General features: G+C 46.4%; 2 protein-coding genes, 2 long non-coding RNA genes and 1 other non-coding gene across 11 annotated transcripts; 2 read left to right on the top strand and 3 right to left on the bottom strand.

The window, feature by feature from the left end:
- Window positions 1-1,914: 1,914 nt before the first annotated feature.
- On the bottom strand, window positions 1,915-2,931 carry LOC144377049 (uncharacterized). Its single transcript, XR_013437609.1, has 2 exons — window positions 2,471-2,931; window positions 1,915-2,238 (listed from the first exon to the last, which is right to left on the bottom strand). It is a non-coding gene; the product is annotated as an uncharacterized LOC144377049 (long non-coding RNA).
- On the top strand, window positions 2,581-72,647 carry Alkbh3 (alkB homolog 3, alpha-ketoglutarate dependent dioxygenase). Of its 6 annotated transcripts, none has more exons than XR_005733535.2 (10): window positions 2,581-2,736; window positions 5,421-5,569; window positions 5,933-6,036; window positions 6,914-6,948; window positions 9,510-9,557; window positions 10,917-11,020; window positions 12,651-12,739; window positions 18,341-18,550; window positions 50,258-50,360; window positions 53,452-53,546. XR_005733535.2 is itself a non-coding variant. In XM_005330040.5 (10 exons), exons 2-10 carry the CDS (start codon window positions 5,491-5,493, stop codon window positions 36,462-36,464), a joined length of 846 nt encoding a protein of 281 aa, XP_005330097.2. In that variant the 5' UTR covers window positions 2,582-2,736; window positions 5,421-5,490; the 3' UTR covers window positions 36,465-36,758. The 6 variants fall into 6 exon arrangements, 5 of the variants coding, with proteins under 5 accessions (XP_077902327.1, XP_040140412.2, XP_040140409.2 ...); XM_005330040.5 differs by lacking the exons at window positions 50,258-50,360; window positions 53,452-53,546 and adding exons at window positions 35,557-35,655; window positions 36,387-36,758 and having other exon boundaries at window positions 2,582-2,736; XM_040284474.2 differs by lacking the exons at window positions 2,581-2,736; window positions 50,258-50,360; window positions 53,452-53,546 and adding exons at window positions 2,900-2,921; window positions 35,557-35,655; window positions 36,387-36,758.
- Trnas-aga (transfer RNA serine (anticodon AGA)) lies at window positions 29,383-29,464 on the bottom strand. Its single transcript has one exon. It is a non-coding gene; the product is annotated as a tRNA-Ser (tRNA).
- C4H11orf96 (chromosome 4 C11orf96 homolog) lies at window positions 57,091-58,459 on the top strand. The gene has a single exon (XM_005330039.4). It carries the CDS (start codon window positions 57,106-57,108, stop codon window positions 57,820-57,822), a length of 717 nt encoding a protein of 238 aa, XP_005330096.2. The 5' UTR covers window positions 57,091-57,105; the 3' UTR covers window positions 57,823-58,459.
- Window positions 60,459-98,853, bottom strand: LOC144377048 (uncharacterized). 2 transcript variants are annotated; one of them, XR_013437608.1, is made up of 4 exons: window positions 98,291-98,853; window positions 88,220-88,378; window positions 66,441-66,549; window positions 60,459-65,455 (listed from the first exon to the last, which is right to left on the bottom strand). It is a non-coding gene; the product is annotated as an uncharacterized LOC144377048 (long non-coding RNA). The 2 variants fall into 2 exon arrangements; XR_013437607.1 differs by having other exon boundaries at window positions 60,459-64,800.
- Window positions 98,854-121,896: the final 23,043 nt, after the last annotated feature.

The raw sequence follows: 121,896 nt of genomic DNA, 5'->3' as shown, positions 1-121,896 counted from the left end.
TTCTTGAGGGACATAGCTTTTATGTTCAGGAACAAGTCAAGGTCATAAATGATAAATCTAGTCCAACAATTCTCCCTCTTGACTTTGGGCTTCCTCTTCCACATCATGCTTTAGCATCTCAATAGTATTAACTATAGACCATCGTTGAGTTAAAGTTTCAGTAAATCCAACCAACAAGTTGCTAAGAGTCACCTCCAGATGCATGAGTCGACACAGTAAGTCTGCAAGTCCATCTCTTGTAAGCGTTTCCACATGAATTAATTAGGCTTGATCTAATATTACATACTCCTTTCCTTAGATTAGAACACTTAGAATCTACTTCCACACTTGTTTCCCAGGTTTCTGCTAATACATATTAGCAAAATCTTCTAATTCTTTTGGAGTGCAAACTATTCTCTCCTGTATGATAGTGTGTAAAGGCCCAACTACTGCACTGACATTTGAATCTAGATATGGGACTAGGGGCAATGGGACAGAAAGAGGGGCAATGGGTTGTGGTGAGTCTTGTGGAGAAGGAACCTCCCTTTTCCAATTATTTGGCCAAGGTAAGGGTTTCATAGCATTTTCAAGCAAAGAAAGTGTAGTCTCCTCTGCCATAGTAATAAAGCGACTTTCCACAGTCAACAAAGAATCAGGTGAATTGGATGTTCAAGACTTGTCAATTATCTGTGTCCAAGCAGAGTCCTTAGTTCAAGTTTGGAGGTTCCATTCCTTCCCAACTGATGCCTTAACTTTCACAAAAGAAACTTGCAAGACCAATAACTGAATTAACATTGTAAATGAGTTCAAGGGTGATATCACATACTGCTGGCCACTGTGCACTGAAGATCACAGCTGAGAGGAGCACAGGAGAAATAGGAACAAGAGCCCCTTCTTATTTCAGTGTTCTTCCTGTATCCTCTGTTGGTGAAGCTTACTGCCCATTGGGCCAAATGACAAGGGAGAAACATTCTAGTGTTCTGATCCAGGCAATGAGGAGTGAGTTTGAAGCTGAGGATCAATGGTTTCATCCATAGTACATCTGGTCTTCATTCCTCTCTGATGGTCTCTACCACCACCCCATGATGAAAACACAAGTACTGCAAATAGAAATGAGGAAAAGGAGACCAAAACGAGGACATCCAGACCAGAAAGACCATCTTCCTAATACTATATACTTACCTGTATCTGGGATGACCAATCATCTGTTTGCTCAGGACTGTTGGTAATTAGCACTTAGAGTCCTGTATCCTGAGAAACCCCTTAGTCCCAAACAAATTGGACTGATTTCTAATGCTACAAGTGTCCCAGACATTTTCTAACTTTCTGTGCACCAGAACCATCTTGTGCATAGCTAATAATACATGCATGTGATTTTTTTTTTAATGCAGTGATTTCAGACACAAACAGGCCATGGATTGATTTTTGAAAAACATTCAACTTGGAGGCTGAACAAGTGTTAATGATTACTTGTAGGGACTTCTCAATCCAGACTTCTTCCTGTTCCAAAACTATAATCATCGAAAAGAACAAAATAACATCCTTTGGGAGCTATAGCCAAGGTTCCTGAGCCAGCAGACATTGACAAATTACTAGTTGATAGAGGGGAAAAGATAAAAAAATATTGTCAGGCCTCCCTCTCCTTTCAATTTTAAGATAAATCATTTTCTCTTCAATGTCAGAAAGCATAACAAAGAGAAATGGATGCTGTGAAAATTGGACTTGACAGTAGCAACAATATGGGTACAATTATAGGGTACACTGAGCTTCCTGCAGGTAACCACTATCTAGTATCAGGCATCCGAACATGGACCACGTTCGGATAGCTAACTTAAATTCAGTGCTATGTTTACTGCTTTCACATCTTAAAGTGCATGGCTTAACACAGCCACTTTTAAGAGGCAAGAGCGCAGATGGAGTGAAGAGAAGACACCCTTCTTTAACACTTTTTAGATTTATTGAATTTCTGTTGTTTTCCGGGCACTGTACTAAAGTCTTTAAAAACATCACTTCATTTAATTCTCCCAACAGTAACCAGGCCCATTTAGAAAAAGAAGTGGAGTATCAGCCCCAGGTGATATACGCCTACTAAGTGGTGGCATTTGGACTGGAATTTAGGTCTGTTCACTCGGGCAAACCTTGCTTAACGCTGTAGAGAAGAGACCAACAAGGCGTGATCCCAGGTCCGGTATCAATGCTACGATCCAGGCAAGTCCAGGCTGCAACGTGAACATAAAGGACGCGCATCTTGGGCTTTCACTGTTTCAGGACAAAACGCAGATCCGTTGGTTGGGCGCACTATGACCTGCTACTCCAAGTCCCTCGCTCTCCCAACGGCTGCGCTGGGACGCGGTGGCTCTATCCGCATCTCCAGTTTCGAGGAGTTCACGTCCCCAGGACCTGGGCTTAGAAGGCGTGTCTTCACTTCCTCCTTCGACAGACCCCGTCCTCCCGCACCCAAGCACCTTCAATCCCCGCCCTCAGCTTCAACCTGGTTCAGCTTCTTCTGCGCCTCGGCCCTCCAGGCGCAGGGCACGTGGAGCTACCCGGATTCGGAGCCGGGCACCGGAAGCGGCCGCGTTGGCCCGTGACGTCTGAAGGAAGTGCAAGACGCCGCGTCCTGTGGTTGGTAGAAGCCCGAGTCGGTGCTTCATTCTTAAGGTTCCCCGCCGGATCACAGGCTGCGGAGGGTCAGGCACCCGGGCGCTGCTTTTAGGCGGAGCGACTTTGGATCTCCGAGCCGCGCTCCGCCCGCAGGTGCGCTCTCCGAGCTTTCCGCTGGGGGTCTCGGGCTGGGGGTGTGAGGGCCGCCCCTGAGGTCCGTTACTGGGCGGCCGCTGGGACACATCCTGGGCCTCCTTAAGGAGAAGGGTCTAGAGTAGGGAAAGGAGCCAGCCCTGATCCAGGACAAGGCTCGCTTAATCCGCACCCCAACGTAAGGGGTGAGGAAGAAGCGGGCTCAGAAAGGGGCAGTCATCTGTCACGGGTTGTGCCGCTGGGAACTGACAGATGTGGTTGGAGCGAGTCCTGGCAGGCCCCGGAGTGCGTGCAGAAGGAGCCTTGAGCTGTCTCTGCACAGGGACCCCGGGCTGCAGGCTAACAGGCAGATTTGGGACTCCACAGTGGAGTGACTGTGGGGTTGGGGATCTGGAATATGATTTTTCAGCAGTTGCCCCCTGACAAATCACATGCTTCCCTGTGCTCGGAGTGTGCGGGTGAAGCAGGCCATGGCCCCTTTGGGGATGACAGCTAGTTGTTGTGTTAAGATTTTAAGGCCTTAATTCAGAGAAAATGCCAAACAGGGACACGCATCTCGTGGGACTAGAGAACTGTTTTTAATTATGTCATGTACTCCTATAAGAAAATGGCAACCCCTATCATCTCCCTACTTATTAAAGGAAGTAATTTTTATCATCTAGGAGAAATTGTTAAACGTAAGATTCCTGAACCCAGCTCAGCTCTGTTGAATCTGAACGTCTGGGGCATGGGACCTGGGAATCTGTAAGCTAAACAAGCTATAAAATGAACTTGTTACTTTATTTACAGAACTTGAGATGTGAACCTTTTTAAGACCCGTAAAGAAGCGAGTTATAGATTCAGAACATGTGGCCTGACCTCCTTTGTTTTCGTTTTTTGTAGCTGTGAATACTTCTGTACAATGGGTTAAGCTTTTATTGACAAAAATATCAAGACAGTGTTACTGGCTGTTATGAGGTGGATTTTTTTCAATTAAAGACTGGAACTTATTTAAATTTTAATATTAATATACCCACTATTAATTTCCTCAACTGTATATACATACTGGCACATTATCTGCAGTGTTTTTATTTTTTATTTTTAGTTGTAGTTGGACATAATACCTTTATTTATTTATTTATTTTTATGTGGTGCTGAGGATCGAACCCAGGGCCTTGCATCTGCTTGGCGAGTGCTCTACCGTTGAGCCACAACCGCAGCCCTACAGTGTTTTTATATAAAGAATAACACCTTTATCTATCCTAAATCAGATTTTTCTGGAGGCAGGCCATAGATATTTTTAATTTTTTTAATATACTGGATTTTTTTTTTTGTACCGAGGATTGAACCCAGGGGCGCTTAACCACTGACTCACATCCTCAGCCCCTTTTTATATTTTAGATATAGGGTTCTGCTAAGTTGCTAAGAGCCTCGCTAAATTGCTGAGGCTGGCTTTGAACTTGTGATCCTCTTGCCTCAGCCTCCCAAGCTGCTGGGATTATAGGCGTGTTCCACCACACCTGGCCATACTGGAGATTGAACCCAGTGGTGCTCCACCACATCTCCAGCACCCACTTCCCACCTTTAAGACAGTCTTTCTGAGTTGCCCAGATTGGCCTTGAACTGCTGTCTTTCTGCTTCAGCCTCTTGAGTAACTGGGATTACACGTGCATATCATTGTGCCCTGATTTTTATTTTTAACTGACTAATGATAATTGTATATCGGATACATATTGATGTTTCAATATATGTTTACATTATAGAATGATTAAGTCAAGCTAATAAATTTATCACCTAATAAACTTATCATATTTGTGGTAAAAACATTTAAAATTGATTCTTAGCAATTTTGAAATGTACAGTCACCATTTCATGTATTAGATTACTAACACTCCTCTTGTCTAAATGAAACATTGTACCCTATGACCATTGTCTTTCATTTCCCCCTTCTGTCCCTGTCTCCTAGCCACTAATAATCACTATCTACTCTTTACTTTTATGAGTTTGACAGATTCTACACCAGTATTTGTCTTTCTATGCCTGTCTTATTCACATAGCATGAAGTCCTCCAGGTTCATTTGCCATGGGTGTTTTTTGTTTTGTTTTTGTTTTGGGTACTACAGATTGAACCCCGGGGCACTTAACCGCAGAGCCACATCCTCAGCCTTTTGTAATTTTGAGACTGGGTCTTGCTAAATTGCTCGGGGCCTCACTAAGTTGCTGAGGTTAGCTTTGAACTTGTGATCCTTATGCCCCAGACTTCCTAGCCACAGGGATTTACAGGCATGCTCCACTGTGTCTGGCCCGAGGGTGCTTTTAATAAGCTTCTAGGGATGCTTGATAATGGAATATGGAAATGTACTTGGAAACTGAATCTTAGCCCATTTCTCAACGTCCATATAGGGGACAATGGGAGTATTACAGCTTCCTTATGTAATTTGTGATAGTTCCTGGTTTTAGAATTTCTTAATATGCATGTCTGAAAGAAGTAAAAGTACTATGATGAGCTTCCAAAGGATAAGCCAGCAGTCCCAAGTGACTTAGTAGGCGCCTTGGTTGAGATGTTGTGATGACAGAAATGGATTTATGTAGAAGCTCTGATTGTTATTGAGCCATCTCTTTTGCCTGAGAGGATTATAATTACCTCTTAATAGGATAAGCTTTCACAATCCTAACTAAAAGTGTTTTTTTTTTTTTTTTAACAGCTATCTTTGTGTGGTCTGTACCAGGAATGAAATCATCTGAAAGCTCAGAGCAGAAACCTTTTTGGTCAACATGGAAGACAAAAGAAGGCGAGCCCGAGTGCAGGGAGCCTGGGCTGCCCCTGCCCAGAGCCAGGCTGCTGCGAAGCCAGGCAAGAACCTGTAGGACTTGTGGGGGGTGTTCATGGGTGTGGACAGCTATCATCCTCTTTTTTTATATATCCTTTTGGCTTATAATAAACTCCCATTTCACTTGATGTTAAGGAATTGTTTAAAACATAGCTGGCATTTTGTCTGATTTTGTTTATGATGAGCTAAAGGTCAGTCTTTAGTGTTCCTCATATTTAGTCAGTACCTCAAACCCTTCACAGTGTGCAAGGTCTTCTATTGACTTTACCAATTAATTTGTGATGTCACAGATATCGTCTCCAAGTGGGTTTTATTGGTCCTTACCCAGCAGAAGTTTATGGGAACGGACTTTTCCTTGGCTTAAGGTGATCCTTCTCCTATTTCAGCTACCACTGCTAGGAGCCATCTCCATCAGACTTCTAGTCAGACCTGGAGGAACAAGGAGCCTCATCTGTCTGACAGAGAGTTTGTGTTTAGAGAACCTCAGCAGGTAAAGTCTTATTTCTCCTTCAACAGTAACAAACATAGCAGGGACTCAGATAGTGACTAAATAAATTTACTAATGAAGAACAGAGCAAAAATTCTATAATAATTAAGGAATGTGAAATATTTCATTCAGTTCCCTCATATGTCTGAGGATTATTTGTATTCTTCCCCAGTTTATGGTCATATGTTATCTCCCCACCCTTTTTTTTGGCAGGGAGACTGTTCCATTAGTAGATGGGTGAACTTACGCCATGATTTGGGCTTGCGTGGGTAACATGAGTTCTCACAATTCTGAACCATGCTGTCTCCAGTGATACTACAGCAGATGTCTTTGGAATTGAATTGAAATTTCATTTATTGTAGCAAAATGCTTGAGTCTCTTCTGAAAAAAGAGTAGGTTCACTTTTTAATGTTTCTTTTACTTATTTTTTTTCTTTTTTTGCTGTGCTGGGGATTGATTGCAGGACCTTGCACATGTTAGGCAAGTGATCTATATCCCAGTTCTCACTTTTTAATAATATGGGGGGAAAAGGAGTTAAAAATCAGGCATCTTGCTAGAGTATTTATTGCAAAAATAGTTACCAAATGTCCTTATTTTATGATGTCTTCTTCTTTTTTTTAATCTCCTTTATGTAAAGAAGGTTTTTCCAGATCTGCTGGCCAGTGGGAAAATTGATTAATTCTAATTTTTCTGTCTACTAGTAAATCTTCTTCTTTGAAGAGTGGAATTGAGGATCTCTGATGGGATAGTGAGAGGTGGGAATAAAAAAGGGATGGTTATAAACCTGATTTATTTTGACCAGAAATGAGAAGATGTGGTGAATGATCTCCTTGAGGATTAGGAATCACTCAAGAATTAAAATCTGCCTGTTTCCTTGCAGGTAGTACGTAGAGCCCCAGAACCACGAGTGATTGAGTAAGTAACTTGCTGCCTTCCTGTAATTGTTGCCCACAATGAAAGGGAGAACCCAGGATCTTTCCCTCACTCTGAACTTTCTAGCTGGATGAGAATGGCCCAATAAGTGTCTTAAGTTTAGGCTGGAATGTGACCATCTCAGATGTCTTTGAATTTGATCTTTTGGGAGAACTTTCTGAATCTGCTGATCATATGGAAAATGCAACAAGACCTCAGTACATTAAATTTTGATTCTGGTATAGATTTCCTGGCTGTATTTCACTGATATCTGCCGACAGTAAGCTAAAACATCTCTTGCTAAAGACAGAGGGGAATTTTTTCTGAGTCATCTGACCATGGCTTTTTGAGAAGTCTTGAAGTACCATTTTACTAGTTATGCTCATGAGAGCTGCTAGCAGTCGATGACCTTACACGCCCATTTATTAAAACCACATGATTGTTTCATAGCAATTTAAATGATACTAAATATTCCTCTTGTATTGATCTGTGTCAAAAATGGTTTTTATCTAAAATTGGAGGAGATGCTTTGCCTTCTCTCCTGGTTCTCAGTTTCCATCTGATATAAATAAATTGTCAATAAAACCTATCCTGGGCTGGGGTTGTGGCTCAGCCGTAGAGTGCTTGCCTAGCAAGTGCGAGGCCCTGGGTCAATCCTCAGCACCACATAAAAATAAACAAAATAAAGATATTGTGTCCAACTAAAATAAAAAATTAAAAAAAAATAAAACCTATCCTTTCATTTTAGCAAATTAGCTTTAGGTGTGTGTTCTTACCCATGAGCCATCTGTTATGTTATTTGGCTGTTTCAGTTTGGCTTCCAAACTGAAATAGCCAAATAACATAACATAACATAGAAGAATTTGAAACCAACACAAATGTCAACATACTTCAAGGAAAATATCTAGTCTTCACTTTGTCACTAGTTAACTTTATTACTAATCCTTAGTTAAGTTCTTCCCATCTCTCTGGATTTTAGTTTCCTTATCTGTAAAATTAAGAATTTGGGTTGCATGTCACTCAAGGCTTAATCTAGTTCTAATGGTCTTTGATTTAAAAAAAAAATTAGTATACCACTTCCTTCAATGATGATAAAGGGAATAAGCAAAATCCATTCCAAATGGGACATTCAGGCTGAAAAAAAAAATAGGTAATTGTCAGTTTGTAAGTCAAGAGAAGGATGACAAAATCCATTCCTGTTTGCTCTAGGGTTTGTTAATTCTTGTTATCTAAAGTTAACTTTGCAAAATTTTATATTTTTAATAATCAGAAGTGTGTTCCATATTAAGGGTGAGCCAGTTTCTAAATATAAGCCAAAATATATCATATTAAAACTTGTATTCACGCTCATACACTAGGAGATTATGTAGATAATTTACAGAAACGTGGCATTATTGTATAGACTGTATAGGTAATTTCTTTATTTTTGGCTTAAAGGGTCTGTAAGAGATCAGAGATCATGAACTACTAACTCCTATAACAGAAGGTGATATTGAAACCTGACCCTTTGCATATTCTCTGTAAGAAGGATCTGACATAGTTGTCTTGATTGATGGACCTGTCCAGTCTGGGCTGTTTTTCCAGGTCTAGCACACCCTGCGCATCTGCAACATTTCTATACTTTTCCACATTTGATTTATTTCAGTAAACTTTTTTGCCCATCTGCTATGTGCAGGCAATAGGGAACTATACCATCCCGCTCCTTGTTCCTAAGGGACTGTCATCTAGAAAATGGAATAGACATGTAAACAAATTATAATCTTGTACATGGTAGAACAGTAGGTAGGTATGTGTGTACTAATACTAGTCACAGGATGAGATTGATAACAATATTTGCATGGATTCAAGATCAAGAATTGTTTATAGGTGATGCTGAGTGAAATTTTTGAAGGGTAAATTATAATTTTCCAGGGTACCAAAGCTGAAGATGGATTGGGTTAGGGATGCTGGGTGGCAGGAAGGCCTTCCAACACGCACGGGCTTAGAAATGCAGCCACATGTACGTTCAGCAGATTCCAATGGTCAGTTGTTGCTGGAGGATAATGAGTCTGTGGGAGCTTTCAGAGAGGAAGTCAGATCATGAAGACCTTGGAGGCAATTTTGGGCAGCCATTAAAGGAATTTACTCAGAGGAGAAACCACATTATCGTGTCTTTGAAAGCAATAGAAGCACAGAGCCCCAGGATGTGCTTGTTATTTACAGGACGTAAATACACCCTATTCCAAATTCTCCAAAGGGAAGATACCCCATTTCTTTGTGTCTATTGATAACCTTTTGTGTAATGGATTCCAGGCTAAATTACAGGTGAAATATGAAAGAGAATGAGAATTGATTTTGTTCCACTTTTGTCTCCGTGGTCTGACCCTGTCGGCGTTCTGTTCACAGTGCTGTTAATGATGTACCACCACCTTGCTGCTTATCTCAGTGGTAGAGGAAGATGGGGTTGTGCCTCCCTCCTAGTGCTCTCTGGTTATGTGATTTTAGTGAGCCAGAGTTTAAGACTCCAGAGGATAGCCCTTCCCCCATGCCTCGTGCTAACACCTCTCTTTCCTTTGTTTCTTTAGCAAGGAGGGTGTGTATGAAATCAGCCTGGCACCCACAGGTGTATCTAGGTAAGTGACTCCTCACTTGAAAGGGACTGTAATTATCACCAAGTTATAATCTGTTAAAACAGACTTGTAATTTCTGCACTTTAAGTTCTTGGGGAATAAGAATTTTGTAACATATAATATTCTAGTGTGAAAATATTTTCATAGCCTCCCTGTCAGATATAGTCACTATTACTACCTCAGCTTCTCAGATGAGGAACAGAAGCCTCGAGAGATTGAGTCCTTTTATAGCTGCGTAGTAACTTTACTTTAGAGTTGGGTTTAGTCTATCCTTGGCTTCTCTGCTGTGAGTGCTGCATTATATTATTATTGTATTATTTTTTGTGAATTACTTACAAATACTAATTATATAGTATTACATGTCATTTATATTGCTACATTAGGGTGGATTTCAGTAGTTAAAGTACAAGACATTAGCTATTATTTTAAAAACATTTTGAAAACCTCACCTTAATGCTTAAGCTCGCTAATTGTCACTATAAAATTAATGAAACATTCAAAACAAATATAGCAGAGCTTACACATCTAAGTGAGTTGCTTAGAGGATCTTCTGCTAGACTTGGAAGTCTCTAAAAAGTTCATTGGCACTGTTGTCATTATCACCCTGCTTGGAACCTCCCCTTTTAAGCAAAGTTAACAACTACACAGAACCAGTTGCATTGCTTTGGTTATAGCTTATTGTTAATTTGTTGTGGCTTCAGGTGAATTTTGAATAATGGAATGTACTTTCAGAGTGAAGATTGGCTGCCACCAAGGCTCTTCAAGAGACTATCCCATGGGCTTTCAGAACATTTCTTTGGAAAGATACACAAAATGATTTTGAGCTAAATTGGCATTGTTGAAATAAACATTCATTCAGTGAGAGACAGGATCCTCATTTGCATCTGTTTATTTTGATATAGTCATTAATGATCTCTGTCTTTCCTTGTAATTGGCATAGTCTCTTAAAAGACCACTAGTTGTTAAACTAAAGACGAGTATGATCTTTGGGTTGTAAATGAGAAAACCAAGCTTCAGGAGAGTTAATTAACTTTCCCAGGATTTCACAGCTAAAAAACATGCTGATAATTTCTGGCCTTTAAATTCTTGGTATTTTTATTTGGTAATACTCAAATTCTGAGTTGTGTTTTAATCAGTCTGTAGAAGCTCTCATGTATCCCTTCATTTGGCTTAACATGGAAGGAGTTTATTTTATATCTGGAGCATCGTGACCTGGTGATATTAGCCTTTGCTTGCTGTGGAGGGGCGAAATGACTTCATCTACCCACAGGAGGGAGGATCCAGGTGAACACTGTTCAGGGTTAGACATCTAACCTGTCTTTTCCATGTTCTTTAGCTAATAGCAGTTCTTTCTGCCTCAAGGGTGTGCTTGTATCCTGGCTTCCTTGACTTGAAAGAAGCTGACTGGATGTTGGAACAGCTTTGCCGGGACGTCCCCTGGAAACAGAGGATGGGCATCAGAGAGGGTGAGTAGATCTTCCAGGCGACAGTGGCACTGCCTTGGTCTCCCTCAGAGTGTTTTCCACTGTCTCTGCCTCTGCTCACCACAGCCAGTCTTAAACAGAGATTTGACCTGACACCCTGAGGAGGAGCAGGAAGTAGCTAGTCACAGGGGACAGGAATATTCCAGGCAGAAGAGACTCTGGTGAAGGCCCAGAGATCAGGGAGGCCATGGTGAGAGCACAAGGGGCCAGGGGAGGCTGGGTTGCTTGCACTGCTGACACACTCCCTTTATGTTGGTTTCTCCCTCTGTTACTTCCAGAGATGCTAGCTTCCTTCTTTCTTCATGGAGGCGTCCAGAGTTTTCTTTTTTTCTGATCCTATTTGGCATACTTTTTTTTCCATTTACTCTTATTGACTTTTAATTCTCATTTTACTTTCACCAGAAGATCCAGTTTCTTCTGGTTTCAGCATCAGCACTCACTGAACTTGTGAAGCTGAAGCAGAATTTATTACCTGACCTGGAGCCTGTCCTTCCTCTGTAGGCAGCCACAGCCAACGCTGCCTGTTATGCCACAGATGGTCACTGGGGGTCGTCTGTGCTCTAGCGCGGTGTTTCCTTCCTGGTACATTGTGTGAATTTAAATTTTCTGTAAAGAAAGAGGCAATGTATCCTGACTTCATTTTTGTTATTCACACATCAGAACAGGAGTTAGCTTTTATGGGGCAACTTTCTCCCAAATCCCAGGAGTTTCTACAGCACAGCTTTGGTTGCATACCATACTTGCTCTGTCATTCAAAGTAATTGTTAATTTTAAGCAAATTATAGTTAAGTAACTCTCTAATCCTTGGTTTTTATATCTTTAAGTTGAGCTAATAATAATAATACTTGTCTTATATGGTGGTTGTGTTAATTAAATGAGATAAGGCATGATAAACGCGTAACAGAATGTCTGGTACATAGTAAGTAGGCCTTTGCCAAGGATAGCTGTCTTGTTTGTTTGTTTTGGCATTGAGGCTTAAACTCGGGACTTTGCCCCTGCTGAACATACACTTTACTGGTGAGCTGCGTCTCTAGGGCTGCTGCTGCTTTCTGTGGTTGTAATTGATATTAGTTGTGGGAAAAACAGCAGATCTATAGATAGCTTCTTCTCTAAATAAACTCAAACATCAAAAACTTCTGGCTAAAGCCAGTTGTATGGTACAGTTGATCAGAACCCTTTTCCTTTATTTGGAATCAAAAGGGCTTGTGCAGTGTTGAACACAGGGGTGATTGCTTTGCTTTGTTTTTCTCATGGACATTGGTGCCACAGATTCCTGCTTGCAAGGGTCCAGGCTCCATATCTTGCCTTTTGAGACTCTTGTTTATGTCATCACTGAAACAAACAAGTCACAGTTCTTATCTCAGAGCCTTTGCTCAGGCTGTTTCTGCTATTGTGTCTTCTCTGTCTCATCTTCCTTGCTAGCCCTACCCACCCGTCCTACTCACCAAAGCCTAACATGTCCATGATGCTGGAACCTGGGTCAGAGCCCATCCCTCTCTTCCTCTGTGTTTCTCCTGACCACTTGCACATTGCAAGGCCTATAGTTGACGCACAGTAGGTACACCTTGAATAGCACTAAACCATCTCAAGAGCCCTGTATTTTCTCTCTTAGATATAACTTATCCACAACCAAGACTTACAGCATGGTATGGAGAACTTCCGTACACTTATTCAAGAATCACTATGGAACCAAATCCTCACGTATGTTGAAATATTGTCCTTGGTGTAATTTTATAGACTATTGTAAGTTTTGAGAACTATAGAGTAACAATAAGCTGTCTTGCAAAGGTACAGGAGGGTTACTAGTTCATAAAATCCTCTGAGTTTAAAATTGAGACTTTGTGCTTGTCATCCTTGATCCATAGATGAATTCAGGATGAGTGAAAACTGGAACTAGAGTAAGCTGGAACTGGAGTCCAGGATTTCAGAACATGAACTATTTCTTCTGATACCTCCCTACCCAGGCTTTCTGGCTGTGACCCTTCTGTGTATACCCTGCTACACATTTGTTGTGTGGCTATATCCTTCTGCCTAGCCAGTGAGGTTAGAATGTCTTTTTCCATCTCTCAGACTTCTTTGCTATTTATGAAAAAAAATCTGACTTTTAAAATTTTTGTTAACTTTGTATTCATTCTATGCCTATATTTCCTCAGACTTCCAACTTATTACCACTTTGGCTTGTTTCTGCTGCTTTTTTGGTTTTTAAAAATTTCCATGACAGTAGACAAAAGATATTTCAGCATATAAATTAAACTCGTCCAGCGGATGGAATTAAGATCCAAGAAATAACTCCCTGTTTAGTTCCTGGAATCTTGCCTTTGGCAAATAATGTTATGCTTTATTGAAAGAGACTGAAGAAAATGGAGTTTTGCTTGTGGCATTTGGATACAGATATGTGACACATTTTGGAACTTATGGTAATATGTAAACACAAACCACCAATTTACTAAAATGTTCACAGATAAAACATTGTCTGGGATATTTTTTACAAAAGAGATATGCTTTGGTTCCTAGGGCTGTATTTAGAATGTGACCTAAGAAAGTGTCGAGACCCTTTATAACTGAGGTTGATTTGGAAACATGGAGAGACTTGAGTTAGACCAGTCCAACATACACCACTACCCTTGTTTTTGTCAGAATTAATTACCTTCTTGTCAACAGTCACAGCTGAAGTTGGGGATTAACCTGGCTGTCGGGAAAAAGCTCTTTTTCACTCTAGTTGATTTTTAAAATGGGGTTTTTCAACCTCAGTGCTGCTGACATTTTGGACTGGATAATTCTTTGATGCAGGGCTGTCTTGAGCATTGTAGGATGTGTAGCGGTGTCCATGACCAATGGCTCCTCTCACACCATCATGACAACCAAAGTGACTCCAGACCTTGCCATACATCTGCTGAGGCATAACTGCCCTGATGAAGAAGCACCATTTCAAAGTAAATGTGTCATATGAGATTTGCTGAATAGAGTTTCTTATTGTCTTTCACTCTGGGGGACTTTTTATTTTTTTTGACAACCCTTCAAAATAATTTTGTATGACAAATCTTTTTTAAACAATGTAATGTGTGCTTATTATTTGAAATGAAGAAACTTAAAATAACATAGAGTTCTAAAATTTTTGTATTTTTTTTCCCACCTGGTGTTTTAGTTCCAGTCTTTTTTACTTTAGGCAAAGATATGTAGAGGAATTTTTCTATCAAAATAAGATCAATTGGGCTGGGATTGTGGCTCATTGGTAGAGCTTTCGCCTAACATGGATGGGACCCGGGTTCAATCCTCAGCACCACATAAAAATAAAGGCATTGTGTTGTGTCTATCCACACCTAAAAAAATAAATATTAAAAAAGTACATTAAAAAAAAAGATCAATTATGTCTACTCTGTTCCATTTAGCTGTATATCATTAACATTCTTTAGTGCCATTAAATATTCTTCACCATATTTAAAAGCTGCATGATGTTCCATAACTTATTTTAAACAAGCTACTTTTGTTGGATATTAAGATTATCATATTGGAATTCTTTAATCTGGAATTTTTTGTTAATAGATTTAGTTTATTTATATACTGTCTTGAAGTTGCCCCTTTCTCTGTTTTTTTTTTTTTTTTTAAAGGAGGATTCACAGTGTATATGCTTGTTGGGGTACATTTTTAATTTAGAAACCATTATGACCTCAAGCTTAACATCCAATGGGAAAGAGTCAGGTTCAGTCATATGTTTTTAATTTTGTTTTATAAGATTTGTTCCAAATAAATCTTATGTGGACCCAGTGGGTAAACCAGATCCAAGCACTGACTGGCTGAGAATGCCACCATCTTGGTTACCCCTTCTCCTACTGTAGACTCTGACCACCTTCGTGGTACCTAGGACTCTGCAAAACATTGTTTGAAATCTTTTTCCTCTGTGATTTTTGTTTTCTCATACTCTTTTTCTCAAATGTCTTTTAAGGATAGAATGTCTTCACTGAACAGTGAGATGACGCTGAATTTTAATTTAGACATTCAGTTCTGAAGGATCTGTATATAGAGTATTGGTTAAAGAGTCTAAATTAATCCTCTAGTTCATTATCCCCGTTTTTCTCCCTTTCTATCTACTTCAACTACCAGAAATAACCAAGAAAAAAATATATACCCACTTCAAAATGTAATGCAAATTGATGTTATCACAGTGCTTAGCCCCCAAGTAAATCAGAGAGGTGCTAATTAGATTCACAGTCACATTATAGAAACACTACCTTTCTCCTTTATATCTTGGTTTTCTTATTCTAGTATCTGATCTTTAGCTCCATGAAGATAAGTTTAAAGCTGTAAAATAAATAGGAATTACAGATTACTGACATTATTTTTGGAATTTCACTTTGGAATTTGTTCTCTTGAACATAGGTTAGTTTAATAACATTTTTGTTGTATTGATCCAAGTTTTCTTTGTTGTCACTGTTTATTTTTTAAAATGCTCTGCTTAGGATATAATGCTGTTAACTATTAACAAGGACACCCACCTTTAACCATGGTTTCCATTTCAATGAACGATGCTCACATATGCTTCCCTGGCACTTTTACCTGACAGTAACCATGTGACATACTTAATAATGTTGTGCTTGCCTTTGCCAAACACCTGTTCTGTCAGTACCAAACATGTACACAGACATTTGAGGAGTTCTTCAGAGTCACAGTTCTTGAGGAATAAGCTTTGGATCTCTGGAAGGTAGTCCATGAAACCTTTTGTGGTGGATCTTCAATAGTATTATTATTATTATAATGTTGTGGTGCTGGGGATTGAACCCAGGGCTATGTGCATGCAAGGCACATACTACAAACCGAGCTATATCCCCAGCCCCTATAGTGTTATTTTTAAAATAATATAAGACTATTCAGTGTTTACACTGTTTTGATTTGCACTGATGTTACAAAAGTGCTAGAGAATAAAATTGGTGGCACTGTAGCATGAATTAAGTAAGCATTGTCACCTAGCTATACTGGTAGTCATTGTGTTCTTCACCACCGTTCACTTCCAGTTTAAAGTTTAAAAAATGCTAATTTCATTTAAGAATTTCCCTTCATGGAGAGTAGACATTATTAGTTTTCTTAAATCTTGGCTTTTCAGTGCATGTCTTCCTACTAGTTGGATGAAATTGAAAGTACACACAAAGCACCTGCTACAAACCAGAAAGCATTTGTTTGAGCTTAAAGCTGAACTAGCTGCTTTTTTTCATGGGCTATTATTATTTAGAAGAACAATAAGAAACAGATTGGTTATTCAGACTTGAGTGCTTGGTATCTATTTCCTCATAAATGAATGAAGTCAGTGTGACTTCAAGGAAAACAACAAACAGGATTTATTACTAATGATAGAAGTTGAACTTGGACAAGAATTAGAACTTTGAAAAACTGGTATCCATTACTTTAAGCCTGACTTCTTCCTATTACTTAGACTTTTCTGATGAGGTCAGTATAGTATTAATGGATGTGAGTTTTGTTGTTGTATAATGAAATGTTTCAATGTCTAGAAAATCTATATAGTAACTCAGTTGAACTAGTATTTTCCATATGATCCTGGGGAATGTTATGAAATAATATTGGGTTAAAGATTTCATTCAAAGTGCAAGCTGGACCAGAAGATTTAAATGCAAAAGAATACAAAAAGTTTGCTGGGTGTGGTGGTGCAAACTTGTAATCCCAGAGGCTTGGTAGGCTGAGGCAGGAGGATCGCAAGTTCAAAGCCAGCCTCAGCAAAAGTGAGGTGCTAAGCAACTAGTGAGACCCTATCTCTAAATAAAATACAAATATAGGACTGAGGATGTAGCTCAGTGGTTGAATGCCCGTCATTTCAATTCCTGGTATCCCCTCGCCCCCCCAAAAAACAAACAACAACAAAAAAGAACTCAAAAAGTTTAAAATGGTTTCAGATGCCACATTATTTGAAAGAACTGTAAACTACATATTTGGGTGAAGCTAATTTTTTTTTCATGTACTTCAATGAAAATAACATTTTAACATACTGAATACAGAATCATAAAAGAAGAATTATCTTCTGTTGTCAGACATTTTAGAGATTTATAAAACAATTTTTTGCATTACAAATTATAGTTATTTTTATAACAGAATATTTATATTAACATGTAATGGATTTGTTATTGTACTTTAAATAAATTAATAATTTAATCTTTTTCTTTCTTTCTTTGGAATTGAACCTAGCACCTCACACATACTAGGCAAACATTCTACCACTGAGCCATGTTCCCAGATCATCAGTCTTAATTTTTAATATGGTAAATATCAATAGCAGTAATCTATATAAACAAAAATTCTTTGGGGTCCTCAAAAATTTTGATAGGATAAAGCTTAAAAAACACTGTCCTAAAGTACCTATAGAGCCCTTGAGATTTCTGGAAGTTAAGGAATTCTAGCAAAAATTCAAAACAGTGCAAATTCCAGTGCAAGTTTAAAATAGTGCAAACACTGAATAGTCTTGTATTGTTTTAAAAATAATACTATTGGGGATGGGGATATAGCTCAGTTTGTAGAGTTTGAGCCTTGCATGCACATAGCCCTGGATTCAATCCCCAGCACGACAAGCTTCACATAGGAGCTTCCTGTGGAAAGTGTAGCCCCTGACAGTTCTAAATACGCACTACCTCAGTGAACTCAGGGCACAGGAGGCAGGGCTGTGGTATCCCATGAAGTCTGCTGGAGTTTACAGCCCTTACAATGTTCAGGGCAGGTCATGATTCCTATTCTGTAGAAAAGAATTTTTTCCCCTCCAGATTCTGTTTTTAGGAAGTTAGCCACTCGAAGTATCAAATGTCTTTTTTTAAAAGCAACTCTGCCCTTGAGAATCAAGTAAGAATAGATTGAACAGAGGGACATCCAGTGAGGAGTTCTTTCCCTCCTCAGACTTCTGTCTGGGTTTGTGCTACTTGGCTGCCCATCAGCTTCTCTGCTTCACTTGCCACCCTGATAGCTTACCACAGGAACTGCCCTGAATATGTTGACATTTGCTTTTTTGGTGAGGGCCATGTATTTAACACGAGAGAGATGAGGTGGGTAGAGAGGCCCTGGCTCTGACATTGCTGTACCAAATTTAGTACTTTTACAACATTCCACAGGTTAACTTGCTTCAAAATTAAAATGATGGAAGGAAATTAGGCTAACTCTTCTTGCGTACTGTTTACTCCATTCCGTGTGGTTTGCTTATTCCATGCCCCCATTTATAACTTGACCTGTTTGCCCTTTCTTTCCTTTTCCATGTGGCTGCCATCTCGTGCCTGTGAAACTGCCTCTGCACTGTCCTTGACCTATTGACTACAGTGGCATCCTGTGCTGAGCACCCTGAAGAACCGCATTGAGGGGAACACTGGCCACACCTTCAACTCCTTACTCTGCAATCTTTATCGGAACGAGAAGGACAGTGTGGACTGGCACAGCGATGATGAACCCTCACTAGGGAGGTACCCCGTCATCGCTTCACTCAGTTTTGGCGCCACACGCACATTTGAGATGAGAAAGAAGCCCCCGCCTGTAAGTATTTCTTTTTTGTCTCACCCTGCCTCCTATTACTCTGTGAAGAAAGTAGAGCTCCTAAAAGCTCCTATCTGCAGACAGAGAGGATACAAGTGTGGGTGTTACTGAGAAAACATGTTCAACTGATTGCTTGCCCATAGTAAGCTTCTGGCCTCCAGAGTGCCCGCTTGTTCATTTACATATCCAACAGGAATGCCTGCACCATCTCGGTGTTGGGGGTCATGTCCATTGACTGAAAGAACTGACAGTCCTGTCCTCATAGAGATGCATTTAGTGGAGGTAGAAGATGTTGCCAATTACGCAAATAATTGCAATTGTGGTAAGTGCTATGATGGAGGGCTTACAGGGTAACTCAAGCTCGTGGAGCAAGAAGGGAAAGTAAAGAGCTTCAGGAAAGATGCCCCTGAAGAAGCCTTCATTTTAAATGCTCTTCATGACAGCCTGGGCCTTGTGCTGCGAGAGAGTGTCACATGCACCTTTGTTCCTCCTAAGCCTTCTCCTGAAAGATGCATGAACCTGGACTCTTTTGGAGAGAGGAAACTAAAAGCCAGATTACCAGAGGTTATCATCTAAATTCTCTTAGAAAAGCAGTGACTGAATTGTGTGATGATTTCAGTTTCTCATCCAGCTCTTACCTCACTTGCATGAAATTTGATACTAGGGCTATTAATTTTTTTTTTTTTTTTTTTTTTTTTTTTTTTTTGGTGCTGGGGATTAAACCCAGGGCCTCCCACATGATAAGTGTGCACTATACTACTGAGCTACACACACTGCCAGCCCTAAGTTTTTAAAATCAAAAATGTAGAACTCAAGACAAAGATAGAGTAAGTAGCAGGGACTCCAAGAAAAGAGTAAACTTCCACCACATTATCTTATTTCCAGGGTTTGTGTCTCTTCTTAACCAAGGATCCTGATTATTCAGCTTGCATCATTAAACCAGACCCAGTCAACTGTGGAGGCCAGTGGGCTGATTTTTGAACATGACCTAATCTAGGCCACATCCTTATTAGTCACTCAGTGCTGAGTCTGTTCTTCATCAGATATACTTCTCTAAGAATACAATTAAGGGGCCCTGGGCTGCCTTCCTGGGGTGTATTGGGTTCCATGCTGTGGGTATTTTGGAGCATATTGAGTTATTCTGCATGTATGCCAATAAGCACTTTTATTGGTATAATTTCCCTTAATTAGTTTTTCTTTGCTTTTGATTACATAGAAACTTTGGTTATGGTTGGCAGGGAATTGTGTCTTGCCAGTGTCTTATCAGCTTGTTCCCTTAGCACTTGAATAGACTTTACATTGTCACTGGCAAGCAGCCTCCATGTACCTACGAGTGCCACTTGAGAATCAAGCTCCTCAGCCTTTGCTGTATTCTTGTTAGATTTGGTTGTGTTTGTGTACAGAACACTCACTCAGTTAAATCCCAGATTCATGCTTGTGAAGAATTCATCTTGCCCTTGAGATGATTCCTGTTTTATGAATCACAGAGAAACACTGTGTGTCTCATTATTTAAGTTAAGACCTTCTCAAACTAGACTCATGAACACCATCATGCTGCCAGGCATGGTCTTGGAAGCTAGGCTTACCTTCCTTCTGCAGCTGTCCTTCCAGCCTTCTGATTGGCACATAAGCTTCAGGAATGTCATCTTTAGTATAATCCTTGTCTTTAGTGCTTCACAGTTATTTTCTTTGTTGCTAAGTATTTAAGTATTCATTCACTGTTTCTTTACACACATACAGTCACTACCACCACCCCTTTGGGGAAAAATGTGGGGCCTATTTATAGATTGGAGCTTAAAAATTCCTAAAGTATGCCTTCTGGGTAGTTAGTTTTACCATACAAGCAGTTTCTTACTACTAAGCATTAACAATGTTCTGGTGCCCAGAAACACCCCTTTCTTTCTCCTCTTCAGGCAGTAGAAGCTCTTCATTTTCTCACATAAAAACCTAATCAATAGCTATTTCTTGGTAATATACTTAAGTTATGTGACAGGTTAATGTGTGCACAGAGACCATTAAAACCATATACAACATTGTTTCTGTGGACAATCACTTAGAACAAAGAGAGAGACTGCCATTACTAAGGCTTTCTCTTTCTTAAATTTTTTGGAGTTTATTTTTAGAAACACCAGTGAAAGTGTAGTACATGAAACACTCAAAAAGTGCCAAAGTCCCCTTCATTGTCTCCCAGTAGCAAGGAATCTGCACCATATATGGAAGCTGATTTGATGAAATATAAATCTAACAAATCAGACAATTTGTCTGAGGTCTTGAAACAATGCTTGCTGAGGAAAGGGTTGGAGAAGAAATATAAAGATGTCAGTACCTCACATTGTTGGCCGTAGGAACTTTCAGCTTCTGGCCTAGTCCTAATTCTCATTGAATGTGTCACAATTTTCATGTATCTTCTGAATTCTGTCTTTTGTTTAAGATGGGGAAAGTTGATATATAATCACTCATCAGTGAATACGCCTTAGATGCTCATTCTTGGGTAAACAGGACACAAGTTTAAGTATGTGAAAAGGCTCCTTCAGACTTCATTAATAGATTCCAAAAATCTGGGGCTTCACCAGTGTCACTAAACTAGAATGGCAGAAGCTTTTCTTTAAGTTGGCAGCCATTAGAGTATATATCTTCAGTGATCCTTTTGAAGGGAAATGGTTATTGCAAATCATTGTCTACTCTCTAAACTCAGATGATAGCTCTGGGAACGTAACTCTTGATTCATACTACCCAAGGTAAAGCATAAATTCAAAAGTATAAATTAGTTTAATCTTCTGTGTGGGCTTTGTAGGAGTCTGACTTTCTGTAACTCTTAGAGATCTATCACAGAACGCTGCCATAGGTTGTAATTGTCATGTCTGTCAACAAGACACTTTTGAGGTACCTTAAAGGTTGTGGGAGGGACTCTTTCAGACTCCTATTCACTTTGCTCTGTCAGATAAGCTCAAATCTCTTTGATTTGAGTCACAGTTTCTCATCTGAAGCTATCAGAGAAGTCACAAGATTCTCTGCACTTCATGCAGTATGCGGTTTTGAAACAAAATCATTTGTTTTGGGCTACTTTCAAAGAGAAATAATCTTGAGTTTTTAAAAATTCAAACTCCTGGGCTGGGGATGTGGCTCAAGCGGTAGCGCGCTCGCCTGGCATGCGTGCGGCCCGGGTTCGATCCTCAGCACCACATACCAACAAAGATGTTGTGTCCGCCGAGAACTAAAAAATAAATATTAAAAATTCTCTCTATCTCTCTCTCTCCTCTCTCACTCTCTCTTTAAAAAAAAAAAAAAATTCAAACTCCTCCTCCTCTGCAGCAGCTGCTGTTTTGACGTCTGGTACCTTGAGTAGATCTCTGTAGCTGCTGATCTTCTAAGAGCTGCCCCAGTTCCATACACTGTATTCTTCACGATTTCTCCCCGTGCTGAGATGGGAAGGCAACCTTTGTTTCCTAGGTGTCAGCACCCCACCCCCATTTCATGCATTGGCTGAGTCTGAGTCCTGCATACATCATCCCTGGGTTTAACATCTCTCTCCCTCAAGGTGCCCATCCTTTTTTCACTATTCTGTGTCCTAGTCTGTAAACTCTTGCTCATTTATTTTGATTTTAGAGAAAGTTTCCATTTCCTCTAATAATAGTAAGGTACTTGGGGCTGGTAGACTTGTTTGATCTTGTTCTTTCATTTACCCCATCCCTTCTGCTGTGTAGTTAAATTGGAGGCTGAGGGAAGAGTACCATACCCATATCCTGGCCATTGCTTGGCTATCCCACTTTAAGACCAAAGTAAATCTTACCAGATATTCTTCACTTCACCTTTTTTATTCTATAAGGTTGGGTTTGTGAGAGCTTGCCTACACTTCTTGTCTCAAACCTGGTTGTACTTTTCAAACTACATCGTGTCCTTGTTTGCAAAGATTCACCTGGTTCTTTGCCCAACTAATACTAATTCTACACAGAAGAACAAACTGGAAAAGGAACTACAAAAGCCATTTGGCAGGCTGCTATTTCTCTGTCGGTTACCATGGAAACTGATGGCTGAGTGGGGGGGTTATTAGATAATAGCAGGAAGTTTGTGATGCACTGGAGGTTTAGATGCCAAAAGCCTTATTTTTCTAGCAAATTATCCTGGATGAGCTCTTTCCTTTACCAGCATCTTGTATGTGACTATGAGAGGCTTCTTTCCACCCCTACCTGATTGAGCTCAGGCCGGCTGGGCCTTTCTCCCAGCGCTCCTCTCCCAAATGCCTTCTGAAGGAAGGGTCCTGTTCATCTCACCAGAGCAGATAGCTGTAAAAGCAGGTCTAGTGGTGGAGACCTGCTGCCTCCCTTGCCTTTTCTTTTATGTTTTGTGTTCTGCACACTGCTGAGAAGAATGGAGTATATTAAAAAAAAAAAGCCCTGATCATAAATATTGATGTTTTTTCCTTGGACCCTAGAAAAAATTAGGATATTGAAATCCAAAATAATAGGGTATAGAATAGCTTCCCTGTGGAAACTGGATAAGCCAGGCTTGTGCAGCATTTCACGGTGAGGCGGCAGCCCCTGCTGCTGCACCCCGCCACCCATCGCACCCTCTGATTACAGCATCTGTTCTGAGGGGTCATGAGAAACACTCAAAAGAAACTGTTGATAACCACGGTCCTTTTAACCATTCCCTAATGAAATTTAGAAAATCAAGTTTTATTTCCTGTTTCTGTCCCTGAGGTTGGTAAAAAGCACTTATCTGCCTCATTTATATTTATTCCTTTTTGTAAATGGAAATGATAATTGGTAGCCACTTCATGGGAGTGATCAAAAAATTTTCTCATGAAAATTCCTGCAGTAGTCAGTGAATTTTTAAGCTGTTATAAATGGTAGATACCATGGTGACCTATCAGAAATTGAAAAAGGAAATGAATTCAGTGAAATAGGCTCCAAGTTCTCTTGGCCGAGAAGTATAATGGAATCTCAGGGAATTTGAAGCGGTCTATGGGTCAGAAATAGTGATGGAGCTTTGTGGCTACTATCTCTAGGGCTGTCTCATTAGATATCACTGGAGCTACCTCATTGGAAGGTGTGAGTGAGTAAATGAGTGTGTGTGTATGTGTGTGTGTTGTATAAGTGGATAGTCTTGGTATGTCTTGAGTTACCTTCAGACTTGAGATTTCTTGGGAGTTGAAATTACCATTTGCTTCCTCAGGGCCTTGTCTCAGCCTGGAATCCATGCCTGACATCCTCTAGGAATAATTACTTTTTGCAAAGAACTTCCCAGATTTATATTGCCACCAACAGTTGGGATTTAGGAGAATAGTCTTTTCCAAAGTGATTCATGTGTTTCTGTATATGGCATGGTTAGGTATGGAGTCTGCTTGCAAACTTGACTTTTTAAAACTTGTCTCTACAGTAACTTATTTTCTTTCTTTGTCATACTCTAAGAACTATTCCTTGCCTGCTGGTGATTTTCTCATCTTTCACAGGTCATATTTTCTGAGGATGACTGCCTAATTGAAGTAGGAAAGAGCTTAGTGTGTTTGAGGAAGGAAAGGAGGCCGTGTCCTGGAGCCTAGCCAGCCAGCATAAGGAGCAGAGCCCATGATGAGATGGAAAGTGGGCAGGGGTCAGGTCAGTAGAGACTGTGGACCTCAGAAAGAGAGCATTTATTTAAAATCTATCAAGAAGCTGTTAAAGTGTGCTAAGCAGTAGAGTGACATGACCTGGTTGACAATTTTAAAAGGTCATTATTGCTACTGGGCAGAACCTGGGCTAGAATTAGAACCTTAGCAAGAGAGGAGACAAGGAGACCAGTTAGAAGTTGTTAGCCCTTGTTTATTCCTGGGACCAAGGGTGAGGGGGAGAGAGAAGGACACATTCCATGACATGAGCTCAAAAATATAAGTGTGAGGAGTAAAGAGTAAGGAGAATCCTTCATCACCTGGCTCTGCCCTTCTCTGGATCATGAGACATGATGGCCTTCCACTTGAGAGGGCTTATGGAGTACAGTTTCTGGAGATAGTCAGGTGCTGGGGCAAGGAGGAAGAGGGAACTCTAGAGCACGCAGGTTGAGGATGTAGGCAAGTTTACTCTTTTCTGAATGGGCTGCCACAGGCTACAGTGGAGGGTGCAGAGGGAGGTTTGGGGCCTGGGGATTCTGATCAGATCATGTCCAGGAATGGTTTGGGAGCGAGCAGCCACTGGCTAGTGAAGCTGGTGCCTCTGCTAGCGACTGAGGTCAGCCAGGTGTCAGCCATGAGAGTTTGTTTTCACATGCTCTTAGAGGACACAGAGCATTTGTTCCAGTGCTACAGTCTTGGGTGGAAGCTCCTTTAAGATAGCACTTCCTTGACTGGGCTGTAGCTCAGGGGCATAGTACTTGCCTAGCATGTGTGAAGGTTTGATCCTCAGCACCACATAAAAATAAACAAATAAAATAAAGTCATTCTGTTCATCTACAACTACAAAAAATGTTAAAAAAAAAAAGGATAGCACTTCTTTTAAGCTGAATTTCTTGGAAGTATGGTAATACTAAGAATGGACTCCTTATCTCTTTAACTCTTCTGATTTCAAATACACATTCAGTGGAGAAGGAATGGCTGTAGCTGTGAGTGTAAATCAAAAATTGGTTTTGTTTACATTCAGTAACTTCTCACCTCCACCCTGTCCTAATACCATAAATCTAAACACCATCAGCAGGTTTTTCCCTCTCAATGTCACTTATCTTTCAGTGTGTGCAGTTGAAAAGGAAAGACAGGAGCTCCCTGTTGGTTTGGGCTGCCGTGTGCTACCGTCCACACCTGCAGAGCTGTGCTGCTGCCACGGCCCCTTGTAACTTGGTGAGGGGTTGGTGAGCTCCTCCTGGCTGTCGAATTGTGATGATCAGTGGTGCACATGGTATAGGATAATTGATCGCACCTACTAGTCCTCCCTCCTTCCTTCTTTCTCTCATTTCCTTCACCAGAACCTTCGAGCCCAAGGAACGCCAAAAATCAGGAGTAAAGTAAAAACCCAAAGATTCATGTGTGTTAGGTGAGTTGAAAACTGTTTTGAACCAGTAACCTCAGTGCTTTCAAAGCTGTGCCTTTCCAGCTAACCTCTTATTTTAGCAGATCTTATTTCAGAAACAGCTGTTTCTGTTTTTAAAGTAATGTATTTCGGATCGATGCTGAGGATATCATCATTTAAATCTGGATTGAATCAGCAGGATAACTCTGCAGGGATGCTTTGTGGGATCCCAGCTTTATAGTCTCCTTAATTTTCATAACTAATATGTTTTGTTTATGTCAGATTTTACAAATATATCACCACTCTGAACATAAAGTTCAGCTGTTTTCTCATGTTGGTACTATAGGAGCAACATTGCAACCCAAATACGGTGGCTAGCTGAGGTGACCCATGGCACAGTCTTGGACCCAGGTCCTTGAGGGCAGGCAACACCATAATTTGAGGAAAGAAGTTGAAGATAAATGGTATTATTGATGAAAATGGCATTATTGGCATAACCATAAGCTGGGAGATAGGGCAATTAGATACATTTGGCCCTGGACAGGTAGAGTCATTGTATTTAGTTTCATATATTTCATTTTGCAAAAAAGCCTTGACTGTACTTGTCCAGGAACTTCACCATTTATCCAGTCTTTGGACTAAAGAGCTAGGGAATTCTCTATTATCTGTTATCATACTGAGAAAACTTGTTTGACACTGTACATATCTTGGTTTTATTTTTGCTTTTGAAGCACAGATTTGGGACTGGGGTGCACTTTGGTAGTAGAGCACATGCTTAGCATGCACGAGGCCTTGAACTGCCTCCCCCCAAAAAGATTCTGACAATAGTTGTCTACACTGCAGTGTCCCCTTCCTCACAACTTAGCTCCTTCTTGAAATGCCTGCTCTCTAGTTCTTTCCCCCTATTCTGCTTAAGTTATGTTGATGCCTTTGATCTAAAGTCAAGCACACTGGCCTTTCCTCAGTCAGCACCTCCTACTCCTCTGGCCACGATACTTGACCATCGATTAACTGCCTTTTCTTTCTCCTGTTGGCTTCTGAAATACTGTCATATCTTGGTCATTCCCCTGCTGTTATTGGTTTTCCCCTTGGTTATTTTCATTGCTGTTTTTTTTTTAATTTTCTTTATATTCAACCCCTTAAATATGGATGTTCAAGTTTGTCTTTGATTCTGTTATCTTTCTCTGCCTTATTTTTAGGGGATTATAAGCTCAGTAGATTGTAAACACCAGATAGGTGAGGTCTCTGCTTATCATCATGTCCCCACAAGTGTGTGTGCTTTGAGTGTATAAGCAAATAAATCAGATCTCCTTAGTTCTTACAACTTTAGTCATTTGTTTGATGGAGTGACTTCTGAATCTCTTATTTTCCGCTTTCACTTTTTTCTCAATTTCCAGTCATCACTTTCTATACGCTTATGAGGTGTTTCCACTTAACAACAGCTTCCAAATTGAAATTACAAAATGAGATTCCTTGCTGTTATTTCAGACAAATTCCACAATTCCAGCTGCTAGTAAGTCCATCTATGTTGATGTTATCACAGTCTCTTGGTCACGTTTAACGATATAAGTTATTTTCAGTTCTTCCTGTTCCCTTGTTTCTCATAAAATCAGTGCCAAGATTTATTTCAATTTTTTTTTTTTTTAAAGATAGGGGTCTTGCTACGTCGCTCAGGCTGGTCTTGGCCTCCTGATCCTCCTGCCTCAGCCTCTCCAGTGGCTGGGATACTAGGCACCTCCATGCCTGGCACTTTCTTGAAATGTCTAAAGAACCCATTCTCACAGCAACCATCTTCATTCCAGGATCTTGTTACCTCATGCTCCACATACTAAAACTTCTTTTTTCCCTCTGGGGTCCTTAGTTCCAGTCTTCGCTCCCTCTATTCTGTCCAGTGCCCACATGCAGACAGTATTTTCAGGAACAGTTCCTTCTTGCCTCTTCCTCCTTCCCTCCCCTACCACATATTAACTTAGCGCCTACCATGTGTCAGGTACAATGCTCAGCTCTGAAAATACAGTAGTGAATATGATAAATATGGTTCTTGCCCTCAGGGAGGTCACAGGAGCTAAACAATAGTAAAAATAGCCCAAACAAACAAAACCAGAAGTATTCACAGCATGCAGTTAGAGCTGAGTTTGGATTTTATTCTTTGTGCAGTGGGAATAAATGGGTTGTGACATGATCTGGTCTGCATTTCTAAGCGATCATTCTAATTGTTCCTTAAAGAATAGTTTGGGAAGAAGGAAGAGTAGAGACGGGTAGACGGCAGAGGCAGAGCACCATGGGAGGCTGCTGACTTGGTCAGAGGTGCAGTCCGGTGGAGAAGGGAGTGGATTTGAGGAATGTATTTGAGGCTAAATGAGCAGAACTTGCCAATATATTAGATGTGGGGGTAAAAATCAAGAATAGCCACCACATTTTTGGCTTTTAGTATTGGGTGGATGGAAGCGCTGTGAATTCGGATGGAGGAGAGGGATATCTTCATTTGATTTGTTCTTGTTAGGGGACTTTCTTCTTCTCCATGTTGGGTTTGAGATGTCTAGGACTTCTTTGTGGAAAGGAGGCCATTGTCTGTGTAGGTCTGGGTAATAGGTGACAGACCTCAGCCAGATAGATGATTTGGGATTGTGAAAATAACAAGAGAATAATGCTAATAAATAAATCACAAGTGTGTAGTGCTGACTCTGTGCCTGGCTCTGTTCTAAGTGCTTTATGTCGAGTTCTTCAAAAATCTTGTGAAATCAGTGCTGTTATTATCTACATTTTACAGATGGGTGATGGAGACACAATATTAATCTCTTATGCAAAATGGCTCACACAACTGTTTGCTGAATTTAATTAGAGGTAGTAAGATAGATGATATGTAAAGCTTACACATTTTTAAAAATTTAATTTAGAGATGGTCTTGCTGAGTTGCTTAGGGCCTCGCTAAATTGCTGAGCCTGACCTTGAACTCAAGATCTTCCTGCCTCAGCCTCCCTAGCGCTGGGATTACCAGTGTGCACCACCAAGTCTGGCTACCCATTCTTTTTTAGAGAAAGAGAACAAAGAAAGAGGAACCTAGAGCCAAGCTTAACTCCCTGCCTTTTTATTTAGTTTTCCAACTCAAAAAGCCTTCACTTGCTCCTGTTAGCAAGAGATACACAGCAACTCCAGGGACAGCTTGTGAGTCTTCACGGAACCTCAGACCAGCCTACTGTTGTCTCGTGTCTCGGGTAGTTGTCCATCCTACTGCATTCTCTCTTTGCTTTCCCTTAGTCTGGCTCTTCACTTTCTCAGTCCCTTCTGTGCATCAAGGGCCACCATAGCCTCTAAGCCTCCCTGATGCCTCCATTTCAGAGATGATAATAGTTCTATGTCGAGTGCCTCCTCTAGCTCGGGAAATAGAAACTGGTAGCAGGCTCCTGCTTTGTTTTGACCTTTCTGCTCATTGTGTTTGATTTTTATAAGCATCTTCTTGGTTTAAAGATGGGAGTTTTCTCAGGTAAATAGCTCATCTCAGGATCAGAGATGACCTGAAAATCCCAATGCTAAAGCATATTTTGTTGTCCAGGGCCTTTTCTTTTTCTTTTTTGATATTGGGGATTGAACTCAAGTCACTTAACCACTAAGCCAGCTCTTTTTTTAAATTTTGAGACAGGGTCTTGCTAAGTCCTTAGGGCCTCACTAATTTGCTGAGGCTGGTCTCGAACTTGCAATCATCCTGCTTCAGCCTCCCGAGTTGCTGGGATTACAGGTGTGTGCCACCATGCCTGGCTCAAGGGCCTCTTCTTGTGGCACACAGGGAAAGCTTAGGGTCAGGTCATGCTTTGCAATGCCTTGTTTTCCTTTCTGGGTTCGATTCCAAAATTCCAAGCTCGTAGTCGGCAGGATTCGAACCTGCGCGGGGAGATCCCAGTGGATTTCTAGTCCATCGCCTTGACCACTCGGCCACGACTACGTGGTTCAAGGGCCTTTTCTGATAGGTTGAGGGTGAGATGACAAATAAGATACTTAAAGATAATGTAGCATGCATCCTTGGGCACTAATGGGTAGAGTGGCAAGGGGGATCAAGAAAGTGCTACAGATGATGGGCCAGTTTGGGCAACTGACATGGGGATGGAGGAGGCATGTAACAATCAGTGGCACAGCTGGGCAAGCTGGGAGCTGGATCCTGGCCTTTAGATTTGTTGATGCTGTCCAGTGTCTTTAAACAAACTGAATTAGTCGCCAAAATTTATAACTCAGATTTCACATAAAAATCCCATTTATCAGCTTTCCTGGAAAACCCAGACAATAGGGTGGTACTGGGGGAACAGTGAGCACAGGCTGCTCACTGACAAAGCATCTACCCCCACACAGGCCTGTCTCCCCATGATCTCTACCCATGGTACTACACCGGACCTGTGCCCCTTGTTCAGGCTACAGTATGGTGAGAGTGCCCTATAATTAGGACAAGCAATGTTACCAGATTTCAGGAGGGATAGAGAGCATACTGTGGAGAGCACTGTGAGTGACACAGATGTAGACTTTAAAGCCAGCAGTTCTGTGTCCACACACCAGGCCTGCCTCCTGCCAATCTTTTGCCTGCTAGTGCATTCCCTCCAGCTCCCTTTTCTTCTGATCGAATGGACAGTATTGCCTCTTTCCCTCCTTGTTGGTAGCAAGAATTAGCAATAGCATGTATAGTACCTGCGGTGCCTGATTCCCAAGCTACACCATGGTTGATCCTGTCCAAAAAGTCTAGAGTGGCTACAATCACTCCATTAATTGCCAGGGTTGATTCAGCTGATCTGGCCAGCCAGATGGGTGTCTCCTTCCTCCCTCACGGCTCCATGTGTGTCCCACCCAAAGCTGCACACTCAAAGAGGACAACTATTTCTGATAGAGGATGACCTTTCTTTGGTCAAGAGTATATCAGTAACCACGCTCCCCTGCTAAACCTCTAAACAAGCTCTTGAGATCCAAAAACTCCAGCAACAGGCCTTGGATTAAGTACCTGGAAATTGTTGTTAAAAGAAGCATGGGGGTGCTGGAATATAGCTCAGCTGGTAGAGTGCTGCCTTGCATGCACAAGGCCCTGGGTTCAATCCCAGCACTACCACTAAAAAAAAAATACATATATATATATATATACACACACACACACACACACACACACACACGTACACATATAAAAGAATCATAGGGGGGCTGGGGATGTGGCTCAAGCGGTAGCGCGCTTGCCCGGGTTTGATCCTCAGCACCACATACCAACAAAGATGTTGTGTCCGCTGAGAACTAAAAAAAAAAAAAAAAAAAAAAAAAATCATAGGGGTGCTGGGTTATGGGTTATGGCTCAGTGGTAGAGTGCCTGCCTGGCATGCATGAGGCACTGGGTTTGATCCTTAGCACCACATAAAAAAATAAGTTAATAAAAAATAAAAGTATTGTGTTCATCTACAATTAAAACAGAACAACAAAAAAACCCATAGGGTTGCGGTGTAGAGCACTTTCAGCAGTAGAGCACTTTCTTGCCTTACGTGTGTGAATCCCTGGGCTCTATACCCAGTACTGCATGTGCACAAGCATGCATGTGCGCGCACAAACACACACGGAAAAAAAGCAGTAACAGCATTGAAAAAAAATAACAGCACAACAAACTCAAACCGAAACCAAAAACTCCAGGTAGACTAAAGTCTAAAAAATTTAAACTCTTTTTTTTTTTCCTTTTAAACTAAAAGTTGTATATTTAACTTTACTCAGGATGGGAAAAGACTTTCTAAGCATAAAAACCATGAATTAGAGCCAAAAGAAGGTCAGTGGAGTTGACTCTAAAAACTTTTGAGCTGTTCTGTTAAATAACATAAACACAGTTAAAAGGCAACTAGCAAATAAGAGAAGTATTTGCAAAACCTACAACAGAAGGTAACTGTCTTACTCTCTGTGGTTACAGATCTATAGGAAAAACGTTAACATCTATAGAGAAGAGTGGACAAACTATATGAATTTGTCACAATGAAGAAATACAAACAGAAAATTAGATATGTGAATAAAATGTTGAACTGAGCTCTAATCAAAGAACCCCGAGCTTGAATGAGCTGTCATTTCTTCCCTAACGTTTTTTCATCTTTGTCAACTGATAATATTCAGCCAGATATAGGTACTACCAAATTTTCCTGTTGGAGTTATCAGTTATCAGCCTTCTCAAAAGCAATTGGGTAGTATAAATCAGGTGCTAGAGTTTAGACCCATTGGCCCAGTAATTCCATTTTAAAAAATATATCCTAGAAGGGCTGGGGGTGTAGCTCAGGGGTAGAGTGCTTGCTTAGCACATGGAGGCACTGAATTTGATCCTCAGTACCACATAAAAATAAATAAATAAAGGTATTGTGTCCCTCTAAAACTACAAAAAAACATTCTTAAAAAAAGGAATATATCCTAGATACATATTTAGAGATGTTTTGCCCTCAGTCTATTTGCAGTAACCTTATATTCTCTCTCTTTAAAAAATTCTGGTATATTAAAATCTCAGCATCCAACAATGTGTTCTTTACTGCTATATCCTTAGCACTGGCAAAATGCCTTGAATACCCAAATAGACAAAAAGTATTTGTAAGTTCAGAGAAGAAAGACTATATTCAGACCAAGGAATATTATATAGCCATTTTTTTGGAAATATTGTATATTTAAAGATGTCAAAAAATGCTCATAAGGAGCTGGGGTTGTGGCTCAGCAGTAGAACTCTCACCTAGTATGTGCAAGGCCCTGGGTTTGATCCTCAGCACCACATAAAAGTAAATAAGTAAAATAAAGATATTAAAAAAATAAACTTATTTAAAAATGTTCAGAATGTGTTAAAAACAGTGCATGATTATATAATAATAGACCATTCTCTGTGTGCTGTGTGAACTCTGGATGATAGGATTTAGGTGATTTTCTCTCTTTTCTTGGGCTTTTCCTATCATTTGATTCACTGTGATGAGTGTCGTGATTATCTCTTAAAGAGCAAGACCACACAGGTCTTCTTTGAGGGCTTTGTAACAGAGTAGGAAGAACATTGAACAAGGGTATCATTCATGTTAGTGAGATACATTACTTCTAAATCTAGAAAGAGAAACTATGATGAGGATGAAGCAATAATAATAGTAATTTCTAAGACACCCTTAGGACAAGAAAGGCATGACTCTATGAAAAAAATCAAATCTTTTTCTTTTTCTTCTTCTTTTTTTTTTTTTCCAAATGTGAATTACCTTTCAAATGAAAAAGAAAATGCTTAGGTTGCCTATCTGTTGGATGGTTGGTAAGGACATAGCAATCAATAAATGACTGATTTTTCCTATTATATTATTTTTCTAAAGGAAAGGGACTTGGATGATTCCTTGGTGGGACGGAGGTAGAAGTTGTGTGGAGTCTCCGGCATCCCTTAGAAAAGCATAATTGAGCATTCAGATGAACCAACTGTGGTTAGGGAGTGAGGACATTGATCAGAAAAATATAACATGTGTTTTTCACTTTTTCATCTATTGTTTCAAGTGTGTGGAAAACCAACATCATCAACAAACCCACCCCTGTGGATTGTCACCCTAGCAGCTTCTTTTAGCTAGTATCAAGGATAGAAAATCTTTATCTTTAGCGGTGTTTGGGGGCTGTGTTTTGAAGAAAGTCCTTAGTAAATCAGAAGGGTCACAGACGTGTGGAAGCTGCTTAACCACCATGCTTGATGACTGTGAATGCACTCCTCCAAACGGCCCAACCCGCTTCCTCTGTTGCTTATCCATTTCCCAACTGAGCCTCATACGCAGCCACTCGAGCCGCTACCTGAGCGCCCCTGGACTTTCACCTGGAGGCAGTCTCCACGTATCCCGGTTAAGTTACAGGGCGGTATGGCTGTCTGTGGCATTGGTCTCTTCCCTCGTCTTCTCTCCTGTCCATCTCCTGCAAATTAGGAATGTGCTTTCCAAGCCATGGGTGTTGGAAGGAATAAATAGCAAGCAGCAAAGGGTGCCGTCTCTCGCAGTCATGCCGGTCTCCTTCCGGGACTGAAGCAGGTGGCTCATCCCCATGGGCTTTTCGGTGTGGCTGGCAGCTGTGTTGAATGTAATGTGTTTAAAGCCAACCTGAGGCTTTCTCTTGAAAAATTCTGATCTAGGGACCACTGAGTGGAGTGTGACTCTGTGGAGTGTCATCTTCCGGCAATGCTAATGGTTCCCTCTTGCATTTGGAATCTCTTTCACTTGCCTGGTGCTTTCCAGGTGGAGTTACAGTGCTTGGCTGTTCTGGCCCATGGCTCTCAGCACCCACTCCTCCCCAGAAATGTTTTTGATGTTCTGAGATCTTCACCTCAGAATTGTCTCATGCTGGGCTGGGGATGTGGCTCAAGCGGTAGCGCGCTTGCCTGGCATGCATGTGGCCCGGGTTCGATCCTCAGTACCACATACAAACAAAGATGTTGTGTCCGCCGAAAACTAAAAAAATAAATATTAAAATTCTCTCTCTCTCTCTCTCTCTCTCTCTCTCTCTCTCTCTTTAAAAAAAAAGGAATTGTCTCATGCTGCAGTTGTTTTCTGTGCTTCATTTCACTTTCCCATTTTAGTATTAATTTATTACTTCCATCCGCATTGCACTCCCTGGTCACGCAGAGGGTAGAGGGAGTCCTGCTTTTAGCTCAGTTAACTTGGGTCTGTTAACTGCCTGTATAGACTAAATTAAGGAGCCTTGAACCCTCTAATCTCATGGACAACGCAGTTCCTTCTGATATCTTTCTCCAGTAATACATTCATCTCCTCTGGCATATTTTTTTCAGAGAGTCAGCTCTGGCCATCTGAGATACAGCTGGGCTGCCCAAGGACAGGGTCACCTTCCCACTGCTCTCTGGTTGGCCAAGTGGTCAGAGGAAAATGTTTTGGTACTTTCTTATTCCTGGAAAAGAAAAAATGGCAGACAATTAAAATCAATCATTAAACCCAAAAGTTATTTCAAACATTGCTTATGTCTTCCGTTTATAAAAATTATGACTATCCTTGACGAAGTCACTGCCAAGGATTGAGCCCTGGAACTTAGACTGTTTATGCAAGTTCATTATTGTTTTGATTTTGATTTTCCTAGGGGAAATCATTGTAAACAGTTAAGTTCTCAGATGCACTCCTACAGTAATAAACATAAACATGCTATAGCACTGAAAAGAATCCCACAGTTACCCAAGTGTAACCCGAATGAAGCCGATGAATGGATGGCTCTGGACATGCTCTTGATGCTGCAAGCGAAGAAGTTGTTTAATGCACTCCTCTGTCAGCTGTGGAGGAGGAGGGACACCACCTGCTGATTGCTTTGCAGGCTGTGCAGTGAAGCCTCATGACTGTGTTGGACATAAATTGATTTTGGCCTCTCCAAGAGGAGGAAGGGGAAGTGTACTTTGAAGGCATTTGTGCCCGAAATATTCAGGAATTGCGATCTATTCTCAAAGGCTCAAGCAGCCAGGCTTCATGCGGTCAAGGCAGATCTCTCTTCTTGGAGAAAATTTTGCAGTTGTCTGTTTTCAAAAGAGGAATGTATCTCCACAACAGCAGAGTACAGTGATGTGAGAAGGGCCGTGGTGACTCTAACATAGGTACCGATTAATGAATTATCATAAATCAGAAAAAGGTGAAGTAGAACTCAGCACAACAAGTCTTGATTAAGAAGCCATTTTCACCACACAGTGTTGAAATGTAGAGCACTACTGAAGGCAGAGACAAGGAATTCTTGTATAAGTGACGTTAATTTCCTCCCAAGCCAGAGTGGCTTTTCTGCGTTTTGGGTGGTGATGGTCATGGAGCTGGCTTTCACACCATACTTACTGTGAGCTGTTTCTAAGAGGTTTACAGTGTCAGCTGAGGCTCACAGAAGCCCTATGTCAACATCCTCATTTTACAAATGACGAAATCAAGGTACAGAGAGGTGAAATAACTTGCCCAGGGACAAACAGCTTGCCCTACAGTCTGGCTGAGAAGTAGTGGTTTCCATCTCTGATTGCTGTCTAGTGCCTCTTACTCACTAAGAAAAACATTCAGCACAGTGAATGCTGTTTTTTAGGATGAGAATGGAGACTACACGTATGTGGAGAGAGTAAAGATTCCCTTGGATCACGGGACCTTGTTAATCATGGAAGGAGCTACCCAGGCTGATTGGCAGGTGAGGACATGCCAACACTACGGATCCCCCTCCTAGAGGCAGTTTCTTAATTCCCAAGTAAGCATGTGGTGAAAAGCAAATTGCTTTTACAATGAGCAGAGGAAATAAGTTGGCCTCATTTTCAAGGAGTTTTAATACTACTGCCATCAAAGTGGACCTCTGCAGATTTAGTGTCCAGTAGGGCTCTCTTTGACCAGGGCAGAGATCTGTGTCTCTGCTGCCCACTGTAGTGGCCATTAGCCACATGTGACTGTTGACCACTTAAATGATTAGGGTGCTAAACAACTGAATTTTTAAATTAATTTAAATTTAAATAATGCCACTATGTTGGACTGTACAGTTCCACAGCTTAGCCACTACTTTCATGTCAGGTCATTTTTAAGGTGTGCATATTATTGTATGAACACTTAGCATGAGAGTGAAGTCTCATACCTCTCTCTGGCCTTATCCATTTATGTTTTTCTTTTGTGATTTGGAAAAACGGCCGGAGTCTGAGAGAAAGAACAACAGTTAGAAGAGATCCTGCTGTAAGGGTGCTGGCATAGTGCGTGGGGTCGGAGACAGATTTGTTTCAGATGGAAAATGTTTTCCACAAACTTTAAAGGGCTTAACACTGTTCTTTGAGACAGGGATAAAATGGAAATATTTCTATATCATCACAAACAAGTTGTAAATCCCTTCGAACTAAAACTGTGTATGTATTTCAGACAGTTATTTACATTTCCATTTAGCATCGAGTGCCCAAGGAATACCACTCCAGAGAACTCAGAGTCAACCTGACCTTTCGGACAGTTTATCCACACCCTTGAGGGTGCTCCTTGGTGATGGAGGTCCTGGCTAGAGGAGCCTCAGTGAGTCCAGCCACGCCAACGCTGAGCAGCCCTTCCTCCGGAAGAAGCTTGAGAGGCTACTCCAGCTGGTCTCATGATGTGGCTGTTTGGAAGATGGTGGCATTGCTTCCCAGCTTGGAGTCCTATTAAATGAGAGCCACCAGCAGTTCATGTTGGTAATATGTCTGCTGTGGGAACGGTTATTCCAAAGCACATCTCAAAATTGCACATTATTTTTAGGCAAATTAAAACTGCTATGGCTGTGCTCACGGATGATTTGGTCCAGAAGCTGCTTTTCTTCTGCCCTCCCCCTGTAATTTGAAGAAATACAAATGGCCTTGTGCCTCTGGGGAGAATCTGCACGTGTTTATTCCTAAAGACATTTGCGAAGTGGAGATACAAATGTACGTCAGTAACTCTGGAGCCTTCCGTAGGCAGACAGCTGCTGAAACCCAAACAGAGGTGGCTTCACGGGGCTTTGTTGAAGTCTGTCTTGGCTCCCTAACATCTCAGCTTGTGTGTTATTGCAGTGGAAAGCTGTGTTTTCAGGGGACACTGTGTTTGACTGAGCCTCGTGGCCTATCAGTCTTCCCAGACCCATTTAGACAGATTCCAGGCCTCCGCACAGAGTGAAGGCAGTGCAGCCAGGCACCAGACTACCTGTAAGACCAGAGGAAACTGTCTCCTTAAGGGAAGGAGTGACTGAGCATGTCGTGAGAAGTAGCAGGCTGAAATTTGGCTGGAGAGAACAAATAGTGACAGCTGTTCCACATAGATTAGCTTCCCCTAGAGAATTACTTGAATCATTTAAACCCAAGCCAGATCGAACAGGGAGCAGTCCTGCAGGGAATAGACTCAATTACCTCATGGTTCTTTTCACCTTAGATTTCAGTAGTCCCATGACTGTGACTCAGTGTTCCCTTACACCCAAGTTCCCCAGGTTCAAGGGTTAGTCTGTGATGTCACCAGGGTTCCCAAAACAGAACAGAGTGACTGCCCCTTTTTGCATCATAAAAGCACGTGTCTCCTTGATCTCTGGCCCTAGGATCAGTGTGCCACATTAACTCCAAACAAGATGTGGAGCTGAGAGAAAGACAGTCAGTTTAAATGGATGAAAATAGGGCAGGGGAGTCATGTTTCTCTGTCTGCCTGTGGGAAAATTCACAGCGTCTTCTTGCTTCTTGTCCTCTTTCCTGCTGTAAGATCAGTGATCCTGTGATCATGGTGAGGTGCCAGAATGGGCATGCTCTTACCCAGAGCTCGGGTGTGACTCCATGCCTGGCTGGGCTCTGCTCTCCACGGGCTCTCTAGCTCCTTGCCCTGGAGTATGTTTTTTGATTTTTTTTTAATGTGTATAGCTCCTTTTTGTAAGAAATACTAAGTGCTTCACACAATTGAACATCGTACTGTGCCTTCCTGGGAGGAAGGTACAAATCACTGTAAACATAAAATAAACCCTCTATTTAATTCCTAGCTGTTCTCCTATTAAACCCAACAAAACTGCCTGGGGTGGTACAGCCAGTTTTGGTTATGAGTTTGATTCGTGACACTGGGAAATTCTTCTCCTATTCTTTACAAATGAAAGAACTGGCAGATGGTTCCAAGCTTCTATCATCCCCCCTCCTAATGTAGGGTCGCTGTGTCCTCTTGCATGGGCTCTGCATTTGATCCCTTCACTTACCCATGTCTGTCAGGGAGACAGATTCCCCTCTCTGGCAGAAGTGCTGGGCTACCACCTGTTTTCTCCATTAGCAGCACATCTTACCTTTGGTTTCTTGCTGTCACTATAGACTAAATGTGCCATGACTACCATTAATTTCCACCCCTGAGATAGCATCTCTTCTGTAATGTCAAATTAGTTTTTGCTATAGAATAAAACTGCCAAGTTTAGGAATGGACAGGAATCCCAGACCCTGACAAAGGACAGCCCTACTCAGTGATGCACCAACCTGTTGCAGTGTTTCACTGATAGATCTCATGCCATAACTCGCGTCAAGCTAATTTTGCTAATGTTACACATAAAGCAGAGGAAGCAAGTATGACAGCCATAGCATGAAAAAAAACAGGTTTCGGAGGTGTTTTTAGGCCCCACCCCCACCCTCTTAGCACCAGCAGCCTGTAGGCACTGCCCTAGGAGATTTGATACATAATCCCTGATCCTCCCCCTACCGCTGCAAGAGAGGTACCATTCCCCTTGTAGACATGAGGGAACGCAAAGTTAGTCTAACAGAACTTTCTGTTAACCTGTATGCTGTGTGCTCTGCCTTACTGGATTGAGGCAGAACAGTCAACAAGCATCCCTAAGAGCCTTATTCTAGCAGAGATGGCCACAACCAACCAAAGGCCATGTATTTGTTCCCTGTTTGTTTATTTATTTATTTGGCATAGATGAGCCTTTAATTTATTCATTTGTTTATATGCGGTGCTGAGAATTGAACCCAGTGCCTCACATGTGCTAGGCCAGCACTCTACCACTGAGCCACAACCCCAGCCCCTGCATCTTATCTCTTCTTAATCAATATTAGCATCTCTGAGTCAGAAACTGTGCCTCTAGGGCTGGGGCTGGGGCCGAATGGTAGCGTACTTGCCTGGCATGTGTAAGGCACTGGGTTTGATTCTCAGCATCTCATAAAAATAAATAAAATAAAGGTCTATCAACAACTAAAAAATATTTTAAAAAAAGAAAAATAAAAAGAAACTGTGCTTCTAATACTGGACCAGCAATTGGCCATTTAACAGAAGCTCTTTGATGGGGGGACAGAATCCAATTGCTGGATTTAGATAAATGCTTACTAATCTTCCTGACCATACCAAGCTTGAAACTTCCCAGGCAGGTGAAGTTTTCCTCTTTGATCCCTTCTTCCCTCATTCTCTGTGTGTACCTTTAGGGACCCTGCACCGATGCCTAAGCTCAGTGTGAGGCTTCTTTACAATATTTACCAACATCACCCTCCTAGGCAGCAGACAGCGCAAAGAAACTGGTCAGGCTCCACACTAGGAATGTCTTATTGCCTCCTGTGACACTTAGCAACAGATTGTGTCCTCAGTAGAGAAATCAGGTTCTGCTTTGATCCATGTTGACAAAACCTCTAACTTACTTGGTGATTCCTAATAAGTTTAGGTCACAGCTCATGGGAACCTGCAGTTTCCTTGGGGCACTAGCTCCCGACTGCCTCCCTGGCTGCCGGGCCCCTGCCCTTGTGACAGCAGTTCTGGCTGAACCTGGTCAGGAACTGGCACTACCTTCTGGGCAAGCCATGGCAGAGGGAGTTAAGTAGGCCCTGCCATGAACAGAATGCTCCCACTGGAGGGTTTCAGAGAAATCCCTGACAAATGATGAGTTCCTGCCCTGCTGGGAATATTTCTTCCTTGAGTTCTGGCAGCTTTTTCTTGGCTGCAGAATATCTAAGACCCACTTTGCCTTTTCTGGTCATAAACACTTGTAGTGTTGAATCTGAAGTCTTGATTACTTTATTTTTCTTAACGGTGCCTTTGAAAAATCTGAATGTTTCCATAGTGATGCATTCTGTTTAAATCTTAACTTATACATGATTCCACCCACACTTTCCCCTCCTAGGGACTAGTTTTACTGCCCCTTTCCCTCTGCCTCCCGTTTTCTTCTTGGAAGAAGCCCCCAAGTGAGACCCCTGTCAAATTTGTGCTGCTGGAATCCATTCTTAGATATGATTCTTGCGTCTGGGGGTCAATAAGGAAATGACTTTAATGTTTATTTATTGGAGTGGAGCACAGACAAATGGTGCTTCTTCCAGCTGGTTTAGTAGTCACACACCTGGGTGTTATAAAAGCTGTCCCCAGCCTGAAAGGAGAGCCCATGTCAGGTTGGGCTATTTGTTAGTGTAAACGCTGGGGGCAGGCCAGTGGCAGAGAACAGGCAGGGGTAAAGGAGGCAGTCCTTTTGTAGTGGCACTACTGAAAAGAGTTTTGTCAAATGAGCCCACACAGCTGTCAGAGGTTTGTATTTATGACATCATTGTGAGGATGATTTCAATGCTGTCACTCCCCCTCCTGGGAATTATGATGTCACACTCAGCACAGGGACAGTCCCTATTCTCACATGGCCTTCAGTAGTATGGATGTGTCATTGCTTAGGCAGGACCCTGGCTGGGACAACATTGACCTGTCTCTGGTCCCAAATTCTGGTGTCTATAGGGAATGGGAGGTGAAGAGAGGTCTGGAAAAGTAGCCCTGCTATGGGGCCTGCATCCTAACTCAGGTTATCCCCAGTACCAATTTCAAGAGCTGTTTGTCTTTATAAACTCATGAGGAAATAAAGCACCCAGAGGATTTGTTGGATCCTGGGATCTCATATCTGCAGTGGGCTGCGTGAGCCCTGAGCAGTCTGGCTCAACACTGGTGGGGCCTGGGGCCTCCTGCCCACCCCCCCACCGACAGCCAGCAGCAGGGCTGTAGAGGTGGCCAGCACAGAGCAGCCTAGGGCTGAAGGGCTGTGCTTTTTCGGTCCCTCACGGGAAGCAGCCTCAGAGACTCACTGGCCCCAGCAGGAGGAAGTGGGGGGCTGTGCCAGTGCTGGTGGGCCACATGACTGAGGTGCAATTAGCCGCCCACTGCAGGAAGGGTGTGGGCGAGCACGCAGCCTGCTGCCTGCTGCTAGGCGCTGAGGATCCCCAGCCCGCGGTCCCTGAAGCCCAAGCACAGCCCAGCAGCCTGAGGCTGTATCTTGGCCAAATCGTTCCTGCGGATTGGTGGAAGGCTGCCTGGCCCTTCTAAGAGGCTGCAGCAGGAAGGCACGTCCCAGCCCCTCCCACCCCAGGAGATTGACCCTATGCTCTAATGACCCAGACAGCAGCCTTCCTGGCTTCCCCATCTCGTACTGGAACAGTGCGGTAGGATGGTGCAGGAAGGGAATCCACCCCCTCCAAAAGTGATTCTGGGTCCAGGGCTATACCCTCTCTGCATAAGGGAAGTTTGGGTATTGGCTGGAAGAAGGATGTCCTGGGCTTGCCAGACTATCCCAGGGGTATTCAGACTGCAAAGACCACCCAGGCAGGACTCAGGAAAAGAGCAGAACCCACAGAAGCCTTATGCCCTTTCCTGTGAACACTATATCAAGGGATTGGCCACCAGTTTCTTCCCAGCACTCCCTCTCTCCGACCTTTATCCTTTTTCCCTCTTCACCTGGAGTAAGAGGGAGGTGGGAATAGCTAGCCTAGAGGTGAAAACCCTGGAGGGGGAGTCTGAATGTAGTTCTCTCACCACCCTCCCAGTCCGTTCAGCTTTGATGTAGGATGAGGTGGGCCAGTTTGACTCCCCAAAGCCAGTGAGGGTGCATGTTAGGAAGTGTATACCCATTGAACAGATGAGAATACAGAAGAGTTACCTAGGCAACATCCAGAAAATGAGGCAGCACAGGATAAAGGCCTCTGTCAAGTGTTTCTGCCATGTTCTCAATGCCACTCTGGGAGACCTGGTACAAAGAGGAAACATGGGAGGCAATCCCAGAAGGCCGCAGTGCCTATGGTGCAGCCCTCCAAGAAGTCCTATTGATAGTCTTGCCTACCCTCAGCCAGATGGCTGGCAACATGCCAGGGATCCCTGCCACAGCTTGAGGTAGCAGCATCCTGCTTTATGTGGTGCAAGCTGCACCAAATGGTGAGGGGCATTAGCTGGATGACGTCAGGCAAGACCAGTTCACCTGGGCAAGTGGGAATAAGCCTCGTCTTCCAATCAGTGCTGCTTGCAGATGTAGGATTGGGGGCTGTGATACCCTCACCACTACTCCCAGCCTCCATATAGGTCAGAAGCCAGAGGGAGCTTCAGCCTGAGTCAGCTTGGACCAGCCAGTCAGCTTCAAGCCTCAGTTTCCTCAGCCATGAGATGAGAGCAGCTTCCCCTTGAGGGTCTGGCGAGGATTGCTATCACGCATGTCACGTGCCTGACAGTAACATGCTTAGTAATATAATTCTTTTAAGTGCAGCACTGCCCATGCCCTGCTCACCCCAAGCTCAACCCTTGTGCTGGGTGGACAGTCCCTCATGGCTGATGGATGGCCCTGCAACGCTGCCTTGTACTTGGCAGGCTCCCCTGGTGCATGTGCCTCTGTTGCAGTCAGCAAGGTTGGGGGCGGGGCAGAGGCTCTCAGGAGGACGGCCAAAATGAAAATGGTGCCCAAGTGGGGCTGATCCTATTAAGATACAGATGCACTTAACCTCGCCTCGGAAGTTCTTTAGATCCAACCGAAGAGCGCTCCCAGATGCCAAAGTGGTCTCGCACTGATGCTCAGCTTGCTCTTGGCAGGCCGGCCACATGCTCCCCTCAGGTAATTGGTCTCCTAATGCACCATCCCTGGCTGGATTCCAGAATTCCACTGCCTCCTCCCCTTGAGGTCAGTTCTTGACGTCTCCCAGCCCAGCAAGCAGGTCACCAACCAAACAGACTCAGATGCACTCCCACCAGCTGGTCAGTGACTTTTTCTTTTTTTTTTTTTTTTTGTGCTTGGGACCATTTCTAACTGTACAGAACGCCTTGGCCTGGAAGATTAAATAAGATTGCCTGTCTGGAATGCTGTTCAAGACCAGGGCTTTTATGTCCAGAGATTGTGTTAGATGTGGTGGGGGAGATATAAAAGGAAGACACAATCCCTTCCATTGCAGATAGCAGTAAACCAATGGGGCTTTCATTTTCTTTTGCAAAATTAGTTTTTTCTCCTTACACAAAAGGATTGTGTGTTCTTTGCAAAAAGTTAAAAAGATAAAATGAAAAATTGTAATTTCATAAGCCAGAAATGACAAGTTTTCACAGTTTGCAGTATTTTATCCTACACATTTGTGTACTTTAAAAAGTTACATCACAATTTATAGTCTTGTAACCTTTCTCTTCTTATGTAGGTTGGCAGATGACATTATTTTAAACATCACTTTGAGAGGCTGCATAATGTTGTATCTAGTAGTAGTATTATTTAACCAGTATTGAGATTGTAGTGATGTTGGTTGTTTTTACTATTAGTGACCATTTTGTTTGGAAATTATGAGAGTGGACCATGAGAGGCAGATAGACGCACAACTCAAAGTTCACACCCTGGCCTCATTTGGACCTCAATTCAAACAATGAGAACAGGTGACACTCTACAAAGCTGAAATATGTGTCAGGCACTGGTATGAAGTGCTTTCTGTGTACTAACACCTGATTTACTAATCCTCAGGCTGAGGACAAGCTGCTGCTTTATCCCTACTTTATCTTTAACTGAGGAAACTGAGGCATGGCCTAGCAGAATGGACACGTAGAGCTGTCCTTTAACAAAAACTCTGAGTACATCTGAGACTGCTTCTCACAACCCAAAAGTGGGCTTTCTGCCTAATCCCACAGGCTGTGCATACTTGAAGGCTTTGGGTGCATAATACTAATGGCTTTCCAGAAAGGGCACTCACTTATTGCCCTACATCAATGTTGGAGCACATCCGAGAAACTGCCACGTTCTTTGACACTCCCTGCTGCGTGGAGAACCTGCCCTGGGCCTGACCCAGAGCGAGGAGAACTCAGTCCATTGCAGCCCACATTCCATTGTCATTATGTTTTGTATCGTTTGTTGAAAAAAATCAAGACACAGTTGAAGATGGACAGTAACAAATTTGAAAGGACGGTTTGTGACAGTGCAGCAGGAGTCACAGCAGAACATGAAAGCTCTGTGGGGTGGCCAGGGAAGGCTTCGTGGAGGAAGAGGCACGTGGAGAATGGGGAGGAGGATCCTGCACAGTGGTGGCTGTAACGCTCATGAGCAGGGAGGGGCGCCACATGGCCTGCTTTTGGGGCTTATGTGGGAAGAGATGGTGGAAGGAGGGTGGGCTGGATCAGGCCAGAGAACCTGCTTGGGCAGGGGGCTTCGCAGCGGGAGCCAGTGAGGGCTTGTGGTGAATTTTAGAAAAATGGATGTATCGGGTGGAGGGAGGGTGGGAGACTGGAGGTAGGAAGACCTGAGGAGACTGTGCTCTGTGGCCTGGTGGGCCCCTCTGGGAATGGTGAGGACAAAGATGCTGGGTCTCCTTGTGCTGGTAACATCCCTTCTTCCCATGAATTCCAAAGAGAGAAAAACATGGGACTTGGCTGCAAGGGCAGAACATCAGTGTGACCAGTGGTACAGCTGGGCGGGAGGCCATGGCTTACACAGGGCCAGTCAGGCCTCTTGGTCCTCCCTCACCAAGACTGGCCCACCAGCTGCCAGATCGCTGCTGCCCACTGAGTCTGCCCGTGGGGACTGGAGGAGCTGTCCTTCTAGAAGGTGGACACTGGCCCTGCCCGGGCACCCTTCCCCTCATGGTGGTCACAGGAGCTGAGCAGCATACACGTTTCTGTGGGCAGGTGGGTCTGAAAGGGGGCAGGACAGGGCCAGATTTCACGTACCCAACACAGTCCTTCTCCCCAGCTCCCCATCAGATAAATCATTCCCTTTCTCTTGGGAAAGAGAGGAAGGGAGGCTGGGGGAAGGATGGGGATTGCCTTTCCAACTCTCTTCCTCCTGGGACTGGAATGCGCCTTTCCTCATTGCCACATAAGGTAGGACCCATACCCCACGCCGCACAGTGCTCCCAGGTCTAAGTCAAGATGCTTCCCAGGAAAGGCTGCCAGGCAGAAGGTGACAGCCTTCTCCTGTGGTGTAAATTTTGGTGCCCGATAAACCTGGTTCTAGTTCCAACTCCTCCACTTACTGCCACATAGACTTTGGCAAATTTCCTAGCTCGAGTTTCCCCACCTATAAAACAGGGTTATTGCAAGAATTGAGTGAGAAGCGAGCATTTGCTGTAGTCCCTGTGGCTGTTCTTAGGGCAATGTGTGGAAAGACCCTGTCCTGGGGACCAGGTGAGGTGGGCTCGTTGGGATCTGCTTGTGGGCAGATCTTACTACTTACTTCTGTGACAAGAGCTGGGGGAGTAGGGCCCAGTCTAGCAATGAATGGGATGAATCTGCAGGGGGGGGGCATTGTGGGGACCAGTGGGAGGGAGGGTAGAGGAACCTGAATCTGGGGTATTCTCACAGGGAGGGGGTGGGAGGAGGAAAAGCAGTGACAAAGGCAGGAAAGGAACAGCTCTGAGAGGAAGGAGAGCCAAAGAACGTTCTGTCACAGCAGCTCAACACAGTGCTGGCCTCCCACCCCGCCCCGCAGAACCTCCTTATGCTAGACTCTCCTCACTCCAGCCAGGGACAACGTGGGTAACAGCTGGCAAGGGAGGTAGTGTCTTGAGGGTAAAAGACAGCAAGAAATCAGGCCTGTGTCCTGGCCACAGGAAACCTGGGACCTCTGTCTTTGGGCAAAACCTTTTCCTGACCTTGGCCTCAGTTTCCCCTCACATAAAACACAGGGCTTGCGTGTGTCTGGATGAACATGCCTGCTCACCATGATAATCACCCAGTAGAAGTCCCCATCCCCTGTTGTTCAGGCCTCCCTCTTCTGAAGAGCTGGGAGTGTGCGTTCCCATAGCCACTCACATGTTAATAGGAAAATACTACAGGGCTTGACCAATTTAATGTCTCGTTGTTTTTAGCTTTTTTAAACTGTAACCCTTGAATGTAAGAGAATAAAAAAGTTTTCACTCATGTGAACGCACAACTGAATCCAAAGCTTCAAGATACAGTATAAGGTGTTGCCTCAGATATTCTGTATTCTCTTATATATGGTTTTTTAAATGCTGGTCATGGTCCCTGAGCTGTTGTGAGGTCGGTTGCTGAGCCACACCCCCAGGTCTGGAAGCAGCTTCCTGGATCATCTACAGGCTGCTTCCTGCTCTGGAAGCGTGTAGTTTTCTCCCATTTCCTGCCGTCTCAAGATTCCACCACCCGCCTTTCCCCAGCCGAGTCTCGTCTCTTCTTGGCTGGGTCTTCAGGCCATGGTTTCCAATCTCAGATGCTGGGACTGTGGGCTGAGGTGACTGGAGGTGCGCTGCTCAGAGAGCCCACCCTCCTGAGTTCATGGCTGAGGTCCCCAAGGTCATGCACTGCCTAGCTGTGTGTCTCAAGTGCCGGGGCCTCTGGGAGTGGGGCCCCCAGGCCTTTTCCTGGCATCTCTGTGTGAAAAGGGGGAGTGGGATTGGATGTCATCATTCCCCTCCCCACCTGCTCCAAGACTACTGATTGGACCGGAGGACATTCATCTAGCTGGAAGAGCTGTGGGGAAGTAGACCCTGTTGCTACTTAGAATTCTAGACCCTTCCCCAGTCCTGGCTAGCTCCTTCTTCACCAGTGCTCCCCCTGAATCGCTCCCTGGGAAGGTCCAGGACTCACCATGTGGGAGGTGCAGATGGAGGTGCAGATGTCTGTCTTCAAATCCCAACACCAGCTCTGTCTTGCTGTGTGGTCTTGTGAGTACTCCCTCCATCTCTGAGCTCATCTCCTCAACAAAAGCTTGAAGACAGCAATACTTGTCTCAGAGGATAAACCTAAGGGTGAGATGCATTAATGCTGGGCATGAGGTAGATGCTCCAAAAACTCATTCCTTTATCTCCCATCTCTGCGTGTCCCTTTAAGGGATTGGCTGGGGAAATGGCAGCTACTGCTGCTGTAAAGTCAGAATGGGGAATTGCCCTCCATGGTGGGGCAGCATTAGGGAGAGGCTGTCCTGAGCCTGGTGCCTTAGGCATAGCCCCTCCCCACCCCACCACCCTAAAAGTGCAGGGAGGCCAGGCACAGCAGACACCGCTGGTGTCTGGAGGCGAACATGGCCAGGACCGGAGCAGAAGGGACTTCTTAGGGTTGCCAGAGGTCAAGTAGCTATTTACAAGACTGACTCTGCATCCTGCCCCAAAGCCAGATTTAGAACATAACAGGACATCATTTTGACCCTAATTCTGTTTTTGAGGAGGGGTACCAAGGATTGAACTCAGGGGTACTCAACCAGTGAGCCATATCCCCAACCCTTCTTTGTGTTTTATTTAGAGACAGGGTCTCTCTAAGTTGCTTAGAGCCTCGCTGTTGCTGAGGCCAGCTTTGAACTCACAATCCTCCTGTCTCAGCCTCCAGAGCCCCTGGAATTATAGGCATATGCCATCACCCAGCTTGACCCTAATTGTTGTCAATTACAATGTCTACTCTCCTAAAAGAACTAAGGTTTACTCCAATATCGTCTCATTAATCACCTAATTTGATCCTCATAAGTTTCCCTCCACCCCCAGAGAAGATGGGGAAGGCATGAGACTTCTGCAATCCCAGGATAATGAGAAGAACATTCTAGTAAACATCAGAACCAAGGCATCCAAACAGGCAGTGTTGAGCTGCTGTTTGCTGCTGCTTGTGTTGTTAGCCATCACCAAGGCCACAGAAGTGTTCTGCAGCGTCTCTAGCTCTTTCTCTTTGGTTCCCCCACCCCCACCCTAGTGGTAAATTCTGGAAAGGTGGATTTGCACTGGGCTCAGGGTTGAGGGATGTGGACACATCTGTCATGAGGACTGCTGTTCCAGGGTAGAACACCTTGGAAGATAGTTCTTTGTGGGCTTCTGACTCAGTAGCCACAGCTGAAATCACATCAGCTCTTGGCAGGTGCACATCTGTGGCTCTGAGAGCCCAGGTGACTTGTCCAAGGCCACACAGCAGTGAAAGTCAAAAGACTAGGAGAGCTTACAAGGCTGCGCAGTGCAGCAGGGACTGGAACTGCCTGGGAAAACCTGTGACCCTCTCTCCTCTGTTACTGGCTCCAGCTGCCCTCTGCTCTGTTTTGCTGATAACCAGAAAAATGTCTTTCCAAGGCAGAGACTGATGGACAGACTCCCTCCATTCCTCCTCCCTCCCTCCCTCCCTCCTCTCCTTTCCTTTCCTTTTCCTTTCTTCCTCCCTCCCTTCTTTCCTTTCTTCCTTCCACTAGTCTCACTGTGTTATCCAGGCTGGTCCCCAACTTCTGGCCTTGAGTAATCCTCCTGCCTCAGCCTCCTGTGTAGAGACTTGCACTTTCACTTTGGAACATAAGAAAGTTGCTAGGGTTTGCCAGACACAGTGGCACATGCCAGTAATCCCAGCAGCTCCAGAGGCTGAGACAAGAGGATCATGAGTTCAAAGCCAGCCTCAGAAACCAAGAGGCTTAGCTAAGCAACTCAGTGAGACCCTGTCTCTAAATAAAATACAAAAAAAAAAAAAAAAAAAAAGGAGGGGGGAACTAGGGATGTAGCTCAGTGGTTGAGTGCCTCTGAGTTCACTCTCCAGTACCAAAAAAAAAAAAAAAAAAAAGAGAGAGAGAGAGAGAGAGAAATAAAATTACTAGGGTTTACTGTGAAATATCTGGTCCTGGCTTGTAGCTTAATTAAAGCAGAGAAATTCCTCAGGTCTGGAGGTTGCAAGCCATGCTTCATGCTAACTAGCCAGGTGAAGTCCCTGGACTTGCATTTTCCTGTCCACATGAGGATAGTGTCAGATGGACCTTCCAGAGAACCAGGAGGCAGTGAGGTTTGGAATAAAATCCAGGACTAGTCTTTAACCTGATTCTGCCCCACCTTGCTGCTTGCTATGTGACCTCCCCCTAGTCCCTCACCTCTCTGGGCTTCTCTGTCTTCATCTCAAAAGACAGCAAAGATAGACTTGCTCGCTAAGATCACCAGTTGTACAAGATTTTGTCCTCAGTTACGGTGATGCTGAGACTGGTGGTCCCAGAAGGGGATGCTCATGCCTCCAAGAAAGGCTGTGGGAAGACTGCACCATGGGCGCTGGGCTTCCCATGCTGTAGCCGCTGACCCTGGGGCAGAACTTATGCCTTTGGAAGCAGACCCTTGGCAGAGAAGTGAGCTTCCATGACTCTCATGAGCACAGCCGGGCCTGCAGGCTGGGCAGGATTCTCAGGAGGTTTCCCTGGGCTCGGCTCCCTCTGAATCCCCAAGAATGTCCCTGCCCCACCCCCAGCATGGTGTTCCCTGGGAATCATCCTGGGACAGGGAGGTACCGGGATGCCTCCGTCAGTGGGAGCAGTGCTGCCATGCCAGCTCCACAGTCTGCCCACCAGCACCTGGTGTCCCCCTGCACCATGGACACCAGATGAGGCGGTGAGCTCATCGCAGCATGAATGGCCACCAGGGTGGAGGTGTTAGAGGCTGGGGGCTTGACTTGGGAGGTGTCTCTGGGGGTCTTCCTGGCTCTGCTCCTCTCTGCCTCTCTGTGCCTCTTGGACCCGCTTCCTCTGTCCCTGCCCCTCTCCCTCTCCTCTTTTTCCTGCTCGTGCACAGACACCCCCTCTTGGAGCTTGCTGGGGATTGTCATGGCAACCCTCCAGGAAAATTATCAAAACACTTTTTATGCTCACAATTGTACCAGACGAAGTGCTAATTCTGAGTGAGGCAGGAGCAGTTGGTAGGATGCTGAAGTCACAGGCTTTGTGCCAAGGGCCCACTGGGGGGTGGGGTGGCACCAGCAGGAACTGAGGGTAGGCCTGGAGGCAGGACACTCAGTAAAGGCCCTGTCACTTATTACCAGAGATTGTTTATTGCTGTCCCTTTTCCACCCCTTGTGCCACATTTACATTTATGTTACACTTGACACATTGGCTGGACCCAAAACACCCAAAGTGCAGATCCACCCAAACAGCACCATCTGGAAAAACTATCCCTGCATTGAATACGTGGAGCTCTGAGACTCACTCTAGGGAGACTTCTGAGTGAGGAGGGTGGGAGTCCCCAACTGATCAAGGCTTCTGACTAGCAGGGGGTCTGGGCCAAGACAGCAGAGGAGCAGGACAGCCACCGTCCAGCCTTCTCACCCACCCCCAGTGGAGAGCAGAGGAGGCCTGTGAGCCGAGACTCTCCTACCTCATCTCTGTCCCTTGACTCCAGGGCTCTCCCAGGACGTACTCTACTCCTCTGCTGCCGTTCTGACCCAAGCCCGGGATACCAAAGCCTCCTTGGAAACAGAGCCTTGCTAATAACTGAAGAACTGGTAGGTGCTTTTTTTAAACCCCATTTCTGCCCAAAAGCCAAAGTGTGGGCAGGGATGGTGGAGGAGGTAGCGGCCCAGGCCCCTCCTGGTCTGCTGCTGTCTTCTACCCCATCTGCTCCCACAGCCCCTCTGTGGAGGCAGTCCTTCCCCCACAGTTACAGCCCGGGCTGCTTGCCACTCTCTGGCCCAAAGGGAAGCATCTACTTCCTGCAAATGGGTCTCCTCATTCCCTGCCTGAGAATTCTAGAATGTCAGAGCTAGTGAATCCAAGTCTGACCTTCCCACTTTACAGATGGGGGAACTGTAGCTAGACATGGGAAGCTACTGGTTCAAAGCCAGAGTGTGTGGTGGTAGAGCTGAAATATGGCGCCACGGTGCCTGGCTTTGAGTCCAGTCCTGTCCCTGTTGAATCAAAGACAGCAGGACAGGCTGGTACAAGTAGTGAGCATGTTCCGAGTCAGGCTGGCCTGGCTTTGTATCTCAGCTTTAGCCCTTAGCACTTAGGGCAACCCTGGCAAGCTACCAAGCACCCTGAGTCCTCATCTGTAAAATGGAGTAAGGCTAGGATTCCCCCCTAGGAACTCACTGAGGATGATTTAGTCAAAAAGCACAATTGGCACAGTGCCAGGAACATAGTAGGTGTTCAGCAGCTGATGTTTCTGCAGCCCTGCTGAGAAAAGGGAACATCTTGCATCCCTTTTAATGGCTATCCCGTATTCCAGGGTGAGCAGAGGTGGCAACAGTGCCACAAATGGACACTGACCTCTTCCTGAGTTTCCAGCCTCTGTAGACTCAGCTGGGCCCAGAGACTGACAAGATCCAATATCTGGGCCGCTCAGATCCCCAAATCTTCCCACCCTCCTTGCCCTCTGCACACTACAGAGCAGAAGGCTTTGGCTCTTGGCCTTTGAGAAAGGATTGACTGCGGAGGAGGGGACACCCCCTGAGGCCCCCCGGGGTCACCCATGGGAACCATCACTAACTCTGCCTGGAGGTCCTCCCCTGGAGACATGACCTGGAGCCCACTGTGGCTCTGGCCAGTTCCTCTTTTAAGTTGTGAGTCAGAGGGAGGTGTAAGGCACCAAAACCCCCGGATGCCCTCTGGAGCAGGAATGTCTTGGAGCTTTTCCCTGACATCTGCTTGACCACGCTGGGGGCCAGGAAGGTTTGGGCATGAGATCATGACGCAAAAGGAACTTTTATTTCATGCTGCAGACAGGCTGGGCGTGAGGCAAGGTGCTTTCCATACTGTAGCCATTGACCTCAGGGGCAGCATTTATGCTTTCTAGGGGTGACGTGAGACAGGGAGCGTAACCTGCCCAAGGTCACAGAACCAGTCTGGCAAAGGCAGGTTGAACTCTGTGTTCTCCTAACCTGTGGCCCTTGGCTGGCTCCCGCAGATAGAGGAGGGTCCAGAAGGCACACAAAGGCCAATTAGGATGGGGTCTGGCCCTGGAGACATCAGGAGGCACTTAGGGCAACCCTAAGTGGGGGAGAAGAGGACAGAGAGGGTCAGCAGTGGCAGGGGACTCTAGGCAGTGGGGGGGCTCAGGGCCCATTTCTGCCTGCTTGTTGGTTGGTTCTGCACGCTAGGCAAGCACTCTGCCACTGAGCCACACCTCCTGCCCTCATGTCCTGTCTTTGAGGGGACATTTCAGTCTCTCCCACATCTTACCCTTTTCCCTAGAGTCCCCCTAGGCCAATGACCTTCTGGCTGATTTGCCACCCTTGCTGTGGAGCTCACACTTCTTTTCCTATTTTCAACGCCCTGGGGTGGGGTGGGGGTCTAATCCAGGGGAGTGGAGAGGGTGACTTTGGGTATCCTGGTTCCCTGGCCTGGGAACTTGGAGCCTGGGATCCGTGTGCGCTATGGGGATCCTGATGGAAGGAAGCAGTGCAGCGCTCCCTGGCCTTCCGGGAGGCATGGGGCAGAGTGAGCATGGCCTCATTCCACAGGACCCATGGACTCCTCTGGGTGCCCAGCTGTGTCCTGGGTGCAGTGCCAATGTTGACAGTCCAGTGGGAAAGGGGTCAGTTCAGAAGTCAACATGAAGACCTTTTAGATAGTGATAAATATGCTAAGAGGCAAAAAGAAATGGAGTGACTGAGGGGCGGCCAGGGAAGGCTTCAGATGTTACTGGGAGACAGCCTTGGAGACCTCAGCAGACAGGCAGGCGAGTGCTTCTCCAAGGCCACATAGTAAGTTCTGGTAGAGCCAGGCTGGGACCCTCCTGCATTCCCATTCTTTTCTTTTTGATACCAGGGATTGAACCTAGGGGTAATTAACTACTGAGCCACATCCCTAGCTTTTTAAATATTTTATTTTGAGACAGGGTCTCACTAAGTTACTTAGAACCTCTCTAAGTTGCTGAGAACTTGCAATCAATCGTTCTGCCTCAGTCTCTTGTGTCGCTGAGATTACAGGTGTGCACCACTATACATGGCGTGGACTCCTGTTCTAATGATCTCCTGAAAACATCCTTCTCTAGGATTCTGTTGTATTCTCTTGGTTCTCCTACGCTGTTTTTTTGTTTTTGTTACCAGGGATTGAACTGAGAGGTGCTTAACCACTCACTGAGCCACATCCCTAGTCCTTATTATATATTTTTTAAATTTGGAGACAGTGTCTGGCTAAATTGCTGAGGCTGGCTTTGAACTTGTGATCCTTCTGCCTCAGCCTCCTGAGCCGCTGGGATTACTGGCATATACCACCACACCTGGATGCTTTTCCGAGTTCTTGACTGGCTTTCCCTCCTCCTGGCATAGACCTGTTCCAGCACCCTGTCTGAAAGATGATCTTGACCCAGTCCCCTGTGTTACATCATCTACCCCGAGTGCCTATGGCCTGCTTCACATTTCTATTTGGATATCTCAGGGATCTTTTAGGATAAAGCTAAGTATGTATAATAAGAAAGTCCCCAAATTATAACAGTTTAAAATTATTCAGTTCATTGTTCTCTCACAGTTCCAAGGGAAGCATTACAAGTAGGTAGGTAGCTCAGTTCCACACGATCATTAAGGGGCCCAGATTAATGGCGGCACTGCTGTCTAACGTGAACCTTCCCAGGTCTCTTCATTATTGTTCTTCCAGACAGTGAAATGGAAAAGCATGGAGCCTTGAGCAGGGATTTCCTCTTGGGCAAGTGAAGTAGAGCTACACACACCACTTCTGCTCACGTCCTACAGGTAAGAGACCAGACATGTGACCCTCACTAGCTGCAGGGGAAGTTGGGAAATGTGACCTCACTAGGTGGATAGCTAACAGTCTCTGCTAAAGCCCACCCTAGTGAACAGTGAGGACCTCCCTGCCCTGGTGGCAGAAGAGACTTGGGGGTGACATTTCTTGTCCTGTGTCTCCCTGGTCCTTGGCTTTGCATTTTCAGAAATTCACCCTTGCCTATCATTCTCTGTGACCACCAAACAGGATGCAAGAGCCTGTCCTTTCTGGATGTGATTTGGGCTTGAACAATCACGGACATTTGTGTTCCAGCCTTACCTTTTTGCTGATGATAACAATTCCTCCACAAACCTGATGGATTTGGGTCTATCTGGTTCTAGTCAGTTCCATGTGCCAGTAACCACACCCAAAGTTCTTTTCCTGAAAGTTAGCGAGTCTCTCTTCCTTGCAACCCATCTCTTTCTTGCTGCCTTACAGTGAAGGCTACCAAGGACATAGGAACCAATGGACCTGGATGACAAGGTCCCTTAATATACGAATTTGCCACAGGGGTGATTTCTTTATTTGGCCTAATATTTTGCTATAATAGAGAGACACTGAGAGAAGCTCTGAGCCATAGTCTGGTCTCCTGCTCTTTGGACAAAACCAGATGGCTTGTCTAACCCCAGTGACACTATTTTCCTGGATACTATTTCTGCCCATCTCTTCTTATAAACTAGCCAGTCTCTTTCTTGTAATGTCTTGAAATATACGAAACATCTTGCATCATGAAATCTTTTTGGCTTTTCCCAACCATTTTTTCTAGAACTGTAGCCTTAGTCGGCATTGTGGCCTGTCTTTTAAATTATCACACATGATGTTTGCAATAAGTATTTTAATCCAGCATAACAAGGATTACCAGCTTTCCGTTTTCCGATAGCTGTTTCCCTGTGGAAACATCTGTTGGCTAAGCCACTGCCACAGAGTTGAGTAGTTTGATCCATGGCAGCTTCTCACTCATGGTGCCAGTTTTAGTATAGAGTCTTGCTAAGCTGCTGTTAGAAGCGGCTCCAAGCCAGGTGTGGTGGTCCCTAGCTGCTGGGAGGTTGAGCTCAGAGGATCATTTGAGCTTAAGAGTTTGAGAGCAGCCTGGGCAATGTACTGAAACCCTATCTCAAATCACAGTAGTTTTAAGATCAGAAAATTGATTTTGATTATTTGTCTCACATAATATGGTTCTGATGTGAGCATTTTCAGCCTCAGCCAAGTGGGGAGTGGGTTTTGATTGACAGTTAGCAGACTTCCCAGAGGTCCTCTTCTCCCCAACCTTCTCTTTTCCTGTCAGTCAGAGGCACCACTATTTAACACTTGCTCAAGCCAAAGACACAGAAGTCAACCTTGACCCTAACCCAAGATACAGCCCCATCTAGTCCATCAGAAATTCCTCTTAGCTCTGACTCTAAATCTGAAATCTAACCATTTCCCTATATCTCTATGGCCTCCACCCTTGTCCAGGTCTTCAGGTGTCTGAGGTCATGTAAATCACCTAAGTGGGTTTCCTACTGTTTCCCTGTCTCCTCTCCACATGCCAGCCAGAGTGAATTTTAAAAAAACACAATTTGGGTTGGGCATAGTGGCTCATGTCTGTAATCCCAGCAACTCTGGAGGCTGAGGTAGGATTGCAAGTTCCACACCAGCCTCAGCAACTTAGTGAAACATGTCACAGACAGGTCTCAAAAAAGGTCTGGGGATTGTGGCTCAGAGGTAAAGTACCCCTGGGCTCAATCCCCAATACAAACAAATACTGTTATATGCAAATGTAATTTGGAGGATGTAGCTCTTCCTCTCAAACCCTCCAGTACCTTAGTAATGCTCTTCTAATGAAATTCTATTCCTTACATGGCCTCAAGGCCTTGCGTGACTGTCCCTACTTCTCATCTCCTTTGCCCACTCTGCTGTAGCCAACAGGCTTCCCCACTGTTCACCGAATGAGCTGAGTGTCTTCTTGTTGAGCACCTTAGTGCTAGGGATGCCTCTGCCCAAACTGTCTCCCCCACTTTTGTCACTCGCTGGTCCTTCCTTGACCTCCACGAGGCAGATCACTTCAGTGTAGTAAGAGCAGGAGCTCAGAAGCCAACAGCTCTGGTACTTACTAGCTGTGGGGCCCCAGTGGCCAGCTGCTTGGCTTCTCTGTGCCTTGGTTTTTCCACCTGCAAAAGATAATAATGTTCTTGTTACTCAAGGGTTTTTGAGAATAAAACAGCAACATTTACGTTAAATGAGCTAATACAAGAAAGCACTCAGAGACCAGCTCATATTAAGCACTTAGTGGTGTTATTATTGTTCTTCAAGTGTCAGCTAAATGTCACCCTCTCAGAAGCCTCTCCCACTGGGCACACTTCTCTCTGCATCCCTGCCACAACACAGCATATGCTCTTGTTTACATGTTCATGAACCCTCCCTCCCAGAGTGTACCTTTCATGAGGGCAGGGCTTTATCTTCTTACCTCTGTTTCTCCCTGAGCCAGTCACACCTGCTCCTCAGTAAGCCTGTGTTGAATGAATATGGAAAGAATGGGGGCCAGATCCCAAGCAGTCCTTCAAGGCTGGTCCCACAAAACTACTTCTAGGGAGCCCCAGGGCAGGGGGCCAGTGCTGCCCTGAGGACCTGGTGGCACTGGTGGGCTGTGGCTGGTGGTGTCAGCTCTCAGCAAGGGGCTAATGTGGACCCTGGAGTCCACCCCACCCGTTTCCCTCAGTTACTAGTGGACTAGTTACTCATCCCCTCTGGGCCTCCCTTTTCTCCTATGGAAAATGAGAGAATAGCAATTACCTCACAGGGCTTTTATGAGGATGAAATAGGATAATTTATGTAAAACGGGGCTCAGGGCTGGCTTGGAGTAAAGCTGTCCAGATGGTAGCTATTATTATTGTTGTTAGTGTGATACCCAGTGCCTTTCTTCAGTGCTTGAATGGGGTGCCCAAGGAACTTGGGGGTGGTGGTGAGGAGACAGGGAAGTCAAGCGAAGTAAAGAGCTGGAATGGAGTAATGGTGTGCGTGTGCGTGCATGTGTGTGTGTGTGTGTGTGTGTGTGTGTACACACGTATGAGTGAGTGCTCGCTCCAGGAAAGGGGGTGGCGAGATTTCTGAGAAGCGCGCTCCTTTCTCCGAGCTCAGCTCTGGGGTGCCGGTCGCCCTGGCTCTGCCAGGAGAGCTCAGAGGCGCTTTGCTCCGGTGCTCAGGACGCAGAACCCACGGCAGAAAAACCAGAGCCTTGACTGTGAGCATCTGGCATTAGGGGGCGGAGGAAGGCACCTGCACCCCCACAGCCACTCGGGCTGGTTCAGATTTGGGGGATCCCAGAACCAGCAGTGCCAGCTCCGGGATGCGGATCCGAGCACTGCTGTCCAAGGCGCAGCTCAGCTCGGCCGCGTGCTCCCCAGATTCTCCCGGAACCCCGCGGGCGGGGCCTGCCTTCCGGAGCCGGGTTGGCAGGGGGCGGGCGGGCGGCGCCGGGTAAGGGGCCGTTACTTTCCCAGAGTGGCGGGGCGACGTCAGGCGGAAGGGCGCGGGGCGCGCACGCTTTAAATGGCATTCGCTGTCATCCGAGCTCGCAGTCGTGTGGGCAGGAGCGGGCTATATAAGCCGGTAGCCGGGCCGCTTCGGGGCAGACAGCGACAGCAGCGGCGGCGAACGCCTCGGAGCGCAGCGGAGCAGCGCCCCCGGAGCCCCGCGCCCCCCGACGGGCCCGCCCGCCCGCCCTTCCGAGGAGCGTCTGCCCGGGCCCGCAAGGGCCGCCACCACCCCACAGCAGATTTGGATCCCCCGCCCGGCGAGCCCCTGGCTGCTGCCTCCCGGGGGGCCCCGGCGCAGCGGCCGCCCCCTGAGAGCCCCAGCGCCCCGCCGCCCGGCCCCGCGGACGCCGGCGGCGCCATGGCGGCCGCCAAGCCCAGCGAGCTCATGGGCATCTGCTCCAGCTATCAGGCGGTGATGCCGCACTTCGTGTGCCTGGCCGACGAGTTCCCGCAGCCCGTGCGGCCAGCCAAGCTGTCCAAGGGCAAGGGCCGGCTGCGGCGGCCGCGCCAGTCCCGCTTCAAGACGCAGCCGGTGACCTTCGACGAGATCCAGGAGGTGGAAGAGGAGGGGGTGTCCCCCATGGAGGAGGAGAAGGCTAAGAAGTCGTTCCTGCAGAGCCTGGAGTGTCTGCGCCGCAGCACGCAGAGCCTGTCGTTGCAGAGGGAGCAGCTCAGCAGCTGCAAACTGAGGAACAGCCTGGACTCCAGCGACTCCGACTCGGCCCTGTGAGGGGCGCCGCCCGGAGGGGGCACAAGCGCGCTTCCGCGGCCTGCCCGGGGGCCCGCGGATGCACACCAAGAGGACCCGAGCCCCGCGCCGGGGGTACCCCCTCAGGACCGGGGATCACCACCCCTCGCGCGCTTGGACTCCCGCCCCGCTGCGAACTGGTGGGTGCGCCCTCCGCTGCGCTTGCCCTGGCTCCGGCGCACTCGGGGACGCCAGGGAGGGGGGCTGCTTTCTTTGCCCTTGTAAATGTTTATTTTTTAACTCTTCCCAGTACGAACTGTGAGTGTGTGCGGGAGGCGGCCCGCGCTGACATGCCCGGGTCTCGCCCGGGTCTCGCCAGGGTAGCCGCTCCACGCCCGTGTCTGATGGTTTGCAACTCCGATTTTGCACACCGCTCCACCGTGCCCCCCAGAGCACACCTGTTCACACTCACGCCAACACTCTCTCGCTGAACACTTTTATAATTGTTAGGCGGGCTGATGGGACTTTGGTGCGCAGCGCGGCTGCTGCTGCGGCCCGAGGATTGATATTTATTTTTGCATTGCAACTGCTGGAGGCGTTTATTTAACGATCTTTTTACCCGGATATGTCTGTGAGGCTCCTGAATGGAGACAAATAAAGTCAATATATTTGCACAGTGTATTTCTCTAGGCTGTTGACTTCTTGAACCTTTGAGGCCCAGGCTCCCAAGACAGTGGGAGGTAAGGGAGGAGGTGAGGAGATCAGCGAGGCCCAAGTTGGAGGTTACCCCACATGCTTGTCACCGAACGAAGTCGATTCCCCCTCCCCCTGTCCCAGGTGCGCGGCATTAACTTGCCTCCCTAGGTGGGACCACGTTCAGCCCAGGGTGCTCTGCCTCCCAGGTCTGTTCCTCCTCGCTGGCATCCGGGTGAAATGAAGCCGCTGGCGAGCCGAAGGCGGCCCTTTGAGGATGGAGAACGTCCTCCCAGATGCAATTGACTTCTCAGAGAGGCCAGGGTCCCGTCCTCTCCTGTCACCTAGCACAGAACATCCCTCTTAGCCTAGCCTTTTCCTGGCAGTGGCTTGAGGGAGCTACGAATCCTGGGGCAAGCAATGGGAAACTCAGAAGGGGGTGCTTGGACGGTGGGGCCCGAGGAAGAGCGAGAGTGTGGGTGCACACACACTGTGGGATGTGGGTGAGGGTCTCGGGCTGTCCCATCCCGGCGCTGACTCAATGCGCTGTGGGAGCAAACAGCTGCGGTTCCTGATCTCAGGCTCCCTCTTCAGCCCTTCTCCTTGGTCCCCTCCAAGGTTCCGCAGAGCGGGTGGGGCTTGTCTTTGGTCTAAGCCTTTACAGTGTCTGGGTATCACTGGGCACACCCCATCCCCATCGCAGGGCCTTTGTTTACAGACAAGCAAACAAGGGAGGGAAGGCCACGTGGAGAGGAGTGCTCAAGGCCAGTGCAGGCGCCTGCTCCAGCTCTCCTTCCTTCCTAAGCTCTTTCTAGCCTTCTTCAGCACCTGCCCCACACCCCTGTCTACATTCTAAATCCTCTGGGGTACCAGTGTAGCTGTGTCACCTGGCAGTAGGTGGCAACCAGGGTGACAAATGATATTAGGGTGAGGAGGGTGGGATTACTCCATGCCTGCCCCAACCTGGCTGGGCTTGGGGCAGGGAGAGGGAGGCTTCTACTCCAGCTCCAGGTAGCCCCTTCTCTGTGCTTGGGTGCCCTCTGGTGGTGGGGGCTGGTGTGTGTGAGTGTGTGTGTGTCTGTCTGTCTGTCTCTGGGGTGAGGGGTAGTTCCCTAGCAGCGACTCTGATCTGCCTCTCTCTTGGCACTCCACCTCTTGAAACCCTGGGCTCTGTGGACAAAGAGGAGAGGAAATGAAACAAACAAAAACAGGCCTGAGAGGATGTCCTCCCCCTCCCCCAGCGCAGAGACGGGAGGGTGGGCTGTGGCCTGTTGGCTGGGGTCTTTGGCCCCTGTCCCAGCTGCTGAGAACACACTGGCCATTGCAATGGCCCCACTGTGCTGGGGGATATGACAGGAGGCCTTTGGTTCCAGAGCCTCACTCTTGTGGGTTGACTGCAGGCTCTGCAGCTGCCACAGTGGAGCTGGTTTGAGCTCCGGGGGTGGGAGGGGGGACTGAAGCTCTGACCTCTCCCCAGCCCCCTTCTCTTCTCCCAGCAGAGACCTAAGGGCAGAGGGAAGGAACCCCCTTCCTGCCTCATCTTTGGCAGGAGCTCCTGCTTCTACTTCAAGAGCCAGATGCTGCAAGAGTCTGGAAGACACCTCCACCCCGGCTCCTTGGGTCACCCTGGCTGGCATTGAGTGTCATTGCAGGGATCTGTCCCCTCCTTCTTGGCAGCTGGCTGGACCCAGCCCTGGCAGCTGACTGGCTGCTTTTGAAATGTTTGGTAAAAACCAATAATGGGGCAGCGAGGAAACTCGGGGCCCATCTTGCCTACTTCCTAGTTTTCTTTTGTCTTTTCATGAGTGTGGCACTGGGGATTGAACTCAGGGGTGCTCTCTACCACTGAGCTACATACCCAGCCCTTTTTAGTTTTTGGTTTGAAACCGGGTAATGCCAAGTTGTCAGGCTGGCCTTGAAGTTGTGATCTTCTTGTCTCAGCCTCCAGAGTCACCCGGCCCTAGTTTATTTTAAAATGATTCTAGTTTTTATTACCCAAGAAATATTTGTTTATTATATTGCAAAACAAGTCACTCATATACTACCCAGAGGTGAATGGGTGAATATTTGGGGTTCAGGCCTATGTATGCATTTTTGTTTTCTTTGACTAAACAGGTTTATGCTCTCCGTGCTGTTTTTCAACCTGCTTCTTAAATTAATTGGATTTATGTTTATATCAGTATTTATGAAGCTATGTAATGGTTTTTGTAAAATTCTGTTGAACAGATCTTCCACACTGAGTTACACTAACTCCCCATTCTTAAGTGTGAAAGTGGTATCCTGTTTGTCCCAGTTTGACCTAAACTGGAAGTTCTGAGGAGTAATGTAGAAAGAAGTCTAAGGCCGTGACCCAGAGAGGGACTGGGTGAGGGACAGAGGGGCTGGAATGCCAGGGTTGGAGGGAGCAGGCCCTGAGCATGCTGGGGGCCACAGCTCCTGGGCTATAGCAGGAGAGCTCTGCTCTGCACAGGAAGAGAGAGGGAGGCCTGGGGACAGGAGGTGCCGGCAGTTGCCCCCTCTATTCCCCCATGCACACATGCATTCCGAATCCAGAGAGGCGGGCTGAGAGACCAAGGTGGAAGAGGAGGTCAGAATCAAGGAGATGGTGGTGAAGAAGCAAGAAAGCCAGGGAGTCAGAGAGGTGGAGAGGAATGAGGTCACTTGGGAGAAAAGGTCCTGGGAAGTGATGGGAGGTGAGACACATGGAGGTGGAGCCCGAGCACATCAGAGAGAAAGAGGGAAGAAGGGCCACCTGGGGAAGGAGAGGGTGGGAGACAGGGAGGGTATGAAGGGCCCAGGAGATGGAAAGCAGTTCCCTGGGAGTGCGGCAGGAGAAGGAAGAGGAGCCAGGCGTGTGCAGGAGGGCAGCCGGGCCTGTGGGTGGACGCCTGCCCAGCATCGGGATTTACAGGCCCGTCCAGGGAGCTGCTGACTTCCTCCGTCCCCGCCTGGCCTCGGCCCATGATCTAGCCTGGGTGATGAGTTTCCAAACAAACTGGAGCCCAGACGGGGCAGAGTAACAAGTGACCATCTCTGTCCTGGCTGGCAGCCTCTCCTAAATATTTTTCTTTGGCCCTGGGGAAGATATTTATCAGGGTGTTTCTTGGACTGATTTAAAAGCGAACTTAGCCTTGCAGGCCACTGCGTGCCAAGTCTGGGCTCGTGTGGTGTGGGGTTGAGATGGAAGGGCTGTCTGCAATCCAGGGAACTGGGGTCAGTTTTGGGCTTGGGAGTCCTCCCTCTGGAAGTTCACTGGGTGTAGCCCTTGACCTTTTAGGCTCAGGAAGAATGGAAGGGTGGGAGTAAAGGCCATCATTTAGTGGTTACTTCATGTGGGAACTGTACTTTTATCCAGAAAATGTTTTCCTCTGCATTTCACAGAAAGAAAGGATCAGAGAGTTTGAGTTTTTTGACCAGTGCCACACAGCTTCTCAGTGGTGAGCTGGATTGCAAACCAGCACTATTTTTTTCTTAATTCCAAAGTCTATCTTTTTCTAGAGTATGAATTCACATTTCTTCCTCCATGCTTCTGTGGCAGCCATGAGAAACAGGCGCGTTGTAGATCTCCTGCCACAGGAAATATAACTGCCTGAGAGCCACTCTGGCTTGGAATCCATCACCTCTTTTGGCTAAGGCACACCTGCCATGGGCTGTAGCTGTATGTGCTGGGATTCGGAGGCAGAGCCATTCCTGGGAGACATGAGGATTTCCTGGTCGGTGGACTTTGCTCAAGGATTTCCTGGTGCTCTGCTGTGACTTGCATAGCCTGCAGTGCTGTCTAAGGACTCCTTTCCCCACTCTCCTCACTCACGTTCACTCTTGTGTTGCTCCCTGCAGGCCATTCCGGCTCCCCCGGCTCCCTCCCTGCTTCTCGGAGAGTCTGGGCTAGGAAGCTCTTCCAACCCCCAGTAGGTCTCTCCTGCTTCCGAGCCTTTCCCTTGGTCCCCACTTTGCATGGGGAAGGACAGTGGGCATCATTTTAGGGAGAGTTGCAGGGACATGGCAGAGTTTACCAGATTAACACGCTTCATGATGCCTGCTGGCTCTGCATTTCTTGATAAGCACGTTGTGATCATGTGTGTACAGATGAGGGGAGGTGCGGGAGGATCCCACATAGACAGTCGTTCTCTCTATCTAGGTCATGCCCAAGGCCATGTTGACTTACCATTGATCCATCCAACTCCCAGACCCTTGGTGTAGACTGCCAGTTGTTCAGCAATACTTCCTTCATGGCATGCATCTGGTATATATGTCCCAGACTTTCTTGTGTGGCCTTAGGGTTGTGGCTGTACCTTGTCCCCCGCTCCCATCACACTCTCCTTCCCCTTCCCATAAATGGGAACTTGCATATAGCAGCAACCCAGTGGAGATCAAGCTGATGGCCTTGGAGATGACTGAGAAATAAGATGGAAGAACCCTAGGCCCCTGAGTGACCCTGTGGAACAGAACAGTCTGCCCATCTGGAATGATTGCCATGAACTTCTACACACGACGGCACACAAATCTGTCTTCTTTGAGCCACTGTATTATTGCTGAATGTCTGACAGCAGTTTTCCCAAACTGCGAACACATAAAAGTTAGAACTGGCAGTGGAGCTCCAACCTCACAAAACCCCTCAAACACGAGGCAGGAATTTAGTGGTTTTGCTGCAAGCAAGGTAAATATATTGCAGGCTGGAAAGTTGGAGATCCTTGTTATCCCTCAGCAAAGCATTTGGTGAGACCATTTTTATGATGATTTGGAAGAATTCTCATATATGTCAACTGAGGCAATATCCTTAGAAGTCATGTTTGGAAAGAACCAGAATATTAGTATCCACTGGCCGCTGTGTGTGTCTTTTAATAGATGATTACCAGATAGACAGCACAGGGAGGGCCTGGGAGCACTCGCCTCTTAGTCCACACAAAGGTGAAGGCTCTCCCCTCTGTAGCCCACACAGCAGGAGTTCAGGCTGTGACTGCTTAGAGCTTTCTCAAAGGCCACCCAAGAAGCCCAGCAAAAGATTCAGGCCAGGGGCAAGGTTAGATGAAGGCCATTGCCTTCCCACTCAGACATACTGCTTTAGAGCCTCTCCAAGGTAGCCAGAACTGAAATTGAGGGCTGAGCCAGAGCAGGAAGCAAAGTCATAAATCAGACTTGAGAACTCTGCCGAGAAAACATCTTTGGGAGTGGTTATTGGCACCTGGAACTGTCTGGAAGCACAAAGTCCAGAAGCCTTTTAAGAATCGAGGGAATCTCATTGCCAAGGAAGCTAGGAATAGGAAATGGTGATTATGATTTTTTTACCCCCCCAAAGAAACTCTTGAGGAGGCCGAACCATTTAATACCCTCTTTGCTGCAGAAGTGGCCACAGAGGATGATGAGAAAAAGGAGAATTTCCCAGAATAAGGTTGGCCAGATTAGCCAACCGAGGAACAGTCTCCTCTCCTGGAAAACGACGCCTGCAGGGCTTTCTGTTACTAGGCACCAGTGACTTCTGCATTTTTCCATTCTTCCTTTTTCCCAAAGAAAGTTTTTATTGTGGGTTCTTACCCTGTCCACTGTCGTTTTTAGGTACGTGGGGGGCAGGGGCAGTGGGGGTGACAGATGACTTGTCTTGCAGTTGAGATACCACTGGACCCTGAGGAACCACATGTGGCTCTGGAGAGGACCTCCTTTCCCCGAGATATGCCTGTAAATTGATCTGGGTAACAAGATGGAATTTGGGATTGACTTCCTTGGAAAGAGGGTGACTGTGTTCTGTTGTGGGAGAATGAAGCCTCTGGATATCCAGATGGACCAATCACAGTGGAGACTGGCCAGTGGGATACTGAAATCTAGTGTCTGCATCTTTGTTGGCATGGGTTGGACTGAACTTCTCAGCCTCCTTTGCAGTGTGTACGGTAATAGCCTAAGGTCTCCCCCATGGAATGGGCAAGAGGCAGTGCATGCTGTGCCAGACCTGGCCTCAAGAACACAGCGTGTCGCTCTCATGCTCTTATTCCTCCCAAAAGACAGAACAGGGGCATATCTGAGGCTTGCTTTTGACCCAGAATGAGGACAATGCCTTGGGGGGCCCATGACATGAGCCGCCTGTGGATGTGGAATGCAGACTCTGATGGACCACTGGCTGACACAGAAATACATTTCTGTCTTTCTTCCAAACCAGTGCATTCCAGCTGGGCTCTTGATTGCAGCTCTCGGTATTAGCCAAATTAATGCAGAGTGCTTTCCCTTGATCTGTTGGAGCAGGAGGAGATTTTCCACCAGTCTGACTCAGAGCAGATCTTTCCCATGACAGGAAAATGTCCTGTTCTCTTGGCTGGGGTGGGGACTTCAGATGTGCTCCTGTGGTGGAGGTGAGGGAGAGATGGAAGTGACATTCTTAAGAGTGCTAGGCTGGGACGGGGACGTGCCAGACCCTAGACCTGCCCTGCTACTCCCTTGATGTGTGTCCTAACCCTAAAGGCCTTCCAACTTTAAGTCCTGAAATTAACTTACAGCCTTAGACTTCTACTCCTGGGGACATGCAGGTAGGCAGGGTGCGTAGAGACCATGTTCGGCCCCTTCATGTGCAGAAGGGAATATGGAGGCACAAAGTCAAGGCAGAACCTTCCTGAGACAGTGGTGCCTCCACCTTCTTCCTCCTCTTCCCAGCCTTGGCTGAGCAGTTATGTGCTGAATAATTCATGCCAAACCCAAAATAACAACCTGAGTGCCATCCCACAGCCCATGTGCCACCGCTCCAGACCTCTGTTCTTGCCCCCACCAGGAGCTTTTCTGGACCAACTGGCTGGCCTTTAGGAATCTTCCTTCTGATCTTCCTGGAAGGATCCTGACAGAGCTGCCCCCTTCACCCAGTGTCTAGGACATTTAAGCTACTCTAAGAATGGCTAGGGCTGGAGATGTGGCTCAAGTGGTAGCGTGCTCGCCTGGCATGCGTGCGGCCTCAGGTTAGATCCTCAGCACCACATACAAACAAAGATGTTGTGACCACCGAAAACTAAAAAATAAATATTAAAAAAAATAAGAATGGTTAGACCTCAGGTGTCTGCTATCCGTAGCCCCATGCCCATATACTCCATTTCCCCCATATTATTGGCTGTTATGTGTTCTCTGAGTTTTAGCTGACCTTTGGTTTTCAGAGGATGCAAAACATACTGAAAGTGACTGTACTCACTGAACCTCCCTTGGATCATTTTTTATTGATGTAGATATTTATGGCTATGAATTTTCCTCTAAATACTTCTTTATACTTGATTTTCTTTCTTTCCTTCTTTTCTTTCTTTCTTTTTTTTTTTTTTTTTTTTTTTGGTTTTCACTGTTTTGGTACTAGGAATTGAAACCAGGGGTGCGCTACCATTGAACTGCATCCCCAGACTTCATTTTGTATTTTGAAACAGGGTCTCACTAAGTTACCCAATGCTGGCCTTGAACTCAAAATTCTCCTGTCTCAGCCTCCCAAGTCTCTGAGATTAAAGGTGTGTGCCAATGTGCCTGGATTATTTTCACTGTTTTATAGGATTATTATGATTTTAGTTTCTATTTTTTCTTTGACCCAAAAGTTGTTTAAGTGCTAGTTGTAATATTTTCTAATTGGAAGAATATATTTATTTTCTGATTTAATTATTAATTTTCTTCACTTTAATTTTCTAAAGCCAAATCATGTTTTCTATAATATTTATCTTTTTGGAAAGTTGTTGAGGTTATTCTTTGTTGACCTTATGAGAATTCCATGGTCACATAAAAATATGGTACATTTACTATTTTCATATGTCAGATCTGCCTAATAAATCATATTATCAATATCTTCTACATCTATCATATGAGCTAATAGGTGTTCACCATAATCTGTCCTCCCATGCCTCCTGGGGACAGAGCTCACCCTTCTTCTAGATAGGTAGGCCCCTGAGACTGGGTTTTGTCCAATGGAGTGTGAGTAGACTTAGATCCTATGACTGTAAATTTGCCATGTCCACATTTCCTACCTTCATTTTTCCAACTGCAAATCATATTTGGCAGTGGCTTAGCTTCTAACTTGCTATTGAGGACATAATCCTGGAGATGGTAGGCTGAAATTCAGAAGTAACTGCCGTCCTGAAATGGAGAAATCACAGGTAAAATTCCGTCCTGTAGTAGCCTGGAAAGCAGATTCTGTGCCTATCGGGCTGTAATTCAAGAAGTTGGGGAGAGCTAGAGGTTAGTGCTCCTTGTTACATTTAGCAAGATATGCTAAAGAGATGACTTCTGCAAGCCCTAGTCAACTGTCTCTAAAGGGAGGGGCTTCTCAAGGTTGAAAGTCATCTGCTCTGAAACCCAAATAGCAGGCCTTCAGACAGTTGTGGCTCAGAGCCTTTTCCCAGCACTCCCCATTAATCAAAACACACAGGGCTCCAGCCTCCAGGCAAGGTTCAGTCTGGGGTGGTGTTTCTTGCTTAAGCCTATTATTTCAGCAGTCTCAAAATAGCTGTCTCTAATGTGAGGGAAAGAGGCGTGGATAGAGCAAGGAAGCAAGAAATGAGGCAAGCACAGAGTTAGATGAGAAAATAGCATAAAATGTGGTCACTGGCTCATGAAATAACTGGAAGCAAAGAGACTTGAACCCTAATATATCTTCCTGGGAATCGTTTTTTTTCCAAAGAAATTATAAAAGCCCATAATGATTAAGGCCCTCAAACAGCCCTCAAGGAAGATACATTTTCTGTCACCCACTTCCCATGAGGATAATAGACAAGGGAGAATCTCCCAGAGGACAAAACCAAGCAGCCAGAACGTCTCCCCTCTCAGGGCAGCAGTCCTCAATTCCTACCCAAGGGCTGCTGTGTACTGCCCTCGCTCCTCTCTTCTGAATGGGGATATTTATTGTTTTTCTTTGCCTGTTCCACTGTTGTTTATTTGGCAGGTGGGTGGGAGGTGGGACAAATGGATGGTCTTTTTTTTTTTTTTGGTATTGAATCCAGGGGTGCTTTTTTTTTTAATTTGCAGAAGTTGTCATCTTTTTAAAAATATTTATATATGACTGCAGAATGCATTATAATTCTTATTACACATATAGAGCACGATTTTTCATATCTCTGGTTGTATATAAAATACATTCACACCAATTCATGTCTTTATACTTTGGGTAATAATGACCATCACATTCCACCATCATTTCTAACCCCATGCCCCCTCCCTTCTCCTCCCACTCTTCTGCCTTATCTAGAGTTCATCTGTTCCTCCCATGCTCCCTCTCCCGACCCCACTATGAATCAGCCAGGGGTGCCTTTTAAAAAAAAATGATCCTAACAGCTCCACAGTCTCTCCTACCTTCTGCCACCCTCGAACTGGATGTAGTGATCCCTTGGCTTCTAAGAAGATGATAATGCAGCCTCAGGGATTAACGGGACCACAACTTGGAAGGACCTTAGGTCCCTGAACTACTGAATGGAACAAAGCCATCTGCCATTCTGGGTTGTTACTGAGGAGAAAAATAAAGTTGTTTCCCTGTGGTGTAGGTCCCTTGTGTGCTGCAGAGCTGTATTACCCTAACTGCACACTGTCTTTGCTTTTCTGTCCATGTGATCAACCATAAGAGAGATGAATTCAAGTCTCCTTCCACTTATGTGCTCTTGATCTTGCATGGTTGTAATTAATTAATTGTAATGCCTGGTGAACGGAACAACTAGGTTATATGTTGCACAGATATTTATAACAGTCATATCTGCATTTGATTAGAAGGCCATTGTGATACATTACATGGCTCCTTGTCATTTTGCTTAATGCATTTGAAGCTAAATTGCATCATTTTTGCTAATTAAATCATAATATCGTAATTATTTTTATTTGCCTGGTATGCCTTTGCTTATCCTTTAGTTTTCAACTTTTGCATTTGTATTAGGGATGCCTCTTGCATACAGTACTGAACTGGATTTTTTAGGGTTTAATCTGAAATTTTCTTTTGAAAAAGAAAAGTTAATTATATACCTATAACAATTAGAGAGATTAAATTAGTAATCAACCCCCCTTTCCCCGCCAAAATAAATAAAGTAAAGGGCCAGATTGCTTCACTGGTGAATTCTACTGAACATATAAAGAAGAATTAAGATCAATATTTTACAAAGTCATTTAAAATGAAGTATAATAGGAAACACTTCCTAACTTATTTTATGGGGACATCATTACCCTGACACCAAAACTAAATACATCATTAGAAAACTACACGTTAATATCCCTTACGAATCCAGATGCCAAAATGCTCAATAAAAAACTAGCAAATCAAATTCCATGGCATACCAAAAGGATTATACACCATGACCGGTTGGATTTATTCTAGGAATACAAGAGCATTTCAAGAAAAAAAAATCAATGTATTATATTACCTTAGTAAAACAAAATGAAGAACTACATGATGATCTCAATTGATGCAAAAAAGGCATTTGACAAAATCTACCACCTTTTTATGAGAAAAACATTCAGAAGACTAGGAATGAAAGGAAACTTTCCTAACGTGATAAAGGACATTTATGAAAGGCCCACAGTTATTATTGAACTCAGTGTTGAATGAGGAAAGGCTTCCCCCCAAGATCAGGAAGAAGACAAATCTGTCTATTTTTTTTGCCACTGCTGTTCAACATTATATACTATATTGGAAGTTATAGTCATAAGCATTAAGCAAGAAAAAGCAATAAAGACATCCAAATTGGGAAGGAAAAAGTAAAGCTACTGCTATTCACAGAAGACATGATCCTGTATGAGGAAAACCCTAAATAATTAGAACTAATAAGCAAATTCAAGGTATAAGATCAACAAACAAAAATCATTTGCATTTCTGTACGTGAGCAACGAACAATTTGAAAAGGAAATTAATAAAATAATTCAATTTATAATAGCATTAAAAGGAGGAAAATTCTTAGAAACATAGTTAACCAACAAGGCAAACACACTGAAAACTGTAAAACGTTGCTGAATGTTTACAAATTAAAGGAGACCTAAGTAAATGAAAAGATATCCCATGTTTATGGAATAGACGATAATATTGTTAAAATGTAATATTTATCAAACTGATCTGTGGACTAAATACAATCCTATTATAGTTCCAATGGCCTTTTTTTTTCCTTCAGAAATGGAAAAACTGTCTCTAAAATTCATGTGGAATTCCAGGGGGCCCTAAATAGAGAAGAGCATTTTGAAGAATAAGAACAAAGTTAGAAGACACACTTCCCCATTTCAGAATTTACAAAAAAAATTGTAATGCAAAAAAAACCACACAAGGTACATGTATAAAGACATGAATTGGTGTGAACATACTTTATATACAAGGATATAAAAAATTGTGCTCTATATGTATAATAAGAATTGTAATGCATTCTGCTGTTGTGTATTAAAAAAAAAACCTACAGAAATCAAAGCAATGTGGTATTATGATAAACATATAGGACATGAAATAGAATTGAGAGTTCAGAAATAAACCCATACATCTACCGGCAATTGTTTTTTGACCAAGGTATCAGGACCATTCAATGGGTAAAGAAGAGTATTTTCAATAAATGATGCTGGAACAACTAGATATCCATAGGCAAAAGACTGAAGTTGGGACCTTGTCCTATGCCATATAAAAAATTAATTCAAAATGGATCAAAAATCTAAACATAAGAGCTAAAACCATAAAACTCTTAGAAGAAAACATAAAGGTAAGTCTCTGTGATGTTGGATTTGGCAGTAGTTTCTCAGGTGTAACATCAGATGCACAAGCAACTAAAGAAAAAAATAGATAAGTTTGACCTCATCCAAATCAAAAGCTTTCATTCATTAAATAACTTTATCAAGAAAATGAATACACAACCCCCAGGAGAGAAGAGAATATTGGCAGATCATTTATCTGATAAGAGAATATATAAGAAACTCTTACAACTCAACAACAAAAAGACAACTCGACTTTTTAAATGAGAAAAAGACATAAATAGACATTTATCCAGAGAAGATATACAAATGGCTAAAAAATTCTGTATTGGGCCACTATGTGGCATGAAATATCATGGGAGCTGGCCTGATTTTATTCTTTTTATTCCTTGATACACACACACACACACACACACACACACACACACACATACATATATATATATTTTTTGGCTTGGCTGCTCAAAGAATTTTTCTTTATTTTTTTCAGTTTGGTAATTTTATTAAGACCATCTTGGAACTGACTATTCCAGGTCAGCTTTCCCTGGCACCCATAGCAATATTTAGGTAGATTTACATCTTTGATCTCAAGAAAAATTTTCCTTTAATTCCATTTTTGAGTGTTTACTGCATTTCATTTAAAAAATTTTCTTCTTAGAAATTCCAATTATGTATCTGTTGGCTCTCTTTTGTCCCCCTCCCCCATCTTCCATTTTGTCACTGATTTAAAAACCTCCTTCCTTCCCGTCTGCTGTGTTCCCTGTTGCACCTCTGTCTTCATTCCCGGGCTGGGCTGCTCTCCTGGACTTCTGTCTGTTCTTCCACCTCCTCCCTCAGTCCTTCCGGCTCTCAGTCCTTGCTGTCCCTGTCTTGCTCTGCCTTCACTCTGTCATTGTGCTTCTGCTTGGTGGTCCCCTCTCACACAGGCAGTCATCCTGCTAAGATGGGTTAAGTGGTGGGACACTGTTTGGTCAGATTTTTGGTCTCCCCCACGGTAGCCATTTTTCTTCCTGGCCAATGTTCTCTGTCTGGTAGGTTTTTCTGACCTTTTCACCCTTTACCTTTCATAGCTTTGTCTTTCTTCTGGGTTAATTCACTTTTAAAACTTATATGCCTTAGACCAACTGGATTTTCATGTCCCGCTGTTGCAGAAGGCTCTTTCTGGGTGTGTGATTTTGCTAGCTCCGTCCCAGATCTGCTCTCCCTGGGCTGTTGGGCCACTTTCTGTGCACATTATGCCTTGCCCCACGTCCCACTGCCATGAGCTTTCCCCAGCCCTCTGCTGTGCTCCTCAGCTCTGTAGCATGAGTTGCATCCAAGAGATCCAAGTTTATTATTTTAGAGCAAAAGTCCTAAACCTGGAGCAGTTTTGCCCCTTAGGGAATATTTTGCAATGTCTGGAGACACTTGCTGCCACAATTCAGGTGGGGCTGATGCCATGACATCTAGAGAGTAGACCCCAGCAGCTCTTCTGAGTCTTCTACAAATGCATTACTGACCCCACAATAAGCAGTCATGGAGGCCGGAGTGGCAGTGGCTCCCTGGCTGAGGGGCTGCCTCAGAGCAAGCCCTCAGCTGCAGGGACTTTTGCTGGAGTCTTTTAAAATTGGCCTTCAGCCAGCAAATCTTCCTTACCTGTCGCTCCCCTGGCCCCAGGTCATTGCTGTGGGGTAGTAATTTCACCTTGGTGGCTTTTCCGTGAAGCCTCTGCTCCTGCCAGTCTCATGTGTTTTTGAATCTGTGGTTTCTATAATGGAGTCTGCATCATTTTTCTGTTTACCCTTTTGCTTTTTGAGCTTCCCGGTAAAAGAAGAGTGGATTTGCTGCCTCCCGCTTCCCCATTCCTACCCAAATCTCTGGAGGCCCACTTTAATCTAAAACTTCAGCTTCAGATGTTTCCGTTTAACCAGGGAATGTGAATTCAGGCCTCAAAACCACTGGCGGCCCATTTGGGATTATGAATTCTCAGGGAAAATGCTTTTCCCTCAACCCAGTACTGATTTCTTTGTAGGTTTTGGAGGCGATGGAGCGTGGAAGTGGGTCTTGTTCTAAGGATGTCGCTAACCTGGCAGTGGAGACCACTAGTTTTGTGCCAGGTGGGGACTCCTGTTAGACCCCACCTCGAGTGGGCTCTGGGAGTGGACTCCTGTCCACATTTCTGTCAGCTGGGGAGAAGGTAAGGTTCACAGGATGCAGCAAACCCCTCAGGGCGAAAGGCCACCCCGCCCTGGCCACTGCTCAGGATTTCTGCTTGTACTTAGTTGTTGGCTCTGGGTGTTCTTGCCAGATTACCAATTGTTGTTATTATTCTTTTAAAAACTCTTATTTAGCCAGATTCTTAGGTTGCTGTAGCACAAGGGTCAGTGGGTGGGTCTCTTCCTCTGTACTGCCACAAACAGACTCTCTGTCCTCACCTCTCTAGGCCTCCGTTTCCTGGCCTCCAGAATGGGAATCATGGCAGAGGCCAGCCCAAGCATTTCTGTGAGGATGAGGTACACACGTCCGTCACCGGAACAGAGCTTGGCAGATGGCAGGTTAGTGGACCAAGTGAAATCCTCACCTCCTGCCCACACCCCACTTCCCACTTCCCTGGCGCCAGCCCCCAAGGACATCCCTGGCCTTATGTCCCCTGGCTGTTTCCTCCCTCACTGGAAAAGGGCCAGAAATAAGGTTTCTTCGAGTCAGCACTGTCCCTGTGCCTGAAGCAACTCTGTCTGTAGAGAGGCCCAGTCCCCGGTGGGTTTGCGGAGTCCCCAAGGGAATCTCAATTTCTCTGCCCCCTCGCTCCCTCCTTCCCTCCCTCACAGCCACATTATCCCCTACCCCAAACAGACCTAAGGGGATGGTTGGAGTTTTATTGAATTGGGGGGGATAGCTTTTAATTTTAATTTTTTAAGTTGTAGATGGACACAATACCTTTATTTTATTTATTCATTTTATGTGGTGCTGAGGATCAAACCCAGTGCCACACACATGTGAGGCAAGCACTCTGCCACTGAGCTACAGCCCCAGCCCTTAATTTTGATTTTCAAATGATTTCAGATTTAGGGAGGAAAAAGGGGAAAAAATACACAGGAACTTTTGTGTGATTTACCAGGTTCCTCAATGGTTCACATTTGACCTTGTGTGCTTTATCATTTCTATCCATCAATCTATCCCTACCCCAGCGGCTCAGGAGACTGGGGCAGGAGGATCATAAGTTTAAAACCAGCCTTAGCAAAAGTGAGACCCTAAGCAATTCAGTAAGACCCTGTCTCTAAATAAAATACAAAGTAGGTCTGGAGATGGGGCTCAGTGGTCAAATTTTTCTGAGTTCAATCCTGGGTCGCCCACCCAACAACAAAAAAATCTTTCAATACATACACAACATGCACACATTCATTATCATCACCCCCATCACCATCACCATCCTTATCAACATCACCGTCATCGTCGTCATCATTTTCTGGACCATTTGGGAGATAGTTGCACGTGTGAAGCTCCTGTATCCCTTCATACCCCTTTAACAATAGTGTCCATTCCTAAAAACAAGGATTTTCTTTTATTTTGTGTTTTCAGTGTGATGATCAAACTTAGGAAATAACATGAACTTAATACTGTGAGGCAATCTAGAGTCACAGTTTTTCTGTTGTTCCAATCATGTTCCAATCGTGTTCCACTGTAGCAAAAATAATAAACCTTCTTTCCTGGCCCAGGATCCCATGTTCACTTGGCTGCCCGTGCTCTGGTCTCGAGGGGCCCTTGTCTTCACATCTTAACATCCTGAAGGTTACCAACCTGCTTTGTCTTCACATCTTAACATCCTGAAGGTTACCAACCAGTTATGTTGAAGAGTGTCTCTGGCTTCGAGCTTGTCTGATGTGTCTTCAGGGTTAGATTTGGGTTGTCACATCCCATTCATGATCATGCTTCCACTCTGTGGCTCTAGCAACCATCAGCAATTCTTGCTTGAACTATCACTATGATTTTGATTTTTAAATGATTTCAGATTTAGAGGGGAGAAAGGGGGCAAAAATACACAGGAACGTTTGTCTGATTTTGCCAGTTGTTGATTTTTTAAAAACTCCATGTCGCTTTCTCAACATTTACTTGTTGGCATCCTAACATAGTGAATAATTTTCCTCTTTCCACCCTGTTTATTTATTTATATGCTAGTTTGTTTACATCAGTGTGGAATCATGGATTCTTGTTTTATTTAACACCTTATAATTGTATGATTTTTATTTATCTCAATGCCCCAGATTTGGTCAGTGTTAGTCCAGTAGCTTTTTTTATTTTTATTTTTTGTATTGGGAATTGAACCCAGAGGTGCTTTACCTAAGCTACATCCCCAGTGCTCTTTTATTTTGAGACAGAATCTGATCGGGCTAAGTTGCTTGAGGGCCTTGCTAGTTGCTGAGGCTGGCCTCAAACTTACCATTCTCCTACCTCAGCCTCCTGAGTTTCTGGGATTACAGGCAGGTGTCACTGTGCCTAGGTCCTCAGTAGCATTTTAACTGTTCAGGGCCTGTGTTTGGTCTGCTTTCTGCCTATCCTAGCTGCTAATACTGTACTAATACTTTATAAATGAATGAATGAATGCTTTTCTATAAAGTGGCCGTCACAGGATTTTTGCAAGAAGTAAATGAGCTTCTGTGTGTAAAGTTCTGGGAACACCAGTAATATTAGAAGCTAATATTTCTCCCCTACTCACTCTGTACCAGATACTGTTCAAAAATTTTACACATGATTCATTGCACTGATGGAATGAGATCAGTAATATTATTTCCATATTTCACCCAAGAGGAAACTGAGGCTGAGAGCGAGGAAGTGTCTGTCCAAGGTCACACAGGTGACAAAGAGTGGATCCAGAATCTGGTGTGCTTGCCCACAGCCGTGATCACCGTGCCCCCTTGCACATATATGTGTAAGTGAGACAGACAACTGATGTGCATAGACAGGAGGGGTTAGAACACTGGGGATGGAAAGTCACCCACAGGGGCCAGCAGGAGGCCTGACACATGGAAGACAGAGCACAGGCGCAGAGGTCCAGCCTCTTGGACAGTCCTCCTGCCTGGCCCCCTGATGGCCTCTCTCGCTGATCTGCGCTGCCCTCTGTTCTGGACCCCCGTGCTGCCTTCCGCCTTCCTGCTGCCCTGTCCCTTCTCAACCCTGCGGAGCTCCGCCCTGCTGGCAGTTGGGTTCAGGCCCTGCCCCGTGCTCCTGGGGCTTATTTCCTGCTGCGACCACTCACTGTCTTCTTAGCACTTACCACTGTTGCAGTTTCAGTTGTTTATCTGATTGGTCAGTTCGTATCCGTCTGCTCTGATCAGCTCCGGGTTTGGGGGAAGCAGATGTGTGGCTGCCTCTGCGGCCCCTGGCGTTCCTGCCTCGAGAGGCACATGGCGAATACTTACTGAATGTGTCATGGACCCCTTACCTTCTCCCCGTTCCTCCACTGAGTTCCCAAGAGCCCTGTAGAGAAGTCCCGGACTACAAAGAATAAGGACATGGTGCAGGTGCCGAGAAGGAAAGGGCCTGACCCCAAAATTGCACCCAGGCAAGGAGCAGAGCTGGAACCAGACCAGGGCCCAGCCCTCCTCCCTGCACCTGGGCCCCTCTACCCTTCTCTCAGCATTCGGCTTTACAGCCCTATGGGGGTAGCCCTGGGCTTCTGGAAACTCACACAGGCAGACTCTGGGTGGTGAATATTTCATAGGAAAATGGAGTTATTTATATTCCTGATACTTGACTTTGAGATTTATGTGATTAAGTTGTTGCTGGTGATTCATCTGACACCAGGAGTGGCCTTACAACTCATCTCAAAGTGACAGCGATACTGGCTGCCCAGCCCTGTGGGTAACCAGAGGACACCTTTCTGGAAGACACTCTCACACCTCCCAGGAGAGTCAGGATCCACCTGTAATGGTAGGTGTCAGGGCTGAACCCAGTGGATTAGGGGACATACCCCAGGGAACAGGTGGATTGCCATCCTTGCCCTACATGGGAAGTTCTTCATCAGGTCTATCAACAGGGCCAGGTGAGGGTGATATCAGCTAAAAGCAAAAGGTCACTTATAGCCCAAGCAGCGACCAGGGCCAGGTGGGGGAAACCCAGGAGCATTTCCTCTGAATCAGAATCACTGAGGAAGCTGGTCAGGTGCAGATTCTTAGACTCTACCCCCCAAAATGCTACCTATCATCCTCTATGAGGAATTTTCATCTCTTGTAAGCGCTCATCCAGCCAAAGTGATAATAATGTTCACTGGCCCAGGGTCTTAGAGAAAAGACTGCATGACATGACCCAGAATGAGTCATGTCCGGGGCCATGTACAGGTGAGGACACAGGTTTTGTGAGAAAACCCGATACTGTTTATCTCAGGCAGTGAAGTAATTGTTGTGTAATAAGTTTTGTGTACAAAATGATTCTGATTGGTAGTTTTTAACATGCAAGAGTTCATTTGTGGATAGGTATATATAGCATGTATTTTTAAACACAGGTGCCCTGCTCTTTGCTTGGATTTGATATGGAGACTGGAAAAGAAACCTCCGTGTGTGTGATAATAGTTTGCAAGTTATAATGCTTAACCAATGCCACCCCATGTTCTCAGTCACCTAAGATATTGTTTTAGCCTTCCCTCAACCCCATGGTGGGCTAGAGGGGCACAACTTGGTTTTCCTGGTCTGGCTTCCAGACCAGGAAAGAGAAACATCTAATGAAGTGGAAAGCAGGAGCCGCAGAGGTGGTCTCAGTGGATGTCGGGCCAGCTGTCTTTGCTTTCTTACTTAGAGAGTGAGGTCTGTGGGCAGAGCTGCTAGAGGATAATTCACTTCCCATGTTTCTGTTGAATTAGTCAGTGACGCAGAACTCTGTATTTCTTCATTATTAAATGCATCCTCCTACCCCAGAATCTTATTTCCCTCCAGTGGCTCCATAGGATCCTTATAAGGGGGGGAATTTGAGGGAGCCACAGTTCCAAGATATTGAATTGATATTCAATAGAATGAAAGTCCCACAATAGCAGAGATTTTGCCTCTTTTGTTCACTGAGGTGTCCTCAGCACTGAGAACAGTGCTTGGCAAATTGTAGGTCTTCAGTAAATATCTGTGGAATGACTGTCATGAGATTCCACAAGGCAAAAACGAGTGGAGGCCTCCGTCTCCCCTTTGTGTTGAGTGAGAATCGCATCATGGCTGACGTCTGGTGGCCAGCTGTGTGAGTGCACTGTGGCTGCTGTCAGTCCAAGTGTTGGCAGGGTTGATTCCCCCTGGAGATTCTGAGGAAAATGCATCCCATGCCTCTTTTCTGGCTTCTGGAAGCTTTCAGAAATCCTTGGCATTCCTTGGACTGTAGACACATCACTGGTAGCTCTTCCCCATCTCTCCATGGTCTTCTATCTATACCATCTCAGAGGACATTTGTCTTTGGATTTAAGAGGTAATCTAGCACAATCTTTAGATGTTTAACTTAATTACATCTGTAAAGACCCCCCCTTCCAAATAAGTGCACATTCACAGGTTGCAGATGAACTCACTTTTTTTTTTTTTTGGTACCATTCAACCCCAACATCAGCCTCCAAGGATCCTTGCCTCCCACTATTCAAACTCTTTTGTATTCTGCTCTCCCAGGGCACAAGGTTGCTCTGTGTGACCAGCAGAATACAGCCAGCTGCCATGTCATGAGCAGCCTCATGGAGAGGACCATGTGGTAGAAACTGAAGCCATGGCTAATGGCCACACTAGGGAAGCTGGGAGCAGAGCCTGAGGTCCAGCCAAGCTGCTAGCTGGCTGCAGTCCTCGCCAACATCTCGGTTGAACTTTGAATGAGGCTCTGAGCCAGGACCTCCCAACTAAGCAGCTCCCAAATCCCAGCACACAAAAACTGAGAGAGAACACATGTTTGATAGCATAAACTACTAGGTTTTTTATGCAGCAATAGAATGTAAAACCCAGCTTTTGGTACCAGGAGCAGGACACTATCATAAAAAATATCCAGAAATGTTTGAATGGGCTGGTCGCAGTGGTGTATGCCTGTAATCCCAGCAGCTCTGGAGGCTGAGGCAGGAGGATTGTGGAGTTCAAAGCCAGTCTCAGCAACTTAGTGAGACCTGTCTCGAAATAAGATATAAAAAAGGGTTGGGGATGTAGCTCAGTGGTTAAGCGCCTCTGGGTTCAATCCTGGGTACAAAAAAAAAAAAAAAGTATGAATGCCTTTAGAAGTAAGGCAGTGGGCAGAAGCTGGAAGAACTTTGAGGGCAGTGTTAGCAAAATCTGAGTGTCCTAAAGAAGCCATTGGGAGAAGCATCATATCTTTCATGGAGGCTTCCAGTATTGGCTATAAAGAAACACAGGGATCTTATGGAAACCAGAGGAGAGGAGAGTCACATTGTGTAGTGGCAGGGAATTTAGCCATGCTGTTCAACAAAAAAAGCAAAGCCTTGATAGGTTTGAAAATTCTAAACCTCTTAAAAATTCAAAATGTTGATAATAAAAAATACCTCTGACAAAGATCTAATCCAAGGTACTAACAGTGACAGGAAAAAAAGGTCTAAAAATGAGGCCTAGGATGTGACTGTCAGATCTTTTGTTAAAACTTCAGAAAAATCGAAAAAGAGGAGGCCTGCGAATGCTCTGCACACAGACGGAAGACCCTGCTATTTTAAGGCTGTGCTGGGTGCGGGGCACAGGCCTGTTATCCCAGCTGGTAGGAAGGCTGAGGCAGGAGGATTGCAAGTTCAAGGCCAGCCTGGGAAATTTGGTGAGACCCTGTTTCGAAATAGAAAAAATTAAATGGCTGGGGATGTAGCTCAGTGGTAAAGCACCCTGGTTCAATCCCCAGTGATGAAAAGCAAAATATTTAATAAATGAAATATTAAGGTTGTGTCTCAGGCTCACTCTACCAAAGGATAGGGCTTCTAAGAAGCTCAGGGTTGTTGATAGAAAAAAAAAAAGAAAAGGATTTATCTCAATTAGACTTGTGTATGTGGTTTTTGTGTGATGGGAAAAAACCCAATAGGATTCACAGAGCTCCAAGAGATCTTTAAGAAATTTTTTTGTTTTTGTTTTTGTACTAGGACTGAACCCAGGGGCACTTAACTAATGAGCCACATCCTCAGCCCTTTTTCAATATTTTATTTAGAGACAGGGTCTTGCTCATGAACTTGCTGAGGCTGGCTATGAACTCAAAATCCTCCTGCCTTAGCCTCCCAAGCCACTGGGACTCTAGGCATGTGCCATCACGCACAGCTTCTTTAAGAAGTTTTATCAGCAGAAACATCACAGCTAGAACCGAAAGAGACAGAGAAGGTACAAAAGGAAGAGAATGATTGGGGCCTACAGATTTTTTTAAATATATATTTTTAGTTGTTGATGAACCTTTATTTTATTTATTTATTTATTTCTATGTTGTGCTGAGAATCAAACCTAGAGCCTCACACATTCTAAGCAAGCACTTTGCCTCTGAGACCCAGCCCCATCCCTGGGGCGCTCAGATTTTGACAAAGGGAAAGCAGGCTAGAGAACCACTGCTCTGCCACTGTGCTGCCTCTGGCAGGAAGGAGGGGCGACTCAGAGAGGGGATAGGTTTTGATTGGCGGCCTGCAGAAGTACTTCTTGTTTCCTTGGTGGGGCTAGGATTGAACCCAGGGGCGCACTATTGCTGTGCTACACCCTGAGCCCTTTTTCTTTTGTTTGGAGACAGGGTCTCACCAAGTTGCCCAGGGGGGACTTGAACTTGAGATCCTCCTGCCTCAGCCTTCTGAGTTACAGGGATTATAGGCATGTGCCACCATGCCCCGTGAGAATGACTTCTTGACACGAATAAGGCTGAGTATATATATATATATATATATATATATATATATATATATATATATATATATATTAGTTGTTGATAGACTTTTATTTTATTTATTTATATTTGGTAATGAGAATCAAACCCAGTGCCTCACACCTGCCAGGCAAGTGCGCTACTGCTGAGCCCAGCTCCAGCCCAAGACTGAGTCTTAATCAAGGAACCTACAACATTTGCACAATCTACACTTTATCATTTCTATGCAGAATCTACTTTGTGTCTCCCACTTTGTCCAAACAGAAGTGTGTACAGTTGTTATTTCACTATTGTATGTTGTGTGTGTAGGGAGCAAAATAACTTGTTTCTTTAGTTTATAAGTCTGCAGATTGTTAAGAAATGTATTCAAGCAGCTGTACTTGAGACCCTAGGGTCCTCCTCAATTGCTAGGTCTGATTTGGATGATGAAATTCTGGACTTCAAGCTGATGTTGTAATAGGGCACGATTTGGAGGTCCTGGGATCCAGGTGGGTGTATCTCACATGTAGCCAGTTTCAGGATGTGTCCTGATCTTCACATCTTTGTATCATCCTCTCTACCATGCACCAGTGTTGACCTATGTGATCAACACGATATGGCACAAAGTGATGAGAGACCACTTCTAAGATTAGTTTACAGAAGACACTTCAAACTTAGCATCTCTCTTCCCTCGCCCCAGTATTCTTCTCTGGCACTTAACATTCTGGATGTGTTCCAAGTTTCAGAATGGTTAACTAAGATAAGCTGATAGAGTACACACACACACACACACACACACACACACACACACATGATAACCTAAATATAGTTCTTTTGCAAATATCTAAGAATGTTGGATAAAATAAAGCAAAAATTCCATAGCATGCCACCCCCAGAGAAAAATGGGGGAGGAAAATGAGATTCTCTGCTTTTGAAACAAAGAAAGAAAGAAAGAAATAAAACCAGAAAAATAAGTACACATATGTAAACTCAAAGATGGGCCAGAGGAAAATCATCCAGAATCCAGCAAGGAAATTAAAAAAATAAAGTATGTATGCAATGATAGGAGATTTAAAGAGTAGAGTTAGAAAATCTAATCTATGTTTTATCCTAAAAGGAGAGGAAAGGGAGAGAGAGTAGGAGGTAATATTCAAAGAGATAATGGCTGAGAATTTTCCAAAATTGAAGGAAAATACCAATCTACAAATCCCAAAAGCCCAAATAACCCCCAGTAAAATAAATAGAAAGAAATCTCTACTTAGACATTTCATGGAAAAACTGCAGGGAATCATTGTAAAGGAGAAAAACCTATTAAAATCAACCAAAAAGAAGACAGATTACTTTCAAAGAAGCAGCAGTTAGACTGAGGGTTGATCCCTCAGCAGTAACAGACTGGGCCAGAAAATAGAGAGCCTTTTTTTTTTTTTGGTGCTGAGAATCAAAACCAGGACCTTGTGCAGGCTAGGCAGGCACTTTACCCCTGAGCTATACCCCCAGGCCCCAGAAAATATCTAATCACTTATTCAATGCGATGAAAGAAAGTAAATGTCAACCTAGAATTATATCCCCTGTGAAAATATTACTCAGGAACATTGAAGCAATATTCTTCCAGCAAAATAAAAAAGACAAAAAGACAGAAAAACTAAATTGTTCACTACAGTATTGTGTGTGATGGAAAAGACTGAAAGCAGCCCAGATTCCATCAATGGGGGACTGGTCCAAGGAACCATGGGACATCCACATAATGAAGGGCTGTGTAACCTTGAGGGGGAGGGGGAGGAGTTCTACATGACACTCCCGAGTGACTTCTAAGGCTTATGAAGTGCAAGAAGCATGTGCAGTATGTTGCCCTTTGTCTGAAATTGTGAGGGCACACACATACATCACACACACACACACACACACACACACACACAGACACACACCTATTTATATTCTAAAAAGGATAGGCCTGGGTTTGTGCTCAGTGGTAGAGCGCTTGCCTAGCATGTGTGAGGCACTGGGTTTGATTCTCAGCACTGCATATAAATAAATGAATAAAATAAAGATCCATCAGCATCTTAAAAGAAATGTTTAAAAAAAGATAAAGCAAATCTAGCAGCATGGTTGGAGAGTATAGTGATATAGATAGAAACTAGACATTTTAAGTAAACTTGTTTTATAAATTTGACTTTGGAACCATGTAAATCACTTGCAGAATTACAAAACAATTAAATTTCATGAGGAAGCCCAATACTACATGTAGAATAAAATGAATGAGTACAAGTGTGTATCCAGTGAGTGCCATATCAATATAGAGATGAATTATTCCAAATATTTAAAACATGGCAATTTTTCTGCATGTCCTTAGAAGAATGTACATGAGGAAATAAGAACTTCAGCATCAAATACAATGCCACCACCTTGGGCTGTTTCTTGTCACCACATTGTTGGTGCTGGTTTGAGGGTTATTGTTCTTGGAGTGTTGTATGTACAGGGTCGGATCAGGGCCAGAGCTAAGGTAAGGCAAGTGAGGTCCTTGGGACTCAGAAGTTAAGGACACATTCATGCACCTGCATTCTCCCAGGAGTGGTGACCTCCTTAAAAATTGCACAATAGGTGCTTCACCTCCCTCACCCTAATCTTGGCTCCATATACAATAAAACAAAATGAATGAATATGTCAGTGTCATTGAGTGCCACAGTTTTGGTGTGGAAGAATGACTGAGGAAATTAAATAAAAACCCGGTGATCTTAAATCTGAGTCAGAAGTATCAGTATCAATTCCTAATGTTTTTCTTCTTGTGATGTATTTTTCATAGAAATGAGAACACAGTTTCTTGTTCTGGTCACTGAAAGTCCATAAACAATGACTATCCCAGTATATAATAAGCACCCCTGGTGTCTAGATTATGGTCTTTAAGTACCAGTTACCACTAAAAGTTATTACGGATCTTTGGAGAAGTGAGCCTGGAAGGGCTTTTCTTACCAGAAAGAAGGAACTATCAGGTGGTGCTAGGTCAGTCCGGAGGTCCTAAGGGCCTCCTGGAATAAGCTCTCTCTGACCATAGACAGACAACTGGAGCATCAATAAGGATAACACTGCAGTGGGCTGAAACACACCAGATATGTTCCATCCCTTAAGTTCATAATGCTACCAAGAAAATCTCATGAATCACCTTTGGAAATACCAAGGAACTAACTATATTTGAAAATGCAAAACATAGAAAAAGAATAACTTCTTCTACTTTCCTATATAAACTGATTAGCCAACAATAGATGAGGAAAGGTCTCTTCATAGACGTGTTCCAGCTAACTAATGAGGAGGGACTGCTGGAGCTAGAGCATCATCCATTTCCAACCTCTGAATGAACAGGTTTGGGTAATGGCCATCAGCCCCTGTTTATGTCCCCTGAAGAGCTACAGACATTCAGTGCTGCTTTAAAAAAAAAACAACAACAACAACACAAAAAACCCTGGGATTTGAACTCATTAACACTTACCCACTGAGCCACATCCCCAGCCCTTTTTATTTTTTATTTTGACACAGGGTCTTGCTAAGTTGCTTAGGGCCTCCCTAAATTGCTGAGGCTGGCTTTGAACTCATGATCCTCCTGCCTCCCAAGCCATGGGATTACAGACGTGTGCCTGGCCATTCTGTCCTTCTTAATGGAAAATAGAATCTTACCTATGCAGTAGTCTTGCCAAAGACTCAAACCTGAATTTGATCAAGTCTCCAAATCCAGTGATGAATTTTTAGAAAATGTAGAAAACAGAGATTGGTGAAATAACAGGATTGGGCGTGGTCCACGAAGACCAGACTGTTCCTTCAACATGCACCAACATGCAAGAAAAAGAAGAGTGGAAGGGAAGAGCCTCAGAAACTAAAGCAACACGTTGCCCAATAACCGTACAAAGAACTTGTTTGTATCTCAGTTCAAACAAATTGTAAGAAAAAACATTAACAGGGCAGTTGGGGAAATGTGAACTCTGACGATACGGTCGATGATATAAAGGAGCGATTGCTGACATGTTTTGGATTGTATGGCTGTGTTTAAAAAGGGAGTCCTCCTCCTTTAAGGGAAGCAAATTAAAATATTTACAGGTGAAGCAAGGTGATGTCTGGGGTTTGTAAGTAGTTCAGGGTGAGGGGACGTGGGCAGGAGGCTCCAGGACACAGGCTTGCCCCTGAGTTTTTATAATTGTTGAAACCTGTTCTAGGTAGATAGGGGTTCAGTAGGCCCGTTCCTGCTGTGTTTTCATAATAAAATATCTTTTAAAAACAACGAAGGCAAAATAAAGATTTTTCAGACAAACCCCCTAAAGTCAAGAATACTCTAAAGGACTCTCAGGCAGAAGGGAAATTTCTATAGGTGATTACTGTAGGAAGGTTAGAAGTGTAACAATGAATGATGGAAAAAATGGTGATGAAGAAGTAAATCAAAGTGAATGTTGATATGTAAAATAATTATAGCACTGCCCTACGTAATCCTAAAATTATAGAATTGAAAGACTCACCACAACAAAAGCATGTAATTAGGAAATTCAATAAATGGAATTAAAGTGGTGGAAGGTCCTTGAATGTTCTAGAAAGAGGGCTTGGGCTGGGGTCCTAGCTCAGTGGTAGAGCCCTTACCTGACACATATGAGGCCCTGGGCTCGATCCTCAACACCACATAAAAATAAATAAATAAAATAAAGGTATTGTGTCCATCTACAACTTAAAACATTTTTACAAAATGAAAAAAGAGGGATTGGTATTGAGTTTCACTGGGCTCTAGTAAATTTTGGATTCATATTACGACTTCTAAGATAATAGCTTCAAGAATACAAAGAGAGGGCTGTGGTTGTAGCTCAATGGTAGAGAGCTTTCCCAGCATATATGAGGCACTGGGTTTGATCCTCAGCACCACCTAAAAATAAATAAATAAAATAAAGGTATTATGTCTATCTATAACTAAAAAATATATTTTAAAAAGAATATAAAGAGGGTATGATGTCTGATATCATTGTGGGGAAGAAATTGGATTCTACTCAGTCCCTCCAAAGACCAAAAGAAGAAAAAACATAATGTTAAAAAGAAACTATAATGGACAGACTAAACAGAAAGCACAAAATAAGGTGGCAGATCTGAAGCCAACCATGTGGGTAAATTTTAAAAATGGGTTAGTTTTAAAAGAAAACTAGATAGATGGGTTAGTTTCAAAAGATGGTCAAATTAGATTTCAAAGATCAAAATATGCTTTTTACAAGAGATGAATCTAAACTACAAAGAATGAAAAGTAGAAGAATGAAAAAATTATCCCATGTCAATACTAGGCAATAAGAATAATGGTGAAATTATATGAATATCAGACAAAGCAGATGTTGAGAGAAGAGCCCTGGTAGAGATGAAGAGGGTTATTAAAGAGCCGTGAGCATTTTGATTACCGTGAGAGTCTGCACAGTGCGTACCTTGGGGTGGGGCCAGGTGGGGCATATGGTGGCCACCCATGGTCAATTTCTTTCCTGGATAGTGATTATATGGGTGTTTGCTTTATAATTACTGAATATGGGACACACTGTACCTTTGCTTTTCTCCTCTTCTGTGTCATATTTCACAATAAAGTTTGGTTGTTGTTTGAGTGAATGAATGAGGGTGATTCTATTCCAGGAAGCTTGACATCAGACCATGAGCCCTTAATCACGTTAATTCTGTGCTTACAAATTACCTAATAATAGGTAAAGAGCTTTACACGTGTCAACTCATTTAACCCTCTGAGTGGCCCTATGAGATAGATTCTATTTCTCATCCCCATTTTACGATGGAAACTGGGACATAAACAAGTTAAGTAACTTGTTCAAGGTCAAAGAAGTAAAAAGGCACAGAGCCAGGAATGGACCCTGGAGTCCAGTTGCAGGGCACCTGTGCCTGACCGCTTTGCTGAAGGCTGTGGCATCATCATCAAGCACTCAGGATAGAGAAAAGGGGCCTTTGGGGTTGTACAGATGACAATTTTTTTTAATTTTTTTTTTTTTTTTTTTAGTTGTAGATGGACAAGTGCTTTATTTTGTTTGTTCATTTTATGTGGTGCTGGGGATCGAACCCAGGGCCTCACACATACTAGGCAAGCGTTCTACCACTGAGTTACAACCCCAGCCCCGATAATAATTTTTATTTTTACATAAATCTCTGCTATCAGATTGGAGGAAAATCCTCACTGAAGAGCTGGGAACCTGGAAGAGCAAAGACAATTCTGGAGGAAAATGGAAAGATAATCCTAAAAGATAGTAATGTTTACTAAAGCAGTGATATTTAAATACTGTGTTTTGTGGGGAAGGACTAGATGGAGCTGTGGAATAGGATTGAACCTGGAGACAGACACACACAAAGATGGGAGTGTGGACTAGATGGAGAAGCAGTACAGATCATGAGGAGAATGTGGACAATTTAACATGTCCTGCTAGGAAAAGGTGGTCTTCCCTATGACGAAGCATCACTCAGAATGGGGATTTACTTCCACTCCATGCAGTTATAAATCAAAAATCTTCTTAGAAGAAAAGGTTTGTCTCCATGACTAATCACACTGAGATAAATAAAAACAGACAAAAGACCCTCCAGATGACAAAGAGATCATATGTCATGTAAAAGGATGTGCCACAGATGGGGTGGAAATGTTTGGAACTCATAAAACTGATTGTATCCAGAATTACAAAGGCCATCTCCCAGTGAATAAGAAAAAAAGAAAGTCAATAGAGAAATGGTCACAGCCTTTGAATTGGCAATTCACAGAACTCATCAAATAAAAATGTAGGCCGTATAGACAACAGGTATCTTGTTTGTATAAGTATGTCCTGTTGATCCTGTGTTCCTGGTGTACCTAACGTCCTGGACTTCCTGCATTTTATCTCGCAGCCTTACTGATAAGAGGCTATACACTCCATAGGTATCATGCCAATTGCAATAATATGATTTTGCATCTGTCAGTTTAGCAAAAATGGATCAAGTCCAATTGTACTTGCTGGTGAGTACAAACCATCAGACATTGACTAAAGTTAACAATGTTCATGACATTATAACCCAGCAATTCTACCTCTAGTATCTATCAAGAAACCCTTTTTTTAAAAAAAAAAAAAAAAAAGAAACTTTTTTATCAGTACATAAAGATATTTGTACAAGAGCCAGGCACAGTGGTACGTGGCTATAATCCCAGCTATTCAGAATGCTAGGGCAGGAGAATTACAAGTTCAAGGTCAATGCTGGCAACTTAGTGAGATCCGATCTCAAAATTAAAAAAGCTATGAGGATATCAGTTTCTCAGTTTTGGAAGTAAAAAAAATCGAAAAGACTTCCTAGTGGATCAACCCTTTGTGGTCTGATCATATAACTGTATTGTCATAATTGCATAACAAAAAGCTAAGCAGTAGCTAAAAATGATTGAACCAGAGCTGAACATATCAACATGGCCAAGTTGCAGAGTGACTGAGGCAAACTTCAAATGGAAGCTTGGAGTAAAACTTAGATATTCAAAGTTGTAGAATGAGCTGGAACTGATTGCATTGTGTGTGTGTGGTGGTTACCTCAGAAGAAGGGAAACAGGGTAGGATAAATGAGTTTCTGGCTGAATTTCTACTCCTTTCTTCTATGAAAGAAGAAATGAATAGAAATGATTCAGATATGACTTAAGTATTTAAATCGATTTAATCTAGGTGATGGGCATAGGAGTGACTGCTTTAGAAATTTCTGTGTATTTGAAATTATTCAAAATTAAAAGCAAGAAGTGATTTTTTTAGGGAGATAAACAATCAGGTGGGTCCTCAAAGCTGGATGCCTTTCCCACTTGGGGTACTGTTAGGTGTCATCAATCTCGTGGCTCTCCTAGGGTCACTTCCAAAGTGCCTCAACCCCTCCTAGCTCCCCGGGAAGATCCGAGAGCCCTTTTGGGTTCTTCCTCCACAGCCTTCCCCCAGCTGGTGGCTGCAGTCAGGTAAGCAGGAGCAAGTCTGGGTGGGAGGCCCTTCCAGTCATGCCTAACTGTCTCAGCAGGCTCTGCAGAGGGCACGGGCCGCCAACCCAAAAGGCTGGTCTGATCTGTCCTGACCTAAACCAGGCATTAAGTACAGGAGTCCTCTCTCTTCCTAGGAGGGGCTGAGGCACTTTGGAGGTGACCCAAAGGGAGCCACAGGATTGATCACCCTAATCAGAGATGACACCCAATCGTCACTCCAAGTTGGAAGGCACTGAACTTTTAGGACCCACCTGATTATCTACCCTCATTGCTGTGTACCCATCCCCGGAACTCTTCGTCTTGCCACAATGAAGCTCTGCACCCATTGCATACAAAATGGCTCCCTTTCCCTACCTGGTGACCACCATTCTGCTTTCTGTCTCTGTGCATGTGACTGTACTAGGAACCCCATATCAAAGGAATCAGGTGAAGTTGGTTCTTTTTGTGGCTTCTTTCACTGAGAGTCGTGTCATGAAGGGTCATCAGGTTGTAGCGTGTGTCAATTTTTTCTCCCTGGGGAGGGAAAGGGAAGGTCATGGGATGAACTTGACCGAATTATATTGTTACATTGTGTACATGTACGAATATGTAACAATGAATTCCACCATCGTGCGGGATTATAATGTGCCAATAAAAAAGAACAAAAAGTTTCTCCTCGCTTTTAAAGCTGAATAATGTCCCATTGTATGGCTATTTCCCTCCATAAACACATTCTTGCCTTCCTTGGAAGGGGTAACATAGAGCATGACATAGAGCATGTTTTCAGGTGCCAGTAACTGAAGACTCAACACCAAGTGGTTAATCAGGAAGGACTGCTTATAGTCTCATATCACCAGAAGTCTAGGGTTGGGTGGTTTGAGGGTTGATTAATCCAGGAGCTCAGAGATGTGTCTCAGGAAGCCTCCACCTTTCCAAATCTGCACCATCCCCAGGACACCGGCTTGTCCTCTTGGCCTGCCGTCTGATGGGGCCAAGATGCTTGCTGCAACTCTGAACAGGATCCTGCCCTGTGTCTCCTTTTAGGTGCAAAGAAAGTCTCAGGATCCTCCTCTCAGATATCCCTGAGCATTTCCTTGGGTGGAATTATGTACCTATGTTTTAGCTGTCTAGAAGGACCCATCACGGACCTGTCTTTAGGAAGGAGAAGGACCCACAGTGCCTGGAGACCATGGACAGGAGTGAAGAAAAAAAGTCATGGTCTTTTAGCAAGAAGGGAGGGAAGGGAAGGCCATTCCTCATCTCCTATCCTGAGTGCAGAGCCAGTGCTTGATACACAGCAGCCATTTAAAAATTATTTCTAAAATAGTGCTATAAGCCCCAAAGACAGGATATGGTTCCCTTCATCCAGATCTAAGCAGGATAGACTCTGAATTCTGGCGGCCAGGAATATGTTACTATGTGGGTCCAGCATCATCCCTTGGGGAGGTTGATAACATGGAGGACCCCTAGGACCGCCCATCTCCCAGTCAGTGATCCTGTGCCCACCCAAATACTGGATAATGAAGAGAGAAATGCAACCTTCCAATTCACTGAATTAAAAATTAAAACATAAAAAGGAAAATGAGCTATCATTTCTTATCTGCCACATTGGCAGAGATGGCGCAGCTTGTTGGTACTAGGATTGGCAAGGGGTTGGGAAAGTGAGCAGTTTCCTTCACTCAGAGAGTTGGCATCAGTTCAGACTTAGGAGAAGGTGCTTTGATGAAAATCCTCCAAGATAATATTTTGGAAAGAATGATGACTCTTTCAAAAAAATGTGTGAGTGAGCCTTTGGCTCCCAGCTGTTCTCCTGTGTGGGAGCTGCCACAAGGCTGTGGGAAGGTGGACATGCAGGTGTCTGGCAGTGCTGTGGCATCAAAAAACAAGAATCATTTGAAATGTCCATGAAGGGTGTGGCTGGCAAGGTCCATCGCAGAGCAACTTTACGTGGAGAAATTTGACGCCATTAAGAAAACTAAGCAGACCTGTATGTACCCAAAGCTGCTGTTGGTTTACTACTAAATGAAAATAACGAGTTTCAAAATAGCATTCATATCAAGACATAATCTTTTCTTATTTTAGCTATATTTAGGCATCATTGACAAATAAAGACTGTACGTATTTAAGGTGTACGTTTGAAATTATTATGACAATTGAGCTAATTAACACATCTACCACCTCACGTAGCTACCACGTTTTTTGTGTGAGAACACTTGACCGACTGTCTGAGCAGACCTCAGGTGTACAAGACAGCACTGACTAGAGTCACCATGTGTGTCAAGTCCCCAGAACTCATTCATGTCATAACTGAAAGTTCGTACTCTTTGACCAAGACTCAGTTTCTCTATTTGCCTTAGACTTATATGCTTTATGTTTCTGTGATGTAAATCATCCTGGATGATCTAACAAAATTTAAATGAGTATTTTCTACATTGAGCTGTATCACAACTGACCAAAGCTCCTTGGCATACACCATGAAGCATTATTTCTGGCTCATAAAGTCTAAAACAAGTGCTAATGAGCCTCTCTCCTCCAAGCAGTGACCCGGAATTCCAGTTTAATCCTGAGGCTCTGCCATGGTAAATTGGAGTGTTACAGTTCTCTAAGGAGGAGAAGGAGCAGGGAGGGTCCTCTTGTCTGTGGCTGGGCCTGGAAATGGGGCCCTTTCCCCCATGCTTATCCTCCTTGGTCAGCATGTGTCACATGGTGCTATGGTTTGGATGCCATTTGAATGTGTCCTCCAAGTGTTCATGCTTTGGAAGCCTGGTCCCCATTGTGATGATATTCAGAGGTGGTGGGATCTTTAAAAGGTGGGGCCTCGTAAGAAGTCATTAGGTCTTGCTGGGGTGCTGCTCTCAAAAAGGATTAAGTGGTTTTTATGGGACTCCGAGTTAGGTCTCGCCAGAAGGTTGCTACAAAAAGAGAAAAATTGGACAAAGACACATTAAGGAAAGTAAACTTCAGACCAATATCCCTGATGAACATGGATGCAAAAGTTCTCAATAAGATTCACTGCAAATTGATGCAGCCAATATGGAAAGTGATATGGAGATTCCTTGGATAACTGGGAATGGAACCACCATTTGACCCAGCTATCCCACTCCTTGGTCTATACCCAAAGGACTTAAAAGCAGTATACTACAGGGACACAGCCACATCAATGTTTACAGCAGAATGATTCACAATAACTAAACTGTGGAACCAACCTAGATGCCCTTCAGTAGACGAATGGATAAAGAAAATGTGGTATATATACACAATGGGCTATTACTCAGCAATAAAAAAGAATAAAATCATGGCATTTGCAAGTAAATGGATGGAATGGAGAATATAATGCTAAGTGAAGTTAGCCAATCCCCCCAAACCAAGTGCCAAATGTTTTCTCTTATATAAGGAGACTGATTCATAGTGGGGTTGGGAGGGGGATCATGGGAGGAATAGACAAACTCTACGTAGGGCAAAGGGGTGGGAGGGGAAGGGAGGAGATATGGGGGTAGAAAAGATGGTTGAATCAGATGGACATCATTACCCTAAGTACATGTAGGAAGACAAGAATGGTGCGAATATACTTTGTGTACAACCAGAGATATGAAAAATTGTACTCTATATGTGTAACATGAATTGTAATGCATTCTGCTGTCATATATAACAAATTAGAATAAAAAAAATCTGGCAAATCACATACAAAAACATACTAAAAGTATAGTGCACCACAATCAAGTGGGGTTCATCCCATGGATGCAAAGTTTGTTCAATATGGAAATCAATAAATGTAATACAGGGGCTGGAGTTGTGGCTCAGCGGTAGAGCGCTCGTCTGGCATGTGCGGGGTCCTGGGTTCAATCCTCAGCACCACTTAAAAATAAAATAAAGGTATTGTGTCCAACTACAACTAAAATAAAATATTAAAAAATAAATAAAGAAAATGTAATACACCATATCAATAGACTTAAACAAAAGAATCATATGTTCATCTCAAAAGATGCAGAAAAAGCATTTGATAAAATACAGCACCCCTTCATGTTCAAAACACTAGAAAAACTAGGGATAGCAGGTACATACTTCAACATTGTAAAAGCTATCTTTGCTAAACCCAAGGCCAATATCATTCTAAATGGAGAAAAATTGAAAGCATTCCCTCTAAAAACTGGAACAAGACAAGGATGCCCTCTTTCACCACTTCTATTCAACATCATCCTTGAAACTCTAGCCAGCACAATCAGACAGACAAAAGAAATTAAAGGGATACAAATAGGAAAAGAAGAACTCAAACTATGACTATTTGCCAATGACACGATTCTACATTTAAAAGTTCCAAAAAATTCCACCAGAAAACTTCTAGAACTAATAAGTGAATTCAGCAAAGTAGCATGATAGAAAACTAACCCCCAAATGTTAGTTAGGAAAACTAACCCATTCCCAATAGCCTCAAAAAAAAAATTTTTTTTTTTGAGAATCAATCTAACAAGAGAGGTGAAAGACCTCTACAATGAAAACTACAGAACACTAAAGAAAGAAATTGAAGAAGACCTTAGAAGATGGAAAGATCTTTCATTCTCTTGGATAGGCAGAATTAATATTGTTAAAATGGCCATATTATCAACTGTTATACAGATTTAATGCAATTCCTATTAAAATATCAATAGCATTCTTCATAAAACTAGAAAAAGCAATCATAAAATTTATTTGGAAAAAAATAAGAGACCCAGAAAAAGCAATCCTTAGCAAGAAAAATGAAGCAGGAGGCATCACAACACTAGACCTTAAACTATACTACAGAGCTATAGTAACAAAAATGGCATGGTATTGACACCAAACAGAGGAGTGGGAAGTTGTGCTCCATTTGTTTTCAATGTGTAAAAATGCACTCTATTGTCATGCATAACTAATTAGAGCCAATTAAAATAAAATGCCTTCCTGGATCTTGCCCCGTGCTCGAGCTTTCTGTCGTGCTCTGTGGTCTCTTCCTCTCACGTGCACCCCCACCACTGTAACACTGTTCTCCTTGGGGCCTCACCAGAGCTGAGCAGAGGCCCAGCCTGATACTGGACCTCCAGAACTGCAATCTAAACACTTCTCCTTCTAAGAGCCCCAGCCTCAGGCATTTCGTTTTAGTTATAGAAAACAGACTAAGACACATGGCCACACTAGATAACAGAAAGGCTGGAGAGAGGGCGAGGGTGTTTCCAGGGAGACCAGGAAGAGGTTCTGGTGAGCACGTTACAGTGTCTCACTGTCACTTCTGTAGTGTTTGAATATCTTATAGAGAATCTTTAAAGAATACATGTGAATTAGTTGGGTAAATAATCCTCATGCTGGGTCTTTCTTTTTTTAATATTTTATTTTTTAGTTAGAGGTGGACACAGTATCCTTATTTTATTTTTATGTGGTGCTGAGGATCGAACCCAGTGCCTCATGCGTGGTCGGCGAGCACTCTACCTGTGAGCCACAACCCCAGCCCATGCTGGGTCTTTCTGACCTCGTCAGGGAGAGTGGTCCCGTAAGTGGACATGGTCTCTGGAAATGCTGTATCTCCCACTGTGATAGGCCATTCCTTGCCTTTGATTCCCTGTCTGAGACATTTTTGGATGGGGCTAAATCAATGTCTCACTTCCTGTGTGAAGGTAAAAGCCAGACCCTGGATTTTGATGACCTCGTGAACTCACTGCTTCTCTGAATGTGGTGCGCAGAAGACTGTCCCCCAAAGACATCCTCTTCTCCCCCACCTCCATGAATAACGTGTCATGTTACATAACAAGGGGGATTAAGGCTGCAGGTGGAATGAAGGCTGTTAATCTGGTAGCCTTAAACTGGGAGACTATCTGGAATTATCTGGATTATCAGGGTGCCCAATATAATCCCGATGATCTTTCTGTGGGGATGAGGAGGATAGAAGAATGAGAACCAAAGAGGTGGCCAGGTGGGAAGGACTGGGCTGGCCCCTGCTGACCCTGAAGATGGTGGGAGGGGCCGTGAGCCCAGGAATGCAGGCAGCCTCTAGAAGCAGAAAAGGAAGGGGAATGGATTTCCCTTAGAGGAACCAGAAGGGAGCACCATTCATCCAGCACCTTGATTTCAGCCCAGTGAGAACTATTTTAGACTTCTGATCTCCTTCTGAACTTGAAACTAATACATTTGTGGTTATTTGTTACAATAGCGATAAAATAAGGTAATTAACATCTTAGGAACCCGCTGAGTGGGTTTCAGAGTGCTCTCTCTCTCTCTCTCTCTCTCTCTCCTCTCTCTCTCTGAATCTAACAGTACTCTCTAATGCTGGAGTCGGGTGGACTTAGGTTTGAACCCTGACCTTACTTCACACCAGTTGTGTGACCTTTGCAAGTCACCTCATCTCTCTGAGTCTCAGTTCCCTCCTCTTCAAGATGGTTAGGACCATGTGGGTCTCAGATGACATCATTTTGTACAACACTTAGGATGTGCTCCAGATATAACGGCAACTAACAATGGACACAGTGTCACCAGGTAGGAAAAGTATTTCCTTTGTCTCTTGGAGGTGAAGACCAGCTCAAGTTGGTGAAGTCCTGTCCTTGGACCATTGTTTTATCTGACATTTTTGTAAGATGCTCTTAGAAGATAATTAAAGACAGAAGCCTTAACCTATGATAAGTGGTTGACAGATGGCTGCAGGATCAATAAAGAGACCCTAGTAAGGTGGGGGGATCAAGGAACCCAGAAGCTCCGTCCTCAGCCTCCCCATTGCCAAGGCCCCATTGGCCCCCACCCACAGGTGGATCCCATTACGACCCGGAGAAGGGAGGCACCTTCTCCCAGAGCTGCATCCTTTTGAAGTGGGGAGACTTGTTTTCCTCCCCTTGCTTGAGACGGTGCTCAGTGGGGTTGATGAGACACCTCATCTCCTTGATGCTTCAAACCCCGGATGAAATGGGTGGGATTGCTTGGTAGAGAGGTGGGGCTTTAACCAATAAAAGGGAAGGCTGCTCCTCTCCCAGTTGTGTCCTGCACGTTCTCCAGGGTCAACTGGCCTGGTAAGGAGTTCTCATTCCTTTAGTGGTCAGCCCAACTCTGCGTGGGAGAAACTAGGATTGGGGATTTAAGGGGGAAGACTGTTATTGATTATTGTTGTTATTATTTCTGGGTAAAAAAAGGTTCTGATTGTTTTTCTTTAAGTCTGAGTAAGGGACCAAGGAGAGACAGACCCTCAGGGCAGGTTCAAGGTGGCCTATGTCTGGCCAAAGTAAGATTGCTCATGGTTTCTATTCCTCCAAAACCTGACCCGGATCAATGCTTGATGAGATATATTCCTATCTGCATGACAGCTAGGGATGGATGCCCTCTTTTTTGCAGAGATCCTGGTCTTTAACTATAAGCTAAAGGCTACAACCAGGGGCTGGGGATGTGGCTCAAGCGGTAGTGCGCTTGCCTGGCATGCATGCGGCCTGGGTTCAATCCTCAGCACCACATACAAACAAAGATATTGTGTCCGCCGAAAACTAAAAAAATAAATATTAAAAAAAATTCTCTCTCTCTCTCTCTCTCTCTCTCTCCCTCTCTCTCTCTCTCTCTCTCTCTCTCTCTCTCTCTCTCTCTCTCTCCTCTCTCATTCTCTCTTTAAAAAAATAAAATAAAATAAAAATAAAGGCTACAACCATCCAGAGAGGCCTTAGACCACCTGAGGCACCTTATGTTTGATTTCCATATCAACATTTTTCAGAGTATTCTCACTATTGCCTGAAAGGTGAGTTATGCCAAGTTGTGGCCATCCCTCTTGGATGTCATTTCTTTAAAATGTGTGTGCTTTGTTTCTAAGTATAAGTGAGGTGTTTGCTTATGGAAAATATGAGAAATACGAGAAAAATCATAGCAAGAACAAAAAAATCACCCATGTGTCTCTCCTGGTAATATTTTGCTGTTTTTCTCCTTCCATTTTTTCTTTGATGCACATAATTTTGTCAGCGTGTGGCACATGTGTTATTTTTTGAGATTTCTTTAGTTATAATTATTCTGTTACTGGAGGTAGGTCTCTTATTGTCTGTCTCTAGAATCAGTAGAATGCAGCATGTCCCAGGTGGTTTTGGGGGTGGGGGTGACACTTGCATGGGATCTACTCCATGACTTGTGGATCAAGAGAAATGGGGAGCGAGGAAGGCAATGGGGGTTGGCATGGTTCCTGATTATATGCCTGTTTCAAAATTTCCAACACTACAGATGTTTGAGACTTCATGTAAAAGTTTTCTATAATCCTAAACCTCAAAAATAACTTACAACTGACAGAAGCAGAGGCAAATATATTCCCAGTAACCTGGGAGGCTGAGGCAGGAGGATTGCAAGTTTGAGGCCAGCCTCAGCAACTTAGGAGACCCTTAGCAAATTAGCAAGACCCTGTCTCAAAATAAAAAGAACTGGGAATGTAGCTCAGTGACAAAGCACCCCTGGATGTTTTTCAGTCGAAAAAATTAAAAGAAGAAAAAGAACTACCACTTCTTGCTGTTATTTCCAGATTTATCTATACAATTACAAAAATTTACAAGGACACATGAAAGTGTTATTTAATCAGCAATAGAATCTTACTGTTTATAGAACTGTGCAACTGCTTTTTTCCACTCATAATCAATCTCAGTATTCTCTTCCCCGAAGCTCATGTAAATCTCCTGTTCTCCTTAATTGCCTAGTATTCTCTTATTTGGATATACCACGATTTCTTTATCTGATTCCCTATCAATCATCATTTGAGCTGCTTTAATTTTTTCTTTGCCCAATGGCGTAATGAATATTCTCGCCGCTGACTCTTCTTGCCCAAGTGTGGGACTCCTACAGGAGAAATCCTGACAAGTGATCTGTGAATTTGAGTAAAAGCGACCAGCTGCTCTGCTGAAAGATTGGAGCAATTTACGTTTTCATCAGCTGCCCGTTCTTGCTGCTTCCTTATCACCCCAGGATATCACCAATCTTTAAAAAATATTGCCGGCAGAAAGACAAATACTGTGTGCTATCATTTATATGGAAAGCTAAAATGTTGATCTCATGGCAGGTGGAGGCTAGAGTAGTGGTGTGCAGGGGCTGAGGGTGTGGGAGGGGACGAGAGAAGGCCGCTGCCAGGTGGGGGGCACAGTGGGTTGCAGGAGTGGCTTCCAGTGTTGGTGAGCACAGTAAGTAACCGAGGTTGGCAACAGGTCATTGAATGTTTCCAAATAGCTGTTGGTGGTGGTGGGGCTTTTGAATGTTCCTAACATGAAAGAGTGACAAATGTCTGAGGTGATAAATATGCCATTTCACATTTTAGACATGTATTGAAGTGTCACACTAGACCTACCCCTAAATATGTACAATTACTTAAGATGAAAAAAAATAGCTGAGTGCAGTGGTGCTTGCCTTTAATTCTAGTGACTCCGGAGGCTGAGGCAGGAGGATTCCGAGTTTGAAGCCAGCCTGGGCAACAGAGGGAGACCCTATCTCAAAATAAAAAGGGCTGGGGATATAACTCAGTGGTAAAATGCCCCTGGGTTCAATGGTTCAATCCCCTGTACAAAAAAAAATTATTTTTAAAAATAAAAATGTTGCAACTGAACAATTTTTACATGGTTGCATTATTGTGCTTTTCTTTTTTCCTTCTTTTTTGTCAGTACTGGAGATTGAACCCAGAGGTGCTCTACCACTAAGCCATATTCCCAGCCCTTTTTATTTTGCTAAATTACCGAGGCTAACCTTGAACTTATGTTCCTTCGAGCCTCAGCCTCCTGAATAGCTGGATTATGGGGTGGGAGGGCGGACATCACCTTGCCCGGTGACAGCTGGTAATAATGTTGAGTGTTTGCTAAGTGCCAGGTTTTGTGAACACTGCTTTATATGAATGATCTCATTCCATCCTTACAACATTCTTTTGTGGTTGGGGCTCTTATTAACGTCCTCATTTAAGCGGTGAAGAGATTGAGGCCACGCACTTGTCACGTGGCTGGCAGAAGGCGAAGTCAGAATTGGAGCCCAGGCCTCACTGCGTGTCCTCTGTCCCTGGACATCCAACATGTCATTGGTATAGGAACCCCTGGAAGCAAACCTGAGGGGAGAATTTTCATGCAATGTATTTAGGGTGTGATTTCAGGAGGCGGCGAGGGGAGGAGAAAGGAGCGAGGGCAGGAAAACAGTGTGGGTTGCACTCCCGAGCAGGTCACCTTGGTGGGAGGTGGACTCAGTCCACCTGGGGACCTCTGGGAGCCTGGTAGCAGATGCCTCCCTGGAGTCCCACATGGGGGGCGTGAAGCAGGGGCATTTACCCATCAGGCTCCCGTTCCACTGTCTGAGCTCAGCTCCTAGAGAGCACTGAGTCCCTGGCACCCTGGGACCTGCCCCAGGGAACTGGACCCTGGGGCTGGAGGAGAGCCCCAGGCCTCGAGGCTGGGCTTGAAGATGCTCTCAGCTCAAAGCTGCAAGGCGGGGTGGATTGGCAGGATGTGCAGCAACAGCCACGCTTACCTTTAAAATGCCATCGAGAACACAGCAGTCGTCTTTGATCCTCGCATGTGCACGGAAAACACTCCTTCCTCCCAAGTGGCCTGGTCCACGCCCCTCCCAGTTACCGACTCCTCCTGCCCCCTGGGCCCACGGAGGACAGGACGGAGGCGGAGGCTCTTCCTCTGCTCTTCCTCTGGGGAGTTTGCCTTGGGAGGCCTGGGAGGTGGCCCGAAGCTGAGCTCTGGCCACCAAAGCTTTGCCCACGAGCTGCTCCTGGGCTGTCCTTCTTGGCAGAGTTCCCCAAGCTGGGGAGGATGTGGCCTTGGTGCCCGTGCCCAAGACTGGCTTTGGCGGAGGTTGTGAGGAAGGCCAGCTGACCCCTTCCTCGCCCCTCCGCCTGCCTCAGGCACCGTCCCCACCTCCATTTCTCCTTCTACCTCCACTGAACGTCCTCCCTGCAAAGAAGTGAAAGCCCAGAGTCTCCACCGTGGGGTCCTGTTCTGTTTGTGACTCTGAAGGCAGTGAGTGGCAAGGATCCTTTGCTGACAAAGCTTTGACAGACGTCGGTGACACACCCAGCTCCCTGGAACAGAGCGGGAGCTGTTGGTGACCTCAAGGGGGCTCCAACAACTGGCCTTCCTAACTCGCTAATTCTTAGGGTGACAGAGCCTGAGCCCCCCCAGTCTTGCCGTAGCCAGGAGCTGTGGAGCGTGGCGGGACCCTCAGCTGGCCCCTGGCCCCTTCCCTGCCTCAGGAGGCCTTCCCAGGACCACGTAACGACCCCTCTCTCACCCCAAGGCCTTCTTGACTCCTTTATCGGCTCCCTTTATTGGTGCTCGTGTGACTCTGGCCACCTGCTGAGCGTCTGGCCTGGTCCCCACCACACTGGACTTGGCATGCAGTAGCCCAAACGCTCCAACAGAAGCTCCAGGCTCCGGCTCGGCCTCAGTGGACTGGCTGGAGGATGTGGAGGGGAAGCTCCCTGTCTAGGGCCAGGTCCCCAGGGGCCAGCTGACCACCACCCAGGTCCCCTGCGTGGGCAGCCCTGGTGGCACTGTCCCATGTGGGGATCCAGAGGCAGGCCTCCACGTGGGTCAGTCAGGAAGGTGTGTGACACTGAGGAGGAAGCTCTCATTAGCCGAGGCGCTCCCCAGAGACAGCTGCTGCATGAGGGTGGGGGACAAGTCCCTGAACCTTGGAGGGGTCTGAGTGCACCCCATCCCTGGCCCCCTGCCCCCTATTTGGCTCCTTCCTCAATGGGGATGACCATACCCCCCTCTCCCAAGCTCTCGAGGCACTTGAATGGGAAAACAGGATAAGGATTTGGGTAAAAAGGCGTTTCATTGTTGAGTTTTGTTTGTTTGGTTGTGGTGGTGGTGCTGGTGATGGAGCCCAGGGCCTCACACACACTAGGCAAGTGCCCTGCCACTGAGCCACATCCTCAGCCTTTTTAATGTTATTTTGAGACAGGGTCTTGCTAAGTTGCGCGGGCTGGCCTCAGACTTGTAATTCTCCTGCCTCAGCCTGCAGCACAGCTGGGGTGACAGGCAGCACCTTCACGCCTGGCTGTGAAGAGGCTCTAGAAAAAAGGCACTTCAGGAAACACTCGATTACTTTGAATTAATTAGAGAGAAAAAGGAGGCCAAATTTTCATTAGAGAATATTATAAGCAAAAAGGAATGAACTTTGCTTTCATGTATGTATTCACCCAGAAATATTTATTGAGCATCTACTATGTGCCTAGGACAGGGGATGTGGTCCTGACTTTCATGACTGTAGGGTCTGGTTCGAGGGACAGGCAGTCTCTAGCAGTAAAAACACAAGATGCATTTGGGTGCTGGTCACTGCCAAGAGGACAGTAGAGAGAGGAAGGCACAGAGGAGGCCGACAGGAGCTGGGGAGCTGTTTCTGTGGTGAGGGACAGAGAAGGCCTCTTGAGAGCCCGCAGACCTGAGTGAGGGGAAGGAGGTGTCGTGGCCAGGACGGATGCTCAGGGCTGCGGGGCGCAAAGATAAAGCCAAGCCGAGAGTGCTGTTAGGCGGAGATCAGGAGAGTCACAGTCACTTTTCAAGGAACCCACGGAGCGATGGGAAGTCCCTTTTGTGAATCGCACGTGAACTGCTGTCCTTCAGAAGAGTCATGAGGAACCTGTGGGGACTTGGTTTGGATTCCAGCCCCTCTACCCAGTAACTGTGGCTTGGGGCAATGACCGAGCCCTCAGAGCCGCAGTTTCCTTGCTTGGGAAACTGCTAAGGCAACCTGCTGTGCGAGGCCCTGTGAGCTGAGCAGCAACACACATAAAGTCCCGTCCTGAGTCTGGCCCGAGGGAGCGAGCGGGTGACGCATGTAACGCAAGCCCTCCAGATGAGGGCTTGGTTATTTCACTATCTTCAGAACCACCTGGGCCTCTCATGCCTCTCTGTCCCTTGTTTACTTTATTTGACTTGATCCAAAGCAACTTTCACTGGTTACTGAGAGGATTTTCCTTGCTGGCCTGGAGAGGAAGCCCAGGAACGTGCCACAGGCTCAGGCCACCTCTGGGTACAAACAGAGGGGCTGAGTGTAGGTTTCACTCCACTCCATGTCAGTGGACACCAGCCCTGCAAGGCTCCGTCTCCAGGGATGCCGGACAGGACACTGCAGCCAGGCTCCGAGTCAATTAGCAGTGACCGAGAGTTAGTGACGTCCAAAAGGACATTTCTTTGTGCGTCTGGCCAAGATATTCATTTCAAAGAAGGCCCTGGCTCCTTCAGACAGCCTTCCCGTTGGCCACGTGCCTCCCCGGCCCCAGAAGGACAGAGTTGCACAATTGGTTTTCCAAGCAGAGGTAGATTCTGTCCCCTTCCTGTCACAGCCTTGCCTAACAGGGAAGCTGCTCAGACCTGGGGCCACAAGCCCTGGCTGCAGAGAGCAGGTGGTGTGCTTGGTGGGAAATGGCTGGGTGCTCCTGTGGGGCCCCCTGGCTCACGGCCACCAGAGAGGGGTGGCCCTGGGCAGGTGTGGTGCTAGGAGGGGGCATCATATCACAGTCTCTAGGTCCTCCTGGGCATCAGTGGGAGTGGGAGCGCGGGAACCTTTGGATCGGAGGGGGACGGGATGAGGACTGCCACAGCGCATCCAGCTCCCCATTTGCCACATGAGAAAACTGAGCCCCAGGAGTTTCCCGAGGAGGGCCTGAGTTCTTCCCAGCCTCTGCAGGGTCTTCCATACTGCTGGGAGCTGTCAGGAGAGGCTGGCCTCTAACACAGAATCTGGTAGAACCTGGGAGGCTACGGAAGGAGGCTGTGGAGGAGGCTGGCTTTTCCCTGGCATCCCGAGCAGAGGTGGGCAAGGGTCTTGTGCAGCACGTCACCTGCCACTCGGCCCTGTGTTCCTGGAGGCCTTGCCCAGCGCGGCTCGCCCTTTGGTCTGATGTCACACGTCTGTAATGCCATCAGAGATGCTCTGCTACGGCCTGAATGTTTGTGTCCCCTCTGAATTTGTATGTCGAAACCTAGTTCCAAGGTATAGGACGTGGGGCCTTGGGGTGGTGACTAGGTTAGGGGTGGGACCCCCATGCATGGGATCAGTGCCTTTCAGGAGCTGGAGAGAGTTCCTCCCTTCCCCCATGCCAGGACACCCGCAGGAAGGCGCCATCTGTGAACCAGAGGGCAGGCCCTCACCAGACACGGAGTCTGCCGCGCCTTGACCGAGACTGTTCAGCCTCCGGAGTGTGAGAAACAAGTTTCTGTTCTTTTTGAGCCACTTGGTCCCTGGCACTGTGTTTCGGCAGCCTGAAGGGACTCAGGCAGACTTCTCCTGCTGAGGTGCTTCTCGCCATTTATTTTAAATGTGGAGTCCCTAGCACTTCCTGGTGCAGCAGGGTGACGGGAGGCCCGCGTCCTCTCAGGGTCCCACCCCTGGGTGCTTTCTCCTTGTCTCCTGTGGGCAGCAGTGCTGCCCCTCTGCCCGCTGCGCCCAGGCTGGTTTCAAGGACACTCCGAGATCATGGGAGCAAAGTGCTCTGGGAAGGAAGTGGGCTCCGAAGTCAGAGCTGAGTCTGGTTAGTGATCTAGGTGAGGGGCCGGTGGGGCGGCGTTTCCTGGCAGGAAGCTGGCAGGCAGGGAGGGCGGGAGGAGGGAGACACGTGACCCAGAGACACGAGGCTGAGTCTCCCACTGTCTGCGTGGGCCCTTTGCAGCTGTAGGAGAGCTGTCCCTCTGGCCTCTGCCCCTACGGATTCTTTACTGGGTTCTCCATGCTGCAAAGAGGCTCAGCCCTGCCCCGAGGGCCCGGCCCAGGTGACGCCCTGGTCAGTCAGTGAGCGCCCAGCGCCTTCCTTCCTCCCGGGGTCCCCCGCAGGCCTAAGGGCCTCTCAGACTCAGCTCGGCCCACGCCCAGGGCTTCAGCCCCCCCGCCCCCCCCATCTTCAGAAGTGGCACACGGACCCACTGCAGCCACCAATGGGGCCACTCCCAGTCGTGTGGCCTTCCACACTGCCACCAGGCAGGGGACGTCCTTTCCCGTCCTGACCAGTGTCCCTCTCCACCCCACCCCCGTCACCCTCACCCAGAGCCCGCCACTCCTCCCTGCCTCCTCAGCTGCCCCTGTGGGCCTGGCCAGCCTCACAGACCTCTCCTGGGGCCTGCCCTGCCCCTCACCATGCCCCAGGCACTGTGGTGGCCTTTCTTTGGTGACAATGCCAAGCTCTTGCTCATGGAAGGGACTGTGCACCTGCTGCTGCTTCTGCCTGGAAAAGCCCTGTCCACAGGGTCCTGAGCGCTCTCCTTCTCGTTTTCTTGGCTCAGCTCAGAGAGGCCATGAAGACCCGCCCTCAGGCCGTCCTTCCCTCCACCAAGCCGCGTCCACCAAGCCGCATCCACCAAGCCGCGTCCGCCCTGCAGCTTCCAGGCCCGTGGCCGTCACCTCTTCCTTTATTTGCTCCTTGGGTGTTCGGGCCCCCCCAAGGGCAGTGCAAATTCCATCTTCAGGGCATGAACTGCCCCCAAAGAATTTTTGTTAACTAGATGCTGGACTCTTTCCCTCACCTCCCTCAGCCCAGAAGAGGAAAGAGAAAGGCTCTCCAGGAAGAGCCAGAGAAAGCGAGTCCTGGACTAGAAGGCAGGTCCCAGCAGTGCCCAGTACCCAGCACTGCCCGGAGTGGGCACAGCGGGGCTGGGCCCAGCCGCGCCCCTGAGAGCCAGCTTCTCGGTTCTCCATTCCTCTGACTCTGCTCCTGGCTCCCTCCTTGTGTCCATCCAACCATTCGTTGATTTATTGAGCAAATACCTGCTGAACTGGCTGAGAACCAGTCGGAAGACATGAACTGGATGTCTGTGACTGTGCCACCCACCTGTGGTGTAGCTCTGGGCAGGTCTCTGCCCCATTCTGGGCCTCAGTTTGCCCCTCTGTGGAATGGGGTGTGGCTGGACTGGGTGTGCTGATTTCCAGACTCCATTAGAAAGTGCCAGGTTCTCTGTCCCCAGTGGGACACTGGGAAGGGGCTGAAGGTGACTGACTCAGAGCACAAGTGGAGCCAGAGGCTTCTCGGGCAGAGCCAGTGTAAGGTTTCCCGCTGGCCCGGCCCAGCGTCCGCTGCAGCTGGTGTCTGGGAAATGGAGGGAAGAGGACAGGAAGTGAAATCTGGGTCACCAGTCCACCAAGTCCCCCCCTAGGCCCATCACTCCTCAGCCCGGCTCCCTGGCTTGCTCTGTCCCTAGAGCCACAAAGGTCACCCAGGCCGGGGTCAGTAAGTGTTCCAATCTGGGGAAGGAGGAGTCAGCACAGAGCACGAGAGCCCACTTCCCAAAATAGACCCGAGTCTCTTCCCAAGTGAACAGAAGCAGGAAAATCTAGCAGGCCGGGGTTCAAGGCCTGGGCAGGGTGAGACTCTGGCAGAAACTGGTCTCGGCTGGAACCTGGTGAGAACAACAATGGGCTCTTGGCAAGCAGAGAGGGTTCTTTCCTTTGAGGCACTTTGAACTGAAGCCTCTTCCTCTACCTCCTGCAGGGAATTTCCAGATTCTGCAAGAATTTTCATGGAAACTGTTTTTCCTGGTTTCTGTCTGGGGTCAGATCTGCATTCCCACCCCCACCCAACAAGGCACAACAGGATGGACAAATCCCCCATGCCCCAGCCTCAGGCTAGAGTTCCCCTGGGGCTTTCTCATGTGGGCTTGGTCCTTTCACTAGGAGATGTCCTCCCTGCTTCTAAGTTTGTAAAACTAATTCATACTAAAGCGTGACAACTCCCTTTTGGCTCTACCCTGCTCTGGGCCTTTGGCTGTGCACTCCTGGGCCCAGAGGCAGGTCCCAGCAATTTTCCCTCTTAGAGTTCTGGTGCCAAGCACGGGGCCTGCAGCAAGGTCCTGTTGTGTGCTGTAACCCGGCTGGCACCATAGCTGTGATGGGTACCGACAGCTGACGGTTCCCGGGTATTTTCTAAATGCCACGTGCTCTGCCGAGTGCGTTGCCCAGGTCACCTCCTCTGACCTCGCTCCAGGTGCTACATACCCGTCTTGCTCCCATTTTACATTGGGGGAATCCAAGGCCCGTGGAAATTAGACAACGTGTCCAGCATCAGTTCTCAGTGCAAGACGGGCTGATCCCGAGTGCACACTTACCAGAGGACTAACTAGGGAAGTTCACCAGGACTCATCGCCTCTTTCTCAAGAGCCTTTTCACTTTTGCGGGGCTGGGATGGACCCAGGGCTTTGCGCATGCCAGCTGGGTGCTCCACCCCAGCCACCCCGCAGCCCTGGGGGAGCGCCCTCCTGCGGTGTGGCTCTGTGGTGGGGTTCAGGCGTGCTCACAGGCTTCCGTGAGACAGTGGGGACGAGGCCCCTTCCAGGAAGCCCCAGGTCCCACTCAGGACTGAGGAGAGAAGCGAAAGGCATCAGTGATGCTCTCTGCCACCTGCCTTCTCGCGCTCCCACTGTTGCTGGAAACTTCTGGAGCCCCCGGAGGCCCAGCTCCATGGTGGCCCTGTTAGAGGCTGAGTGGGGCTCAGCTTTCTGGAGGCGGGGAGCCCATCTCCCCTTTGCTCTCAGGCCTGTTTATTTTTGTTTGTTTGTTTGTTTGTTTTGTTTTAATATTTTTAGCTGTAGTTGGACACAATACCTTTATTTGTTGATTGATTTTCACGTGGTGCTGAGGGTGGAACCCAGGGCCTCTACCCTGAGCCCCGGCCCCAGCCCAGGCCTGGCATTCTATTTGGATCACAGCACAGGTGTTCCATCCTGTTTTCCGGGTGGCATGTCCCTGTCCCTCACCAACAGTGTACTCCATGAAACCCGGGAGGCTCCCGGGCCACAAGCCCAGGCCCGGTGCAGAGGACCTGAGAAAATGTGGGAGTGACCCAGACCCAGAAGCCAGGTGTCCCAGGGCTCAGAGCTCTCGGGACGGCGAGCTGTTGAGAAGCACCCAGGGTGTGGCCTGCAGAGGCGGGTGGCCTGAGCCAGGCCTCCTGTCCATCTCCACTCCCGTGGCTGGACCCTCCTCCAGGAAGCCCTCCTGCCCGCCCTCAGGCACCCACAGGCTCTGGATGCCCCTGACCCAGGCTCTGCTGCTGGCTGCCCCGTGGGAAAGCTGGGCGCAGTGGCCGCTCCATTCTTGCGCCCCACCCCCCCATGCAGCGGTGCTTACCTGTCCTCCTCCCGCTCTCCTCCTTCCTTCTTTTGCTGTTCTCTCCCCTTTTCTCCTTTTCTCTTCTTTTCTCCCCTCCCCTTCATGCTGTTCCCTGACCCCTGGTGTCCCTCAAAGAATTTGCCCTCGCCGCCGCCACCTCCTGACCCCCGTCTGCATCAGGGCGCCCAGGGCAACACTAGCTGGAAGGGTTGCTGGCAGGGGCAGCGGTTGGGGGTAAAAGCCACCCCTGTCCTGCAGGCCCAGCACTGTCACCAAGGCCTCCAGAGGGATGGAGCCCCCTCCTGCCAGACCTCACGGGCAGCCACAGGCTTGTGACAGTCTAGTCCTCATGGTAAATCACAAACTCGGCTTTTGTTGGGGGAGCTGGTCTACGGTTAGATTCAAGGCCAGAGACTAACAGCGGGTTCCGGGGACGGTGCAGGTGGCAGCTCTGCTGTTAGGCCTCCAGGTGCTTCGGGGATGGCTGAGCACTGGACTCAACTCAGCTCTGCCGCTTACCAGCTGTGTGACTTTGGACAAATCACTTTACCTCTCTGAGCGAGCGTCGGTTTCCCCAGCTGTCAGATGTCCTTGGTCTTTGCCCTACCGTTATGCTTTAAGAGTCCGAAGAGAGGAACACCATGCCTGGCAGGGGATGTGCTGGGTAAGGGCTAGGCGGCCTTCTTGGCTGGACTTGACAGTGAGAGCCCATCCACATGCAGGCTGTCCCCTCCCCCGCCTCTCTTCCGGCCCAGGCTTGGCCAGATGGTGGGAGCTGGGAAATACAGCCGAGCTGCACGCTCCTGCTCTATTTTGAGAAGCCTCCTGTTTCCTTTCCTGCCTGAGGCCATGTGGTGGCTGCAGGTCTCTGCTCACAGGATGGGCTCAGAGGGCCCGACCTTGCCCTCCTCTGCCCCCACTCCCAGCCCTGCCCTTCCTTGCAGCCTGGGCCCTGCAAGCCCCCCGCATCCTGCGTCCCAACCCAGGCTCCATGGCCCCCACCCAGCAGGGATGCAAATTGGGCACCCAAAGGGGATTCAGGGTGGGGGGCTGGTTCCCCATCTGCAATATGGAGAAATAGGGGGCTGGCTCTGGCCCCTCAGTGCCCTGGCCTGGCCCCAGCCTGCCTGCCCCCATGTGCAAAGCTTGCCCACTGACTGCCAGAACTGGACACCAGGCAGGGGTTCTGATGCGGGGGGTGGGGGTCTGCAGTCCACGCACTCCTTCCTTCAGCTCCTTGGATCCCACAGAGACACAGGGCCACCCTGGGTACTGCCCCAGCCAGGTCAGGCAGCTCTCTGGCTTGCAGCCTGGCCTGTCTGCATTCCAGGCCAGCAGGGAAAGCGGAGGCACCACAAGTTCTCAGTTACCCTGCCAGGAACCTGGGAGCTGCCCTTGGCTCCTGGGCCTTCCTGACTCCTCGCTGCAAAAGCTCTCACTCCAGTAAGCCTGGCTCCAAGCCCCACCTCTGCCACTTACTAGATCTGCCACTTTTCATTTCTCTCTGCCTCAATTTATGCATCTGTGAAATAGGATGAGTACTCAACTTCATGGGAATGTGGGGAAGAGATGTGGAGTTAATACAGGTTAGGTGCTGAGGATGGTACCTGACTGTCTTAGTTCATTCCTGCTGCTATAACAAAATGCTTTAGGCTAGGTAATTTATTTCTCATGATTCTGTGGCTGGGAAGTCCAAGATCAGGGTGCTGGCAGATTCTGTGTCTGGTGAGGGTTTGCTCTGCTTCCAATATGCTGCCTTATGTCTGCACCCTCTGGAGGGGACAAATGCTCATGACAGAAGGAACAGAAGGGGGAAAGGGACTAGGATGCCCCTTTTGACCTTTTCTATAGTGTCATAGATCCCATTTAGGAGGCTGGGGCCCTCCTGGCTTAATCATGTCCTAAAAGCTCCATCTCTTAACACGATCATGTTGGAGATTAAGTTTCAACAGGGGTGCCCCGTACCTGCTCAGAGCCCTCTGATGGCCAGCCTTACTTCACTTTGCTCAAGTGCAAGGTGTGATCAATGTCAGAGATTCACTTTCCACTGGTAGAAAGAGGCCTTGGCAAGTTCCATCTCCACTGCCAGGTGCTGCAGATATGACCCAGTGTCACCATATACTAGTGTCACAGACTGTATTAGTTAGCCTAGACTGCAGTAGCAGACGGACCACAGGATGCGTAATGACTCGAACACAATAGAATTTTGAATTTCAAAAGAAATTCACAATATGTCGCCTCTACATGGAAATCTGAGATGACCGTTCCTGGTTTGCGAGTGGTTCTCCTCCATACAGTGATTCAGGGACCCAGCTCGCTGGTGGCAGGGCTCCTCCATTGTTTAGGTCCTTGTCAGCTGCATCCTGATGGTTGAAAGAACAGTTGAGAATATGGAGGAGGCACAGCTGCTCTGAAAAGCGGGGCTCTGAAGCGGTACACGTGCTTCTACTAGCACCTTGCTGCCTGGTGCCTAACCACCCCGCTGGCCTGAGAGCAAGGGCCGGGTGCCTTGGAAGAAAGGAGCATGCAGACTGGAGAGAACACTGACCATCTCTGCCAATGCAGTGTGTAGTGACAGCAGGTAGGCCACCAGGCCATGAGAAAGGGGCCATGCTGCTGGCCTGGCTGACCCCACTTGCCAGACCATGCTGGGCTGAAACAACCCGAGTAATTCATGGCCTATGGCCCCTCCTGTTCTCCTGGGCAGACGGAGTCAGCGGAGTCTGGCTGTTGGTCGGGATGGGGGCAGGGCGGAAGTGGGGCATCCCAGTGCAGCCCGTGGGGTTGGCCACCAGACCAAGCAAGCGTGTCCACGCCCGAGGCTCTCCTGGGTTCTGGGACTTGGCTTCCAGCCTCAGGGGTTCAGACCCAAGCAAGCTGCAGCTCTTCTTCCTCTGCTGGGCGTGGCTGGGCTGTGTCCTCAGTAGTGTCCTGACCCCACACATGGTTGCGGCTGCCTAGAGGAGAAATGTCTGTGGACCAGCACCATCCAGAGAGCTGGGACTGTTCTATTCCCATGGCCAAGTGCTCTCACTGCAGTTTGAAAGGGCCTTTGGAAGCTGAGCCTCTCTTTCTGCTTCATTCCAGCCATCAGGAGCAAAGAGCAGCCCCCTGGCTGACCCTTGCAGGGGTGAGCAGCATTGTCAACCAGGACCACGGGCATCCTGGGTGACTCCCCCTGCCTGCCCAGTCCTCTGCATGCCCCCCTCTCTGCCAGCCCTGCACCAAGGCCAAGGATCTCCTGAAACCCCACAGGAGGATCCTCATTGACCATCTAGTCCGCTGCTCCTCGGTGGGGCTGTTTGGGACCTGTGGGGGTATCAGGGGCAGTGATTGGGGGGTGAACTGGAATTTGTGGACAGAAGTCAAGGTTGCTGCAGATTCTGGAATGTACAAGAAGACCCTCCTTCATCCTGCACAACCTATATGCAGCCGCAGGCTGCTCTAAAGCAGTATTTCTCAAACTTGAACTGGGCTTTGCTTCAGGTTTCCTGACTCGTCAGGTCTGTGGCAGGGGGAGGAAACACCATTTCTAACAATTCACGGTGATTCTCATGCTGCTGATCTGGGTGTCACACTTACAAAATCACAGTTGTGGTGGGGGGTGGAGGGGCTACCTTATTTTAAATATCCAAACCTAGAATATTATTCTGTTCTATATCTAATGCAAAGGTTTTTTGTTTTTTTTTCCATTTTGATATTCCCTTAATTTGCCTGGACTGCAGCTACCGTATGGACCTATCTTTTTTGTTCTGAGCTATACTGAGATGTTCACCATCTCAGAAAACACAGCCAGCCCTTGCTGGCAATGCCGTTGACATCTAAGTCACCAGTTTAGGATTCCAGGCAGTCTGCACGCCCAGCTGCGATGTGCCTAGGGAGTCCTCGCATGCAGGGCGGCCTCAGCCTCCATCAGCCCTTCAGTGTAGCCACAGCATGATTCATTGTGACTTTAGGCCACCTTATGATCCTTACAGTTGTCCTTTATATTATAGTTAAAGCAGAGTGTGTTTGTGTGTGTATGTGTGTGTGTGTGTGTCCGCCTGAGCATTTCACTTTAGTGAGCGGATAGTTTCTTTTTCTATAGATTTCATTTTGGAAGGTAAACAGGGTGTTACTAAATATTTATTATAAAGGAGAGACATTGCATCTGTTAGGGCTGAGACCCCGGATTTAGCCCACCCTCCACACTGACTTTTGATAGTTCCACTTACGATTTATTAACTTTACAATGGTGTAAAAACAACATGCATTCAGTAGACACTGTCCTTTAAATTTCAGATTTTGCTCTTTTCCCAGACTAGCAATATGCACTACAGTCCTCTCGTGATTCTTGGCAGCAGTAGGAGGAGTAGGAGTCACAGCTTCCAGTTGACAATGCCAAAACAGGCGACACCCTACAGTGCACGGTATTTGGTGGGTTAGGTGGACTGAATGTATTTTTTACTTAGTGACAGTTTTGCTTTATCGTAGGTTTGTTAGGATGTAACACTGTGGTGAGCTGAGGAGCCTCCGTGTCGTATGAAAAACTCTCCCAGGCAGGCACAATGACTTATGCAACGCGGGTGGCAAGTCCCTAGCCAGTGCCCTGACTCCTAGTCCAGAGCTCTGTCTCGGAAGAGGAGAAGTGACTTCTACGGAGAGCCTGCTGCACGATGGACAGCTGAGCTGGGTATTCTAGAGAAGGTCTCATGAGGCCCATTTTAAAATAACTCTGTGCTTAGGAAAGTTGGGTGACCTGCCCAGGAGATGCGTAGCTGTTAAGTCACGGTGCCAGGATTCCAGCCTGGGACTAATTCCACTCTGAAGGCTGCTCTGACTCCATGTTGAAGGAGGACCTCAGCGGTGACTGCTGTCTTCACCAAACAGTTGACAATCGACACATACCGAGGACATGCGTGAGACCCTAGCAAGGCAGAGAGAAGGGAACTGATTAGGTGTCCAGCACACAGAGCGTGCGGGCTAGTGCAGAACCCAGACTGGAAATAGTTAATTGCAATGAAGATATTCTACCGAATAGTAGAGGACAAGGAGAATGTCCAGAGATCCTAGGGGGCTGGCCTGACCTGGGACTGAGGTCAAGAAGGCTAGGATGAGGACAGAGAGGGCGTATTGAAGCTGGTTCATGAGGAACAGAAAGGAGACAGCTCTGCACCCAGGGAAACATTGTGGTAGAGTTGGAAGCAGCCACGGGCATTTAAGAGGAAGAACAAGGTCCATGGCAAGAGAGGTGGCTAGCCAGGCCACACAAGGCCAAGGTGGCCATGGCAGGAGTTTGGTCTTTCTCCTAAAAACCGTGGGAAGTAATGTGAGATGGGCGGAATTGGTCTCCCCAAAAGATACTGAAGTCCTAACTCCAGAACCTGTGAATGGGACCTTAATTTGAAAGGAGGATCTTTGCAGAGGATCAAGTTAAAAATAAATTAGTATGGCAGTCTCCAATCCAAAACGGCTAGTGTCCTTACAGAAAGGAAAAATGTGGACACAGAGGGAAGGTCATGTGAAGACACAGGGAGATAGATCACTGTCTGCGAGCCAAGGACTGCTCGAGGCCTTCAGAAGCAAGGGGAGAACCCCGAGCAGCCCCCAAAGGGACCTATCTGCTGACTCCTTATGTAGGACCCCCAGCCCCCAGAACTGTGGGAGGCCAATTCCTGCCGTGTAAGCACCAGGGTGTATTTGTACTTTGCTTTTTTTGGTCCCAGAAAACCAATATACCCATATGGCTCTTAGCAGGGAGCTGACATTATAGGAGTTTGGTTTTAAGATGGTCTTGCTGATATGGTGTGGAGAATGTGCTGGAGGGATGAAGCAGCTATTGGGAGACCTGTCAGGAGAAGATGGCCATGTTCTGGTGACAGTTGATGGCACTTGATGAGGAGGGTGCAGATGGAGGAGAGTGGATGATGTGTGGGTGATGTTTGAAGGTAGAAATGCACCGTTAGCCAATTTACCGCTAGGCAATCCTCAGGGAATGTGCTCACACAAACCAAGAGGCTACGACGTCCCCACGCCTTATAACATCATGGGCCACCGTGTATGCAGTCCATCGTTGACAGAAAGGTCCTCATGCAGCGTGTGACGGTTTCCATATTTACTCTTCAGCTAAGGGCGCCAGGTTGCTGCTTTTCTGTGGGGTGTCTGGTGGACTGGATTTTGAAAGCCCCTGGTGTTGGTTTCTTTTAGGTTGCAGAATTCCAGAGAACATTCTTCCACTTTTCTCCTGCTTTCTGGTAGGGTGGGGTTGGGTGGTCCTGGAGGCTGAACAGAGGTTGTCAACTGCAAGGAATTAGACAGGGGCGCAGGAATCTAAGTGTCCTCTTGTTTTAGTCCACTTGTGACCTTGCCCTCCCTCCCACGTCCAGATATCCTGAGAGCCCTCCATTCCCGATTGACTAGGGGGCTCTGCAGTAGAAACCAGTTATTCTCGGTTTTCCCTGAGTGCTGGCTAGGTCTCAGATCTAGGGTGCAAGTCAGCTGCGTGTGCCATCATGCCAGGCTCAGCTGTGAAACTTTCATGCTCCTTCTTCCTCTCTGAGTCTCTCTACTTAAAGTTTTGTGCCTCAAAGAACATCCTTGACACAGAGGTTGGGGAGGAATCAAAGGAAATGAGTAATTCCAGCGTCTCCCAGCCGAGGTTCGTGTATGAAACACCTTGAGATACAAATTCCCGGGTCTCCTCGGGAAGGCTTTTTGGCTGCATGTAACAGAAGCCCCAGCGACAGGGACTGGAACAAACGTGGCTTTGTTGGTCTCGTACAGACGTGGTTCTGTTTGTCCAGTGAAGCTGCTGAGGCAGGGCTAGGCGCTCCCAGTCCTGTTGATCTGGCCTTGTGCAAAAAGGACATCGCCCTTCTCCAGCTTCTGTGGGGAGTGGGGTGGGGGACGGTGCTGGGCGAGCCACCCAGCCATGCTGGTCGGTCACCAGACGGCCACAGCAGAGCACAGCGGTTTAAAACACGGCATCATGGAGAGAGGCAGACCTTGGTTTGAATCCCAGTTCCGCCCTGGCTGGCTTGCCTCAGCTTCCCCATCGGTGAAACGGGGTGAAGCAGACCTCACTGGACAGGGCAGTGGGTTGGTGTGACAGGTTCAGGGGCTCCCTGTGGGACTCACTGAACACGGTGCCCACGACATCATCACAGCCACATGTGACCCCTCCTAGAGCGCCTGGGGTCAGTGCGCTCACAGAATTTTACTTAGGTTCTTTTCTGAGTTCCAGATCTCTCTTCAGCTCCTTCCTTTCCCTGGGCCAGTTAGGTTTTTTTGCCCCTCGCTCCCCCATCCACAAAGGAAGCCTTCTGGCTGGTTCTATCAGAAGCCCTGGGTTGGGCACCTCCCTGAGGCCTCGGCCTTCAGGTCCCCAGTTCTGTGGGCTCCTTGGCCCAGGCATTAACTGGACTCCCAGCGCCTCGGGTTTCCGTGGGTCTGGCAAAGCAAGAGTTAACGATTTTCCTTTCTCAGTGAGTATTCATTGAGCTCCAGCGTTTCCCCTCTTGCTTATGTGTTCATTCATTGACACTTCCTGGGTTCCTCCATTCTCTCTTCATTTTTGTGGTGCGGGGTGTGGAACCCAGGGCCCCGCTGATGTCAGACAGGGCTGAACCACCGAGCCACATCCCGGCCTCTCCTCCACGGCTGACCCGTTCATTGTGATTAGTGTACGCTTTAACCTTGATGCACATGGCATTGAGTCATATAGACCTAGTTTTAAATCCTGGTTTTACTATTGACTATGGGATGTTGGAAAGTTCTTTCACCTCTTTGTGCCTCAGTTTCCTTATGGTCCCCATGTGGCTAGTGATGATCCAGCAGATAGCATGAAATGAGCTATGGTGTGTCAACTGCCTCGGGCTCAGCACTGGCCCCTGGTACGCACTCAGTAGTGAAAGACACGCCCTGTCGTGGGCATATCACACGTATGACATTGGATTCATCCTTTATTACCCCGTAAAATGACCACAAACCTAATGGTTTACAGCAACACACAGCTCAGCCTCTATGGGTTACGAGTATGGGCTTAGCTGGGTCTTCTGCTTCAGGGTCTCTGAAAGCTGCCATCCAGATGCAGCAGGGGTTGGGGTCTCATCTGAAGGCTGGACCAGAGAAGGCTCTGCTTCCAAGCTTACTGGGGGTTGGCAGAATTCAGTTCCTGAGGGTTTGGGACTGAGGGCCTCAGTTCCCGGCTGGTGTTGGCTGAATGCCACCCTCATATCCTTGCCACATGGGCTTCTCCAACATGACACCTGTTACATAGAAGCTAGTGAGGAAGAGACCGTCCTATTGAGTCTCCCCATCACAGGGGAGACAGGCTGTCCTCTATTGGTTAGAAGCAAGTTACCATGTGTAGTGTGCACTTAGGAAGAGTGGACCGCTCAAGGGCACAAACACCGGAGGCAGAGACGATCAGAAGTCAAGTTCAGTTTGGCAACCACAGTTAATTCTCTACTTGACCCCAGGAAGTAAGCACTCTAAGTTCATTTCACAGATGAGGAGCTGAGTCACAGAGAAGTTAGGAAAGTTGAGCCTGGATTCAAACCCAGGCAGTGTCCTGGAGCTCACCGGTGGCACTTGCAATCATTACTTAAATGCTTATTGAGCACCTGCTTTGTGCCAGGCCAGGTATGGGGGTCACAGACATATAGGGAAAGTCCCTGCTTCCAAGAAGCTCATAGTCTTGTGGGGGAGACAGAAACATAAGCAGACACACAATACCAAGGAGTGGGGAGTCCGGGAGCCATTTTTACCAGCAGAAAACTTGGGAATGAAATCCCCACAGGAGAGGTCTCCTGCACACTGGAGCTTGTGGGCTGCCCTGCCCTGCTGGTGGATGGAGTCCAGGCCCCCCAGGAGTCCTTTCTGGATGTTTTTAGTCATTTGTTAGCAGACAATAGCAACAGGCATCCACGCTTTAAAAAAATGGAGGAGAAGCCTTAAAATTGGGAAATGTTATGATTCTGGGGTAAGACTGGAAACACATGGGGGTGACGCACCTCCTCTGCTGGTGACATGTTTGGTGGCTGAGTCAAGCCTCAGTGTATCCATCTGCTAAATGGAGTTTCAGTCACACATTCCTGGGCTCAATGAAGCAAAATTAGAGCTCCTGTCGCTCACCTTTGGAGTTGGATGATAACTCAAAACTGCAAGGGGAAGGGCGCGATCAGAGCAGCCAGGAGGTGATGAGTGGTTGTGAATGTACGTGTGTGTGTGTGTGTGTGTGTGTGTGTGGTTGTGAGTGTATGTGATTGTGGGAATGTGCTGGTGTGCTATATGTGAGTGTATGCATGTGATTGTGTGCTTGAGTGTGCATTGTGTGTAAGTGTGTGTTTGTGTCTGTGTGGAGGGTGGATGATGAGACCCTGCTCCTCCCCGGGTCCTACCCTCTCCCCTGAGGGATTGCCAGGGGCTGGGGGCTCTGAGCCCCTCTGCTCCCGAGGGCGAGCACCTGGTGATGGGTCCTGTCACGGCAGAATAGCGCCTTCTCAGTGTGGCTCAGGGAGAGGCCTTGGTGGCAGCCTGGGGAGGAAAGGGGTTTACTGCTCTGTCCTTGATTTTGGTTTCCTTTCATCTGCAGGCGAGGGGGTGGGGGAAAGGCCTTGCTTGTGTCCCTGCTCCTGAGCCAAGGTGGAGCAGGAAGGGAGGGGGAGGTTGGCATGGAGCCTCCCCCCTGCTCTGGGCCTTGAGCGTGGCCTCCAAGGAGTCATCCCCTTTAGACCTGTTCCTGCCCCACCCCAGCTGGCCTGCTTCCCCCTGGAAGTATGAACCAGGACCCCTGGAATAATGACACACGCTTTGGGAGAAGCTTCTGGAAGAAACCCCCAGGTGGTTTCTAGGGAAAGGGTCTCTGGCAGTTGAGCAAACTTCTTCCCTCTGGCTTCTACGTATATCTAATCCTGACACAGGAGGGTCAGTGTCATCCCTGGGTCCATCTCAATGTTCACCACTCACTTCCCCAAGAAATTGGACCCTGGGAGCCTTCCTAGACCCCGGGAGCCTTCCTGGACCCCAGAGGATGTCACTTTACTGAGGATGGGAGGGGAGTCTAATTGGCTTCTAGAAAGTGCTGCTATCTTCTGTGGCTCTGAATGCTGTGTAACCTCAGGCAAGATATTTAATCTCTCTGAGCCTTTCAAGTCTCAATAGTAAAATGGAGAGAGTCACCCTATGGAGCAGTGATTTTGTTGTGGAAATTAAATGAGATAGTATGCACAAGCCCACAGCAAGGTGCCTCATGGAGAAGCTCATGAGCAAGAATGGTTGCTGTGGTCTTGCATAGGAGTGGGAGTCTGGGTGGGAACTGTGAGGGTGGCCCCGTAGGGTGGGGCACCTCCCTGCAGGGGCACTGCTGTGGAGGTGGTGATGTTTTATTGATGGTATAGGGGAGGGGCACCTGCGTAAGACCTTCAGGTGCATCTGAAATTTCATAATAAACATTAAAAATGTAAAATGTTATTACATTCTGCAGAAAAGTAATTATGAGTAACTGTTTTTAAAAAAGAGTGGGAGAGGGGCTGGGGATGTGGCTCAAGTGGTAGCGCGCTCGCCTAGCATGCATGAGGCACTGGGTTCGCTTCTCAGCACCACATAAAAACAAAATAAAGATATTATTTAAAAAAAAAGTCATTAAAGGATTTTTAAAAAAAGAGTGAGAGAGGAAGAGAACAATCAAAGGGGAAAGATTATAATGAAAAGTTACAGCCCAGTGTTCCAAGTGTAGGCAGGAGTGAGGCCCAGGACGGCCCCTCCGGGTGGGGACACGGCTTTTCAGCCATTGCCAGATTCTCCCCTGGACAGTTTTTGTTTATTTGGTTGTTTTTTTCACTGTGGTAAAATACACAATGTGTCAACTTTCTGACCACTTTTGAAGGAACAACTTTTTCCAAAAGACCACATTTGAAGACAAGCATTAACAGAGGGCCTATGACAAGGAGAGAGGTCAGGAAGAAAGTGCCCACTGCAGAAGGGGTCACTGAGCTGCCATCCTTCAGTTCCAGTGGCAGTGGGAAGCTTTGAGGCCTGAAGGAGATCAGAGGTAAAGGGGGCATTAGTAATTGAAGGTCTCTTGGTAGCAAGGAATCCGTGCTCCTTCCAAATAGCGAGTGGGAGAGAAGTATGTGGAAAGCGTGTTTGGCGTCAGTGTAGACATGGAGGGAGGCTCTGAGGAGGGCAACCAGGTCCGCCTGCTGATTGGATGTATTATTGGGGAGGGAGCCGCTTCTACAAGGAGGTTAGAGACACTGTAGCAGACCCTGCCCCAGGAACTCCCTCCTGAAGGAAGGAGGAGCCGTCTGTGAACCAGGTGTGTGGCCTGGAGCAAGGGGCCTTGCTGTGTGGGAGGGATGGCAGAAGCTCCTCCAGTCAGTGCAGGAATGGGTAAGAGGAGAAGAGGTGGAAGAGTCCCGAGGAGGAGCGGGAGGAGAGGAGCAGGGTTTAAAGGGGAGCAGTGGGGAAAGTGAGGCTGGGTCTTGACAGTGGGGCAGGGAGCGTAAGCCCAGGTAGGTCAGCAGTTGCTTTAGGGGAAGGGGAGCCAGGATGGGGAGTGGGGCCCCAAAGGTGAGTTTCTTGACTCGTTAATGAGTAGAGAGGCTGCAGGCAGCATTTGTAGGCAGGGGTCCATCCCCGAACAGTAGGGTCAAGACCCTCCCATAGATAAGCCACAGGGCAAAGGCTGGCCCCAGCACTCATCCGAGGACCCCTAGTGCAAATCCCTGCTTTTCAGTTGCAAAAGGTGAAATGGGCGTGTGAGCTCAGGAGACAGAGAGACAGGAAAAGTTTTGAAGTCATTCTTCTGTGTTATACACAGGGAAAAGTTAAACTGACACTTTTTTCCCCTTAGGCCTCTTATCCATCCTGCTGAATCTGTCCTGGGTATTTCAGTGCTAGCCTCAGTGTGGCCGTGGCCAGGGAGATGGCTGCCCAGGGCTTTACAATGTAGGAGGGTTCTGACCCTAGGAGTAGGTCTCTGGTGGCATCCAGAGCTTTAGTGGCAAGTAGAAACTGGGGGAGGTGGGGTGGAGCAAGAGGAGCAGAGGGAAGGCTTAGCATGGAGAAAGGGGAGCCTCACAGAAGGGCTTTCCTTCCATTTTCCTGAGCGCTTGCAAAAGTTATGAGGATCAGAAGGTTGAACTGGTCGATGGGCCTTTGTGGAGGAGGGAGGGAAGGGTGAAGTCACCAAATGAGGCCCGAGTGTGGATGAAGAAGAAGAGTGCTGGGTGAATGGAAGGAGGTATGTGGTCACTGTCCTGGGCCCTCAGGCCAGGGTCCCAAAGCAGCTCAAATCCCCTGAAGGGAGAGCAAGGCTGACATGAGAACATGACCCGGTCACTGGCATCAATGAGGAAAAGTGGCGCAGGACTCGTCACACACCCCTGGGGTAAGAAGCGGGTTTATTGTCAGGAACCTGTTGAGGCTGCTCTGCAAAAAAGAGAGGGACAGCAGCAGCCAGGAGGGACAGTGGGTATTGTGACTGGGCTCGAAAATGGAGGGGGCTTTGAGATGGATGTGAATGGGCTCATGGTGGCCTGAACATATGATATCTCTTTCCATTTTCCTGACTTGGAACATCCCAGACAGTAGGTCCTCCTCAGAAGGGGCTAAGGGGAAGGCACTGGCAGACGGAATAAGGGGTGGTCCTAAGGTCAGGGTGAGGACCAGGGGAGCAGCAGGCGAGTCTGGATGGAAGCATATATGAGGGGAGAGGAAAGTGTACCCCCAACTTTGTGAGGATGTCCTTTCCCATAAGGGGAACAGGGCCCTGTGGACTGACCAAAAAGGGATGGGTAAAAATTAGAGCCAAAAGTGCAAACATGGCGAGGTGTCTGTAAGGGCTGGTAAGGTTGACCCTCTACCCCACAGTAGAGGTCACAGGACGAGTGGCAGGCCCCCAGAACTCCTGAGGACTGGATATGTAGCCTCAGTGTCCAGGAGGAAGGAGACAGCCCTGCCTGAAATACGCAGAGTTACCCTGGGTCCCCGTGGAGTGATGGCAGTGGTCAGTGCTGGGACCTGGGCCTCGTCAGTCCTCGGCAGCCAGTCCTAAGAGTTGGAGAGGGGAACCAGAAGGGCTGGATGGCTGGGGGCCGCTGTGGGCTCGGGAACAGTCAATAGCCCGTGTCCCTTGATGGCATTTAGGACAAGGGCCCAGAGGCTTGTCAGGCTTGGGACATGTACGAGCCCAGTGACCCATCTGACAACATTTAAAACAGGGCTCAGGTGGTCCCCAGGGACCCCGGAGGATAGATGCGAGGCCAGATGGGTGGCTTGAGCGAGCATCTGTTACTACTGCTTCTGGGCCTTCTCGTCTCTCCCGTTATACACCTTAAGGGCCAGAACCTCAGCTTGGGGAGATAGGGGCCCCCTGTTGAGGCGCCTTAGTTTGGCCTTAATATCAGGGAAACTGGGGGAGAAAAAGTAGGTCATTAGTAGTTGTCTCCCATCTGGAGTCTCAGGGCCCAGATTAGCATATTGTAATAAAGCCTTGGTCAGGCGATCTAAAAATGCTGAGGGCTTTCATTTTAATCTTAGATGACTTCCTGGAGCCTTTCATAACTGATAGGCTTATGAGTGGCCTTTCTAAGTCCTGCCATGAGGCAAGTAATGAATTGGTCTCTACTAGTTACTCCTCCAGGCGAATTATAACCCCAATCAGGGTCCTGATGAGAGCCTGCTTCAGTGCCAATCGGATGGGCAGGGGAGGTCTGATGCACCTCATCAGCATAATTTCTAGCTTGCTCCCAAACTCGCCTGCCTTCCTTGGACAGGAAGGTGGTAGACAAGATCATATGGACACCATGGAAGGTCAAATTCTGTGATTGGGTCAGATATTGAAACTCTTTGATGTATGTGGTGGGGCTTGAAGTTTAGGACCCAAGCCGCTTTTCTATCTGTGAAAGATCCGACAAAGAGAAAGGCTCATGAACCCGGACTACACCATCTACCCCAGCCACCTCGCATAGAGGACACAGAGATGAGGGTTGGGCAGCCACGGCCCGTGAGCGTGTGGCAGGAGGAGAGAAGGACAGAGAAGCCGAGGGGACAGTTGCTGCAGAGGCTTCGTTAGAAAGAGAACTGTGGTGTGGTGGGGGCTCATCCGCTGGGTCGAAGGAGGAGGAGTCCTGGGTAGGATCTTGTGTCCCTGGGGAAGCAGGTGTGGGGAGGTGAGAGCTGAGAGGACTTGTGCGGGAGAGCAAGAGTTGCAGAGAGAGGGCTTAGAACGTAGGGAGGAGAAGGCTTGAATATATGATATCTCTTTCCATTTTCCCAAATGCTCACAAGAGTTGAAATATCCCTGATAATATTGGGGTCTAGAGTGTCATTAAGTGGCCATTTAGAGTCATTATCCAAAGGATATTGAGGCTAGATCTGATTGCACAATTGGATAAGTTTGGGGGGTTTTAGGTCCGGGGTGAGAGAGAGATCCCCTAGGTTAGCCAGGAGGCAGCCTAGAGGACTGTGGGAGGGAATGGATGAGGAGCAGCCCATGGAGAGACGTAGGTGGTGGATTTAGAGGTGGCACGTCCCCCAGTCTCTAGTATCACCCAGTCAAGAGGAGGGTTATGCTCAGGGGGTCGTCACTGGGTAAGCGTCGGGGCCAGGGCCTGTAGAGGCACTGGGCCGCAGGGTTGGGACTACATAGGGGCAGGAGGTCTCACCAGGAACAACTCCCAGTCACCCTGGGCGGTCTTTCTCAAAGCCCAGGACCCAAATAAAAGACCACCTAGAGACCCAGTCGACAGTAGGGATCAGTCGTAGCTGAAGGCTGTGGCGGGGGGCGCCCCTGACCACATGGTAACCGTGGGAGTGCTGGATGATCACCGTCACTTCCTGGGACCCATAGGTCCTTTAGGTCCACCAGAGACAGGGGTCCTACCCGGAATGTCCCGTGGTGGATGCAGAGAGGGCGTTTGGCAGAATGGAGGGCCTGGTCCCATGATGGAGGTTGGATGGGGGCCCAGGGATGCTCAGTGACCCTCAAAGAGGGGAGCGGACACACCGGGGGAACTGAACCCCAGTTTTGGCATCAATGAAAGGAAAGTGAGGAACCAAAAGACGGGCGAGTGAGACATGAAAGACGGAGACCAGGCAGAGATACACCAGAGAGTTCATCAGAGATGGAGAGAGGCCAAACAGGCTTGGGGTTTGGGATTTTGATGGGTCAGGCTCAGGGATTAGAGCCGGGAGGGTCCTAATGGAGGTGGTTAAGGGTGAGATTGGTATGAAGGAGTGGGAAGCCTTTCTCAGAAAGGCCTTTGGGTGGAAAGCGAAAATTTTTTCTTAAAATGGTGGCTGTCACTTAAGATGGCCATTGAGATGCTAAGCAAGACCTTACAGCCACAGTGGGAGCTGTGCCCCAGACCTGTGGGTTGGAGGGACGGAAGACGCTGCTTTCCTGGAAGGGGCCAGAGTCACCAGAACCAGGCACCCAGGACCCTAAGCAAAGACCACCTAGCAACCCACAGCCTCCAGTTCCAAAGAGGCGGGGCGGTGAGGGGCGGGGCTGAGCCTGCATGTGGGAGGGGAACAGAAGCTCCCAACTGAGGCCACCAGGGAGGGGGTGTTCCAGGCAGCTGGAGCTGGGGCAGAGAGCTCTTGGAGAGAACCAGGTTAGAAGGCCAGGCAGGAGCCTGGGTGGGCATGGAGCAGGTTTTCTGGGCCAAGTTCTTCTTGATGTCGGCCCACCCAGTTTCCCACTCCCAGCAGGACCCCCAAAACTACTCAGAATAGTACCCAAGATCAAGATCTAGAGAAGTAATTTCTCCAGTCTGGTGGGAAAGCCTGGGCTTGGATAGCTCCCTGTCCCCCCACCCCAGGCCTCCAGGGCCAAGCTGAGCCGAGCTGAGCCAAGCCCAAGCCCACCCCTCCCAGGAACGCCGTCTGGGACACACAGGGCAGGTTCATAGCTGTTTTCTTATTTTTCACTCTCTGCCCAGCCCTGTGATGCCCAGCCCTGTGATGCCCAGCCCTGTGATGCCCAGCCCTGTGATGTGGGACTGCAGGTCCCTCTTTACAGCATCACAACAATG

Source organism: Ictidomys tridecemlineatus, chromosome 4 (genome assembly GCF_052094955.1).
Source record: "Ictidomys tridecemlineatus isolate mIctTri1 chromosome 4, mIctTri1.hap1, whole genome shotgun sequence".
NCBI classification, from domain to species: Eukaryota; Metazoa; Chordata; class Mammalia; order Rodentia; family Sciuridae; genus Ictidomys; species Ictidomys tridecemlineatus.
Note: the sequence above shows the minus strand (reverse complement) of the source record. Positions and strands in the feature narration are given on the sequence as shown.

Coding starts and splice junctions, on each gene's coding strand:
- Alkbh3 (XM_005330040.5), top strand. CDS start 5,491: ATGGAAGACAAAAGAAGGCGAGCCCGAGTGCAGGGAGCCTGGGCTGCC. Junction 6,037..6,913: donor TGTTTAGAGAACCTCAGCAG/GTAAAGTCTTAT, acceptor GTTTCCTTGCAG/GTAGTACGTAGAGCCCCAGA. Junction 9,558..10,916: donor GCACCCACAGGTGTATCTAG/GTAAGTGACTCC, acceptor TTCTGCCTCAAG/GGTGTGCTTGTATCCTGGCT.
- C4H11orf96 (XM_005330039.4), top strand. CDS start 57,106: ATGGCATTCGCTGTCATCCGAGCTCGCAGTCGTGTGGGCAGGAGCGGG.